This window comes from Tauraco erythrolophus, chromosome 11 (genome assembly GCF_009769465.1).
Source record: "Tauraco erythrolophus isolate bTauEry1 chromosome 11, bTauEry1.pri, whole genome shotgun sequence".
Taxonomy (NCBI): domain Eukaryota; kingdom Metazoa; phylum Chordata; class Aves; order Musophagiformes; family Musophagidae; genus Tauraco; species Tauraco erythrolophus.
Genome location: NC_141475.1, coordinates 17296928 through 17438887, shown reverse-complemented (window position 1 = coordinate 17438887; position 141960 = coordinate 17296928). Strand labels below are relative to the sequence as shown.

The window sequence follows — 141960 nt, the reverse complement described above, 5'->3', positions numbered from 1 at the left end:
TTCCACTTCACAAACCTAAACCTGGAACATGCCTATTCTCAGAGCTGAACCTTCACAGATATTGTGAACAGTATGGCTGATATCTTAAAATCTTTCTCCTGCACATCTGCACCTCTACCTTCCCTTGAGGTTATTATTTGAACATCAGCCAGTATTTACTCCATGCGTGCTAATCTCAGACTGGTGTGGGCTTCAAGCCTCCGTTAGAGATTTACTCCCCACAGGACCACAAACCAATGTGTCCCTTTGGCTTTGCCAAGAGTGTGTTAGAAACTAGGGGCTGTGGGGATGCATGTGGTTAGCCTTAGCAGCCACTTGTCATTGTTGGAGTCTGTGTGGTTTTTATGAGGAAAGGGATTGAATAGCCTTCCTCTGAGTTGACTCAGAAAAAATAGAGCAAGAAGCTGAGTGTAGAGACAGAGGGGTTTCTTTTTGTCTTTAAGGCAATCTTGGCAATTAAACCTCCATAAAGAATAAGTCTTTGCACGACAAAGGAGCTCTGCCATTTTCAGTGGTATTAGCCGTAACTCATTGCTGAAAGGGTTACCAGCTGCTCTAGGAGGAAGAACAATTACCCTGATTTTGTAAAAAGACATTTGGCCTTTTAGGGAAAGACGTTCTGAGAGACACTTCCACAGGAGTAACTTGTTAAAGCACCAGTCCCTCCCAGGTCAGGTGGCATGGGGAGCACGGGATGGCCCAGCTATATGTAAAGAGCTGTGCCCAAGGAAAGGACCCTCTGGGGAGGCAGCTGAAGGAGAACTCCTAGGATTTATGTGGGAGGAAAAGCTACATGAGACAGCAATGGGAAAAGGTATAGGAGACAGAAGATGCTTCAGGCAGGATAATTTGAGGTGTTTGCTGGCCCAGCATCTTCTGTTGTTTATCTCCCTAGGGTGAAAACAGTAAGTGATGAAGAGCAGGGATGTGTAGTATATCCCTGAAATCTGAGATGAGCTCTAGACTGGGAATACCTGTGTCTATTTGGTCAGTAAGCTACAATGAGCAGGACAAAATCAAGGTTTCTTTTAAGTCAAATTAGAGACTTTGATTTGAAGTGGCTCAAAATCTGGAGTGCTTCAGTTTTATTGAGTTATCTGGCAACTGCAGCTGAATCTGTAAACTCCTGCTGCCTCTGCCAAAGGGGATAGAGGCACTGCTTTCCAGTTGCTCAAGCCCATAACATCAGCAACTCTTCTGAGCAGAAAAATCCTTGAGAAAGCAAAACAATGCACCTCTGGCCTTAAACTCAGCTGTGTCCAGGGCTCCTCATGTAGCTGCTGCCCTGTTGAAAATCTTCATAAAGCAGAGAGCCTTCTGTTTATATTTTTTTGTTTGCAATTGGCAGCGGCTGGCAGGTTATCTGAATACTCTATCTCTGTCTATATTTGCCTACTTCTAGATCTGTTGACAGTATAAGAGTGTCAATATTTTTTCCCTTGTAAGGTGATATAAGCAACCGCCTAACTGTTGACTCAACTGCAGATTACTAATTTCAATAGCTAGTTAGCAAATCAGCCTACACTCCAGGTAGAAGTACAGTGGCTGCTACTTCTGAAAGGGTCCTGGGAAGTGAACAGTGACCAGCTGCTTGGAGCCTGGGGCCAAGCCAGGGTGGAGGGCAGTGATGCTCTTGTTGGGCATGTGGTTCACCTGCCCAACAGAGAAGCTGGGTCAGGGGGTGACATTCCATGGGATGCACTATTTCAGGATGACTCTTCCTCAGGTTCTTTGGACTGTGTTTTCCTGAAATTCACTTTGCATTTAAACTGTGGCAGGTAACTGCTGGATTTCCTTTCACCCTCTTAATATGATTTTATAAATCTTATCCAGCTAACTTCAATCTCTTACACAGAGAGAATGGTAGGGCAGGTTGTAGTGAAGGTTTGTGAAAGCGTTTGCTGGGGGTTTGTCAGCCTGAAGAATCCCACCCAAGTCATAGCTGGTTGGGATTTTTTATCATGTGGCGGCTATGGAGTGCACTTAATAGGTTGGTTCTGTCTTTTGCTGAGTTATGCCTTGCTCCAAGAATACAGGAATTAACATTGAGTATGCACAGTGTATGCAAGACCTGTACCTACTCAGCAGTGCTTCTACTCTATTTTTAGTCATCTTTGAGATACCAGGAAATGGCTTATTAGAAATCTATCTACTTCATTTCCCTTTGCCTTCAAATGCTCTTGAGATGATCATGAGAACGTAGTGCAGGCTGTCTGTGTTTATCCAGCTCTGCTTGGCTTTCTATTTTTTCTGCAATTATCTTGTGAAACACTGTGTATGGTTTTAGGCATGATTTTTTTTTCCCTCCAGCTCTGCTCATCCCTTTCTTTTGCACACATGTGTTTACAGTTCCTTTTTTTTCTAATGGAAATAATGTCCTGCAAAGGTCTGGGGTTGAGGGAAAGGGAGGAGCTATATGTGCACTCTTTTCGTTACATTAGAAATGAGTGTTGATCAAGTTCCACTGCAGTGAATTTACTTGTATTTCCATGTAACAATAGCCTAGAAAAGACTTTTTGTCTTTTTCACGGTTCTACCACGTGCACAGATAAAATGAGCTCAGAATCTAAATAAAAGATGTTGTGGTGTGGGGAGATGTCCATCCTAGTAATTTGTGCGCATTTCCACGCTGCTCTGTTGGTATTCAGCCTGACATACAGTGTCTCTAGTTTAATGAATGTTTTTGTCAGCTTTGTCAGTTTGATATGTTTGAGGTATTAAAAAATACCTCAAACTTATCAAACCTATTCTTACTCTCTGTCAATGCTGAGGGGCATCCATTGTGTCTACAAAGCTTCTGTTTCAGCATCCAATTACCCATCTGAAGGCACAATGATAAGTGAAAAGCACCTGGCTGTACTGCAGGACCAAAGCCATAGTTCAGTTACAGGTACCTTTGCATTGTCAAAAACTCTGGCTGCCTTGTTGTTCCATAGTATCTTTTACATGTAAAAGGACTTATCATCTAGATAGAGAAGACAAAGAATGGGAGAAAGGAAATCTTGCCTCTGTTTTTTCTGGTGGGGAAACTATTGCCCAGGCAGTTTCAGCAACCCATCTGAGGTGGTGTGAGGAGTCTGTAGCCAGTTCTGAACTGCAGTGCAGTAAATGTGAGAACATCCCTCCTCTCCCTTTTCCAAGGCTGAGGACAGCCATAGTGTTGATGTGACAGGAAGAGCTGTGCACCAAATCCGTGGTCAGTCCTTGAAGGACGAAGCTTCTCAGGGCCCTCTGGGTCTGTCCAGAGATGAACCAGCACCTAGGGCTATTTTGATTACTGAAGACCTTGATAGTTTGGACCCATAATTTCTCTTCCAGTGATTTAAAAAGTTCCTCTCTAGGCTGGCTGGGGACAGTGTGTGCTCTGTACCTTCTTGGCAAGAGTAAGAATCTCCCTGCTTATCTCACTTGAAATCATCTATTTCACATTCATCATCTGAATTCAATTAAAAATAACCTGCAGCTGTAATTGTTAAGTGCTGGTTTTAACTGAACTCCTTCATCTCGGAGCATGTGGGATTTCCCCCTGCAGTTTCAAGAGCAGGTGGTCAGTGGGAAATTCCTACAAGCTCCTCAGTGTAGAGTTGCTCTTGAGGGCTAGTCACAGCATATCAGATGTGACTTTACATTCATCTCTACAAGACAGAAGGCCAATTACTTCCCTCCCCTGCTTTCTAGCAATACCTGACAGAAGATGAGTGAAAAGTGGGGCTATGGGATGCAGATCTGTTCTTGAGTTTTCACACTCCATGTGTATGCCGTTTGTGAAAGCAAGCCAGAGCGTCATTTCAAGATTGTCTGCAAATAATGTTGTGCAGCAAGTGGTACAAGGCAGGGACAAGATATGCCAGAGAACCATTTTGATTCATAGAGAATACAAGTTCCCCGGAACCCTTGTGTGACTAGCATGGTTTATATCATAAAACAATTAGAAGTGAATGGGCTTGGAGAGTGTTTAAGCATTTGTTCGTCATCCTTCTCTTATTGTTAATGGGAAGCTTCCTGTTAAGAATTGGGTGAGGCACTGCCTTGCAGAAATGTTCACAAGCAGTGTGAGAGATTCTTGGTTTTGTTTCTACTGTGTGGGAACTCTGCGAAGTCTGCAGCTTCAACTGAACATCTGCAAAATCCACACCTCAATCGCAGAGTCGTTAATACCATTAAGAGAGAAGAGGACCCTGATTTGGCTCAAGTCTTGGCTTTTCTGTCCTCTGTCTCTGTTTTCAGGCACTCTGGTAAAATATCCTATGCATTTTTTTCTTTTTAATTAAACTGAATTTTTGTGGAAAGCTTAAGCCTCAGTGGTTTAACTCTCCTCTCTGACTAATAGCAGAGAAAAATGTTAAAACTTGTTACTCTTTCTTTTTACTCAGCTTGGCACATGAGGAGCGATAGTTTACCTAGAGAAAATTTGGCAAAGAAACTATCTTGATTTCACACAAAGTCTTTGAGTGTTGTGGTCAAAATGGCTTTTGATTAGACAGAGTTAAAAGCCCTTGAAATCCACATATGTACAACGTAAGAAGTGGAATCCTTCTCTTGCAACTTGTCATCACTGCATAAATGTGAGCTCTTGGTAACTCACTGGCTGTGAAAAAGGTTTGGATCCAAGAGCTGCTCTTAGAAGAAAAGGCTTCTGCTGTATGCTGGTTTACTCAGCCACATGGTCTTTCTCTGACTCATGGACCACTGTACATCTCCCACCTGACTCAAATAGGAGCCTTCAGTGTGAAGCAATGCTCCCCCCAACTCATTCTGAATTTGTCATCTGCTCACTGCACACTCCTTCATTTTGCAGCTTAAAAAGCTGTCTTTCTACTTCAGCTTGGGAATTCAGCGTCCTCCTTCCTCTGCCTCCTCTTCCCTTAATGCAACACTAAGAAATGATACCAACTTTAAAAGACACTCAGAATCAAAAATAACACACTTATACTGTGGCTCATCCAAATTTACATCTTCAAAGCAACTAATCTTATAGCCCACTGATGATTTTTTTCAGTGATAGAACGGATATCTCTGGGGCCCCAAGGTACACCTTTGTGACCATTCCCTGGAGCACAGTGCAACGTTCAGCTCCTATTCTGATGTGTGTCCCTCCAAAAGCCCAGCACTGGTAGGTAGTTTCACTGCAGTGATGTGGAAGTTGTTGCAATCAGTGCTGCAGAGCAGCTAAAAATACCTTGTGTCACTAGGGTTTTGCAGGATGTTGTAGGGAGAGAGGAAAAGCACACTATCGAAATATTCTTAAAAGCTTTCTTGCAAAAGCAGTACCTTCTTCTGCTGAAATCTTTGTAAGGAGAGATGGGAACACAGCATTCAGACACTGTTACAGTGAACCAGACCCTGAAGGAAGGCATCTTAACAGCTCTACGGAGGTTTCCGTACATGTGCAAAGTACATGATATGCAAGTGGGAACGCACATTTCTTTTTGCTTGAGAAAATGGCTTGAGCAAATGGCTCAGTTCTTGCAGGTCTGTCTCTCTTTAGCAGCTTGTGTTTCCAGTCCTGTTCTTCATGTTCTCCTATTCCTGACTAGCACTACCACATATGTATCTCATACAGAATGGTTTCCATTCATGGATTCCCATGTTCTCCTATTCCTAACTAGCACTACCACATATGTATCTCATATAGAATGGTTTCCATTCACGGATTCCCAGAAGATCTTATCAAGAAAAGCTGCAGCATCTGGATGTGGTTGGCATATAGACCTTACCTGAGCCAAGGAGTCTCTCCCTACTACAGCTATTCTTTGCCCCTTTCCATCTCCATCTGATACCGCTTAAGGGATGTGTATACATCTCCTAGTGCTACTTGAATCCCAAGCTACAAGGCTTTACGGAACCATCCAAAGCAGTCCAGTAATGTCCCTTTACTCTGTACTGATCGCATGGCAATTCCAAATGACTTGAGCATTTCACATTTTTGTGTAATCTCCTTAATGTGGGGGCACTTTGAGAGCTCTCAGATTGCAGGGAGTTCAGGGTAATTTTAACTTGTTGGAACACTACAAGTTTCCACAGATCTGTACGTGGAGCTTTGGTGGGGTTTGGATCTGCAGCCCTTGCCTGGGAAATGAGTGGTGGGGGAGGCAGCAGGACAATTTGCCTTCCTTCTAGAGCAAACTGAATGAATAAGGACATTGGTTGGCACCTAATAGCTGCCTCGGAGGAATAAAGGTGCAAGTGTGCCAGGGAGATGGGCATGTGCTTGTTTGCAAAGGTGATATTTCAAATTGGACTGAATAGCAATGTTGTTTGTGGAAGTTGATGTAGTTATTTGCTGGACAGTTGGACTCCATTTTACAAGGTTACTATTCAGTCAAGTTTTATTGGCAGCACATTGACACACAGATTATTATGTAAACTCTCTGAAACGCTTATCTGTGGTTTGACACTGCTGATCTCCCTCTTCTATATATTTCCCTTCTCTTGGGATTTGTAAAATGTTACAGGAGAAAAAGCTCTTTGGTGTGGCAGTTCCCCACCCTGAGTTTCTTGCACATTGTATTTCCCAGTGATTTTTTGGGGAAGAGTTTGGTGGTCTGGTAATCTGGTCAAACTTCAAAAGAATCAATGGATGAGCAAAGACATGAAGCAGTTTCCATAAAAGAAACACCTAAACAGGTGAGGAGTCTAGCCTCAAAAAAAGTGAGAGAGAGGGGAAGTATGTTAGGAGTCAACTAAACTAGTGAGTGGTATGGAGAAGGTCATCTAGAGACTTCATGCTTGCTTACTCTCACGAGCTGGAGTATAAAACTAGACTGGTGGCTGCCAAGTGCGGAGTGACCCAAAGGAGATAGTGTCTGAAACTTGCTGATACGCATGTTCTTTCCCCTTATCTGAGTTGCTCTCCTAGGCACACTGAGCAGTTATGCTGTGTAACTTGTTACTAGAGGAAGCTGTAGGTACTAAAAGCTTCTTGCACATTGTATTTCCCAGTGATTTTTTGGGGAAGAGTGCTGTGCTCTTGCGGCCCAGAAGGCCAACCGCGTCCTGGGCTGCATCAAGAGGAGCGTGGCCAGCAGGTCGAAGGAGGTGATTCTCCCCCTCTACTCTGCCCTCGTGAGACCTCACTTGGAGTATTGTGTCCAGTTCTGGAGTCCCCAACATAAGAAGGACATGGACCAGTTGGAGAGGGTCCAGAGGAGGGCCACGAAGATGATAAGAGGGCTGGAGCACCTTTCCTATGAGGACAGGCTGAAAGAGTTGGGGCTGTTCAGCCTGGAGAAGAGGAGGCTCCGGGGTGACCTTATAGCGGTCTTCCAGTACCTCAAGGGGGCCTACAAGAAAGATAGGGAGAGGCTGTTCAGGAGGGCCAGTTGTGATAGGACAAGGGGTAACGGTTTTAAAATAGAGGGAGGTAGTTTCAGGTTGGATATTAGGAAAAAATTTTTTACCATGAGAGTGGTAGAACACTGGAACAGGTTGCCCAGAGAGGTGGTGGATGCTCCATCCCTGGAGACGTTCAAGGCCAGGTTGGACGAGGCCCTGAGCAACCTGATCTAGTTGGAGATATCCCTGTTCCTTGCAGGGGGGTTGGACTAGATGACCTTTGAAGGTCCCTTCCAGCCCTAACCATTCTATGATTCTATGATTCTTCCAGTTTAAAACTAGATAACTAATGAAAGATAAGTGACTGGGTTACCAGATGCAACACTAACATCTCTGGCTTGGGGTCTCCCAGAGCTGGAAAACATTGAAGTCTGATGAAGTCTTCATCACACTTCAGCAGGCAGGGACCTGATGAGCCTGGTGTGCTGTAACCCATTCCCTTAACCCAAGGCTGTGCTTGGTCCCTCTTCCTTAAGCCTCTGTTCAGGGTCAGATGGAAGAGTAGAAAATGTGGGAGGTGAATTGTCCTGTTTCAGCTACAGAACAATGAGACTTGCAAGGCACCAGCTCAGCAAGAAAGATATTACTGTGATTGAGATCCCACCATCCTTGAGTAGTCGAACAGAAAGGAATTGTGTTGAAGGCTGGGTTGAGCCTCCACAGGGAAGAATTTTTGGGCCAGCATCAGTCATAATAGGGTGACGTAATAAACATCTTCCCCCCCCTTTTTTTTTCCCCAAGGAAGCCGTATCTGACCAGGCAGAACCTCCACGTCCTTTGTCCTCCAGCTGAAGCCCAGAGCATGGGCCTTTCTGCTTGCCCTTGGGCAACCTTGAGGAGAACAAATGCTGAGTCAAGTTGAGTCTCCTGTGGCAGCCAGAGAAAGGAAGTTTGCAGGGGTATGTGGAACACTTTGGGCTGAACACAGCAGTGAGAAAAGGCAGATCATGCTGAAATACTATGCTGAATGCATGTAGTCTTGCTGCAGAGGAGTTAGTTCTCCCTGAGGCATTAGTTCTTGTGACAGAAGACCTGAAGTCCAGGAGGTTTCCTGTGCTGCTCCCAGGGCCTGTGGGAATCCTGGTCATGCTCTCTGCCGATGCCTGGGAGACATGCAGGGTAAACGAGCTAGTTACCTTCAATAGCTAGAGTGCAGCTGATTGTCAAAGGCAGCCTAATTTAATTAGAGCTGAACTGGATCATTATTTAATGAGAACTGGGACTAATTAATTTTTGGAGTCACAGTATGAAAGATGCTTTGTTCCTTTTGAATAGGTAATTAAGTGAGGCGTATGCTGGCACCCTATGCTCCGATGCATTTGCAAAGGGCTTGTTCTCTTTCTTATCTCCATCTTATTTGTATAAGCACTTTGGAATTAGGAATTAATTGTTTTGTTGCTAATGATGTTGAGTATAATTATCTTGCTTTAGAAAGGGAGACTTTGACCAAGTACCAGGGCTTTGTCTACCAGAGGACACTGACCAGACTATAACGACTCGGCAGTCATGGGTACAAAACGGAAGACAAGCTGCCCAGGGATGATGAGTTGTCTGAACTGCTCTGAGCTAAAGCTGCTTCTGCTCAGGAGCAGAGTGGGAGCCACTGCGGAGTGGCAGGTGACAGCGCTTCACAATATCAGCTCCAGTTGGTGTTCCAGTGTAGACAAGTTAGTTTTCATGTGGTTTATCTTCACCTCATTCTGCCAGAGCAGTACCGTGCCACCACAGCGTTTAGCTGCCTGTCTCTGGCAGGAGGAGATTTTGTCTGTTTTATTTCGTTTGTAGTGGCCCTGTATGCGCCACCGCACTGGATCAGAACAGCTTGGCTTTTTTGTTCCTCGTTCCCATAAAAGCCTCAGGGGCTCCAACATTTGCAAACACAAGTCAGCATATCATTAATTGAAGTGACATTCATTTGCAAGCCATGGATTAATATTTTGAGTTTTGATGTTTCTGGAGTAGTCTTGTGTGACTCATTCCTCATTGGCACCCGCAATTAACCCACGATGTTCAATAGCTAGCAGGTCATTTCCATTAGAAAGCAACCTGATGTCTGAGGCCAGCATTTCTCAGGATGTTCTCAATGAATCCTTTTCACTTACAAAGTTCAATACAGACAGCTGCATGGCTCCTGACATCTGAGTTAGCACATCACTGAGAAGAACTTTGTCTGTTATTTTTCTCAAGACCTTCCTTGTATTGCCTGAAAAGAGACAGAGAGAGAGCGTGCACTCTGAGAGTTTGAGAGTGAGAGCGCCTGAAAGAGCAAAAACCCTTTTTCCAGTCAATTTTCATGTACATGCTAGGCATGACATTGCATGATCTGGAATACTCCATTGGCCAATTTAGCTCTCAATCCTAAATCTATGTTCATATCGTAAGGGAAGTTGTGGGCCCTTTGTCCCGTCTATGCTTCTCCCCAGCCTGTTGTGCTCCTGCACATTGGTGAAAACACGGGAAGCTGAAAAGTCCTTGAGGTTTCAGTATCAACTACAAACATCAGTGTGTTATCAACATTCTTCTCATTGTGAATCCCAGACTAAAACTTAAACACAGAGCTCTTCTATTGCTAAAAAGAAAAACTAACTCTGTCCCAGCCAAAACCAAGACAAGATGCGGCAGAGAAGTATCTGGATCAACTTTTTTTTCACCCATCCATATCTTTGGAGATCCATTCTCACATTCCAATATCTTTGTAGGACGATAGCAAAAACCTCTTTCAGAGGGCTATTGCAGAATGGTCCATGTTTCAGACCTGCTGCACAAACGGAATGCACCATTGATCCATTTCTGCCAGCCCCATTTTCTACACCTACGTGTTCAGCTTTGGAGGAGACCTGTGCTGAAACATGTCTTCAGAGAGTCCCTACAGCCTTAACTCTGGGACTCCAGCCTATCCTCTCTGATAGGCTCTGTCTGTGCTGGATGCAATCTCTGCTATAATCATGCTTTCTTGTCTTTCATTGCTTCAGGGCTGCTTTCCTATTCCCTGACAGAGTCGTTAATTTTTTCCTACTCTCACACGTCTCCTTCTACATCTTTCAGATGGTCCAAATCCCTTTGATTTGCTTCAGAAACTTCTAGGAAGAGGCATTCTGGTGTTCTTAACCTCTAAGGCTCTCTCTAACTACAGGCTGTTGCCTATGTTACCTAGCTGCCAAAACGGCAAGGCAATCCTGGCAAGATTTGTCCTCCATTTCATTGAGACTGGAGCCCTGGGAAGCCATGCTGGTGGCTGCACCAGTTGTGTGCCTGCTGGGGGGAAACCTTGGCCCATATGGCTCTTTCTGGGCACGGGATGTTCTCAGAAAGGGGCGGTTGCTGCCTTTGATCCTTTCCATACGGCAACAGAAGCAGTGACCGCAGAGCTCTGCCCTTTCTCTTGCCCTTTCCAGCTCCCTGTTTCAACTCTGCCTCTTTCCCTGCTCATGCTCTGGCACTGCTGGGAATTCTTGAGCCGCCTCAGGCACGGAGAGGTGCTTCATGCTCAGCTTGATGTGGCAGTGTGGGGAAGGTGAGGTGAGGGTGCTGAGGGCTGGGGTAAGAGGGCCTGAGAGCAGGTGCACTGTGGTTAGGGCAGATGACTCTATGCAGTTACTCATCTCGGAGCAGGTCTCCACTTATTCCTCCTTCTTCTTTTCTGGAAAGTTACTGTAACTTGCGTATTTGTGATGCTTTCTGGCCCTGCAGGCAGGATGACTTGTTTACTACTATCCAATCACCAGCAAATCACTTGCTTTAGGTCAGCTGCTTCATCTAAGGACAGCCTGAATCTGCTGAATGCCTTCCTCAGCCTGGTTTGCACTGTTCTTGGCCACTGAAATGCGAGATGTTCTCCTACAGTTTATGGACGGTCTGACCTGAGATGATGCTGGATGCATCACGAGTGATGAGGCACACCTGAGCACAGCGTCTTGTAGGATTAGACCTTGATAGATGGAGAGGATGGCAATGCAGTGTTTGCAGACAGATGTGAGCCCCTGTCTGGTGTGGACAAAAGCCAGCGCTGGTCTGAGCTGTGCAGCTGTAGCTATGTTGGTGCTGGGTATATTGGCCTGGGCTTTCAGCCAGGCTTGCATAACTGCACGGCTTTTGGTCCTGAGCTGAATCTTGTCCGGTTAGGGAAGAGCTCGCTATGTGTCTGCTCAGAAGAGCAAGGCAGAGAACTTGACGTACTTATCCCACAGAAATGCCAAATGTGTCTACAGAAACTAGTAGTCGATCCTATCCAGATTCCTCACCATTAATCTTCATCTAGCATCACACGTCTTGAGGTCAACAGTGTTGAGATCAGCCAAAATCAATAAAATTCTACATTGTTAGTGTATCCTCAGTGCAGTGCAGCTGTCCTTGCTATGCAGGGAGCATAACTTAATCTCCCAGAGCGACGTGTTGAATTTATTGCTTGGCGATGCTCAGTGAATATAGAGTGGTGGGTGGGGAAAATCCTGGCTTTTGATTCAGAATTTGTACTATGTCTGTGAGTAAAAGCACACATCTGATGTGCTGACTCAAAGCAAACGGCTCCTATTTGGACTGCAATCTTTCACTGCACTGCTTTCCTCCTTTTTCTGCACTGCTTTCCTCCTTTCTCTGTGCTTACAGTATTGATCTGGCTGGTTCTGGGCGTATGCAGGAACTGACTGGGTGGCAAAAAGGGAAATCATATTGAATAAAATTGGTCATAGGTGGGAGGAAAAGTAAGCAGATGATTTTTTTCTTTTATGTAAAGTGGGGGGAACCATTCAAATGAAGAGTTTGTTTCTCTTTTAACTTAGCTCTTGAAAAATGCCACAGTGAATTATTTAATCTCCTTAAGCAGATCCCTGATCTAGCTTCCTTGCAGGCGTTTGCTCGCAGTATCTATGTCAGTCTCTCAGCACAGGGTAAGTTGCTCACAACGCTAACTGCTGTGCTAAGAGGGATTTTGCAGCCTGTTTCCCGGGCTACTCGCTTGCTGAGTGCTCCCCAGAGGATGAAAAGCGGGAAAGTACCAAAGGGGAAAGATATAGCTGTAGCCTGTTAATTAAACTGAAAAGAATATCCCAGTGGCAAAAACCTTAAGTCAGTGAGAATTCTGTTGCGACTCGACTAAGGACAGAGTTTCAGCCCAGATCTGGATCCCGTGTTTCCTGTTAATAATGCTTTTGTGCCATTTGAATCTCTGGTTATATTTGAATTTTGAACTTCAGGCTGCGCTCTCATCCATGGGCTGCCTTTGTGGGAGTTGGCTCTGGTCACTTCTCAGGTGGTTACTGGATGCAACATCAAAGTCTAAACCATACAGGCATCTGTGGCAGAAAGGGAAGCCACCAGTTTCCAGGACCTTTGCAGAGATAAGTAAGACTGGCTTGCCTGAGGGCAAAGGGAACTCTGGAAAGCTTTAGGAGATCTTTGGAAAATGCTAGACTTCAGTCTGCTTCTTACTTGAGGTGGAAGCAACTGATATTATTCTGCTGTTGCTTTTTTTTTATGGGTTAAAGTTGAACTAGAATGAGAGAGCTGGACTTTCTGGCTTTAGCTCTGGGACTAACTTCAAGGAAATCATGGAGAGCTGCTTCTTTCCACGCACGATGTCTCCTTATTTTCAGTGTGCATGTTATCACCTTGGGTGATACATAATCGCTCAGAGGCTAGGACATGCAAGCACATGGTTATGAGTACCCATAGAAACACTGTGATCCCTTGCCCTGATGCCAGAGATAAACACTTTGACTCTGGACTCTATTATATTCTCAGAACCAAACCACTCAGCAAACCTGCCTCGTGATTCCACTCAACCCTGTCATAATGATTTTAGAAGAAAACCACAATAAACGCAGTGGTTTTGGGTCCTTGTCAAAGCACAGCAGAAGAGTGTTGGTTGATTACGCGTTTTTTTTAAATTCATTTTAACATTACATTCAGAGCGAAAGCCTGGGCATATACCTAAATGGACTGAAATGTAAAGAGGGTCTTACACATGATTGTGGTGAGAAACCACTGGATTTAATCTGAAAACTTACTGTGGATGCTGGAGATGAGATAATTTAAAATAGAACTATGTGAAATCCCGCCATGAAAACTGTATGTGCTTCTAAGTTACTCTACCTTTTCTTAGCCTCCTCTTTTGTCTACAAAGCTCTATTTTTTCTGGTATAATAACAAAGAGAAACATTCAAACTTCAGCTCTGTTACGTTTTCTTCTCCTGTCTGCTTTCTTCATGCTTTCCCCAGACACACACAAACAAAAAGTAGCCCATGGCGTGTACCTGAAAAGGAGGTACCTTCCTCTCCACACCTGGGTACAAACGCAGTTGCAGACAGCCACTGTGAAACAAAATCTCTTTGTGATGAATAATCACTCTGGAGCTCACCAGGCGTCTGACTATTTATTGCCGGTCAAGGGATTGCCTAGGTCAGTGATGGTGTGTGTAATTACAAAACACCAGGCGGTTGCCCAGGTGGTTTGTGTAGGCACAAGCACACCCTATAGCTATAAGCGTGCTTGAAGCTCTGGACTGGACAGTGCTGTGGACAGGGGAGGGAGGAGGTGGTGTGGTGGCACAGTCAGGCAGCTGCAGCTGTCTCATGACAGTGGCCAGAGCTGTTGGGAAGGTGTCTGATGGGCTCCAGAGCCCGCAGCAAGTTTCTCCTCCTGGGCTATCCACCAGCCTACGGGCAAAGGCAGTCAGCCAGCCCTGGTTCTGCAGGGAGAGTTGGTAACAACACTTGCACTAAGCAAGTAGTGCTGCATGGTAGCTCTGGCTGGTTAGGGTGCTATCACACCTTCATCCAACCCTTCTCCCTGCCTGGTCACCATCCCGAGATGATTATTGCTGCAGTAGGCATGAAGGAGACAGGATGGGGGCCTTGTCTTCAGCTAATGCTGTTTGAAATATGATGTCTAAAGACAGTCCTGCCCTTCTTGGTGTTGATGAGATTCTGGTCCACGAAGTGATACAGCTGAAGCACTTGCATGGACTCATCCTAGTAAGATCCATGTGGTATGATAACCACAGCAAGAGGAGCCAGGTGGATAGCTAGGGGTGGAAGCACCTTTAGCCTCCACAGCAAAGCAGCCCAGAACTTATCTGCTGGAGACCTTTCCAAATGCTGTAACTGTTGATGCTTCAGGGTACAAGCCTTTAGCAGATGATCAGAATTGCTCATTCCTCTCCCAAGACCTTATGGTACCACTGACACCTGGGTCAGAGGCCACCAGCAGGTAGCACTACTGGGCAGAAGATAGTTTGAAGTCCTTCCCAGAGGTGTGAAAGATGATGCAGCAAAGGCCTCCTGGGATTAATAACAGCAGCAGGCTTCATGTACAGAGTGTTCTTTCCTCTTCCCCAGCACTTTAAACAAGAGTGCGAAAGGTCCTAAAGAAGCCAACCTTGCACACCGTAGACTGAGCTCTCTTAGATCTCTTTAACGGTTGGAATTGTGAAATGTTTGTTGCATCTATAATTAGGGAGTAGAACAGATGGCTAGAGCTTAGTTATAATTAAAGTCTAATGCACAGTAAAATAACCCAATGCAGCCAGTGATTCAGCAGCAACCAAAGAATTTTAATTCTTTCTTTGCTGGGCTTAAGCTTCAATTGCAGGAATTGGGACTTCAGGGAAAGTCTGTTGCATCACGTATTACATAGGGACATGGCTCTATATTAAAGGATAATGTGGAAATTTTTGATTGCTATGTATTAAGTTATATTGTGTGGTCTTGCTTACCTTAGTAACTTGAAATCATGTGTGAAAAAGGCATGTAAGTTGTTTTTTTTTTTAACAGTACAAATCTGCATGTTGAAATCTGTTTTAGAAGAGACTTTCTTTTAGCCTGTCTGCCTAGTAATTGATCGCTAATGCTTTAGGATAAGTTATTTGGAAAGAGGCATTAATTAGATGCTCTTAGACAGGAACACATTTCATTTATAAAGCTGTTTTAAATGCTATTATCAGTAATAATCATTTAATGCATATTTAACAGCACTTTCAAGTATGGATTGTTAGAGATCTCGCGACATTACAACTGGGAACAAGTGAATAAGCTGCTTATTTCCTGGGAGACAAGGCTAGGAGCTAGCATCACGCAAAGAAACACAAAGAGCAGTATTACTGTGAGCTTTGCATACTGTAGAAATGTTTTGGGGTTATGTTTTGGTTGGGTTTTTTTTGCAGTGTGGTGTTGTTTTTTTAACCTACTTATCAAGGGCAGGAGAATGGCTGTAATACAACCTGCCAAGAGTATGAGAGGCCAGCTCTCCCACAAGGAGAACAAGCACGGTTCTGGACCATTCCTAGAGACTCAGAAGACACAAGAAAAAAATACTTTTATAAGTAGATTATATTAATTTTCACTTCCTCAACTTCCCAGATGATTTACTGCAAAGATTCACCTGTATCTGGTGACATCTGGGTGAATCTACTGGGACATCCATTAGTAGATTAGCAATGCACTTGCCAGGGCTACAGCTGCCTGAGAGATTTCGGAGGTGTCCTTCCCTTTCAGCAGGCTGGAAAGAGCTCTGTTAAGTGACAGGTTCTTTCAAAGCCGAGATCAGCCTGAGGTGGCCCCTGCTCTTCAAGAACCTGTCCCAGGAGGACTTGGGTAGCACCTCTTGCGTAGCGAGCATGAAGGGAATGCCAATTACCTGATGCTTATTGTGGATTATAGGAATGCAGGTAGCCCATAACTGCTCAGCGGCTAATGCGTGACAGCATCCCATGCGTTTTGGCTGTCCCTCTGGTGCGGCTTTAAGCTGCAGTGGAGTTGTGTGCATGGTAGGTGGGTTCCACAGGACTCGCAAAAGCTACTGCTTTTAGCAGACTTGGTGCAGACTGTGGATGCTGCCTGGGAGCCCTTGAGCTGGAGGCAGGCAGCATTAAGGCTTCTTGAACTGATGCTGTCTGAAAAACTTGTGCCAAGGGTGACTTAAAAAACCAAAAACAAATAAGCAGGAATGCTTCCCAGCTCTGCACTTGTCTCAAATGTGGGCCTAGGGGCTAAAATACCCTTGTTCTCCAAGTGCTCCAGGACTAGTGCACCCTGGAACACAGAGCTGACCTCTGCTTTCACACCCACAGAGACAAATGAATTTGGAGACCCACAGTCTCCAAATGAATCTGGATCCATCCCTGGAAAAGCGTGTGGAAAGTCAGGGGGCTGCAGAGACACGGTGAAAAGCAGAATTTGGCACACAGCGTTTTCATGGATGGGGAATGGAGGGACCTAGCTCAGCTGCACTAAAACTCATGCTTGCAGGACTTTCCAGGAAAGCTGGATGGCAGGAAAAAAACACCAAAAAAAACCCACCAAAACAACAACAAAAAATCCAAAACCAACCAACCAAAAACCTAAAAAAAAATCCCACAACCGCTCACACCTCACCCCTGCTCTCGCATGGAGCATTTCTGACCCGCCGCCCCCCGAGGCGCCGGCGGCAGAGACGCGCCCGTCGAGCACCGGGGCCGGGCCCACGCGCCGCCTGCGGCGGGGCCGCCAGGTGGCGCTGCCACGCGCCCCCGCGCCAGCTCGCGTCCCCGCGCGGCGGCTGCGCGCGGCCGGCGGCGCGTCCCGCTGCGGCGTTTGCCGAGCGGCTGCTGGGGCAGGTGCGCTCCCCCCGCCAGGAGGGACGGGGCTTCTAAAAACTCCTGTCCGGCACCTCTTGTTTAGCTGGTGTTACCCCGGCGGTGCGTCGCTTCCGGCGGGCCCGCTTCCCAGCGGGGGGCAACGGCGGCTTCCGCCGTGTTACCCAACCGTCTTTTCAGGCGTCAGCCGCCCCGTGGCGGCGGGGAAGTCGCGCTGGTTTGGAAAGGTGGAGGCTGAGTGGGGAGCTTGGGACGGAGGGTTCGTCTTTTCGCCTGGTTCGAGGGCGCAGAGTATGACGTGCCCGGGCTGAGTCACAGCAGAAATCGTTTCACTTTGGAACAAGTGAGGTGCAAAGTTCTGATCGTATCACGTAGGAGGTTTTGGTGTTTTTCGAGGATGCGTGTATGGGCTACCAACAAGAGTACAAAGATAGGGGTAAGACTAAAGACTCTCCTTAAGTCGTTATCTTCTCTGTGAAGCCATGAAACACTGGCTCTTCGGCTTTCTTGAGCTTTTCTCCAAGAGGAGAAGAAAGTTTTATTAACTCATTCATGTGTTATTTCAGTGGCACCAAACCCTTACTTTTTGCCCACGTGCTCCACTGTCACTGATTACGTGGGTTTTGCGCTCTGTACTGAGGAGGATGGGCTGACTGGCATTGCTGGGCATGTCCTGTCCTTGCCGTTTTTCAAGGCCTGGAAAAGGACCCCTGCACCCCTAAATGCAAGTGTTCTCCGGCTGTATCTCCAGCACAGTCAGGAGAGGGATTGTTACCTGTGTGAACACACCCACGTTAATGGTAATCTGAGCGAGCTGGATGCTGCTGGCTGGGGAGGTGTGGAAGCGCAGGCTTCAGCAGAGGATGTGCAGGTTTGCAACCAGGGTTTCCATCACTCCAGTGGTTAATGCTCTGGGGATTTTTGTTTTAATTGCTACTGGTTCTTGAGCTGGCTTTAATGCTATTAGTTTGGATATGCCTGCAGGAGCTGTGCTTGCACCTCAAATTGCAAGAGAGACATAGCCTTAATGCTGGGAACTAGAGTCCTGCCAGCCAAGCATTGAGTTTTTGGTGTATCCTGTTTGGAAATAAGAAATTCTTCTGAGACCGATGCTTTTGCATGGAGGATTTATTTTCCGAAGCTGCCAAAGGGACAGTGAGGTTTCTGCTTGTGCGGGGCATGCAGGAGATGGAAAACAGCAGGGGATGACAGCAGCAACAAGACGTTGCTACGATTTAGCTCAGTTCTGACTCACAAGGAAAAGTTAGAGGAAGTGAAAAGCGATACAACAATATTCTGTCCACTGCATTTTTGTGCCCTCCATCGAGGGTGACAGTAAATGCCACCCTTGCTAGTGATTTTCTCTCTGAATGAATCTCTCCATGCAGACAACTTGCTGAAAGCTTTTACCTCGCCTCATGTAGAGCAAACCTCTCCTTTCTCTTGCTTTTGGTCCAGTGCTGTGGGCTATTGCCAGGACTTTAGAAGCTGATATCCCCAATGTGCCCATGTGCCAAGCTTGGCAGCTTCTGATGTGAAAGCCTGGGAGATGGGAGCAGAGATGAGAAAACTCTGGGATGGGTCTGAGGTGAGAGGATGAGTGTAAGCCTGTGCTAGAAAGCTGAAGGGAAACTGCAGGGAGCTCCTGGTCCTCCTCTGCCACCCACCTCACTGCACAGCAGAGCCGGAGCAAGCCTTCACCCATAAGGATGTAGTCACCGGGGTTTCTGTCCTCAACCTGGGCTTGACCCCGCAGGGCACGATGTCGCCGTGTGTATTTGTGGCGCGGTTCTTACCAGAATGCCAGACATGTCGTGTGGCAGCTGTATGGGGAGGCCAAGCCTTCCACCTACACAGCTCCTGCCACCCCTTTGATATGCAATCCAGACCCCACGGCGGGGTGTTGCCACCTGTCCCAGGGCGCTCCGGCCTCCAGCCCCGCTTTAGCCCAGGCTGTGGCCCCGCTATGTCTCGGGAACGCCTGGAGACAGTGGCGCAGCTGCACTGACGTCAGGGAGGGAAATTCCCTCTGCCCGCCAGGTCTGTTGCTTGCTCCCTGCCTTGGGTGGTGGGAGTTTCCCACGGGAGTTGCACAGTGTCCTGCCAGCTCTCGAGGACAGGGCAGGCTCTCTTGGGACCAGAGCACTGCTGGGGAGCTGACTGCAGGAAGGCAGCCTGCTTTTGGCCTTGTTTCTGGATTATCACTATGGTCACTGCTCTGTGCGTCTCGCTTTCTTCACATGTGCATGAATACTATACGGCTTGAGTTTCTTTTCTGTGGCATGCCAGGGAAATGGAGTAAAATTCCAGTTTGGAGTGTTGGTGTCCTGGTGTTGGTATCAGACCTGGTTGCTTTTGCTTCCTCTTCATAGAGAGAGGAGCCCTGGTGTTTAGTAACAGCTGAGAGAGACCCTTCCAGTGTTCACATCTGCTCTCCACTGATGGCATTACCCTTGCAGTTAGTTTTGTTTGACGACTCCTTAATGGTGAAAAAATGGAGACTGCAGCTTCCAAAATCTGTGTTTGGCATCAAGCCGGCTTTCATATCATCTCCTTCCAGCTAGGTGAAAACAAGGGGCAAAACTTCCCACTAACCTTGCTTCTGAGGGAATAAAAAAAAGAAAAAAGACCCAATGTGAGTGTCAGCAGTAGGAATGTCTCCAGAAGAGGGGTTATCCATAGCTGTACTGAGGTTTTACCATCAGACTGTGATGTAGGAAACTACATCTCTGAGAATCTTGGCGGGGGATCAGTGAGACGTAAAGGCTGGTGCATTAGAAGTGAAGGCAGGCTCTTTGGCTGGAGTGATCCCAAGGAAACATGCAGAACTGGCACTTGTGGGAGGTCCAGAGCACAGTCCCAATTAGCCTGCTGAGATGGGTGCTCTGGGCTTGCTCCTAGCACTAGTCTCTGCCCCGGGACCTGGGAGACAATGGGAAAGCCTGGAGCAAATAAGGGAAGCCACTAGCTGTCCCATGGGAGCTGGAAGTCTCCATAAACATTCTGGACAACTGGAGAAGAGTAAAAAGTGCTTTGCTGGAAGCTGTGGGGTTAGAGTAGAAAGGGAAGCAGTGGGAAGCCTCTGTTGTAGCTATTTTGGGTGACTTGGAAGTATTAATAATTTCAGGGTGACTCAAGTGGAGGACTATGGCATGTCCTGACAGACAAAGACTACAAAGTAGGTGATAGTGAGCAGAGAGAACATGGAAGACTCAGCTTTTCCACTGTCGGGTAGTCAGTCTTACAGTCCCTGTCATCTGCGTCTCTGCTGAGACAAGATCTTGGGGACAAATGCTCAAGAAGTGGTTTGTGCCTCATGAAACCATTCGTTATCCCTGCAAAGGAAAACCCAAAACTATACTGTCCTTTACTGCGAGTGGATGATGCTCTGACACTGCGGATGTGACAGAGGAGATGCTAAAGGCAAACAGGCAGTTCTGAAAGTTGTTCACATTGTCCTGTTGAGCAGGGCTGGAACAGTGCCATCTCCTTTGTTTATTTCTAGTGCTATGTAATAGTTGATGGCCAACATGAGGATAGTGCAGAGCTCCAGATGCAGGATATCACATGCAGACAGCAGCTTGAAGTATTTTAAAGTCCACAGTTGTTGGCACTGATATGTTCAGATTTAGCAGGAGGAGGATGTGGAGAGCAGTACATTAAGATACCTTCATCAGCCTCCTTTTTGGAGGTGCCTACGATCATGCTGGACTGCTCTCTCCCTGAGTTGTCACCGATCCTGGGCCTAGACTTGGCCATCAGTGACCAAGCATGCCCTGGACAGCAGATGTTGCAGCTGCATCAGCACAGCGCTGTCCTGGAGCTGCTGCCTGGGCTCAGCCCCTCATGTCCCCATCCGCAGCTCTGGGCTCCCCATGCAGGGCAGTGCCAGCATGGAGGGGCTGGGGTATGAGTACCCTTTTTTCACTGGTTTATGTTTGCACTAGGCACTAAAAGTGCTGGGGGAATAGGGATGATTGTGTGTAGAATTGCAGTATTTTTATTTAATTTACTTTTTAAGTTTGTCGTTCTCCTTGTCTCGTCTCTGAGTATGGGGGGGAAGGCTTGTGTGAGCCAAAAGCCAGAAATTTGAGTCTTCTGGAGCAGTGAGATCAGAGATCCCTGTGGGCTGGAGGCAAAATGTGAATTGTTATAGAAGCTTTTCCCACCATTGCAGCATTTGGGTAGATCCTTCAAAGTCTGTGAGGGTCATACTCCTGTGGCCTCTTCTGCTTCGCTGGAGTTACTGTAAGGTTGTCTTTCCTCTGCTTGCTTCTGTTCATGAAACTCCTAAAACCTTAATATATTTGAGATCTTTAAACATCTGTAATATTTAGTTGAAATTGGAAAACGTGCTCAAAAGGGACGCTGACATGTATTTCTGTTCCCTTGGATAGCCAAGCTAGAGACATTTTATTGCTGGTGGGAGGGAATTATTTCCCTCTTTTCAACTTTTTCTAGCAAAAAATCCCCAAATATCCCACAGACTTCTTGCTCCTTAAAGGAAATTTGTTTTAACTTCAAAAATGAAAACAAAACAAAACAAAACCACCACAACCACCCTTGGAAACCCCAAGTTGCGAATGAAATGTTTCATCCCCTGGTGTAAAGGGTGGGGCTGATTCCAGGCAAACCCTGAAGCCAGCAGTTGCAAAGGTGGCTCCGAGCAAAGCTGGCATCTCCCCTTCCCAGTCTTCCTTAGCTCCAAGCCGTTCAGACGTCCTCAGATCCATAGATCAGGAGTGGAGCCACAGAGATGTCAGGAAACTGCGTCTCTCCCTTTCACCCTTGCTCAGGACCGGGGCTGGCACACAGGCCATTGAGTTTGGGTGGTGGTGGGGAGACCATTATAAATTCCCAGCAGTCTCCTCCTGACGATATAAATGTTTGCCTCGGCTAAAAGATAATCTTGTGGTCATTTCAATGACAGCTTAAATCGAAGCCATAGAGAGGGTGCGCGGAGGAGTAATGGGAGAGTAGTCCACAGCTGTTTCTCTGTCTGTTTTTCTCTCCCAGACGTGAGAGCAGCAGTGGCAGAGCGATGCCCTGCATTCTTGCCCACCTACACACATGCTTCCTCCGCATATCCCCGTGCCGCCTGCTTACCGCAAGCACTACAGGCTCGGCTGTAAATCCGCTAGCCAGACAGATCCCTGACACCCCGGCTTCCGCCCTGCTGCTGCAGGGCACGTGCCTGCTGCCGTTAGATTAGCATCACCCTCGCTAGCAGTGAGGAAACCTCCTAGGAAGGGTAGCGAACACTGAGGATATCACCCGCACCTTTTCCTCTTGAGTTGACTACCTTTGAGATCTGCTACCGCAAGAAGCTCCCCCTTGCCTGTGCTCCCAGGCTGCCGTGATGAAGTTTGCTATGAAGTCTTCAGCTCTGGAGTGTCTCGGGCTCCATCTCCCAGTAACTTTTCTTTAAGGCAGTGCAAATGAGGTTGGCCAAATACCATCAAGCCTCGAGAGCCTCCCAGCTATGCATGGCGTACTGGCCATAAACGCACGCACACACCCCATGGCTTGTGTTTCCACTGCGGACTGTGCTATGCAAAGGAGCGCCTTGCAGCTGAGAGGACTTTGACGCACTCTAACTGCAATGGTAGATATCTCTGCCTAAATTCATGGTGAACCAACCCACAGCTAAATGTCGGCTGCGAGCAGAGGGGAGGAAGGAAGCTGGGGTTGAGGGAAAGAAACTGGAAGCCTCGCTGGCTTTTGCAGGTGTTTTTTGTGCACTGTCACCAGTGGGTTTCCATGGCTCCGCTTTCCAGATGGGAAAAGCAAAAGATAGACCTTCTGAGCTACTTCAGGACATGTCCATATCTCTGTGGGAGGATGAAAATGTCCAGCTTTCTGTGGAAAGCAGCCAGGTGCTGTCTGCACTGCCAAAACGAGCTGAACCATGAGCCATTTGCATTTGGCCAGCCCCAGGCACGAGGGCTGGTAAGGACCTTGGGCAGCTGGTGGCCCCTTTTGAAGTTTTTATGGAAATCTCCTTCCTAGACACCTCCCATCAGTGCCTTGTGAGTGAGAAGAGAGCCCTGCTCCAAGCAACTACTTTCATTACAATTATGTGGTGCTTCTTTTTAAAATTAATTATGGTTTTTCAGGTGAAGCTATTCTTTTCGTGTGAATTCCGAGCTGGAGACTAACTGCCTCTTCTTGACTGCGGTGCTGCTAGACGTGTTCGGCACTAAAAGCAGGAATCACAGGCTCAGTAGTTTGGGCTGTGGCACACTTGTACTTAGTGTGTTGGAGGTACCAAGGGGTACTGTGCTGTGCAGAGTTAAGGTAGTGTAAACCCAAGGGTCAGGTTCATCCTTGGAGGCAGAGGCAGCCCAGCAGCATCAATTCCAGGAGCTGCCTGTTGTACTTCACAAAGCCCTTGGGATGTGTGATCTGGGCACACAGCCCTATTTGGGTGCATGCCAGGTGAGAAGACTGGCCAAAACCAGGAGAGTGGTCTGAGTCTCTGGGTGGGGATTGTTCAGTCTTCCCCTGCCTCCAGAGCGTTGGCTGTGGCACTCAGGCCATGCTGGGAAAGACTCTTCTCTGGCTCCTGTGGAGAAGTAGGTAGAGCAGGATTTCACAAGAACAACCGTTTTCATACAGCATTTCTTTTGCGTGAAGTTTACTCTTTTTAGACTGAAAGCTATTGGGGGAAAAACAAGCTCTTCCAAGCTGTTGGGAGAGGACACAATGCATAGCTGCTCTTTCATGAAGCCAGGCCTGCAGAGGTGATGGGCATGGTAGAAGAAATCCAACAAGCTGCTGTCTTGTCTCTAGAAGCAAGCACAAAGTCTCCGCAGCGTACCCACAGCCCAGCCTGGAGCCTGCGTGCACCTCACCAGCCAGGCTGGTTATCCATACACAGAGCCACGAGTGCCAATTGAAACTGAGTCCTGGAGCAAGAAAGCATGAACCCAAGTACTTGCTCAAATGGTTTGTGCAGGGAGAGGACTTGCCTGCTGTGTCTTTGATTAAGGGTGGATGCTCAAAGCCTAGACCAGAGCCAGGCTAGCCGTTTGGGCCACAAGTTTGCACTGGCCCCTGGCCCTCCTTGCCTGTTCCCTGGAGGTATTTGCTGCCTTGGGAGAGGCGGCTGCACAGGGGTAAGCACAGCCCTGACCTCAGCAGCAGAAGGCGATGCTCTCTGGGCTGCATCACATGTACACAAGCCCTGGTGCAATTCCCTCTTTCTCCTCCCAAGCAGAGCCTGGTTTGGACGTTTCCACGTCTTCCCCAATGATCAGGCTACGAGGTTTGGGGTTTACTCCAAGGCTCAGCCGAAGGGAAGAAAGGTGTTTGGTATTACGGCTCCTCCGCAGTCTAGGCAGGGGAAGCAGTGTCCAGCAGCAAGGGAGCCCTTAACTTTAGTTAATAAATACATCCTTCATTTCCAGCCTCTCTTCCTTGGTGAACGCCGCTTATCGTAACGAAAGCTGCTTGGACTTGGCCAGGGATCAGCCCTGCGAGTTTACAGGATTCACAATTCACAGATGTTAGGAGCTATCAGGCTGAGTGTGGGTGGAGAATGTCAAGTCTGAAATAGCTCCCCTGCCACCCTGGCACAGGCAGCAAAGAAAATGTTTCCACATGACATTCTTCGAACCAAAATTTCCTACAAGGAAAACACAGAGGGGAAACATAAGAGGCAATCGCTTCTGTCTCGGAGGGCTCCTGGCTTTTGCTCGGGAGGCTGGCATTTGTGCTGACCTCAGCACAAAAGATGCACTGTAGGTGAGCTGTAGGGCAACCCCTTCCCCTCTCTCCGTACACACAAATATATACGTCTGCTTGAAGATGCAATCCCACTGGTGCATAGATACGTGGACGCTATTTTTTCCTGCTGGAATCCATTTTAATTTAGCTCCTGATTCATATTTCATTCATTCTCCAAAACCACAAAACCGGGATAGGTTTACAGGCTGTACTATTTGGATGAGCCATGGAGGGGGAAAAACAGGGGAACAAACCAGGTTGCTTTCCTGAATGATCTTCTGTGTGAATAAAAAAAAAAAAAAGGAGGGGAGAGGGGCTAAATTAAAGCCTTCCTTCCTGGCTTTTATTTTCCTTCAGGAAAATCAAATATGCTTTTTATCTTTGGTAGTTTGTTTTGGTGGACTTCACTTCACTCTTGTTTCTTTAGGCTTTAGTGGCCTGAAAAATATGAGACTCCTATTTTCTATTTTTTCTTACTTTCCTCCTCAAGGTATTTGAAACTATTGTTGTTTTTCATGTAGAAAATGTATATGTTATTTACAGAACACTGAAACAATGACAGATTTCTATATCATCTCAATTCTCTTTGGAAATAAAAAGGTAAAAAGATAGAGAGGGAAACATTTGCAATTACGCCTGATAGTTTTCTTGGTGGGAGGAGGGCAGGAAGGGGAGGCAGAGGAGCAAAAGTTCAGAGTTAATTTTAATTGAGGAATTTCCCTGTATTTTGTCATTCAGGTTTTGAAACTGTGACCACAACAGATTGTTTGAACTGTGGCGCGAGAGAGACTGAAAATTTCCCCAGGCAACTTTACGCAGGTATTTGCCACAGAGTTGACAAGGAAAGCTTTTAAAGTGCGATGAAATTCAGCATGGGCGCTGCACCCAGCGGAGGAAACTCCGGCCATCTGGAGAGGAGGATGACCAGCGGCCACAACAGTTTGCAAAATTGCAAGAGCTGCCAAAATTAAACTGTGAAGTCAGGCGGGAAGGCGACCAATGACCAGCGAGATCAGAAGTTCAGAGATGCCCCAGATGAGCTCCCAACAACAAGTGTGACCGGCGTAAACCAAAGTTTATTAAGGATGTTGAGAGGAGGGGAAAATATCCGTGCAGAAGATGCCCAGCTGGCGAGGAGGGACTGGTGGTGATGCTCGGGTCACTTGATGAATTCCCATTGGCCAAGTCCCTGAGAGATCCCACCCATCCGCAAGTGTAAAATAAATCTCTAAAGTTGTACCTCGTGTACCACTTGACCTTAATGCTTTTAGCCTGCTGGCTTTATATCTATTTATTTATTTTATTTTGGTTTGTACCCAAAGAGGGGCTTGAAGGAAATGAATTTTGAACCAGCACCTTTCACCACCTTGCAGTACTACCCTGATCCCTGCATCCAGCGGTGAGTCTCCGAGCGTGACGTAACTGTCTCCTATCGCAGGTTTGATCTGAGTGTCTTGTGTAATTGTTAACTTTTCTGCTATCGTCCGGTGGCAGCTGGGCTGCACGCGGAAAAAATGTGCCGCTCTCTTCATGCTCAGTGGAGCTTATTATTATTTTTGGCTTTCTAACAGGTTACTGTTTAATTATAGGCATCCGTTTAAGATATCTCCCTTTTCCTCTTTGGCGTTAGAGAAAAAAAAAAAAGATAAATAACACGAAAGCTGATAGTATCTTTTCCCTGTGTTTTGAAGCAGAAGGTTACTCTTTGCTTTGGGTAGTGCAAAGGAATTGCTTTAGCTTTCTATAGTGTGTTTATTTGTTCCTTTAAATGATAAAGCTCCTGGAAAGAATATGAGCTTAACTACTAAGCTCTGAGATTTTGGAATTTAAAGGATAAATAAATCATTTAAAAGATCGAGAGGAGAAAAAAACTGCCTTTTGAGAGAGAACACTCTTCCAAGAATATTTTTCCATTCTGTCTAGCAGCCAACCTCAGAGCCTGACAACCACTCTTACTTTAGCTTTGTTGTTACACTGAGTTTTATAACTTTCCAGCAGATAAAAGAGCATGTCCGCACGAGGTGTCACAGTATCACATTGTCAGTTTGTTTGTTTCTCCCAATAGAAGATACTATATTTAAGCATGTAAATAACATGTAGATGGTATTTTTCCAGTCGTAAAGTTGGGAGAGGTGAAACCCTCTAAGCGCTGTCACTTGTCGAGCTACTTTAAGGCTACTTTCTGGCTGCGTTTTGAAAAAGCCCTGGCTGGGGTCTCATGAAGGCATTGGATCCCCGAAAGGGTTAACTATTAACTCTGCATCCTCTACAGGGTGCTGGGGAAGGCTGCTTGTGCTGCATAGCTGTCTGCTGGAGAAAGGGCTTGGCCACCATCCGTCACCCAGCCCACCGCATTACGGGCAGATTTGTGATCTCTTCTCTTTTTTTGGTTTGGTTTTTTTTTTCCCCACCAGTATGATTTGTTGTAATGTTTGTGGGGTGCTCTTTTCCCCCTTAAATTGTTGGGCACTCAGTGCCAACACTGTGCAACAGTCCCGGGGAGGAGTGTTAGAGACCTGGCAGCGAGGAGGGGGCTGCGTTTGGGGCCAGCGGCGGGGGGGGGGGGGGTGGGGGGGAAGGAGAGGAGGGGAGCTGGGAAATAGCGAGCGGTCCTTGGCCGAGCTGCTGTGGCAGAGGAATGTGGAACGAAGCCGGGGGTATTGGTTTCCCTGTCGAGACCTTCCACAACATGAGCGTCAGGGCCGGCTGGGCACACGCAGACACGCTCTGATCTCCCGCAAACCCGCCCGAGCCCTGCTGACCCCATGGGGATGTGCCAGCGTCCAGGAGAAGAGCAATATGAGAGCGGTGCCCAGCTGGGAAGGTAGATTCAGGCTGGCAGCAGTGGGGTCTTTAGCACATGAATAAGTTTCAGTGGCTGGAAGCCACAGCACAGGCAAATTCCTGAATAAAAAATTAAAAAAAAAAAAAAAAAATTGGAAAGCATAAAGATGCACTGGGAAGTGTACCTGAGCTCAGGGACAGCTTTCCAGCCCCTGTAGGCTCCTGCCAGTCACATCCCATCCAATGTCAAAGAAAAAGTCTATAAAATTGGCACTGTGGCTGAGGCAAAAAAAACCCCAGCTGAATTAGGAATTTAAGACAAAAAATTCCCTTGGCTGTATTCTGTAGAACTTTTTTAAATGAGCCTTTCTCACCTTCAAATCTGCATCCTCCAACAAGTCAGGCCTTTCTCTAGAAATGCCGCTCCTCACCATGTGCCTTGGCAGCGTGATGAGTTTTTAAGTGACCGTCGTGGTGTGGGAAGTCTCAGGACAGCTTGGGACTGATTAGTTTGTGACGCCCCACAGTCATAGAACCTGATCGAGATGTAGCTCAGAGCAATAGTGTGTCTCAGCTGTTACGCATGTCTGTTTACATGAGCTGAGAGTGGCATTTGTCCAGTTATTAGTGCCTGTGCTCTTCCACAGGTCACAATCAGCCAAAAGCTGGTCCCAGAGATACTTTTCTCAGTCTGAAGACGTAGATGGTCTTCAGCTTTAAGCTCCATTGGTTAGGTATTCATGATGTGCTGGGTGACATTCGTCTGACTGATTTAACAAAATCAAATAGTTTCATAATTGCATTTATTTTACACAGTTTGAAACTTTTGCTTTGATGTGGTCAAAGTGCTTTATTTAGCTAATACCAACTGCAACTTTAAAATTACATCTAGTAATAATCTAAACAGCAAACTGCTAATGTTAAGCTGAGGCATGCTGGCAAAATAACAATAGTGAAAAGTGTTTGAAACTCTGTTAAGATGGGTTGGGGGGCAGTGTCACACAGATTTCCCTCTGTAAGTCAGCGTGGAGGGGGAAGCAGTTATAAATCCAGTTAACTCTAAGCATTTGTGGCTTAGATTTACCCTCTGCCGTTGCTTCATCTATTAATTTCTTCACTTTGGGGGTGTCTGGCAGGCAGACGGCGTGGGAGCCAGCTTTGTAAATGTGCAAATCAAAGCAAAGCAGCCCGGAATCACACAAAAGTACAGACAACTGAGCCGGGGCACAGGACAGCAGCCTCCTCCTCCACAACCTCACTTGCTGCTGTGGGCACTGGAGCTGAGTGTTGGAGCTGCAGCCCAACTGAGAGAGGGGCAGAAGTGAGGGATGCAAATATAGCATGTGAATGTCCGATGTGAAGTTGGAAAGGTATATCCTGAGTGTGCTTTCTTCTTACATGGAAGAGCTAAGAGCTAAGATGGAAAGGTATATCTTTCTTCTTACATGGAAAGAGCTAAGAGATGCTGAAATTCAGCAGTAACAGAGTCGAGCAAAAAGCTCAAGGTTTTTTCTACTTCTGCTTCCCTTATGAAGGGATTTGTATGAAATGCTTGAAGTCAGTGATAAAGCAGGCTCAGTGCTCTGGCTCCTGGGCCCAGGAAGGTGCTGCTGTAAGTCGCTGACCCCCATGAGTTACTTGTTTGGATGGTACTGTGGGAGCTCACCCCGTGCTGCAGAAAACCCAGGCTAGCTCTGAGTCATAAAATGAGCTAACTATCTGAAACAGGCGGGATTTCCACCTTCCAAGAAGTGCCCACCTAGCTGCAGTTGAAAGCCACTAATGTAAGATGAAGAAGGCACTGTAATTATGATCAAAGTCCAGCTGTTGAGAGCTATGTAATTAGTCTCTCTCTCCAAAGCCGCTTTTTTTTTCAGCTAATGCCTGGTTGGGGGAGTGGTGTTTACAGATAAGTTACTTGTGTTCTTGGAAATAATGGTCATTAGGCTGTGTTTTACCCAGGAGCTCTCTTCTTTTGGGACTGTTGGGAATACACCTGCTGGTGCACCAGACTCTGGTCCTGCCTGCTCTGCCCAGGCTAATGGGTGGCCTCAGGACTTTGCATGGCTGATGTGTTGAAGGTGTTCTCTGTAGCTCACTCCTCCCTTTTGAATGAAAGGCCTCTCATGCAAGTTGTTCTTTCCTCTTGCGTTTCTGGCTTTGTATTCTCAGCACAATCAATGCAATACAGCCCAGCCTCCCAAATCTCACTAATAACAGAGGCTTGAGGAACAACATAAGAAGGGCATAGAGCTGTTGGAGTGGGTCCAGAGGAGGGCAACAAAGATGATTAGAGGGCTAGAGCACCTCTCCTATGAAGACAGACTGAGAGAGTTGGGGTTGTTCAGCCTGGAGAAGAGAAGGCTCTGGGGAGATCTTCTCGCAGCCTTCCAGTGCCTAAAGGGGGCCTACAAGAAAGCTGGAGAGGGACTTTTTACAAGAGCATGTAGTGATAGGACAAGGAGTAATGGCTTTAAACTGAAAGAGGGCATTTTTCAATTAGGTATAAGGAAGAATTTTTTTACAATAAAGGTGGTGAGGCACTGGAACAGGTTGCCCAGAGAAGCTGTGAATGCCCCATTCCTGGAAGTGTTCAAGGCCAGGTTGGATGAGGCTTTGAGCAACCGGATCTAGTGGAAGGTGTCCCTGCCCACAGCAGGGAGCTGGGAACTAGATGATCTTTAAGGTCCCTTCCAACCTAAACTGTTCTATGATTCTATGATAACAACCCTGAAATCCTCTGCTCTTTGCAGTGTCCATGTTGGAAACCTGGTTCCTCAGACATGGTCCTGGGTTTCGGGAGGATTGCAAAAAAAAAAATAAAAAAATAAAAAAACCTCAAAACTCCCAACCAAATATGTAGAAAAAAAAAAAAAATCTACTTTTAGAAGAGGGTGATTGAAACTGTCAGAAACGAGTTGGGGCATAAGAGGGGAGGGCATGGGCCATGGCAGCATCATCTATTGGGTGCTGTATCTGGATGGATTTTGGTGAAGTGTCTAGTTCCAGCCAGCCAGAGCTCCTGGGTTCAGAGGGATCTTTCGTCAGGAGCATTGCACGTGTCACTTCGCCTTTCTTCATCAGTTCCCACACGTATCAAACAGGGCTGGTAAACGGACTGCAATTATCAGATAGGAGTCTCGCCAGTGTTAATGCTTGCAATGCAGCACAAAGGTGAGAAACACACTGTACCCAGTGCTCATCATTGCTAAGAGGCAGTAATGAGACACCAGGTTTCTTCCCTTTGGGTTGGGAGGCGGCAAATCCTGGCCAAGTGTGCTGGCTACCCCTCCTGATCACAGGCAGCAGCGTGCTGTACCCCTCCTTCATGGTCGTCAATTGATGCTGGCATAAGCAGCTCTCCTTCCGCTCGAGTATTAGCTGGGTGACATAGTGACAGAACTTTGCCTAAGCTGTCATAGGGTAATGTCTTGCAGGAGTGTTTCATCCCATGTGCAGGCTCTGCAGAATCCTTGCATGCTTTTTCTCTTTCCTCATACTATACTTTGCTGAAGAATAACAGAACTCCTGCTATGACAGGGTGGACGAATCTCATCTGCCTTCAGCTTTGAGATGGGAGCCCAAATTTGCAGTGTTGGCAGAAAGACCTGAAGTCAAGTAAGGAAATCCACATGACTTGGTATAGGTCTATTTGCAGAAACAGACGGTGATACAGCAGGTACTTTCCAAAGACTCAGAGAGGGGCCAGAAATTGTTCTGAGCAGCCTTTGGTGTGCTCAGAGCAGCTGGTGACTTCTGGAGAAGCAGAATTGGCTCCATGTAGGAAGGAAAGGTGGAGGGGAGCCGGGGAGGTGCTTTTTTATTGTCCTTGGTTGAGGTGGTGGTCACCTTCACGGCTGTGCTGTCAACCCTGGTAGAAATCCCACAGGGGAGGGTCCCCAGTTGGAGCCAGATGCGTGCAAGGGAACAGTGTACAGTGTGTCAAGACACGGCTATGGCAGGGTGAGCTCATGGGCGGAGGGGCTTTGCAGAGCAGCTCTGCAGGGAGGACATGCTGCCAGCATGGGACCTCTCAGCTGCTCCCCGGCACCTCGCTAAGGATATGGGCTGCTGGTGGTGAGGAGGGGAGGGTATTTATCTTGTCTTTGAGGTCTGTACTTTGGTTGCTCTCCTGTTCTTACACTGCAGTCTCATCAGCAGATGGGATTAGAAGATAGGATCTTTACAAAACGCTGCTCAAGAGCAGCACGTTAAACCCTCTTCAGTTCTTTCTCCTTGGCAGAGTCCCTGCAGTCTGCTCATCCCTGCTGCCCTCCTCTGTTTTGTCCCTGCTGGACCTCTTTGCTCTACGTCAGAGTGATGTCGTTGTGCTGAGGATGTCACAACCCCTTCAGAGTCATTGCCAAAGACAGCACTTTTCTCTTTTTCTCTTCAAAACTGTATAGGCCCCTCAAGAGCGCTATAAGAAAATATTTATCTGCTTGGAGGTCATTTTAGTGCTGCTTAAAGGATTAAAGTGGAACAAAATCAACCATTTTCTGTTTTTTTTTTCCCAGATCTCAAAGGACTGTAAGGATAATATGTGAAGTCTTTCGTATGGTCCTTTTTATTACGAGGAAAGAATACCTAATTCATAGGATCTTGCTCAACTTCCAAAAATACTGAAGAAATTAAAGAAGCAAGTTCTCAATAGCTCATCTGTCCAGAGGTGTTTAGGGTGTTCCTGGTGCATGTTATAATCCCCTGCTGATTTGTGTGGTACCTTCTGCTACAAGCTAACTTGCAATGGCTCCTCTCAACAAACACAAGGATTTCTGGCTTGATACAGCACAGAAGGGCTCAGCTTCGATTTTGGGAAAAATAAAGTCCTCTGACATCCAACAAATGGCCAAAGGAGTATTGAAGCCTTAAAAAATGTCCATGTGTCACAAGGCATGGGGGAGGAAGGGAGGGTCTTGGATGAGGAAGAAATCAAGGAAACTTGGCTTTTAATTTAGTGCCTGGCTCTAAGCTAGTTTTGCACTTATGTGAAAACCTTCATGGGAACATGGGTGTTGTGGTGGGAGCCAATGATTACCCTGCCGTACAGATTTTGACTTCTGGTTAGTTGAAAATTTTGTAGCCCATGATCAAAACTGAAATAATCAGAAGGAAAATGTTTCACTCTAACAGATTTCTGAGGTCTATTTGACTAAGTCTTCTGATAATAGATATATAATATCCTTCTATCTGCTTAGATAGCTTCATGGAAACCTCTGTATCTGTTCCTAGGGCTTACTTAGGAGTTTTTGGTGCTTGTTTGTAATCACTACTGTGTAGCAGACCATCTCCCCACCGGATTTGGCTGCTGAGTCACCTCCGATCAGGTGTTTGAATGCCACAGGTGGCCTGATGTGATAAATACCGACACACACAAGCACGGGGAATTCTGTTAGTGCATGGAGCTATAAAGAGAACAGCCACCTCCAAGAGTGAGAAGGGGGAAACCCTGCAGTAAGTGATCGGGGGTTCAATAGACTCTTTGCAACATAAAAATAAGTCTGCTTACAAAACCCTGCCCTGGGAGGTTCAATGCCTGTGTCGTTTAGTAGTGTTGATAGGCACCTAAGTCAATGCATGCTGAAAAAATGCACGGAAAGAAGCTTGCAGTGTGCTGGTGAGCTGGACGCTGCAAGCAGCAGCTGCTCAGCTGTGTGCCAGCAGCCTCTGCCGCTAAACTCAGAAGTAGGAGCCAGAGCCAGTGGGGCAAAATGGTGGGATGGGTGTGTTTGCTGTCAGTGGGGTCTGCGAGGTGACTGTGACAGCTGTGAAATTGTAGTTCAGCTGGCTCTGAGAGACAACAGGGGCATTAAGTGGTCAAATATTACAGGATTAAAAATCTTAACATTAAACAACAAAACTCCTTTATGTTGTCTTCCAAGTTTGGTTGTTCGTATTTGTGAATTTTCCTTTTAAAATATACAGGCTGGAAACATTATTCCTGTTTTTGATGAAAAGGGAGACTCTGATGTATTCATAGCATTCCAGGAGCTGCTGCTTTAAGATAATCACAGGCAAAAATCATAAATCACATTAGGTGTGGCAATGTATTGATAAAATTATAGGGAGCCAACCCTGTAATTTCTTAACACCAGGCAGAGTTGCAAAAGCAAAGCTCCTGTGAGCACTCCAGGTAGGGTTCCCTTGCACACCAGCAGTGTTTCTGATAAACAGTTCACCTGTTCTTGTCTTCCAGGACTATAATCTGCTCCTAATTCTTTGTCCTTCATCTGCCCTGTCTTGCAGCTATTTTGTGACACAGAGAAAGGTTTTTGCAAGCACTCTTATTTTTGAGAGAAGGATTTTCTGCCCTTGGGCTTAGCAATAGCTGGCCTGCCACAGAGTTGCTACATGCTGGAAAATGCAGCCAGCACGTTATTTTAGCAGAAGACTTCATTTTCCCTTAGAAGGATCACTGGTGGCAGGAGTGGGGAATGGAAGTTATTATTATCCAAAACACATTGGATTCAGCAAGTTGGCTGTGGGGGTAACAAGTGGGAGCTTCAACCAAATTCATATTACCGGGCTCTGCACCTAACATCTGCTTTGCTGGTGTTTCTGTTTTGCATTTTAATTATTTACTGAAACACAGGATGCTGCTGTTTACAGTTTCCTGCTTCTAAAGAGTTTTGGGGACTTTCTGCGTTATCATGATGATTTATTTTATGTTCTTGTAAAATTCAACCTTCTTGAGAGAGTTTGAGAGAGGGACTTTGTAGGTCCCCTGAGCAGTTCAGAGAGAAAATAATTTGTGTAACTAAAGACTCAAGCAGCTTTCGTAAGAGGAGGTGCCTTAGGGAGCCAAGAGTCTTACCTGACTTGACTCAAAATGTCAGGAGTCTTTTGCAGTAGACAGTCCGAGACCTTCCTGTCCTAAAAAAGAATCGCATATTTCATGTTCTCTGTCTGGGGAAGCTGTTCCTCTCCTCTGTGACTGTATTTGTATCACTAAATGCCCTGCCATGTGTAGTATCCCAGGGCTGAAAATCAGCGTGGGCTGCATGGTTTCTCTGGCTTTGCTTCCTCCTGGTGGGGACCTGTGTTGAGACCTGTGTGGGATGTCCCCTCACCGGCCTCTCCCTGCTGCCCCCTCACAGTGGCCAGATTTGGGGAATGCATGACCTAGGACAGCAGTAACTCGGCACCTGCTTCTTAGTGTGGGGAGGTGCCCAGCGCCTTTCTCGGGGTCGTAGCTGCAGCACCCCAAGCACTTGGGCAAACAAACCCCATGAGCTGCTGGAAGGACCCTGGCAGAGAGAGGATCTGCTTCCTGCACACATCAAAAAGGCCCAGATCTCAGCAAATTTAAAAGAAACTCTCTTCTTGCTTGGCAGAGCTTGTTAGTGTCCTGGGGAACATGCCCTTAATGCTACTGATAGTGATATGGCGCAAGCAGGAAAAAGGCTGCTTGCAGGAAGCCTGTGCCAGGCTTTAAACAGAGTTCAGAGCATGCTGCAGGGCTGCAGCCCCAGCATAAGCAATTGGGGCTGCAAGCACAGCCAGAAAAACCCGTGCTGTGTGCATCTCTGCTGTGCCCCAGAGCCTGGGTATTCCCATTGGTTTGTTCCAGGGACGCGCGCTCAGTTCAGTGGATGCAGTTATAGCAGAGATGGGAGGAAGCTGAATCCTGCATCTCGGAGGGTTTTAGATGGTGTCAGTGCTTGGGAAGGGTTTGGAGCAGATTGGAAGTTCCTTACCAGGGAGAAGAGAGACAGAAGCCCCTTGCCTTCTCCCCTTCTGGCTAGAAGCACCCCAGAAATGGTGTTCGGTGCAGGAGCGTGAGGACAAGTGCTCAATTTAGCCCATTGCTAAGACCAGATCTGAGAGCACAGCCCCCTGAGCACCTCAGTCCTGATCCACAAATCTACAGCCAGCATCTTCATCCCAGGGACATGGAGGGCAGTCAGACACCTGGAGATTTGAGCTGGGCTTACCTGATTTTCTGAAGTTTATGGTCATGTGCTGCAAAAGTATCTTTCTCCACTAAGCCTTGCAGGAGCAGGCTGAGTGAGGCATACACATGGCATGGTCAGGAGCAGCTGTGTGCTGCACTGAGTGTTCACAGCTTCTGTGGAGCTGCCTTGGAAGGACTCCACGTAAATGTACCATATCTAACAGCAGAGTCACTCGATCAGCTCCCATATGCTGTAGTTTTATGTGTACCTGCCACCAAATAGAGAATACTATGCTTGAAATGACCTGTTATCTGCTCAACTGAGTGCTATCTATGTGCTATGGTCTGGAGCACATGAATCAGCAGCATGAGAGTTCCTCAGATGATGTTTCATCCCTGCGCTCCCTGGGAGAAGCACTGAGCCCGATTTCATCCCTGCAGGCGTGAACATTGCGTATGAGATGTTGTTGGGTTCTGACTGTATTTTTGAAAAGAGGTAAAAACTAGTGTGTTTGTTTTTTCTGGTTTAACCCTGTTACTCTTTGGGAGAAATACTGCTCTGACCTTGCTCACTAGACTGTAACAGTTGCTCCTTGCACCACATAATCTCATTTTTACTGTGTTAACAAGCAAGCCAGTGAGAAACCCGAAGAGATCTCCCTGGCAGCTACCCAGCAGAGTGTGTGTCCTTGGTTTGGGGCACCGGCCGCGCTCGTGACAAACCCTTGATCTGGGGGTTTCTCTCAGGTTTGCTTGGCGATGTGCTGCCTGCAACTGGTACTTGCTCTGATGGCGCACAGCCCTTAGGAAGGGACGAGCTCAGGACGTTTGGTGGTGGACTGGACTGTAGGAAGCTCAGCCTAGACCATGCCTAACTTGTCCATGGTACATAAAATGAGATGTTGGGCTCAGCAGTGCTCACAGTCATTTTCCTCTCCAGACAGCCCAGAGCTCAGGCCAGGGCCACATCTGAAAAACGTGCTTGCATGTAGGTAAGAGATAAAACACAAATCAGACCTTTAACCCAAGCCAAAGCAGCGATGTGGATGTAGCTGAGGTCTTTCCTTCCTGCTATACCTGGCTGCAAGTGGAACTTTTCTGTTGGGTTTGGGTTTTTTTTCGCCCTCTAATTCTGGCCTCTTTCAGAGCCTTGTAGTATCTAATGAGAGCCAGTACCTGACAGCCCAACTGCCTTTATGAAGCTCTGATGCACTTGGCTGAATTATTTACCATTTGTAATAAATAAAGTAATTTGTCATTCTGTGTTGTGGTCTCTGTATTGGTGTGATGGAGGGAGACTAGTGAAACTTGAGAGATGCTGGTTGCACTCAACACTGCAAAATTTCAGCAGACAATAGTTAAAAGAGCCTAATGTCCTGTGGGAAATACTGAAAGCAAGCTCCCTGTAAAAAATAGATGGCAATGAACTGCTGTGGATATTGTTATTGGGTAAATGCTGTGCTCACAGGAAAAATACTGATGAGCAAAGCTCAAAAGGGGGAATTTGATTCTGCAAGCTTCAGGAAGGTCTGATTTCTGGCCATTGCCTCTTCAGAACTTTTCAATTATCCTTATTACGTACCTAAAATTACAACAGAACAGTAGTGGTGGTAGTGATGAAGGCCTGTAATAGCTGCATTTTGTCATGACTGTCTTCTCTTGGAAATTACCTCAGCCGCTCTCGTTTCTGGGGCTGTTCTTTTCTTTTCTTCTAATATTCCCTGCTGCAGAGATCTGGATAACTGGAAAGGACGTGATTGGCTGTTTCAGGAGGCTTTGGGCACTTAACATCTGCCTTTTCCTCTCTTCTCCAAAAAGATGAGGACTCTCCCTATACTGTGCAGAAGAATGCAACAGCAGAGATCTCTGAGTCTCCTTACACCCTGGCAGCTTGTGGACGTGCCCCCAGGCACCTGCTGCAAACCACTACTGATGGTGGATGAGTGGGTCATGGGGTGATTTTGGGTTAGGCAGTCCACCCTCGGAGGCATGAAAGATGGGCCCTGTTGTCTTTAATTGTAGCTGCAGGTGAGCAGCGTGTGACAGCGGGGCTGGAGGCAACACCGACCCAGCTGGAGACCTCTCAGGCATCACTGTCTTTGTCCTGCTGTACGACCATCAGGGCTGGCTGCAAAAAGTCTTGTGTTAGGCTAAGCTTTGATAAGTGGATCCAAATGCATCTTCTCAGCATCTAAAAATGAGTAAATGATGTCTATTGTTTAGACCAAAGGGATTTTTATTTTTTTTTTAATGGGCTTGAAAATGTTTTGTGACTTCTGAACAGTTTGCCTGTAAAGTTTATCTTGCGATACTTATTTTTGGAGTTGGCTTAAAAATACCTCAGAATTTTGAAGGCTGGGCCTGGATTTTCCGCTCATGTTGCTTTTGAGAAGACTTTCTCACTTGCTGCAGTAAAAGCTCTCATCTCTGCCAGGCAGCTCTGACCCCTTCCTCTCCAGATGGGCACTGCCTTTAACCATCGCTGCGAATAGGTTTGGGGAAGGGATTGACTGGAAAAGTGAGTTACAAAATAATACAATTGCAACTGCTTTTTAACTGGTTGTGGTTTAAACGCTTTTTAAAAATGGATGGCGATTTAAATTTTATTACTTAAATTTGGAAAGTCTCAGGACTGTGTTTCCCTGGAGACGTACTGATGGTCAACGGATCTATATGTGCTTTACAGAGCTGGTGGGGCTGCTGGAATGGAAGGGCAAAGATGGACAGGTGACCCAAGGGCCAGGGGCTGAGCTGGGTGTCCTGAGCCCCAGGCTTGCACTCCAACTCTGAGATTCTCAACACGAGTTGCTCAGGCTCCTGAGTGGCTTTCTGGAGGGTACCTGGGCTCTGTACCCCAGGCTAAAAAGCACCAATTGCAGTGGGCAGGTGAGGGAATTGCTGTGGCAGTGCTTTCACCTTGACCAGAGCTCCGTCTCTCTCGGCCCCTGCTGAAGTAGGGAGTGGGTGTCAGGGCTGAGCAGAAGGGGAGGGGATGTCCGTGGCTGGGCGAGGAGGTAGTTTCCAAGGATGGGTGAGAAGGGGAGGGTGGAGAAGGGGGTGTCCGAGGTTGAGTGGGAGATAAGAGAGGTCTGAGAAAGTTCACAAGATGCTGAAGGAATCCTTGGAGGGGAAAAAAAAAATTAGGGGTGACTTTGCTCCAACAATCAGGGGACAACAATAGTGCTGGTGGAGTGAATAGCTGCCTGAAGCCCTGAGGACAAAGAAGTGCCTCTATTATGTAGAAAGGGTCACTGTTGTTGGGGTGATAACGATAACATGTAGATAGTAGGTAAGATGAGATGTAGAGAGGAGATGCAGTGGGTTCTCGGGCTGCGGGGGTTACTGATAGTGTCCTGAACCCATTCTGCTTCCAGAAGCCATTCCCAGTGGTTTGCAGGGAGCAGACCATGCAGTGCCCAAGCTGGGAACCCCTTGGCACTGTACCCCTGGGAATCCAGAGGGAGCCTTTTCCTCCCAAAGGAGCTCTGCTGCCAGCACTGGAGCAGGGTGCTGGTGTGGGGCCCGGGGCTGTGGTGATTTAACGTGCTTTGAGAGGCCGCCGCAAAGCTGCAAATGTTGCATCCACTGTGGGCATAGTCTTACTCAAGATGACTGTAACTGAAAGAAAATGATGAATGGAAAAAAATCCCCCTTGTGTTTTTCAGCAGAGTGAATTAGGAGGATCATTCTGTGCAGCCAGTTTCACTTTCTTTGATATAGGTTAGTCTTGCCCGCGCACAGAAGCCTCAAGTAAACAGCAATCTGAAAGCTGAACCATCCATTCCTACCCCTTTCCATTCTGTTCACACATACACTTCCAAAAGAGAAATTTAAATCACAGGGAGATCGGGATGCACTGTTACAGTAGACTCTAGCAAAACACAGAGTTTTTATAAGCCATACAATCAGCATTCCTCTAAATGTTGTATATCTCACAGCTGAAAGAGGGCACACACAATACAGGTGTCATTTGCCCAAACAATAGGAAGAAGTCGGTAGTCCTCCCTAGGCTGTTCTCAGTGGATGCTGTAGGACACTGGCAGTGTCACAGAGCCCTTTGCCAGTGTCACTCCCGGTTCCTTCTTGTGTTCCCCGTATCTCCTTGGTTGGTGGTTACCTCTAAGACTGGGCTTCACCCTCTGGGCAGTTAGCTGCTTTCCTTTTCTAACGCACGTCTTTGTGCTGCTGGACCACTTTTCTCTCAGCTGCCCCTCCCATAACCCATACTGCTGTCCACATGTTTTTCAATGAGATTGCAGGTCAGATCTAGGAAACAAGAATGGACAGTTGAACCGTAGATGAAAGTTACGTTCTGTCTCATAAAAAATCCTGTGTGTCTGTGTTTAGTTTTCCTTACATTTGCCCTTCCAAACCCATGCATCCGTTGCTCTTCTGGAGATGTTTTATAGGACTAACACATAGGAGAAGTGTTACATGGGAGGAAAATCTGGAGGATTTAAAGAGGTTGCTGGAAGTCTAGATTTTAAAAAGCCAAATCTGAAAGCTGGGCTGGACATCTAAAGGAGAGTAAATACTTGTGAGTGCAGTTCAGCTTGACCTGCCTCTGCCAGTATGGGAGTCCGTCTCTCTTGCACTATCATGAGCCAAGACCTTGGAATAAGGCATGAGGCAGAGAAAGAAATGGGAAGATGTGTAGTACAGTGCAGTTCGTGCTGGGAAGGGTGGTTGCTTGTTGATGAAGTAAATGCATGCAGAAAGCAGCATAAATAGGAGGTGCAATACAGATCGCTAAAATTCAAGAGCAGTTTCCCCTTTGAGGGGGGTGATGGCCTAACTGTCTACCTATGGGCTTTCATTTTGCCCCCCCTGTTTACGGCAACGAACCTGTTTGGTTACAGAAGGTCTCTGACAGGTGCTCCCAGGGTGTGCTCGGCCGGCCGAGGGTGGCTGCTGCAGCCATGGGGGACAAGCGTGCTCCACGCTTCGGGGAATTCCAGATGACACTGCCCGCCAGGCACACGCTTGTCCCGTGCTGCCAGACCCCGCTTCCTTCTCCTCTTGCACAGCTGTGAGCTTCATTAGGTAGCGATGTCTACAAATCACTGCAGTGTTAAAATGCAGAGCGGGGGGAATTCCAGCAGGACGAGGGCTGCCAAGTTCCTTGAGCTTTAACTGTGGGGTCCGAAAAGGAGCCCCCTCCCTGCTCAAGAACTAAAAATACAACCAACACCAAGATTCAGGCAATTAAGCATAATGCTCATGAACTTTAAATCGTTTGCTTACCGTTGTTTTTGATGCACCTCAAGGTGTAACTGGAGAAGGCAGAGGCCAGCACGTGGATTGGGATTGCTGGAGCTGAGGCTGCCAGCTTCTCTGCTCTGTGATTTACTTCTCTGTCTGGCCCACACCCCCTGACGGTTGAAGGCTAATATATTAATCTATGCATGAATTAAGGGCTGTTAAGTGGTTAACTGCTGTAAGCACTCAGGAAGATTAGTTTTTAGTCTGGGCGTCTGGGTTTGAATTCAACTTCCACCCTAAACCCTGAGTGTGGCTTAAAGCTGGTCACAGCATTTCTGCAGCCTTGATTTTCATTCCTGGGCATCAGAATTTTGGTGCCTGAAGATAAAGGAAGTTTGGAGATTTCTTGCTCCAGTGCATACTCTACCTGAAGAAATTAAGGCCTTTTTGAATTTCTCTATCTAGACACCCAAAATCACTAGTTCCTTTTTGAACAGCACCACACTGGGACTCAGGTGACCAAGGCTGTATTTCTGGCTGCACAACTGGCTTGCTGAGTAACAATGAGTAATCCTATGACCTTCTGGTGCCTTAGTTTTCCCACAGGTAAAATGGGAGTAATTACACTGTCTTCCTTTGTAGAGCACTTTGAGAGCTATGAATAAAATGAGCTATATTAGATATCATTATTTAGACATTCTTAATTATTCTTTGGGTTCATTTGTGTAATGTGGAAGTGCTTTATTCATAAGAGTAGATGTTCTTCTCTTTGCATCAAGGTTTGCTAAGTACTCTGCTAGCAGGTCCTTCAAAGGAATATATCTTGTGAAAAAAAAACCAGCAAAATCCATAGCTTACAAAGACAGACTTCTCTGGCCCCATCTGACCCAGTGATAGAAAATGGTACACCATTGATAAACGTTTGGTGGGGAGAAGCAGGAAGCTACATCATGTAAATTTGGCAACAAGCACAAAAGACGCTCCAAATAATTTTGCTCATCCCTACTGTCAAAGAATTATTCTCAGAAGATTTTACACTGTGGCGTTACACCAATATCAAGCCATGAAATTCAGCATCTATAAACCACACTGGTAGTTTCCAAGAGTTTGCACACTGTGCAGCAGAAACACAAACCACCCCAGGGCTCTAGCTTCCAAGGAAGCCAAGGAGAACTGGAAGTGCTTGGATATCTTGAAACCCAACATAGCAGCTTCACTGAGATACCTTATTAATGTCTGGTTTCCCCATAAACTCTTCTATTAACCCAAGGGCAGGTCAGAGCAGTGAAGCTCTAAGGCTGTTTTGGATGAAAAAGCAAAGAAAACCATGCTATCTCTTGGCTGTGACAGTCTTATTTTTGGAAGGAGCTTGCTAGACTCACACATGCAACCCAGCAGTGCTTGAGCTGTACCAGGGCTGACCCTCTATCAGTGAAAGCAGGTGGGATGTGCCTTTAAGGTGAAAGCTCCAGAGGAGGGGCTGTGCCTGCTCCTTATCAGACCTAGGTCTGACTTGCTCCAGGAGCTTGTGTCTTTTCCCCAGTGGTGAGTCAAGCATGGCTTGGTGTTTTAGGTTTAGTCCTTTCTAAGAGAGGTTGTTGGCAGTGAAAGGTGGCTTTTTGGGTGAGAAGTGTTGCAATAGTTGAGTTTAATAATAGTTTTTCTGTTGTTGTTTTCTGATAAGGAAAGTGTTTTTTTGTTTTGTTGCTTTTCTTTAATGTCTTAGATGTGAAGGTAGGAAGGGAGAAAACGTGAAGAGTGGAAACGTGCTTAGAGTGAGGTAGCAGGAGCAGAAATGTCTTGTTTTCTCTCTAGTTTTCCACCAGTTCATGTCATGCTGGGCCAAGCAGTCAGGGCTTTGTTTCCATCTGTGCTGGGAGCCTCGGCTCTAGGGAAAGGCAGTGGCAGTGCAGATGGACTAAGGCTTATGAAAGGCAAACGCTGTGCTTGGCAGGGCTTTTTTTGTTTGGTTGTTAGTTTTTAGTGGGGTAGTTTATTGGGGTTTTTTTTGGTGAAGTTTAGCATTCCCAACTTTCTAGGCTCTGAAATGGAGCACCGTGTGGGCACTGCTAGAGGGGTGTGTTGCTCTTGTTGCCGTATTTTGCAAAGATCTCACTCATAGATATGATGGCAAACTGAATCAGCTGGGATGCAGTCCCACCCCGATGGGCTGGAACACAGCTCTTCTGGGGAAACGATCAGGGGGCACAAGGCTTCAGCCCAGAGTGAATCTGGAAAAGTGCTTTCACCTGGAGACTGGGCTGCTCTTGCTTCAGCAAAATAAATAGGATGGAGCTGAGCTAGACCTCAGTGGGAGTGTATTGCTGGCTGAAACCTGTCCTGGGATTCAGGGGTTCAGGAGCAGCATCCCAGCACCGTGCCAGGAAACCCTGTGCTTTTGGTGAGGTGCTGCTTCTCAGAGATTTAACTTGCTGTTTCTGTTAATTAATAATCCCCTGATTGGTTGCGAAGGAGGGGGCTTGTGGATATGATGTCCTATGCAGCTTGCAGTTTGATGGAGGCTGTGAATCCTTCTGTAGTTCCAACCTTGTAGAATTAGTGCACTCTGCTTGGGGCGAGCTGCCTGCTGACTATCGCAGCAGTTAATGCAGGGAATTAGCTTGTAGACTTAAAGCAGAGGGTAAGCTAGACAAGACTTAATACCATGCTTTGTCCTGTTATGATCAGTAGTTTAGTATAACAGGCTGTGTTTGGTAGTGTCTTCTTCTATGATGCACTTTGGGATGAGGAGTTGTGGGTAAAAGCGATGTTGTTTAAATGTCTGTTGATGAAAAAAAGCAGCTGGTCGGAGCAATTCGAACAACGCAAACTCCTGCTATCTTGTGATTAACTTTAGGCACTTGGGGATTATTTTACTGAAGCTAGAGCATTTGCTGATGTGGGAAAAGACTATTAACTACAGTAGCAAAATTTACACATAGATCTTGCTTAGCCTTTAGGTGTTATCTTCTTGCAGAAAAGAAAATTTGAGCACTTAGATATGCTGTTCAGTAGACAGAGGCTGCCCCTCTATTTTGAAGGCTGCTGGTTAAGGAAAATGGCACTAGGTTTCAATTTTATTAATATCACAGGGAAGAAGACAGTTTAGCTTGCATGCGGCTTTGTTCTGAACTGAAGTTGGTTTTCTTCCTGCTTGACAGCTCTTTCTCACCTGAGAACAGGATGCACCAAACTAAGTAAAAAGCAATGCTTGCTACCTCTGTAATGCTGTAGCCTTCTTACAGGTGCCTTGTCAAGGTTGGCCACCTAATCCTGCACCCTCCTTTGGAAATAGAGCTGTATGGGTAGTAAAAGTGTTGCAGAGTGATGAAGGAGTCTCTCAAATTTTGCTTCTGTGAAAGCATTAACCAGGGAACTTTTGCTTGGTATAGGGAAGGGTGCCTTTTTGGCCATCGGGTAAAATCTGATAATGCTTTTATGAGAAGCTATAAGCCAGAAGCTTGGTTGGGTACAGGGATAAAGATGAGATGGACAATGCTTCTCTCTGGAGAAATTTAGAGTTGTGTTTAGTGCAGGGATGTATGGTTGTGTCCTTAACTGGTGTGACTCTTTCCAACAACTCTGTTAAGTTCAGACGTGTAGAGTAACAAACCTAGATTTATCACAGAATCATAGAATGTTAGGGATTGGAAGGGACCTCAAAGGATCATCTAGTCCAATCCCCCTGCCTAAGCAGGACCACCTAGATGAGATCACACAAGAACGTGTCTGGGCGGGTTTTGAACATCTCCAGAGAAGGAGACTCCACAACCTCTCTGGGCAGCCTGTTTCAGTGTTCTGTTACCCTTACTGTGAAGAAGTTGTTCCTCATGTTTAAGCGGAGCCTCCTATGTTCCAGCTTATATCCATTTCCCCTTGTCCTGTCATTGGATGCCACTGAGAAGAGCTTGGCGCCATCCTCATTTATCAGTCTTTGCAGCTAGTATGTCCTTCCTCTCCTGCGCTGCAAGCTGTGGGCACTGTGCAGAGCGCTCGGCTGGGCTAGATTTATGCGGAGCAACTTTGCTTTGCTGCTGAATGGGACCACAATGGCCAGAGCAGGCAGGGCTGAACTGAGTTGCTTCGCCTCCTTGAGACCTAGGGCTTTGTGGAGCTGTGAACCAAAGCTGGGGCGTGCCATGGCATGCAGGAACCTCACTGCACTGAGACCTTTTGCAGGAAAGAAGGTCTCTGAGGAAGGTCTGTTTTGTAATAACTCTTTATGGTGAAGTTGGTTCCTGTGTACATAGTAATGAGCTGGCGTGGATGGTGGTTGTTGCTATCTATGCATAGAATTCCGAAGAAGTGGGTTTTGGTGTTTAAGCCAAGGGCAGTTGTGATAAATGGCAAATAACTGTTAAAAGTGAGTGCTTCAGTAGTTTGGGAGAACCTCTTGTGGGCTTTCTCTGCCTGTTCCTGAGAGGTCAGGACCAGGTGCAGGGTATCAAGCAGTGCCTGGGGTCTGCAGGTTTAGTGGCAGAGTGGGTTGGGGAGCATGCCCACCCAATTGTTCTCCACCAGATCTTGTGGTTGCATTGGTTCCCAGCTCATATAGCGGGTTTTAGGCCAGATCTGTTCTGGGTTTCAATACGGCACTCTTGAAAGTGTATTACCAGACTGAAAGCTTGAAAGGAGTAATTTCTGCTGCTTTGTGGGATAACTGCTGTTCTTGGAGGATGTGTGATTATTTATTCAGATGTAGTGCGGGTATGTGCTCGCATCTGTGAGACAGAGCTACTAGCTGTGACACTTCTGAATTTTATTTTTGTCTCTGGCTGTTCATGAACTTTTAAAGAATGTTGGGGTTTTTGTTAATCGCAAAAAGGTTAAGCAACTGAAGTGATACTTTCACCTATTTTGAGACATGCTTAGTTATGGTTCTGGGGGCTGAAACCGCTTTGATTTCCTTTAGTTTAGGAAAACTGTATGCTCTTTTCAAAGAGCATGCAGTTCTGTGGGCAGCAGAGGTGAGGAAAACCTTGCTTCTTGCAAACCAGAGTCACCCTCAAAACATAAGAGGCCATACAAATTCAGTAGAGAGAGCTAGATCCCTCTCTGACAGCAACCAGAAACAGATGCTTCAGGAGAGCGTATAGGAAAAGAACCAACTGTAGTGTGATCCTCCCTCTGAAACACTTTTTCTTAATTTTGGCAGCTTAATAAATCAGGGTCTTCCATGCAGTTTGTTTAGACATTGTGTTAAACAGCACCAAAACGTGCCAAACCAAATGTTAGTCCAATTCTTTTTGGAATCCATTTATAGCCTTGCCTCCTGTCACAGCCGTTCCCCTGGCAGGGAGCATGGCTGTTCGCTTGCATTGTGCTGAAACAACTCTCTTATGTGAAAATTTTGCAGGGTGCCCTCGTCCTTGTAGCAGGAAAGGTGGTCACCTGCCTCATACTCTAAGCTGAACAGGCAGTTTTTGTCAATTGCAAATATACTCTAGAAGTTCCTCCCACCCCCCCTTACATCCCTGCAGCCGCTGAGTATTTTGACACGGGTGTAAAAGCTGCTGCGTTTGAATTTAGAAATTGGCCAGTGGGATGAGAATGTGCAGCTGTGGAAGGCGTGAGTGCTCCGGCTTCGTCACTGCTCCTCTCGGGCCCACCTATTTCTGTGAGGCTTGTGGGAGCTTAAGGGGATAAAAATGGCCAAGGTAATTAGCAGATCTGGCAGAAATCAGCTGGTCAGGCTCAGAAATTGTTGGAGGCAAGAAGGCAGTAGGCAAGCAAATATAATCTGATGTGATGGAACTTATTTCTATAGAAAATAAAGCAAAAAGAAGATTATTTTATTATTATTTAAACTTAAAAAAATAATATTATTTTAGTCCAAGACCTCAGCTGCAGTGTCTGGGTGTAGGAGAAGTCACCTAAATCATCCAAGGGCGTGCAATCTAGAGAGGCAACCAGCCAGGGAGAGCGGAATCGCACACCACTGTCGTGGTTTAACCTGGCTGGCAACTAAACACCAGGCAGCCGCTCGCTCGCCCTCCCTCACCCCTGGGGAATGGGGAAGAGAATTAAAGGGGAAAAGGGAAGGAGACTCGTGGGTTGAGATAAGAACAATTTAATAATAATATGAAAGCAAAAGTAATAATGATAAAATAATAATATATGAATATATATAATGTGTACAAACAAGTGATACACAGTATAATTACTCACCCCTCAGTGACCAACACCTGCTCTGTCCTGGCAAGTGATCCTGAAACAGTTAAGTCCTGACACCACAATCCTGGACAAACAAGAAGTCCAAAAAGAGAGCGAGAGAGAACTCTCAGAGCCCAAGAACAGACTGAGTGGGTGCCTCCAAAGAGAGAATAATTTCAACTTCCCAGTCGACTCTCATCTATCTACTGGGAATGACGTTGCATGATATGGAATACCTCATTGGCCAATTTGGCCCTCAATCCTAAATCTAAGTTCAAATAATCAGAGGAGTTGTAGGTCCTTTGTCCTGGCCATGCTCCCTCCCAGCCTCTTGTTCTCCTGCACACTGGCAAAATCATGGGAAGCCGAAAGGTTCTTGAGGTCTCAGCACCAACTATAAACATCAGTGTGTTATCAACATTCTTCCCATAACAAATCCCATACTTAATCCTAAACACAGAGCTCTTCTAGCTGCTAAAAAGAGAAACTGACTCTGTCCCAGCTGAAACTAGGACAACCACTTAGGTGTTTCACCTGCTGCAAAGACTACCTGCTTTATATGGGGAGTTGATTATTTGGGGTTAAAATGGAAGGTGGCTTTTTTTCCCTGTGAGATTCGTATGACACAACATCCCACTGGATTCTGAAGGGTATTTGACTTATTAAGAAGGGTAGCCAAATTCTCTCCCATCTAAATACAGCATCTGCAGCAGTGTGGAATGTGTGTTGTACAGCTGTGAATGTTCCAGGCATTCAGCGTGTCTCCTTTTTCACACAATAGCTTCTATTTATGGATTTTCATCCCGTTGGGCTCATGCATTCAACATATCTTTGTGTGTGTGTTTTTCTTTTCTCTTTTTTCTGTTTTTTTGCTTTTGTTTTTTAAGGTTTGTAGAAACTCCGAGCCACTTCTCTTGGAAGGAAAGTTACTACCGATCGGCCATGTCCCAGAGCTCACAGCCCAGAGAGTTCCTCAGCCCAGAGGTGCTCCAGCATATCTGGGACTTCCTGGAACAGTAAGTAGTCCTTACATGGAGCCTGTGGAAGAAGGCATTTTGGGACAGGATGCTTCTGTAACTAGGTTTCTTGGGGGACTGATGCTGGGGATTTTGGACTCTTCTGTACCTGTTGATTAAAAGATGCGGGTATGAGTCTGGGATGACTGGCAGCTCTTGAGCTCTCAAGAGGCTTTTTATCCAGGCTATGGGGAACAAGTGCAGAGATGACCAGTGACACTGACTCTCTTCATGACCTTTGGTAGCTGAGCTGACTGCTTTCCAGCACATGATCACTAAGGTGGATGGTTGGTGTTTTCCCCTAAGGAGATGGGGTCATTGCTCTGTGTCCAGGCTGCGTGTTTCCTTCTTTGCCGATGCCAGGGAGGAAGAGAAGGCAGAGATGGTGCACAGTTCACTCTATCAGGTCCATTGAAGGAAATAAAACTGACTCTGTTCCCATTCCTGACTTGCCAGGACTGATGCTGGGACAGTTACTGCTATAAATCCTCCATGAATTCTGTCTTTGTGATTTAACTCCTGCACTCTTACCTCATTTTTCTGGTCAGGCAAGTGAAACGTCCCTCCAGGCCCTGTCCTGTTCAGGGCTGCTGTTAGCATAGCAGGTGATGAGGCAGTTGTTCACTAGTAATTACTTACTTTGTCCTGAGACTGGTTTGTGGTCAAGCCTAACTCCCGAGTAACACCCTAGCACGTGGATGGGAAGGAAGACAAAATTTAGCCGATTTTATCTGTGTTACTCTCTTCTCTTCAGGCCAATATGCTCGGTCCAGCCAATCGATCTGAACTTCATCGATGGCCCATCTGAAAATGGCCCTACAAACAAAATAGAGATTAGCATGGACTGCGTCCGGGTGCAGGACACGGAGCTGAATGACCCAATGTGGGTGAGTAGTGAGGAGAACTTCCTTAACCTTTGGGGACAGATGAGGAGTTTTTGCAGGAGCTATTCCTTCTGTGTTGCCCCAGGGCCGTCTTTCCCCTCTTGTTGGAGGACCTGTGGCTGCTGCCTCTGACCAAGGAAGTCTCTTCTTGGTTTGCCTGTTGTGTCCCACATGCAGAAGCTGGTTGGGAGCATGGCTCTGCCAAGTGACTTTCATGGTGGTGAACAGCCGTGTCTGTACTTGTGGCTAAACTGGATGGCGTGTGACCTGTGGAAAGGCATTGCCCCTCTGTGCCTGCCTGGGGCTGTGAGGGGGAGCAGGCTGGCTCCTCTCCTGCTCTCCTGCTGCAGCAATGGCAGGAGAGAGGGATGAGGCAGCTAAACAGGCAGAAGAGCTGAGAAGTCTCTTCCACTTGTCTGGCTGCTCAACTGTTTCTGCTGTCTCCCTGCTTAGAGCTAGTTTATGTGACCTCAGCACTAAAATAGTTTATGTTCTGGGCACAGTTGCAATTTTGGTGACCAAGGGCTGGGACTTGAGGATCTTCACTGTTTTTTCTTTTCTTGAGATCAAGTATGAATGAAAACTTGGGTTTAGACCATGGTTGAGGTTTTTTTTTTCCTCCTGTGTCTCTAGGTAGGCAAAGCCAGAGAGTGTAACAAGCCTTGGTCATGGGTCTCTCACCTGTATGGCTTGAGACTGGAATGCAGATGAGGCGCTGGTGTTTCATTGCCTTTGGCACAAACTGACCAGCTTTCTCTTAGCAATAGCTCTGGTGAAGAAACCAGGTGCTATTCTTGCAGGGTGGAGCAGGAGCTATTTCAGGAGTTTGAGCTGCTTGTGTCCTGTTTCTGTTCTTCCTGGGTTTTGTATGCTTTGGGGTAAAAAATCACGTGTGGTTTGAGATTTGTGTTGGTGTCTGTAAATTTTCTTGTTCCTCTATGTTTCCATCCTGAGAAACAGTTAATTCCCTGTCTAATCAACCACTGTTTTTAATGTGCTCAGCCAAGGCGTGTTGGTGGTCAGTATCCTGGCAGTGTTTGTAACCTGGAGGATGGCATCTGCAAGGAAAGAGCTCCCAGGTCACACTGATTGCAGGCCCTGGTGCTGGGAGGTTTGACCTGTTATTGCCTCTCTGGTCTGGCTGCTGGGGAGACTGCGGTGGTCTCCTCTTCCCTTGCAAAATTGCAAAGGGTAAAAAGGCCACTTTGAGGTTGAGTATCTGCTTATCCAATGTGGTGAAGCTACTCTGAGTGCACAAGGAGAGGTGACCGATATTGAGTCTGGTTATCTTTTGATTCTGCATTCAGGTTGGGTGCAGGGTGGGTGGCATGCAAGCCTTCAAATCAGCGTCTGGATCTGAAATGCTGCTTCTCAGCTTTTTCCAGCATTGCAGCACAACACCAGTAAAGTGATGCCTCTTCAATATCTAGTCTAAAAGATTCTCTATCTTTAGAGGGGCTCCTGCTTTTCAAAATAGGTGGTAATGTTCTGTTTGAACTATGTCCTCTTAAAAAAAAAAAAAAAATCCCCAACAGTTTAAAGATCATCAGTGGAAACATTGCTACTTCCATGCCAGAACCTGGACTTGCTGCACTGAGTGCTAGCAAAGCCTCCCCATCAGCTCCTCTGAGCTGTCTGCAGAGCACTGTGGTTGCTGATGGGCTCGCTTTAGGCCCTTCTTCACAGTCTTCCTCTCCTATCTGTGGTGGAGTGAAACATTAGTGGAAAATCCCTTCCTCTTGTCCTGTCTGAGCACTGCTGAAGCACTGAGGCGAGGAGAGGAGGGCAGGCAGCTTTTGCTGTGCGGTTCCTTCTTGCTTATGATGGGTTTGATCCTGACCTTGTGGGATATGTTCCTGAAGAGGCTGAGCTGCACGGTGACTTCTTTAAGAAGTGTTTTTCACAGCTGTGACAAGCCAAAGGGGGAGCGGGGAAATTCCATCCCATCCTCACCCTTACTGTAAGGCAGCGGCTCAGAGTACGCTGATGTATGTACATTAATAAACGTTCCAGTGTGTCTTCAGTGGAAGACGGCACCTTCGCTCAGTTGAGAGCTGCACAAAAGCCTTCACAAAGTGAAATATGCATCGCAAACCTGTGCAAACAGCCTGTCTTTTAAAAGGAGGAAAGCTCTTTTTACTCCCCTTACCACCATCACCACCTCCCTATAAATTTGCAAACATCCCTGACAGGTGACAACTCCCCCTCGCAAAAAAGCCCGTGTTTGCTTTGCTGTTCCTGGGGCTCGAAGCCGCTGCACCTTGGGCTGGCAGAGAATGTGTAGCCTGGGGCAAGGTGTTTGCTGTTTGTCGGCTTTAATCTGAAATACCTTACAACCCTCTTCCCCTCCAGCTTCTCTTTTCCTTTGGATAGCTTCGGGGCAAGAGCTCCCCTTGCACCTGTCTCTCCTGTAACCTCAGCCGTGTCACTCCTAGACACGAGGTGCCACACGCAGCCGATTGCAGCGCAGAGTTGAAGAGGGCAGATAAACACAGAGGAATGCCGCAGAAACAGAGGGGCCCTGGGAGATGAACAGTGAGATCAAGGCAGAGCACTTTTTATGATTAGATTTGTCTTAGGAGAAGAGCAAGGCCAGCTTTTCTCCAAAGTGTGCCAGCATGTGAGATTTAAATAGGTGTAAAGCTATTAAGACTGGTTTCTTTAAAGCAGTTTTCCTTACGTGGACTTTAAGGCAGTTCTAAACAGCCTTTAAAATAAGCTCTGCACCTTCTTGCAACTTATGGCTGAAAAGTGAAACTTTCAGTCTTAAAAGACGTCCATCCTTGATCTCAAGAGTTGTGTTGGTGAGACCTGTGATATTTTTTTAAATTATTAATTAATATTTTAACTGGGGGGGGGGGGGGGGCGGGGGGTTGCAGCTGCTTGTTCACAACGGAGCTGGCAGTGGGGAAGGAGCTACAGCATTCAGAGCAGTGCCTGAAGAAACTGTCCACCAGTGGGCTGGAAAACAACCATAAATCCTGCCCTGCTGAACACCCATCAGTTGTGTTGATTGTCTTGAAAATGAAACTATCTGGGGAGGGTGCTGGAGAAATAAGGTTGGGTGAGCTACAGCTCTAGCTCTTGCTGAGCAAGACCTTGCAGTTGTCACACTCCTGTTGATAAGGAAGAGATGTTCTTCCCATGTCCCATATGAGACAGGGGTAAGAGGAACTGATGATCTGCACTACCTTGGCATGAAAAGAGCTGGAGGAGACAGCAAGAGGGTTTGTGGGTCTGGTGTAACATTAGACAGTCAGCAGCCTTCCCTGGCTGCGTGCCTTGTGACTGGCTCTTTCACAATGTCCTGGGTGGCCCGTCTGCAAGGCTGCTGGCTATGCCCTTTCCTCTCCCGTGGTGTTAACCACAGGCAGGCTGGGAAATTCCAGCAGAGATCTGCCTTTTTGCATAGCTGGAGCGAGGGGCTGGTGGTCTCTGGGTGTGGAGAACGTTTAGTCTCTGCCATGGCCCTGGTGTGGGAAGGAGCTGCGGATGGCCAGGAAGGTAAGTTGAATGTGTCTCCTTGTGGGCCACCTGCCACTTGTTAGGCTTCACCAAGGAAGGCGGTCCTCAGCCTCGACCCTGACCAAGGACGTAGCCAGTGACCATGGGGTCTTTGGTGGGATGGTGGCCAGCTGCATTCAAGAGAAATGCTGATATCAAAGGCTATCTCCTGCAGTACTAAAACCAGGTGATGTTATATGATTGATTTTCTTTTCTTTTCTTTTCTTTTTCTCTTCCTCTAACTCATGAAATGCTCTGGAGCTATGGGGAGGAGGGGTCTGGGGACCTCTCTCTAGGAACAAGCGTGAGGCAGTGCAATAACCCGTCCATTGCCCTGGAGCCCTCGTGGCATGCTGTCAGCCTGCTGTACCAGGTGCAAAATTGCTTTCCTTCATCATCCCTCAGAAGTCCTTTAAGCTCACTGATGCTAACAGATACTAGCGTGGACCCAAACGAAGCTGCTTTGGGTTAAGAACTTCAGTGGGCAGCATCCTGATAAAAGTGTTACTTGAGGGGCTTGCAGAGTCTGGAAGTCTCCTGGGCTCCTGCCACCATCCCACCAGCATGTCCAGGCCTCCAGGGACCTCGCTGGTGGGAGCAGGAGTGCTGTCCTGAGTGATGGAGCAGCTCATCCCCCTCCCCCTGTACATACCTTTCTTTCATGCCCCTGAGCGAGCCGTCCTCCCACAGCCCCTTGCTGAACCAGTTCAGTGGAATGCCTTTCCCCAGACAGTCGCTGTGGTCAGAGTTTTCTTAACCTGGATCTGTCCCACCCCACAAAAGGGAGAAAGAATTCTTTGCTTTTTTATTTTTATTTTTATTTGTCCTCCTTCATCTTCTGTGAATCATTGTGGGGATTTTCTGTGTGTGGCTTGCTTAGGCACTGCTGAGCAGCTCCCCGTGGGGTGGGTTTTGGCCCTGGGGACGGTAGTGTGGATGCTTCTGACACAGCTGTGTCCTTTTGGGTTTGGGTCCTCAGCTTCATGGGCTGTGAGCATTCCAAGCATGGTGGCTACAGAAATTTTGGAGGTGCAACATGTGTTTCATAGTTTTAAGTGACAGCTTCAGCTCTGTAACTTTGCTCTTTTCCTTTATATGTAGAGGTGGAGGGAAAACTGGGCTATAGGAGAGACTAGATGTGACCCATGTAGGACATGGAGGTGTCGAGGCTCTCAGCCTCAGCCCTGGCACCAATGACACATCTCAGAGTTGGTATTTGAAGCTTCCTGATGGGAACCCAGGTTTGACCTGCTGTAGGCTCATGGAGGAGCCACCCCAGTTGCTTTGCACAGGGTACCTTTCCATGCTGCAGCCCAGCTATCTGGAGAGGAGTGGGGCTGAGGCCCCTGCAGAGCTGGTAGAACTCTTCTGCATGCTCTCAGCCTTAGCACTATGTGAATCATTTCAGTAACTCATATTTGGTGGCCACACAGTGAATTCCTGGGTCTCTAGGAGCCCATCACCTGTACAAGCTGGGGGTTGTCATCAGGATCAGATGTGCAATAATATAATGAACAGACATTAGAAAAGCCAACCCACTGGCCAGAAGGACATCTGTTGCATCCTATCCAATACTGCAATATTGAAGTGCAGGCTCTGATCTCAGTTAACTTTAATTGCTTGCTTAAATGTTTTGCTGGGTCAGGAGAAAAGAACTCCACTTGCTGCAAGGTAACAACTGAGGAAGCGGATGAAAGCTGGCAATGGGAGCGCAGGACGGAGAGGACATCCCTGCGGACTGGCTGCAGGGCAGGGAGCTGGCGTGGCACACACGGTGTGGCTGAGCAGTACAGGAAGAGCATCTCGGTACAGGGGCTGATTGATGCATGGTGTGTGCTTCCCAGGGCTCCGGTGGGTGCCACAGCCCTGTGTTTTATTGGGAAATGGTTTTGCACCTGGAAGATAAGGCGGATTTGATAAGTAGATGCAGCAAAGTGGGTTGTGTGGCCATCTGTTTCCATGCCTAAGTATTCCCAGATTGACCGTGGAAAGGAAGGAAGGACTTTGTACAGCACGGGGATGCGATCAAAGCTTTTATTACTGTCTGGTTTGTGCTTGAGAGAGTTTGAGGCTTGCCAAGTTTCTCTTCTTTGTGGGTATTTGTTCGTTCCATAGCTGTACAAAGAAGGTTGAGATTATGCGAAGGCATTTCCATAATGAGCAAATGCATTATTCTGTTGGAAGTTTCCCTCCAGCACCTCTCTTGTTTGCAGTTGAACTCATAAGCTCATTTAGGCTTGGCTTTGTAGTCCTGCTGAATGTTTAATCTTCTGCAGCGTTGGTCCCTCCAAATGATCTAATAGCATTTAAGATTGCAGATTCATATCCAGAAATGGTCAATCCTTTCAGATAAAGGATGCATATAGAGAATGTATTGGTACATTCAGTTTGGCCAAAGCCTGAAGACTTCTCTCATTCTGTCTGTAGTAGGGCTCTAAAGACGTATTTATGTTTCTTTAAAATAATTTTCCACTAGCTCCCTTTCCTGTGTTGTTTTGCCCTGGTTCTGGCTGCAGACCAGGACTGACTGCAGTTTTTTTTGTAGGAATGCAGCCAGTTGATGAATATCATTACACCAAGTGTTTTATTTTTAATGCCACTTCCCTGAATTCTCAATGGTATTGAAGAAAACCATTGAGTGATCTGTCTGCTGTGCTATAGATGATTTTGGAAGAGTATTTAAAATTCCTTTAGATATTTCTGCTTTTTTAGTATCTTGCTTTACATTCATCTTGGGAGGGCATAAACTAATTTTAAGCTGAAAAGCACAAACCTATTGGAAAAGAGCCATGTGTAATGGGGTGGTTTGCGTTCATTCTGGCTTGACTCTTCTGGACAGCTAGCTTCAAATCCCTGGCTTGTATTGCTATGAGCACCTGAGGTGGAAGAGTGTTGCAATTGCGAGTCCTGTCATCTGCCTACATGTAAATACCTCTGAACAAAAGAAGCAGTCGCTTCAGAAAAAATCCTCCCTGAGCAGCTAGACCTGCCTCCAAAGGTTTCCATGGTGCTGCACGTGCTCCTTGCTTAAGTATGGAGCAATAATGCGATAGAGCTTATTTTACATCTTTAAAAGCTCTGCACAAACACTTAATTAAAAGGGATCTTGATCTTGGAGCAACAGACCGTAGGCACTTTTGCCTCCGGAGCAAGTTTAAGGTTTATGCTGTCTTGCTGGGAACTTCACTGTATGATCCAGCCTGGTTGATAGGATCCTTTTCTTTCCTTAAACATACTTCCCAGATTATTTGCTGGGAGTGCTTTGATTTGGTTAGAGCCCATAAGTGGTAAATCCCTTGGCAGCTTGATTCCAGAAAGCCACGAATCCCAGTTTGAGCACCAGCAGAAGTGGAGTGGCCATCCCCAAAGTTCACATTGCTCTGGACGTTTTTATTTTTAACCAAATTGGTGATGGGAGGGAAACAAGGCCCTTCTTTCTTGTTAGCTGGAAGTAGGGTGATGAATCGAGCTGTCCATTTCCAGCCAAATGGAAATCTTGCTGAGCTTGGTGGTACTCCACTTTGTGGGGTGAGATGGATGGAGAGTGTGTCATATCCCTGTTGCAAGCTGCAGTGCTGACCATGCCTGGGAGAGGCGGCCATGCTCACAGGATGCTCCTTTCAGGCAAAGACAAACCTGGAGCACAGCACTGGGAGGATCCTGCTCCCCTTCTTTGTCCAACACGGCCAAAGTGTCTGCGCCACAGTGAGCTGTGGAGTGTAGCTTTTGTTTATAATTGGGATTCTTGCTTTGAAGAAAGTCTTATGCATCCAAAGGCTCACTATATATGTTGCTTTGTGGTTCTGCAGATTCTGCCCACAGTCCTGTTAATGACTATAATTTTTTCCTCCAATATTTCATGAGGAGACTGTTGGACTAGGTAATGTTTTCATGTGAATGTCTTTACCATCTGCTTTCCACCTCACTGTTACTGATTTGATAGCATTGAAATTAATGAGGGAGTGAATTGTCAGGCAGTCACAGAAAATTAAATCAATCTCTGTGAAGCATAGATTAAGGAGTGGTTTGTGGCCTGGGTTAGGTTGCTCACTGCTGAATGAACTCTTTGCTAATCAGCATCTGAATTTGCAGAGATTAATGAAAGATCAAAGGAGTTTTCAGTAATGAATGAAACTGTCACTCTAAAAGCATGGATTTTTATCTCCAGCCTGCTTAAACAGAAGGAAAGGTACCCTGAAGCACCCTTCTTTCTCTTTGGGGGCATGGACGGGTACAGTGGACCTCATGGTGATGTCCAGACTGGATTAAAATTAAACAAGTCAGAAACTAAAGTAATGACTCTGCTGGGGAAGGTCTCTGGCCAAATTAACTGAACCCTATGGCTGTTCACCCTATGGCTGTTGCCATACTGGTGGTGGATGTCGCGTGTGAGAGCAGGCAGAGGGCACCTGGATGAAGACCAGCACTGCAAAACACAACATTTCTGCATAGGAAACAAGGAGCAAACAGGCTCCCTGGCTGCCTCAGGAGTATGTTGTGGCGCAACATACCAGGGCACAATATAGAATAACGGCGATGTGCTCACATGAGAAGTGCGAATGGCCACTGGTTGAAGGTTCAGGGTTTAATCAGAGGTGTGGGAGACTGTTCTTGAATTATTGCAAACTGATAACTTCTTTGTAACTATTTTATTTTTGTACAAGGGCTTGAGTGGGAAGGGCTTGGCAGCGTAGCAGAGACTGGCTGGAAAGAGCTGCTGTGATTGTGCATTTATGAACAGTTGTGTGCTTCCCGAGAGCAATCTGTAGTTTATAAAAGATAAGGGAAGAACAAAACTTTCCCCTTAGCTGCTTGTGCAAGAACAACCCTGGTCTGTCAACAGTAGCTGCTCTCTCCTAATTAAAAACAAAGACTCTCTAATCTGTCACTATCTCTTGCTTTCACCTTTCCCTGGCCGGAGCCTTCTTGTCTTGTGCTGGGATGTAGGTTTGTGCCGTGACCCTGTCCCATCTCCAACAGGAGGGATGGGGCTGTTCATACTGCTCAGGAGCAATTCTCATGAATTTTCTTGTGTGTTTTCTTCTCTCTGACTTTTGCAAAATATTTTACGAATATTTTGGAGGAGGGAGGGGGCTGTTCTGAGCATCCAAAGATCCGCATTAGACAAAAATGCAGTTTGAATGTTGAGGGTTGTTATTTTGACAAAAGAGCTGCTGATAGCAGAGGCTTGAACCCTGAAAGTCCCCTGATCACATCTCCATGCACAAGCGTCTGCTGACTTGTGGTTTTGCACTCACCAGTGCAAAAGTGTCTGCTGGTCAGTGGTTTTGCAGGCTTATCAGCTGCGTCGCAAAGATCTCTGGTCCAGACTGGTGTTTCCTTTTATCTCTAACCATTTTTAGTGAAAGCAACTTTAGAGTCACTAAGGTACAAAAAAGGAGGAAAAAATTAGACGAAAGGAGCACCAGGAATATTTAGACAATGCTTCTTGATAAATCATCTATATGCTCGGTATCCGTCCTGCCTGTACACCAACCGAGGGCAGCGAGTCCCTGCTGGCACTTTGGTGGGAACGACCTCCCTTGATGGGATTGGAGGGGTTTTGGTTGTGCAGACGGTAAGGAAGGCGTGGGGACCTTGCATCATCTTGGCTGGAGAGCCGAATCTCTCCAAAGGAGTGCCTTGCTGTCTTATTAAACAGAGCTCCGCAGCCAGAGGGCAGAGCCCCGGGGGCTGCGTGCACCCTTCCTAAACCAATATTGCACCGCGGTTGTGAAGGGAACTGGTTTTGTTTCACAACTCCTTTCCACCTTCCCTCTCCCTGCTTCCCCCATGTAGGGTTATCTCCTGACACGATGCCATTAACTCTCTAATTAGCCCTAAGGGTGTTCCGAGGGAGATAAGGAGGCTATAGGAGCTCAAATAAGCAGCGTGCGCAGATGTTTACCCAGGGTCGGAGGGCAGGGCTGTTGTGACAGGCGGTGCCTTGGGGAGGGCATGGTCTTGGAGGGATGGAGAAGCCGACCTGTGCCATGGGCAAAGCTGGGAGCTGGGTTCTCCGAGGGCTCCGCTTTTAAAATGGGGGGGTGGGGAGGGGGGTGGGAAGTGCAATTTGAAGTCCTTGGAAGAAGGGATTGATCCTCAGTACTGAACACTTGCAGCCAGAGCATGGTTCTAGCTTGAAGGTTCATATGCTTCAGTGCTTTCCAAAGGAAATTCTGGGCATCAGACCTGTCCCTGGGTCAGTGTCAGGGAAGCCAGGAGGGGACTGAGTTTTTACTCATGGGTGCAACTGAGTGGTTAACCCTGCAAGGGCCGAGAGTACCTATCCCTCTCCTGCATCCGGATGAGCTGCAGCTCCCATGCAGTGCTCTGGAGCAGCCAGCCCAGGATGTGCACAAGGCTGTATCCAGTCAGCAGCAGGTAGGATGCTGCCTTTCAGCAACATCTTTCTTTTTTTTTTTTAATTTGTTTTGTCTTGCCATAGACAATTTTTTTTTTTAAGGGGAAAGTCCCTTTTTCAGTATGTGCTGGGTTCTTTTTCCCCTCTTTCTTGTGGTTTGAGCAATGAAGACCAGCTTCGCATGAGTTTTCAAGAAGGGAGTGTGACTTTTACATTTCTGAAAGTATTTTCTCTTTAACTTGGCTGCCTGCTATTGCAGTCTATTGTGTCTGTCCCTGTAAAGTCTTCACTGGAAAGGCTGCCAAAGCCAATTGGCAAAGGCTTGATTTTTTGAGCATTCAGCAGTTATTCAGATGTAACAAACAAAAAAATCCACCTCAAACCTCATGTTCTATTTTTCCTTCCTCCTTCTCTTATCTCGGTCCTAATTTGTAAACATTTCTGAGCTGAGTGAATGTCACAGTCCGTGGTGACGCAGTTGATCCAGATGCTATTTTTGCAAGAGTGGAGAGGTCTGAGCAGATTTTTTTTTTTCTTTGATCTGCGGGAAATTCTGCATGAACAGCCTAACGCACAGGCAGGTGTGCATGCACCACCCCCACTCCCTCCAAGAAATTACACAGTCTCCAATTGACACTACAATTGTGACAATTACACTTTTAATCGTGATTTATTAGGGCACTTACCTTGTGTCCAGGACGGGTTATCGAGAAATTGCGAGTGGTACTAGTGAGAGAGGCTGGGATGAACCCTGTAACAACATGGGGAAAGCACATTCAGACAAAGAACCTGAATCAGCAGTCTGACTTGGCCAATGCGTCATTTGGGAAACTTAGGGGTCTTGTTTGCGTGTTATTTTGTTTTTCAGCATACCAGCTGGAGCCACGAAGCATTGTCAGAAGCTCTCTAGAATATGAGTCAGACCTGGGAGAGTTGCAGCTGAAACTTTCAAATCTAGCTAGCATTTATTATTTTTAGTTTCCTCAAGTATTGGAGGTAACTTGCTGTAAAGAAATTTCCTTTCCTGAGACTGAGCTGCTTTGCCTTTTTTGTAAATTCAATCCAACTGGGCATCCAAAGTGTGAGGTGCCAGGCTTTGCACAACTCCTGATGCTTTGGGTTGATTTCTCTACTTTCTTGTTTGCTCTTTTCCTGCTCAGGGTCGGGGAGAGCTTGTTGGACTAGAAGATCAGAGTTAAACCTTGTTCATCTGGTCTCAATATAAAGTAGTTTTTTACTTTGTGAAAAGAAGGCCTTTGTCTGAATCTGCTTTTTCACACTAGGCTAATCGATATAATAAGGTATAGTCTCTCTCTGCGAAGATTGTCTTGCTATGACTTTTGACCATCATGAGTGCAACAGGACTGATGTTGGTGTTTCCCTTGGAGACCTGTCCAGAAGGCTCAGATAAGTGATAACTATCACTGTCCCGTTGCTGAGAAATGAGTGTGCAGTTTGAGGAGGTGGCGGGTGTCCCTTTGGTTTTGTGACTCAGCCGTTTAAGCATATGGTATTTCAGGGAGTCGGATTTCCATCCGAGAGCCTCTAAGAGGTCCTGCCTCACTGCTGTTAGGTTGTTGAGACTCATCTATATGAAATTTTTGCATCTGCAAAAGGAAAGAATCAAGTAAGACTCCAGGAGCTGTTCTTTCTCTTGGTAAGGTAGAAAGGGGAGTGATCAAGCCTTTACTCTTCCCTTGCACCATCAGTGCCAGTATGAATATTCAAGGTGTGACATCAGTCCATGGGACAGGAGGTAGCATCTTATGAGGAGGGTACATTTAGGTCTGAAGCCGCTGAAATAAAGTTTGGAGCCCTGGAGTGATGATGGGGGTACACTAGTGCCTGAGTTGCAGCAGCGTTGGTGGGCGCAGTGTCTGGTGCACGCTCTGTTACCTCCTGCCACCCCTGTCAGGGTGGTGGTGGCCTCCTTTGTGTCCCTTGTGGATGACTGATTTGCAAAAAGCCACTTGTCCAGCATCCACTTCAAGGTGACCGCACAGGCTAATGCCTCTGAAACACTGAGCCAGGTCGGGGCTATGTGTACAGAGGGCAGGGATTTGTGCTGACATGTCAATTTATTCATGCTGTATACACTGCTCCTCGTGTTTGACATGCAGATGTCTCTGGATAAACTTCCACATATCTCTGTGTAGTGCATCTGAGTGTTGCTTCACCCACAACCACCTCCAGCCACCTGTGGGACAGAGTTAGCAGATACCTAACACAACAGAGCTGCATTAATGACTTGGAAAAGGAGGATCTTCTGAGTTTCATAGCACAGCCAATAACAGAGGTTTTTGCAATGACTTACTGAGGTTGGGAGATCTATGTATCTTCTCTTTCCTTCCCCTCCATAGCTTTTGAACTCTTGGACCAATATCAAAAACTTGTCAGTATTCAGGGTCAGAACAGTCCTCTGAGTACAGCATGACTTTTCCTCACTATTAGACAACAGAAAATCCACAGGTGACTTCTGGCTTGATGACCAGCTCCATGCAAGCATTGCAGTGGTGCTGCAAAGTGACCCATTTGGCTAGCAGTGCTGTGGCTGCTCCCTGCAAACCTTGCCTGTATCTCCAGATTAGCGCTTCTGTGGCTTTTTGGTTTGTACGTGCATCTCAGTTGAGATCTGGTCAGTGCACCAGGCATAGCCCCTGGTGTTATGTGGTGCTGGGGAAGATTGGAGAGGAGGGGAAGGGGCTGCAGCAGTGGGTTGTTGAGTTGTTCCTCTGATGTAGGAAACCTGCTGTGTGCTCAGCAGGCTCTTGCTTGGTAGTTCAGGATTACTGAAGGTGTGTGTGGCCTCAACCTGAGCGAGGATGGTGGTGGTGGTGGTAGGTAGGGCTCGCCCTTGGCTGGGGAGGGCTCAGAGCTCCTCTCTGCAGCCCATTCTTGGAAGCACCTCTTGGAAGTGCTCAGTGAGGAGGAATTGGGAAGGTGCACTGGAAGTGCTTGTGATCGTTCGCCCTTGTGCCCAGCAGTCCTCCGTTGAGCTGTGTTTGCAGGGTTAGAGCTAAATGAGATGCCTACCCTGCTTCTCGTGGCAAGGAGCTGCTGCAGGATGGAGAGGGCACTGTGATCCTCTGCTCAGTGTTTGCTCTTGCATTGAGTCCTGCCTGAAGATGGTTTTGCCCCATTTCGTTAGTGGCAGTCTAAGGAACATGCTGCCTGTCTCTAGCCTGGAGAGGCTGGTGCGAGCTTGCCGTGTCCTTTAATTCGCAGACTGGGAGAAAGTCTGTGGTGGCTCCTTCTGCTGCCGTACGTTGGAGGAGGCAGCCTGGAGAGCCGTTAGGACCTTGAGCAGCACAGCCTGCTGCCGTTCATCTCCCCGTGAACCCGGAGTTCTCTCCCTGTGTGCCCGGAGAAGCTGGGGTTGAGCGATGCCCAAAGGCGAGGGAGTCGGCGTGGCGGGGAGCAGCAGCGGCTCCGGGGCGGAGGCTGCGAGGGGGTGTTGAGGCCACGGGGGGCGGTTTGGCGCTGCCGGGGACCCCTCTTCCCCTGCAAAGCACCTGCGGGTCAGTCGCTCGCCACCCGCGGAGGGAGGTTCGGTGTTCGGTGGGGGTGCTCGGCAATTAGGCACCGGTCTGCAGGACGACCGGTCCTCAAACAGAAGACTGAAGCGCTGTCATTAGGCTGGGCGGGCAGGCGGCCGCGCTCTCATCTAGATGTTTGGTTTCCTCTCTTCCCCCTCCCCATCCCTTTAAAAAGGTGTTTTGTTTCCCCCTTGTCCGTGGCGCTCACCCCGCTCGTCGGGAGCGGGCGAAACGAGCCGCCTTTTGTTCTCGCCGCGCATCCCGCTCGCTCGCCGGGGTGGCGGCGGCCCCCGGCCCGCGGGGCGTGTCGGAGCGACTCGCGGGGACCCGGTCCCGGTCCTGCTCCCGCGGGGCGCCCGGACCTCGCCCCGCCGGCAGGGACCTCCGGGGCTCTGCGCTCGGGACGCCGGGGGTTTGTCTGCTCGTTCCGGGTGAAATCGCAGCCGGGCCGTCCCGGGCCGCCCCTCTGCGCGCTCTGTGCTCCCGCAGGTCGGGGCTCATGCTATTCCTGGATCCTACGTTTTCCTTAGTTTGCTATGGGCGTAGTGTCCAGGTGGTTTTTACTGAGCAGTGCCCAGCAACTTCTCCCATATATTAATTCAAAATCATGAGTCCCTTTGGATGAGTTGCTTTTTTAATTTTTTTTTAAACGTTTCCTGTTTTAAGCGAGATGATTTTAAGGCTTGTTACTGTCGTGTAAGTTAGAAGCAATTGCAAAAGTGAGGGGGAAAAAACGTAGCTGGAGTGATGTCCTGTGAACACACAATCACAGAATGTTAGGGATTGGAAGGGACCTCAAAGGATCATCTAGTCCAATCCCCACAGGACCTGTTGGCTGTGAGCATGGGTGAGAGCACATAGATGACAGGGAATGTAGCTGGATTACGGTGCATGGAACACTTGACTGCTTCTCGGAAAGCTCCTTGTGGGTTTTGTCCCAAAACTGCATGATGCAGCAGCCAGAGCAGCTCGGCTGTGTTACTGCACTGCTTGAGCAGTTGCATCTCGATTCCTTCCCAAATGTTTTGGGCTTTGCTAGCAGCAAATCGTGTGCCTGAAAAAAAACTACTGGAGTCTTCTCAGAAAATAAATAAATAGAAGTTTCTTGGAGCGGCACCTTTGGAGCAGCTCCATGGCTGTCTTTTGAGTTCCAAAACTTGTAGAAAAGTGACAGGGGCAAGTTATAGTTTCCTTTCTTTTCTCTCTTTTCTTCTTTTTTTTTCATTCCCCTCCCGCCCCCCCCTTCTGTTCCCTTCCCTTTGCTTTTTAGAGATTGGTGATAAGGAATTCTAACTACTTAATGAGCTGGGAGAGGCCTCTCTCCATTGGAGTGGAGGACTCCAGGTGGCACTTTGACAGATTGGACAGGTAAGGCAGGAGAGCCCCACCTCCTCCTCCTTGCCTATAGTTAGGTATATAAGGGAAACTTCAATTATGCGGAGAGGCACACTCCGAGTCCTGTTATCTTCCAAGTAGCATCACGTATTTTTAGGGTCTTCTAGGGGGTGGGAGGTGTTTGTCAAAATCCTGGAGCCAGAAGAAAGAACAGCAGCATTGATCAATTTGACTGCTAACATGTTGTACCTGGAAAACAATGCCCAGTCCCAGTATAGCGAGGTAAGAATTCTAGGTTTGAGCTATGATACCTGTAATATATTTTTATTTTTAGTGAACGTGTGCGATTTCTTCACCCCTGTAGTCATGAAGTTAGGTGTGGAATATATGCTTGGGTTTTTTTGAAGCTTTGGCACTTTACAATGAGAAGCAGAGTTTGCTGGGCTAAATATCTGAATGAGAGTAAACTTTGAGTCTTTACTTTTGAGGCAGCAGATTTGCTTTGGGAACCTTGCTCAGCCAAACATCATTTTCTTTCATTGGAGAAGCAAGGGAAAGCAGTTGCTTACTGTGGCTAACGCATACAGATTGTGTTCCCGTACCAATCTGAACAGTATCTGTGTTGACAGCGTTATAACTCATTTACTAGCCTTTTATTGCCAAAATTGCTACTCATTGTTAAAAGTGTATGGTATCTAGGAAATAACCAAAAATGCATTATAAACCCCTTCTTAGATTACCTTTTTAAGTAAAATAATACGTGAACAAAGGTACTCTGCTGTAAATGTTGCATTAGTGTCCACACCAATAACTTCTGCTCAGTGCTGTTATTGCTTTGCCTCATGACTTGCAGGAGCAGCAAGATATTTTTATACAGGGTGTTCGTCTAAACATATGAGGATGAAAGTGTGTACAATGGGTGCATTTTGCTTTCTACAGCCCTTTGCACCACACGGGCGCGAGCAGAACGCAAACTTCAGATGCAGCTTTGATTTTGTTGTGTGTTTTTTTGTTTGTTTGGTTTTATTGGCTTTTTTATTTAATTCCTTTTAACCCACTGGGTCGCTGCTTTGTAAGGTGGAAGTGGAGAGAATTGCCACACACTGTGCAAATCTTTGAGGAAGTTACCTGGGGTTGAGGGAGATCTAACGACAATATTGGTTTACATTCCAGCGGAGACAGCAGCTGTGTTGACACTCATCAGAATGGCAATGCAGCAAAAGCTGCTCTGTGTGAGTGTGCGCACGTGTGTGTGTGTGTGTGTGTGTGTGTGTGTGTGTGTATTCCTGGTGAAAATACTTCAAGTGGAGGGCATGGGGTAGGAGACCTGAAGCAGACAGAAGCTCAGCCACTTGGAAAAGAAAACAAAATAGGAATTGCAAGGCCGACAGCACAGCTAGGAGATGCCATAGCTGGCAAGGAAAAGCCTGTTAAAAGCGCAATTGGGGCTTGCACACCTGGGATGGCAGGCTTGCAACTCAGGGAGAGTGAGGGGTAAGCTGAAACTGGCGTGCTTTCCCCGTGTCCCCCTTTGCAGGGGGTACAAACACCCAATGTGCACGGTTCCTAACTGCTTCTGCTGCACAGAAGACCTGAATTGGTGACTCTTCCTTTCCCCCCCGCCCCCCAGGTTAATTATAAACTCTTAAATGTGGATAGAGCACTTCTTGAAGTGTTTGCTTGGCGTTGTCTGCTGCTATCTGATCAACTTTCGCTGAATAGCAGCAGTGGGGCTGTGCAGTCCCCGTGGTTGACTTGCTGGGCTCATCTGTCAGAAGCAACGCGCTCAGGAGCATTCTCGCTCCGCTTAAATGCTGATCATCACTTGCAGTCAGGGGAGGATTTTTTAAAAGGCTTTAGCTCTGATTTTTTTTTTCTTTATTTCCCTCCCACACCCCCTTTTCCCCTTCTTGGATTTGAACATGGTACACTGACTTTGTTCCAGCGAAGCATGGTATGCTGAGGAAAAAAAAACTGATTAGCATTGACTTGGCTTTGTTTCTGAGAAAGAGCAGCTTTTCTAGCGACTTACCTTGAGAGATGGTGGCTTGTTAATGCTCTTTTAAAATATATTGGTGATGCTGAACCTCGCCCACCCTAAACTTGGAAACAAGATGCTGGATTAGGTATGGTTTCCTTAAAAAAAGAAAGAGCAAACAATCAAAGAAAACACCCCCCAAAAAAAGCCCTTCTCAGTGAGGACACAGAAGTAGCAATTTGTAGCAACTGGTGTTTGCTGGAGTTTAGATTTTAGTTATTGCTGTATTGGGCAGAAGGTGGCCTTACCTCAGGAAAAACTTGGTATAGACTATAGTTTGGGTTTAAAAAAGAGGGAAGTCAATCTTTTTTCCCTATTGAAATAAAACTTTAGAATGGAGAGCAGAGAGTCCCCTCCCATCCGAAGCCCATTTCTTGGGGTGCTTTGCCCAGGCACCCCAGGATGCTTGCTGCCTGCTTGCAGATGCTGAGCTCTGCCCTCTGCTCCACCCTGCAGCCTGAGAACCGGCCCTTGCACAAGCCCTGGTGCAGGCTGCGTGGTCAGGGTGGTGAGCTCGCACCATTGCCCATGGCCCTACAGTGCCCGTGCCCACAAGCGCGGTGCTGGATGCCGTGGTGAGACGAGGAGTTCTTCCCAAATGGGCAAAATCAGCTTGAGAAAAGCTGAGAGAGGGGAGGAGAGTGGTGAAGTGAATCACAGCCCGGAAAGGCTGGAGGTGGAACCTGCCCCAACCGCTTTTCCAGCTTAATCTAACCCAGTATTTGATCTGGGTTGACTATAAGAACGATTAAGCTCTTTGTTGGCAAAACACTGGACTTGATGACCCTGGAGATCCATTCTTGTTTATGAGTAGGAGATATGAAAAGGAGAGAGATGTTGGGGCACTTATAATGAGATCATGAGGTGCTGATGAACAGAGGAACCCTTTGGATCTAATTGTGTCTTCCTACCTCATCTCCACATCTGGAATTTTAGGCGTTGTGCACAAATGTTTGTGGGGGAGCATGCATGAAATTGGGTGTGAAGAAGGTATCTGCAAGTTTGTCCAGTCTTGTCCAAGTTTCCCGGCTGGTGGGAGGGAATGATGAGAGTGATAGAGATTCCCTTTGGGGACTCCAGATTCTTCTGCAGTTTGGCTGAGATGACGATGCAAAGTTTGGAGTGTTTGCTAAAATCAAATTAAAGCATTGCCAGAAGAATGAACACGTCTTGTTCAAACAGTGATAAGAAATATGTGCTGTGACTTCTGATTATATCCTTCAAGCTTCCCGAAGATCTTCCTGTTCTTTGTGGGAGAGAGACAAATTAAAGAATCTCTTTCCGTTAAGATTTTTATCATAGTTTTGGGAGGGTAGTGGAGGAAACGAATTTTATACTAAAACATCTTGTGTTCTGCTTTATGGCTGTTTGGCAGTGTTCCTTCATGCTGGAAATAAAGAAAAACTGTATCCAGATTGCTGCAAATATCTTTGAGGGTTAAGATAGCCTGTTCAGAAGGGTAGGGTTTTGGGTTTGTTTTTATTTTCCCTCTTAAATAATAATTCGGATGCATGTGTGTGAGCTGTAGTGTCCTGGATGTGAGTCCTTCCTCTTTGCAGGAGCAGATATCTGGGTCTATGGGGTGGCCTGGAAGGATGTCCTGAGGGAGCTGGAGCTCCTCAGTGAGTGGAACATTTCTTGCATCTTTCTGGGACGCTGGTTTAGCAAACCAGTTAGTTTAAGGTTAAGGATTCTGGGGATGAGCTGTAGTTGATTTTTGAGCATCAGCTTTGCTGATGTGCAGTGAAAGTGTGACTGGGGTTTATTATCCTTGCTTTCAGCCTGGATTTGGCTGCAAAGCACCGAAGGGGACAAAGCCATGGCCTCCCTGGTGCTGCTTTCTTTGACTGGTTTTGCTACGCAGCAGTAGTCACCTTGACTGCATTTGGCAAAGGCTCTTCCCTTCCTGCTGCCCTTTCTCTGTGGCCCTTGGCCAAACCTGGGGCAAAGTAAATGGGCTCTGAGGGACACTGCCTTGTCACTGCCCGGGAGAGCAGCCCACCTGCTCCCTTCCTGCAGTCTGGAGGTACCAGGGAGAAAGGCTCACCTGTGCAGTACCCTCTGCACCCCACATCTTGTTATACCCCAAGATGAAAACACTTGGGTAGATGCTATATGAAGCTTAATGAGTTTCTCAAGGAAGGTTTTGACTAACCCTGAGCCTCCTCCTGGTCCTTTCTCCTCCTGTTTGTGATGACGTCTCAGGGTTCTGCTGACTCTGAGTAGGCAAACAATCCCTGATCTCTGGGAAGAAACCTCTCCCTGAGCTGTGCAGGGTTCAGGTACGTGCATCGTGCCTTTCAGTGGCCTCCGTTTATAGAAACGGTATCAACACTGCACGTGTTTGGGCACAGTCTCTCATTAGGCACAAGAAATGGGGAGATACACTGAGGGCTATGTTCCTTGACGGTGTCCAGCTACAATTCCAGCTACACTTCTTGTGTATCCATCCTTTGTTTTTGCTGCAATTGCACTTAAGGGACTAAAGTTTTTGTCATGTGACATCTTCTGTGCAGGCTTGTGAGGCTCGTGTCTTATCCTTGGGCTACAAAGGTCTTCTGCAAGGATGTAGCAGCCCTGTATAACCAGCTACCTTTTTCTCTGAGAGTTTTTCAAACTGTAGCCCAGTTGCAAAGGTTTAACCTGAGATAAAAAACCTAAGGTTAGATACGCCTTTATCTTCTGTTTGGAGAGACTAAGCGGATGCTGCTGCCCTGTTTGGGTCCTCCAATGAAGAGAAAGAAGTAGTCTAGAGAGATGGCAGCAGGAAGCTGAGACCTGTGTCTTGCTATGTGCTCCCGTCTCCCTCCCAGCTGAAACAAGAGGACCACTCTGGGGCAGAAATGCAGGGAAAGGCAAGAGTTGAGTGTGTTTCCAATGAGAGTTCAACCACTTATTCGAGCAGGTTTGTCATGTCATGAATGGTCTTTTGTTGTTTCATAATAGGGTACCAAAAAATTTTGGTGATACAGGTCTTGATAGTGTAGGTAATGTGACCCCACGTTGGGCAGTGAATTTGGGATATTACCTGGAGAAATCCTCTCCTTGCTTTAGATGAAGGGACTGGACCTCAGCAATCTAAGGCTGTGGGTGTAGCCCAGAAATAAATGATTGTAACTTACATGTGGGTGGAAAGAATGAATGTGTCCTTTAATAGACAAAAATGAAACCTGATGACGTTCTGTCCGCCTGCACAGCTTTAACTTCTCAGTGTGCTGTGTGCAATACTTCTGCAGAAATCAGGATCGTTTGGCTGTGTGTGAACTGTCATTACTGCACAGTAACACACGTTTTGCAGTTTACACAGTAATGCAATTACACTAGATACCAGATTGGAAATTGCATCTCTGTTTTACAATTTTCGGTGCTCAAATGAGGGTTAATAAGCAGTATGAAATTAAGGACAGGGGATCTTCTCAGTTGCTGGCAGCTCATTAGCTTGCTTCATTTGGCAATAAAATAATACTAGATATTTTCTAGAATGAAAAAGTTTTCACTGAGAGAGATGGAAAAGAGCTGGCATTGCAGTGCAGTGAAGATTTAAAACATCTTGAACCAGCGGTTGTAACTGATAATCCATTTTTGTTTGATGTGAGTTGGCCTCAGTTGAGACAGGATGAAATAATCCATATACTTTCTGTTCAGGATTATTCCTTGGGGAATACAAGAGCTGCTGTGTTGACTGGTTATTTTTACCAGTCTAATAGTTTGACTCTTCCACGATGTCACCAACACCTGAATTCTCTGTTTTCTTCTGACACAAGCCCAGTTACGTTATTGCCTAGCTCCCTCAGGAGATGTTTTTCTTTATTTCTACTTTGTCTTTTTTAATAACGAAGTAACGGTTTTAAGTCAAGTGAAATTACTTTTCTTTTCTCGCTGTCCCTGAGCATAGATAAACAACAGAAAGAAGCTTTGTCTGCCTTGTGCGTATTTCAGCCCACCTGGTGGCAATCTTTTGGGTTGCGTCTGCCAAGTTATGCCTGGCGGAAGAGTTTATTTCCAATCACGGCTCTATTTTCTGTGAGAGAGAAGCTTCACTAGTTCCATGAGGAAGACATGGCATCTGCAACAGGAAAGCTGTGGATGTGGGATGTGAGAGGGTGTAAACCACGTGCTTTGCACTTTCTTTCCTCTGGAAGATGTTGGCTATAACTAGTGGAGAAACTACTTATTTCATTATCGTGAAGGGCTGAATAAAAGCGGGTGTTGCCTGGCTCAAGGCAAATTTTTAATTCTATTTACAAAATGTTCCCACTGAGGGAAAAAAAAAATCTGGAAACGCTTCAGAAAGGAGCTCTTGCACCGATAAATTTGCGCTAGACACTGTTAAGCCCTGTTATTTTTCTGGCACAGCCTCCAACGCCTCTTGAGAATGTGCAGAGTAGGCAATAAAATGAATGCAACTCTTTTAAAACGAGGTTGCATAAATCATCAGAAAGGAGAGGTGCTTCTCATATACCAACAGCAACACTCCGCTCCATCCTCTCCAGCAGAGAAGTGAGCTCAGGCTCTTTTTTTTGTGCCACTTGGCCTGGATTAGTGTCAAGCCACTTCTGGTATGAAGTGGAATTAAGAGGAAAACAATTTCTCTCCAAGGGTGTTGAGGTTCAACTTTTCTTTCACTTGCATGGGTTTTCTAGATTCTCTCTTGTCTCAGTGCCATGATCGCTTTGAAGTCCTGTGACAACTAACCAAGGCCATGATCTTTAGAGCGATCCGTGAGCTCAGCCATGTTTGGGCGTGTGGATGGGTGCCTCCAAGTGAATAGACTTGCTGTTTTTTAAAAACTTTCTGTTTTGTTTTGGTTTCTTCAGTTATAGTATTAAATGATTTCTGAGAAAACTTCCAGTGTTTAGTCTCCCAAACAGAGCTTCCCATCAGAGCTTTGCTGTGCTGGGAGAAGATGTTGTAACTGTTAGAGGGATTAGAGACCTGCTTTCCAGTTGAGGCAAACCATGGGATAAAGCCTTAGTAGAGCAGCCCAGGACAGAGTTTGGAGGTTGTGATTTGGCTGCAAGCTACTAAGAAGGAAGTGCAGTGAAATGCAGAGGTGAACCTATTTCTCATAAACAGGCTGGCTCCTGGGGGAAAGTCCCAACTGTCATCTTCAGAAGAGCCTGTGAGAGGCTTTCCAGATGTAGTTTAGCTGCTTGCCATTACTTTGTGCGAGGACCAGATAGAGCAGGATGAGATTTAAGACAATTGGGATTTTATTTCTGTAAGGCTTTTAACGTAAGGAGCAAAATCAGTAAGAAATGGCTATTCAGGAAGTCTGAGAAGACACACAAAAGCTTTAGTTTTTTGACTTTGGCAAAGTAAACTTAAATCTTCTTTGGGAATTTGAATCTGAACTTGATTTTGTTTGAAATTACTGACCACTGTTATGAGCTCCATGCACAAGCAAGCAACAAAAACGTGGGGTATCTGTTGGTTTTTTGTTTTGTTTTGTGTTTTTTTTTAACTTGTACTAGATTTGAGTGATTTGGAAGTTGATCCAGGAACACTCACTGGTATCTTGTATTTTTGCAAATCCCCTTCCACTGCTGTTTCACCTGGAGTCTTAGTGGCACAACCAAAGGAGCAATGCTTGAGCCAGAATGTGTGTGTTAGTATCTAGAATAGATGGCTCGAGGTGTGATGTATTTCTGGGCTTGTGCTCTGTTTGGAAGTGGACTCAAGTGGCAGGGCTGAGCATGCTTGAAAATTTAATGCATTGATTGGAGCCCAGCAGCCTCTTGGAATTGATTCCAGAGTTTGGATCCGGATTAAACTTCCCCCCAAGGACTTTGGGAAGTGGTATACAAGGGGACCTGGTGAAATTTGAGATGAGTCAAACTTCCTCAAGATGGCAAGAAGACGAATGTTTTTACCAAGGGCAAGAGAGTGGGAGGAAACGCCCGGTTTAGGGAGGGAAGGGGAAATATTTTATGGTGGGGTAGTGTCTGGGAATGAAAGGGATAGATTGTGTCTCAGTAGATATGAATCTTTCAGTTTTAATCCACATCTAGGAAGGAAAGACAAAGAATCTTGCTGACTTCTGGGAACAGGGAGAGGGGAGGAGGTGCAGCGCTGGGCTTTTCAGCTGAGAGATCCCTGAGCTGCAGAGCTGCAGTCCAGCTGCATGAGAATCTGATGCGCTGGGCTGGTGCGCGGTGCCTTGGGAGCGGAGGGAAACAGAACAATAGGCATAGGTGGATGCTCTCTCTCAGCCTGTAGCTTTACAGGATTTAAGCATGCTGCCAACAAAAGTGGCAAGTCAGCAAGCTGATCTCTCTGCTACATGGAAAATGACTTGAAGTATTTAATCACTTTGCTTGGTTTCTTTTTTTTTTAGGTAATGTCATCACATCTTTGTGCATCGCAAAACCCTTCTTGGGAGTGTGATTGCTGAAAGAAAAAAATTAAATTGACTGACTGCTCTGTAACGTTTGCATTCTGCAGACTTAAGTTGTGTCTCTCAGATCCTCAACTGCTTCTGCAACCCTTTACTGTCATTTCTCACTGCTGCAGTTTTACTCTGCGTTTTATCCGTAGCATAAGAATTGACTCCCTCAGGAGTGCTGGTGGTGACTGATCAGAACTAAATAGATGAGTGACTTTCCTTCTGCCCTCTTTCATTGACATATAAATGTGCAAGAAGCTCTTAAAAAAAAAAAAAATAAAAAAAGGAAACTAGAACATACACTAGCTAGGTGTGATCTAATATTTTGCGAACAGGAAACTACTACTTGAATATTAAGGTGGGAAAGCTGTTGAGATGAGCCTTTGTCAGTCCACTGTGCTATGTGTCTGAAAGAAACTGAGTGTTCAAGTTGGAGGGGTAGGGAGCTTAATGTGGTATTGGATGGAAACGAGTAGGTATGTCATTACTGAAGAAATCTGGAAGAACCCTTTTTTGTCTTTGGTTATTGAAATGACATGCAGCCAGGCAAACTGTGGGGGCCAATGACTTAGCTTAGCTAACTTAATTTTTGCAAGAAGCAACCACTTAAATTATGGAGGGTCTGTCTGGGCAGAAAATGTTCCTGTCTTAATGTGAGCAGTTCCGTACTGAAAATTAATCTATCAACTTCTCAGTCTGGATAGCGTAAGGTCTCTCTGGCTGAGTACCTCAAATGCAGATCTCCAAAGCTGTGCCTTCTATAAGTGACTGTGGCACCGTGTGTCCTAGTGTTTGCTGAAGTCAGCAGTATTGGACCAGGAGGGAAGTTCTGAGAAGGGGACGTTTTCTGTGGAAATCCTGGGTGTGCAGAATATGTGATAATGTGATTTAAATGGTTGGGGAAATAAAGTGTTCTTGGTGGTTGTAAGGCTGATGTAGTGAAGTCACTGGAAGAAACACTAACTTTGCACACGCGTTGTGTCCGTATACGCGCACACGTCCACCTCCCTCAAAGACCAGCTCTTGGATCTGATGTAGGCACAGCCTGGCATCTTTGGAAAACGCTATATAAAGCTCTTGCTTGTCTCTAGATGTAGGTTGCAGCAGTGATGTGAAGCTGATGTGTACCACAGAGGGAAGGTGGTCAGGGTGGTCTCAGCTTTGTGCGTGCTGCTGTAGTGAACCCCAGCAGATCCTTGGGTGCAGGCAACACCAACTTGGTGCAGGTCAGAAGCTGCTTTATTATACAAAATAAAGTGTTGGGACGAAGCCCTGTCTCCTTTGTTCTCTGCAGTTGGGGCATAATCAGAATTTGGCAGCCAGTCCTCTTGACTCCACGCTCAATCTTGAAAGCTTCTCAGTCTGCTGTTTGGTGTCTCAGGCTTTTGAGAAGGTCATCCTGCAGTTTTCTTGCCTGATGTGGACAGATGAAATGGCCAAATACAAGAGAAAATCCAGTAGATGTTCCTTTGAATCTATAGGGACTCTTGTGCTGCAGTGGAACCCTTTTCCTTTGCTTGCTCTAACTTGTTTTAATTTGCCCTTTGCCCTCCTATAACTCTTCTTATGAATTCTTATATTCCGCAGTTGCACCACGCTTCAAAGAGTGGGTGTGGGGGGTTTGTGTGTGGCGCTTTTTTAAATTTTTTTTTTTGGTGTGTGTTTAACCGCTTGACTTATTTAACTTGCAGATGATCTGAATTTCTTGTTCTGACTAAAATGCTACCTAACTGGAGTATTTTACCTTGTTGTCTGAAAGCTGGCAAACTCTGATTTATTTTTTTTTTATTGAGCATAATGATGAATTTGGGATCTAGCTTCATCTCCTGGTGCTATTCTGACCCTGATTATTCATTGTCCTTGTGCCCTGTGGCCATACTTTGGTGGTTACAGTGTCTGCAGCCTCTCACTGTGGATGACACACAGATATCCTGTCCAGCCTAATGCTGCCCTCTCAACACAATAAAATGCTGCATGTCTGAAATGACTGATAATCATCGATGGTTAACGTCCAGTAAAGAGTTCAAGAAACCACGCATCTTTAGTCAACTACTGGAGTTTTCCTCCCCAGTCCCTCCTTCTCCTCCTCACCCCTCTCTTCGTATTTTAATTGGTTCCTCATATATTTAAAGATTTTATTTATTTTTTTAATCCAACTTTTCAACATTGCTGTACAAACTCAGCACATAAGATTTCTAGGCATACAGTTCTTCTCAACCACTGAAATCGGGAAAAAATGCCTTGCTGAAATCTTGTTGTCTTTTTCTGTTTTTCCTGATGTAGGTCTTTGTCTTCAGTTATGTTTACATCTCTTGGGAACGTGAGGGGATACCATTCCAAATTGCCTGAACTTTATGGCTCTTCAGATCTTTGTTGACATTGTGTTGTCCAGCTGGTAATAGGAGAACATAGCAAACTCTTGGCCTCTGTTTTAGTTTTAGGAAGCCGAGTGTTTGGGTTATTAATCAATTTGCTTTAAGATCATGGAGTTCTAACATCTCATGATTTCTTGCATTGATATTGTATGATTTTATTTTCTTTTTCCCCTTCCTCTTTTTGTTTATATGTTTTCCAATTACATGTCAAAGAAATTGCTGTGCACAAGCTCAGAGTAAAGAAATGACTGTCTGTGTGCAGGGGGGGTGGATCTTGGACTTTTTCCTGTTTTAAACCGTCTGAATTTTCAGAATAACTAAGCATAGCCTAGGTACTCTAGTGAAAGCCTGCATAAAATGGTCTGACTTTAGAAATGAAGCTTTCCATGTGAGCAGAACTTTTTTCGAGAGCCCAATTCAGAATCGTTTTTTTTGGTTGTTTTGTTTTGTTTTTTCCTTTGTTAAAAGCCTAAAATACAGCTCTAGGGAAGTCAGTAATATTGTTTTCATATTCATTGGAAGATACTTCGAAATACTTACAGAATGTAGGATGTCCAGACTTAATATTTGTGTGAAGTCGGATGCACTGTCATTCTGATAATCCTTGAATTAGACAAGCTTTTTTACGTGAACCTGTGGCAGGTGGTAGGAGTTAGGAATTACAGGCATTCCTGATTTGGGCTGTGCTTGTTTTAAAAGGCACTCTGCTTCTGGCTGAAAAATACTTCTTGCTGAGTTAAATGAATTAACCAAGGGGCAAAACTCAAAAGTGATTAGCTAAAAAGAACACAGCTGGGGCAAGCAAGATGACTCCAAAGCTTTTGGATGGACAGAAACTTGCCCTCGTGTTGCTTTTAATGAATTTGTCTTATTCTCCAAGCCTGCAAATACCTGCATACCTGGACTTTAACTTGAACAAGAAGTCCTACTGAGTTCAACAGAACTGTGTCTCAGTGGAAACACGTGGGCTGCGGCCTTACTGGGTATGGCTCTTAAAATTGTGCTGCTTGTGTAAACCTAAAGGGTGTAGATGTGGGATGATGTGCAGGCTGGGATAGCTAATCCCAGTGAAAACCACCCAGACTTTCCTCCCTCCTCCCAATATACAAACCATAGTGTTTTTCAAATGTGGTGGTGTGTGTTTGCACATCACTGACGTGCACCGATTTCTCCTGTTTAGCACATGTACTGTGTTGTCTACCAAGCTGGCTGGAGGCTGAAGGGCTGACTGGTGACTGCTGGGAGGGCACGGATGCTGTGTTAAGTAGGCAGAGCAGGCAATTTTTTTAGCTTGCTTATCTGAACTTTAAACATGGTGGCATGATTTCAGTCAGTCACTTAACATTGGGTTTTTTTTTTTTTTGAGGAGGGAATGAGGGGGAAGTTGTTTGTTTCTTTTTTTTTCTTTTTACCTTTTCCTTCCCACCCCACCCCCCAGCTGGGTGAGTGAAGGACTCTGTTTTCTTTAGATTGTTTTATGTGTTTAGGTGGTGTTGGAAGCTGTCCAGGCAACCTGCTGAGGTTATCTTAATACTTAACATTTAATACTTGTGCAGGACAGTTATGGGGAGATAGATAAACACACACATGCTTGTTTTTTAATTTTATTTTTTTTTTAAAAAAGTTTGGTTGTGGTGCAGCAGGTCTAATAGCCAGGACAGGAGTTGTTGACTCCAGAGCCTCTTCTAGTCCAACACCCTCCATCATGCTGGGGACTTGTAATGCTACTGGGATATGAAAGAGTCTTCTCTTTTCCTGGAAAAAGCAATGACCCAACAGTAAGATTACACAAGTCAGATTGATTTGTTATAGTGCTAAAAGCTGTGACACATGGTAATTAGAGCTTAGGTGCCTGGGAACCTATCTTGGTAATTGTTGATATCTTTGGTTCAACCAAAGTTATTTGCTCTCTTGCTCTTCGCATTGAGTGTATGGTGCACATTATCATTTTATCTGTGGGCTTCCGAATATTTGATGTATTTAACTGCACAGGAGCTCTGGGGAAAAACCTCTTCAAAATAGACCTTTGGGATTTGTTTCCATTTTAGAAATGGAGCTGGGGGGAGTGCAGAGGCTGGGAGACCTGCCAGCGGCTCTCCATGGGGATCTGGGCCTGAGCTGGTGTTGAAAAGACTTTAGATATCTTCCTCTCATGGCTTGGAGGAGACCAGAGCAATGTCCAAACTGAGCTTCTTCCTCCTAAAAGGAGTGCGGTCCAGATGTACGTGAGCTGGGTGGAAAGTCTGACGCATAAAGATTTTCGGTCTCTCTTTTTTTTGATGAGAAAAGAGGCTAGAGACGCAAAGCAAATCACACCTTTCATTGCGATGAGTGAGTTAGATATCTCTTTCAGCTTCAGCCCTGATCTTAGCTGAGGGGCATGGGTGGAGCCCTTAATTTCTTGGCACTTCTTTGTAATGGCACAAGCAGTGCACCTACATTGGGCATTATATCAGCTGCCTTCTGAGCAACTGGCAAAGCTGCGCAGGCTTGCAGTGAGTGATATCTTGATTAATAATTATGATAGAAGCACTTCTGTTGAGCTTAAGTGCTTTATTTCCACCTACTAAAATCTTTTGCTAGGAAGGTTTGAAAAACTGGATTGATTTAAATCTATCTTGATACATTTGAGTGTCTGTCTTTTCATTTGGGTAGACATCGAGCACTTTGAACAACATTTATCCTGCTGCTCTTGAGAGAGCTGTTCTCCAGCAGGAATCTGAATCTTTACCTGGTCCAGCACTGAAATATCACTGTAAGCTGCTTCCTAATAGTCCTGCAACTGTGAGCCCTGGTGCATCAGTTGTGGTACTGTTAAGGACAAAGCACAGAATCAGCAGAGCGCCTTGCAAAATCTTCTTGTTGCTAACAACCATGGTAGTTTATTAGTTTCAACATCTCGTATCGTTGGAGAATAAACACTGGTGGTGGTGTTTTGCAAGGCTTTTTGAGTAGCTGAACGGTGCTCTTAAGCTGCATAGATCCAGTGGAGAAAATAACATTTTATCTATATGTGTGCACAACTTAGATGCATGTTCTTTTGGAGATACAGAGACGGGTTTTGATGGGGTGTAGGCAGTGGGGTGTTCTGCACCTGAAGATGGTTAACTTTTCCTTTTTTTTTCCTCAAGCAGAGAAACTCTCAAAACTTACTCTGAAGGGTTGATAACTGGATAGTTAATAGCTGGAGCTGTGTATTTTAGGGGATTTTTGACATGGAAGTCCCCTTGAGAACTTATCTTTGCTTGTGTTACTTTCCTCCTGCCTTCATGCTGGGGGTCTCTTTGCAGATCTGTCTCATAACCTTATCAATTAACATGACGGGCTTAAAAGTGAGCTGTGGCCGAAGAACCAGGGGTGGGCTCTTGCTTCAGGGCAGGGTGAGAAGGGCCCCAATTTGAGTGGTTTGGGGAATCTTCCCCCGTGCATCAGCTCTGCCGTGTGCGGTGCAGCATTTGCATTGCCCTCTTGTGGCAAGTGCCCTAGAGGTGCTGGGGTCAGGAGGCTTTCTGCCTTACCTTGTCCATGGCTCTGTACAGAGATCTGTCTTCCCGACAGCAGAACCGTGATTAAACAATTCTGCAGTTCTCAGTCTGATTTTTAATTCAGCAGCCTCTCCAGTGAAACCATGGCTTTCCTAATCGAGAAGCATGAGTTAGCATGAAAACTTGAAAGTGAAGCTGATGGGATGTAGGAAGTGAAACCGATAGTTCAAGATAGAGTATTGAAACGATGTTCCAAAATACATAGCCTAAGATCTAATTGTAGCTCTCTAATTATTTGCAGTTAAACTCGCTTGAAGGTTTCTGTAATGCCTTAGCGATATTAATAGTTTCAGAAACTTGGTGGACGGAAGAAAACAGAGAACGAAGTACTGAAAATTGGATAATCCGTTCTTTCAGCTTTACATGCATTTATCATCTTTCCACCAAAGTAGTGTTCTCCTTCTGCCAGGAATCGATGGCAGCACTGTGTCCTGCACTTGTTTAGAACAACCCCGCAGCAAAACACGAGTATGTGCTACACTTTGGACTACCAACCTGGCAAGAACTAATTTCTCAATTAAATGCCCTTGTGTTTCTTTCTGTAAACGGTGGAAGGAGGCTGTGGGTGTGCAAACACACCCCGCAGACCCCTCCTGGAAGGCGATGCCTTGCAGACGTGCCCGCAAGCCCCTTGCTGTCTTTGTTCTCGCCGTCCCCAGCGTGGCTGGGGCGGAGGGGTTTTATTGCTGCGAGGGTGAATTCCTGCGTGTGCCTTCCCCTGGGCCTGCTGCCCCTCTAATTGTTGTGTTGTCAGAAGGCGTGTGCCTCCGAAAGCCTTATCTGATTCCTCCAAAAGCCTTGCAAGCAATTCAGATGTTGACCCCTTGAGCGCAAACAACTCTGGGAGCCTCCTGCCTTGGGGCATGGCTTGGAGAGGAGGTTTGGTGCTCGTGTGTGCAAACCTGTCTGCTGGCTTTGTCACTGGGGATGGAGCACCTGCCCGGGGAGGGGAGAAGGGGCCAGGGATGGTGAGAGGCTGGTGGGACTCGGAGAGGGGCAGGAGTCCAACAGCTGCTTGTGTCAGCACGAGGATAAGTGTGAGGAGATTAATAGTTATTTAAAGAGCAAATGGGGACATGGCATTCGGCTGTGGCATGCGAGTGTATAAATGTGGTGGAATGGCTGCTCCGCTGGTTACATTTAGACAGATGGTGCCTGGACTGAAAGGAATGAAAAGGATCTTTGATTCTTTTAAAGATATCTTAAATTTTAGTGAGGCACCTTTTTTTTTAACTTTTTTTTTTAGTTGACTATCAGGCAACACCTTCAGTGTTTTCAGACCGTGCTGTCTTGTTAACACCGACCACCCGTTTGGCCATCTTTCTCTGTCATCTTGAGTAGCCTGGGATTAGAGGGAATAGTTTTTAAGTGAAAGCTGAAACACTATTGTTTTGCTGTCTGTATGTCTGAGCTGGTTTAGTAGACTGTTTTCATCACAGCCGTCTTCTCATCATTTGCTGGTTAGGGAGTGTGTTTGATGCTAATCTCCATGAGAATTGAAACAACTGAGTGATACTTCTGAAGACTTCTCAAAAACGTAGGTCTTATTAGGGTGCTCTGGGGCAGGAGGGCAGGGAGGTTTGGTTTTTTGATTAAATGCAAAATTATTAAGCAGGAAAGAGACTGTTCCTGGTGCAGTATGTCAGCATTCTGGCTCTTTCCATACGGAATTAGCCTCAAGGGAAAACATGTACCAAAAGTCCGTTAAATAGGTCTTGGTTGGCTGAATAGCCCACAGGAGATGAGATATAACTGTCATCTGCATTGCCAAAGCTGTGATCTCCTTTTGGAGAAGAACCAGGCTGGATCGCTTTCTCCTGCGTCAACTATTTATCATGCATTGAGTCCAATCGTAAATACTGGTTTGCCCATCTAACAGGGGTGCTGGGCATCTGTAACATCCCTGCTGCTATAGATGGGGAAACTGAGGCAGGGAGGGCAAATGACTAACCTGAGGCAACACGGAGTCACAGGTTCAGCCAGGATTAGGACTCAATATGTAATTGCTTTCATGACTCTGCTGCCTGAAGGCCTCAGACAAAACAGAGGCCCATTAAGCTGAGCACTTTTTACATAGTGAGGAGCAATCCTTGCCCTGCAGACCTTGCTGCCTGAAGTAGGCTGAGGGTGGAGGGAGAGGCGAGGTGGCTTGCCCAAGGATGCAGTGTGTCACTGGCAGAGCAAGGGAGGGAACCAGCTCTCCCTTCTCTCTGTAGACCATCTCAGCTACCAACATGAAGTCCCCTATGCTGTTCCCTGCCAGACCTTTTCCCTCCTAACTCAGCTTATGGAAGCAAGCTGAGCCATCTCTGGAAGGTCCCATGTGCCTCACTGAATACCCTCAGAGACCAGCCTCACCTTGACTTTTTAATTAAAACCCCATAAAATACCAGCCTCTTCCAGTGAAACAGACAGAACCTTAAGGAACAGCTTTAATTAGTGGTTTAAATTTTCCTACTTTCTCCCCTTATGGAAGGTCAGCTGGGAGCTTAAAGTGTTTGGGTGCAGGGAGGACACTTCATTGTTGCAAAGGGACCAGCCTGTTTTCCTCCATGGCTGAAATGACTGGTCAAGCTGAGTGTTAACAGGCTTGTCCAAAGTCCCTGGGCAGCTCAGCCGATAGCTTCTGCCGTTCCCTTTTGATGATGTGCTGCTTGAAGCTTCAGTAGGGCTGGTGGGATTCCCGGTATTGGGAAAGCTTTTTGTTATGGATCTTGCAGTTGATGCTCTGACTCAGGGAATCTTTGCTGCTTAGCTGGTAACAAGTTGTCTCTGGAAAAGGAGCAACTGTTGGAAAGAAGTGGGAAGTTGGGAGCAGACTGGCTGAAATACCAAGAGATACATGAGCTTCATGGCTCTGAGTGGCACTGCAGCTATAGAGTGCTTGGACCCTTGGAGAAGGGGAAGAGCGTGAGTCCCTTCTGCCATGTCAGCAGCTAACAGCAGAACCAGGTGAGTTTATTGCTGCATGTTCCTGGTTGATCCTAGAGCTTTTGGGAATGGGTACCAGAAACTTTTTGGAGGCTGCTCTCCCTAAGATGGGCACAAACAATGCCCTTTGGACACACACAAGGATGAGACTACCTCTGGCTGAACCCCATGTACTGCTCACCTGCTACCCTGTCTCTGTGTCTGACACCAGGTCCTTTGGAAGATTAAAAGGACAGGGTAGTTCATAGAATCGTTTAGGTTGGAAGAGACCTTGAAGATCAGGTCCAACTGTTTACCTAACACTGCTAAATCTGCCACTAAACCATGTCCCCAAGCACAGCATCTACGTGTCTTTTAGATACTTCCATGGGCAGTCTGTTCCAATGCTTGACAACCCTTTCAGGGAAGAAATTTTTTCTAATATCCAGTCTGAACCTCCCCTGGTACAACTTGAGGCTGTTTCCTCTTGTCCTGTCAGTTCTTACTTGAGAGAAGAGACCGATGCTCACCTCGTTAAAACCGCCTATCAGGTAGTTGTAGAGAGTGATAATGTCTCCCCTGAGCCTCCTTTTCTCTAGGCTAAACAACCCCAGTTCCCTCAGCCACTCCTCGTAAGTCTTGTGCTCTAGACCCTTCACCAGCTTCACTGCCCTTCTTTGGACACGCTTCAGCACCCCAATGTCTGTCTTGTAGTGAGGGGCCAAAACCAGAACACAGTATTCGAGGTGCGGCCTCACCAGTGTGGAGTACAGAGGGACAATTGCTTCCCTAGTTCTGCTGGCCATACTTTTTCTGATACAAACCACAATGCTGTTGGCCTTCTTGGCCACCTGGGCACACTGCTGGCTCATTTTGAGCCGGCTATTGACCAACACTTGCAGGTCCTTTTCCACTAGGCAGCTTTCCAGCAACTCTTCCCCAAGCCTGTAGCTTTGCATGAGATTGTTGTGACCCAAGCTCAGAACCTGGCACTTAGCCTTGTTGAACCTCATACAGTTGGCTTCGGCTCATTGATCCAGCCTGTCCAGATCCCTGTGTAGAGTGTTCCTACCCTTAAGAAGATCAATGCTCCCTCCCAACTTGGTGTCACCTGCAAACTTACTGAGGGTGCACTTGATCCCCTCATCCAGATCATTGATAAAGATATTAACTTATTGTGTAACTCTCTTTCCCCAGAGTACTTTCCCAGCTTACCACTGTTTGTGGTTCAGAATTTTAAAATCAGATATGCTTGTCTTGTTGGATTTTTCTCCAGCAGAACTTGTATGATGCCTTTTTGAATGTATGTAGGCTTTTAGTATCTGCAGCATTTTGTGGCAGAAAATCCATGTTTATTTGTGGGCTTTGTGAAGAACCAAAATCCTGCTCGAGATGTTTTCTTTTTCCCCAACTCTTCCATTAAGAAAGCATGAAAATTAACTTTCTATTTGCTTTTTTTCCATACCGTTTAGGAATTCATTCACTTTTGTCATACTGAGTTCTGTCTCTCATTGTCTTTTCCCTAGGCTGAAAAGTTATCATCTACTGATGTGTTACAGGAAAGCCTTCTTGTCATCTTTCTCTGAACTTTGTTCCCCTCTCATCTTTTTGAGATGGGGGACCTGGGCTAGGCGTAGAATTTAGGGCATTAGGCATGTGATTTTTCTGCTAACCTCTCCCTAGTCTAACCTTTGCCTTTCTGTACTCCATTCTCTAGCCTTCATTTTTGATGCCTACAATTGTTTCGTGTGTTGTTTGTACCTGGAGGCTACTTTTGGGGCACAACCACTTCTGCTCATTTACGTGCTACACACTGTGCAGCTGCTGCTTCTTAAGTATATAGGGAAGCCTTCCATGCTGCTTGATGAGACCTTTAATTCCTCTCTACTACCAGTCACTGGGAATCGAGTGCATGGTGCAACCTAGTTAAGTGCTATGAACCATTTCTCCAGTGAGCCAAATTTCACTGCAGTTACTACCTGAGTTAGAGGTCTTAAATGTCACCGTGCATAGCAGGATCGAACAAGAAGAGGAACAGTCTTTGTAGAGCAGGAGACTGCCAGACATGATGCAGCCTGGTACAAGCTAGAGCCAGTTGCGCTGTAATGAACCTGGTGATTTCTATCAGGTTGTATTGATCCCTCCAAAAAGGTCTCAGTCTAGGCGTTGCTAGACATAGGGAGCCTGTCTCCTCATGATGGCTTGCTGCCTTATGTATCACCTTATGTGCAAGCTCTTTTTCCAGCTTGGCTGTTGATCCTCTGTGTGACTGTGAGAAGCTTTACTTCTTTCTATTTCAGTTGCCAAAGTCAAGAGGGGTATATCCTTTGCAAATCTCCTTCCTCCTGGTGTGATACAGTTATGGTGGTGCTGAGATTATGCTCTGCATCCTTCATCCTGAAGACCATGCTGTGGCTAGCTAGCCTGTGCTAACGTTGCTTCTGTAACACTCCTTTGCATCTCTCTTGCCTCTAGCCACAGTACACGAACCTGGGGCTCCTGAACAGCATGGACCAGCAGATCCAGAATGGCTCTTCCTCCACCAGCCCCTACAACACGGAGCACGCGCAGAACAGCGTCACGGCCCCCTCGCCTTACGCCCAGCCCAGCTCGACTTTTGATGCCCTCTCGCCCTCCCCAGCCATCCCTTCCAACACAGACTACCCAGGACCTCACAGCTTCGACGTATCATTTCAACAGTCCAGCACAGCCAAGTCAGCAACGTGGACGGTAAGGATGCAGCATCGCTTTGCCCCGTCTCCGGCTTGGGTCCTGATGCCAGTAGTGACATTATTCATGTGATATATATGCAGGCTTGTGCAAGAACAGTGTGACCCGTGTCCTCTTCAGAGCATGGCATGTCACACAGAAGGGGCAGATTTATCTTGGCTGCTCTGGGAGGGTGTGGTGGGAATTTAACCCTCAGTAATATCGCTAAATCCCAGATGAATAAAATGCCTTGCAAAAAGACAGTCACCTAAAGACCACACGTGATGAAACAGTGGCTTTCCATTTGGGTCTAGCAGGTACACTGGAAAAAAACATGGGGTGGACGCCTTCAGCGTCCGTAGGTTTGCGTGAGGTTTGACATGTGGAGCCGTGCCAGCAGGACAGGAGCGGTGCTCTTTGCTCTGATCCGTGGAGTACAGGGCTTGCTTTTTCTTCCTGCCCTTCCCTTCTTGCAGCTGGTGTGGGCGCCCCGGTGTCACCAGCTCAGGTCAGCCCTGTGGTATTTGGGTTATTTGTATTTATATCTTTATTTTTTTTTATTATTTTTTTTAACTAACACTTTGCTGTTGCTGTCAGAATAGGACCTTTCTCACCGAAAAAAATGTATGGAGCTTGGAACTTGAAGCCCAGCTCTTGATTTCTGGTGGAGCTGGCTTGATTGTTCAAGCTCTAGAAACTTTGTAGCCCAGGACAGCACTGCTGGAGCTGTACCTCCTGTTGTGGTTTAGGGCTCCAGAGAAGAGATGTTTGCAATAGAGAATATTGCTGTCTTAAAGATGTTCAATATTTACCTTCCTTTCCTTCAGGCACTTGGGGGAGGTGCAGTGAGTAATGTCCTACCCCATGCTACCTGAATAAAAGCAGGGACTCGATTTCTTTCCTTTTTTTTTCGGTAAAAAGATACACTTTTTACCAAAAGCTGAGCACATTAAAATAGTGGGTTCCTCTTTTAATCTGAGGAACTATTTCAATCTCAAACTTAAATACAATCTAGCTGGAATTGCAACTAACAAACTCCCAGCTGCCACTGCCAGCAAAGCAGCAGAGCCTGTGTGCTCCAGTCTGCAAAAAAGATGCCACATAACAATAAATCACTATTAAGTTTTTATCCTTGGCATTTTAAATGCCTTTTCCAGTCAAATTTGTCGAAAACTGGTACCAATAACTTTGTTCAGAAAATTGTGTTATAAAGGGTTAAAATTTGGTAGGTGTGCTCAAGACTAAATTTTTCATTTGTTTACACATAAAAGAGTAGAAAGATTTTATTTTTTTAAGTGAGGTTGAAATTGCACCTTTTCCTTGTCCACTGGGAGTGATGCCCTGCTGTAGTTCATGCTTGTTTTCATGTCCAGGTTTTTCCCCTTACACTACACGCAGTGTTTATTTTCACTTCCTTTCAGGTAAGGAAATCATTGGTCACCTCTACTTTCCATTTCTCAGAGCAAGAAAATACTGCCCTTGGATTTTTTCAGGCTGTTCTGGAGAGCATCCTTTGAAGGAGATATGAAAAGACGTTTTCTTTTGATATGTATGGTACAAAGAATTATCTAACGCAGCTGCAGGGAACCAGAGCGTTTGATGCTGTCCTTTCAACTGCAGAAAGCGGTCTTTTGAAACGAGGTTTGAACGTATGTAGTAGGTTGTTCCAGCAGAGCTGAAGACAAGCGAGCTACTCGCGAGCTTAAGGTTAAGCAACCGTTTGAGATGTTTCACTGCAGTGATAGTGGTTTTCTGGGGTAGAAGTCGAGGCTGAGTTTTAATGTGGATCTGGGTCGTAGTCAAAGATCAGACTACATGCTGGCTTTAGAAAAATAAATAAAATTACTCCTAGGTGACTACAGTCACCAAGTGTGTGCAGCCTGAGGCAAGGTATGTTTAGCCTCCCCTCCTTTTCTTTTGCCCCGATGTGAACGACACTATCAACAAATGAAGATGTGCTCCCTGTACCTGTTGTAGTCTATCTAGGTATAGGTCTGTGTATTTTACTCAAGGAAAGGGCTCCTGAACACTGCTCTGATCAGGGAGGGCTTGAGCATGGCCCGGGTGTCCCTGTGCTGAGACAAGTGACCTAGATTTAGCTGCTTGTGCAGGAGCTGGCGGCATGCTGTACGTTCGAAGTGGGTGATGACAGCCTGGTGGTGGTGGCTGGGGACCTTCAATCAATACACCTTTCACAGTAGAGCATCTTTCCATCTTCTGAGCTCTGCCCTTCTAATTAATCCACCAACTCGTTTCACATGGGCTCTTGAGTGGTTGGCAATATGTGTTCGACAGCTTTATCAGTGGGGTGGGTGGGGAAGGACACGAAGGCTCTTTCCTGCAGCCGTCCTGAGAAATGTGGAAACATGCGTGAAATGTTGATGAAAGGAGGAGCGATTGCCCCATCCTTTCAGCAAGAGCGAGTGCTTGGAGTTGCCCATCCCCCACCATGTGACTTCATACGCTTTGATTAATGCCTGTCGTCTTTTTTGGATGGATGAGAAACTTACCCAACTGGAAGAGTTTCTTCCACTGCAGTGACCTATTAAAAGTTTAATTACTTGATGGCCCCACCCTTATTAAGAGTCTAAAACTTGAAAGCCTTGTTTCTTAGTTCTTTTTTTCCTCTCTTGCCATTCCTCAGGGTAACAGGATTAAGTAAGGAAATTCATTGTATCTCACTTTCCTGTGTTTGGGAGAGGATGAACCAGGGTGACCCACCTTGCCCTGCTGGGAAGGCTGGGTGGTGACTGGCAGGGGATCTGCTGTCCTGGCTGACAGCACGCTTCACCGAGGCTCCTCCAAGCTTCTGGGCTGAGTCATGTCAGATTAGGTCATGGGAGCGAAGGTTGTGGGCTTGGTAAGAGCACTGGGTCGCTTCTCTTAAAAGCAAGAGCTGCTTTCATGGGAGGATTAGAGACCTGTGAAGATGCTTCAGGTTTCTCAGCCAGTTTGTGCTTTTAGCTCCCAATCTGTGTGCTTTGGAGGCAATAACCTGGAATTAAGTGTAGATGCCAAGGCTGCTTCTTTCAGAGGTGGGGGAAAGGAGAGAGGGTACTCTCTGAGTACCTAAATGCTGTGTGTCTCAAAACAGCCCTGGAATAACTTTTTTTCCTGAAACTTTTTTCTTTTTTTTTCTTTTCCCCTCAAGTTCTTCAGACTTTATATGGGGCAGGTCTATTGTCCTAGGACAGTGGGCACCTTTTGCCAAATCAGCAGTATTTGTATAGGATAGGCTGAGGGGGAGATGAGTGCCACATCAGGATTGCTTCTCTGAATGGGTTTGTGGTGGGCTCTTAATTAAAGGGGGGAGGGGGGGGAAGGGCCAAAAATTGCAGAGAGAAATACTAGCTGCTGCTTGGTGAGAGGGTGTTTTCATATGTATGAGTAGTTCACTTTGAAAATATTACAAATTTTCTCTCTGAAGTCTTTCGTGACCTTAAGTAGGAATTCCAGTAAAACATGCTGTCTAATCAGGTTAGGTCTTCATTTGTATGCAATGTTGAACTAATTAATGATGACAAATTGAGATTGGATTGCAGAGGACTTTATAAGGATCCTTGATTATTTTTTAAATTAATGATCTGAGAACACAAGTAAGAATATAAGCAGGCTAATCAGTCTTTTCAGAAGGAAAATCTTTAACAATTGAAACTCTACTGAAGTGTTTAAAAACAAAAGCCTTAGTAGTCTCAGTTGAACAGTTTCTCACATGCATTGTCATAGGACAGTTAAACCTTCTTGAAAACCATGCTGCGAAGGAACAAGCAGTTATCATGTGTAATGCTGAGATACAGAGTAGGTAATTGAGGCTGAGCAAAATCCCCTATGATTTGGGCGAAGGTATGAATTTATGCAGAACTGTCTCGTTTGTCATGGGATGTTTCCTCCACAAGAATTCCTGCATTCCCATGCCTTGCAATAGCTCCTCCTTTCTCTGCAGCACAAGAAAACAAGGCATTTCAAAAGTGTGCCACCTCAGTTTTGGTTTGTGGGTTTTGTTTTTTTTTCCCTTTGTGGAAGTTAGTTGTGTGCTGATCTTCCCCACCCACTCTGAGTGCAAATAGGTAAATAAACAACTGCTCTGGCTTTTCCCCCCAAAAAAAGATTTGGCAATCACCTGTCACTAGCAGAACCTGTTACATGAGGAAGAGCATGATTGCAGTAGGAAAGTAAAAATTAAAATTGTATGTCAAGGTAAGTAAAAGTTAACTTTACTGCCAAACGCGAGCTATCAAGAAATGAATCGGATCCACCCATCCCCATGAGCAAGATACCACCTTATAAGTCATGAGACACTTTTTAAAAGACAAACAGGTTCTTCTTATTCTCCCCCAGGTTTTTGAGCCTTTAGGGTGCATCTACTAAATCTTTTAAAGCTTTTCTTAGTAGTCATGAGGGTTAAGGAAAAAGATGGCAGAAATAGCTTCAAGTTTTTAAATGAAAACTGAAATTTATTTGCAAATTTTTGATTCTGCTGAAGACAGACACCCAGCCCTGCAAGACTTGCATAATTCAGGTGTTGGCAATACCTGAGTTTAGCAGTTTATTCTCATGCCCTGCAGTAGGTTGGAGCTGAGATGGGTTGATCCTTGCAGGGTTTTATTATGAAACATGGAGCTCTACAAAGCTGCAATCCATGTTCCAGTCAGCCTCACTGGTTGTCTTGTTCTCAATAAACTTAGCTGTACATACAGCTACAAGAAAATGCTCAGATTTGGGACTCTCTTAGCTGGCAAAGCTGGATAACAGCCTGTGTAACATGCATGAAAGCAAGTAAATGGATTGTGCTGACTGGGCTCAGTGGATTTGGAAAAGCTGCATTTTAAGGAAGGTGAAAGGAATGTGCTTAAATTAGTCCACACGAGCAATAACAGGTTTTCATGGTTGAGAGTACAGATTCCTTTACTAGGCTATCTCAGTCTTTATTTCAGATCAATTCATTCCATTTTGATTTTAAATATATTGTGTCCTGAACCACCTGGTAAAATTGGGATTTTTTTTTTTCCAATCTCTATAAAATGAATTGGAGGATAGTGCGCAAGTGTAGTGAAGCAGCGAGAGGGCAATTAGATGGGCACATTGACTTGACTCAACAGTCCTTAATTATGTGTTTAGTGTTCTCTTAAATAATCTGTTCAAGTAGCACGTTGTTTCAATAACACTGGTAATATCCAGTATTGTCCCAGATGCTGATTATCTCTCTGCATCATACATGAAAACTTCTTTTTAAAGGCTGGTGACTCTCCCAATGAAGATACACTTGGGGCTGTGCTAAGTGTTCATGTGAAATCTTAGCTTTGTTGTTCCTTGGTGGTGTGTTGGTCTGTGCTGTTTGAGCTTTCCAATTCCACCTTTTAACATTATTTTTAAAGCTATCTGGAGAAAGGTGGTGGAAGTGGTCTCGTTACAGGATTTTGAATTTCCCTGTCCTCAGAGACTCCTAGTCAGCAATGATGTGGGCTTTATTTGCGTGGTGTAGCTGAGCAGGGTCCTTGTAAGAGCCTTGTTTGTGCAGAAGCACTGAAATTGGTCACCTGCTGGCCTCTCTGCTTATTCTCTCATGCCTCTAAATGTCAGCTTTCTCTCCAGCAGAGTTAATTTTGCGGGTGATAACCCCCTTTGTTACAGCAGGAGCAGGAAGGGAGACGATGCCTGACATCCAGAGGGAGAGGAGCGATTTGGAATGAGAAGGCAGCGGAGGAGGAGAGGAGGAGGAGATGGGGGCGCAGCCTTCGGACGTGCGCGCTGGAGGGCTGATGCAATGGTGTGAGCTCAGGGCTTGGCTCCCCACTGAGCTCGGCGGAGCAGGAGTGCTTCCCTATTTGGGCATTTGTCTTGGGTGAGAAATGGTTAAGATTTGGCTTCCTCAAGCTCTCTGCAGCCATGCCTGCCCGAAGAGGCTGTTCCCAGTGCATGCTGCCTCTTGGCAGAGAGCAGGCAGGGAGGCAGGGCGGGTGTTGATTGCCACCATCATTCCGTGCACAGAGAGGTCGTAATCGTGCTTTCCTGCTTGGAGAGCTTGTAGAGTGTGTTTCCCTCTGTGTGATGTTACAGAGCCTAACGCTAAGGCTGTTGAGGCATATGTAACTTGTCCTAGGTCTTCTACCTGGAAAGAGAGGAGCTGGGCTTGTTGTCTTTGAAGGAGGTGTCTTTCTCACGGCAGGGAGGTGTTTTCAAGCTAGCAAAGCTGGGAAGAACCAGTTCACCTGTGAGAACCAGCCAGGAGGGGACTGCTGGCTTCTGTTTGGGTTTTTATGCTTGAGTAGAAGGAGATCTGGGAGCATTAGGTTCCCTTTAGAATGTAATTGTCCTTTTTCCCCCCTAATCTTTGTCATGTGTATTTTGTTTTTATTAGCAGTTATCTCCTTCTGATACTCCTTACCAGCAGCTCTGCAGATCTGTGTTAATAGTTTCCAGAAAATGTCTTGCAATGTGAGCCGTCTTGTTTTTTTCTTTTCCTTTTTGTATCCTTTATTGTTTTTTAAAGCCGACCAAGGCACTATAGCCTCCCTTTACAAACTGCTGTCGTTGTAGTAAGATGTTTTGCTGTATGCCCTGTATTAGACCAGTGCCTTCCGTGATGACAGAGCTGTGCTGTAAGGGACAATCCATACCCCACGCAGGTAGCGATGCCCAGGAAGGATGAGAAAGGAAATTATTTACTTAAGTGATCATATGAAGTTGTACCTGTCAGCATCAGGAACAGAAAATTTGGGTCTCCTGACTTGCAATGGCGTGTGCCCTGTTCTTCAAACAGTGCAGTTAGTGTTGGGCACCAGTATGCCTGACTTGCTGAGAGAGAGCAGGCTTCAGGTGGTGTGAACGTCCTTCTCTTTCAAATAGGATTTAGCCTCTTGGTCACTGTGTTTGTGGTTGAGTCTCTCCCAGTATAACAGGAGACCAGTTGGAGCTCGCTACAGGCTTCCCAGGATCTGCAAGTGAAAAACACTGAGACATTAGGGTCAGGCATAGTAGGATGGAGAAAATAGACACGGGGAAGAGTTGTGTCCCCCACAGGGGCAGAAGATCCCTGCGCTGTTTTGCACAGACAATTTCTAGTTGTACTGGCATCATGCTTTTCTCTTTTCTATTTTTTTTCTTTTTTCCTCCTCAGAAAACTTTTTTAAGGTCTTAGTTATTTTTGAAGAAAAATTCAGAGGGAGAGAATTAAGTGCAAGAAACTTTTTTTTTTGGTTCTTAATGAGATTTTTTTTCTTCCCTCTATGTGGAGAGGAAAAAGTGCTAATTAAACATAATTTTCATCAATGTAACTTGCACAAAAAAGCCCCACCTACTTTCATGAGAAAGGAATAAAGAGAATCATAATCCTGGATTAGGTATCTTTCACTACACATATATAAAAACAACACCGTGTGAAAAAGGGGAAAATATATATGTATACACATACACAGCAAACATACCAATGTGCCTCCAGCAGTATTACCAAAGGAATTAACTTTACAAGAAACAGCCACAGCCTGGAAAGAAGCCACTTTTCAAATAAAAGCTGAATGAGACTTGTGGTTTCTGAGAACTATGAGAAGGAAGGGTTAAAAAAACATTTACAGATAAGAATAGCTGATGTTGGGAGATGAGTGAACATCTTGAAGTACGGGAGGGTCACTATTTAAATCACCTTTTTTTTTCCTCCTCTTAGTTAAAAATTGGCTTCTACTAAGAACAACATGTAGGATTAATGTAGTACTTAAAATCTTCAAAGTGCTGCACAAACATTACTTCCCTAATCGGCAAACACCTTTGCTTGGTAGGCAAATCAGGAGCATAGTCGCCATTTTAGAGAAGGGAAACCAAGGCGCCAGAAGTGCCAAAATTTCCAAACTAGTAGTTCTTTGGAGTGGCATTTTTTGCCTTTTTTACATCTTTTTTTTTTTTTTTTTGCTAGTGTTCAGCATGGGGACTGCCTCTAGGGCTGGCTTGTAAAAGCTGCTGAGCTCTCCTGGGTTTCACGAGTGTGAAGCATGCAAAGCGGAGCCCAAACAAGGCATCAGCAGAGTCTCCTCCTTATGTTCCTGGAGGTCATGGTGAGCTGGGCCGGGAGGGAGGCAGCCCACTCTGGGGCAAGGAGGATTTCCTAAAAAGTTGTCGGTTTCCCCCATATCATTGAGCTGTAGAACTTAAACTGCATCAACTTAAACTGTTATAAGATATTTAAACGCTGCAAAAAACCTTTGTGCAAAAATATTTGCGTGACTGTTTAGTAAGTTAATTTTGAGTAAAGGTTTTCCAGGTAAGCTGGTGCAAGAGGTATTGCTCACCTTGCAGACAAAGACTGCCCTTGGAAATGATCGTTCCTTTCCTTAGGTCAGCTGAAATAATCGCAGTTGTCATAGATGTTATTTCTGCCAACGTGATACAGAACAAGCAGCAGTTCGGCAGTGTGCCGAAGCAAGCATAATTTAGTGTGTGTTGCATTGGTGGTACTCTGTACGCTGAGGGGTTCAGCTCCAGTGCTTGGCAGACCATATGCTATGAAGAAATGTCCTACTCTTTAAGAAAGAAGTATCCTCAGTAGGGATGGCTTCTGTATAGAAAGAGCATGAACTTTATTATGCAATGGAAATCTTTTCATGAGGTTTTGCTATGTGCAGGCGTGTCAGATTTATTATTGTAAACACAATAGAATAGCTGTCCAAATAAGAGCTTAGATCCTCCTGCAAATAGACCTGAGTATTGATACAAATTTTATCATTTCCAGTTGTTAACGATAACACTTAAGTGTTGGAGCAAAACTTGGTGGAGCCAGAGGTGGAGAGTGCTACTTCTCCCGTGTTTTTTTCAGGTGTATTCTATGCGAATGATATTATTTATTTATTTTTTTTTAAAGAAGAGCAAAATATTATTTGTCTGATAAAAAGGATTGTTTTGTGATCTGCTGATACGAGTTAGCTGCTGAAATTCGTCTAAATTCAGCTTTACAGACAGCTGAAAAATGTGCTAGAGGAAATGCAGAAAAGCAGCTCTCGAAGGCTGACCTGTCTTTCCTGAACAAGTGAGATGGGACTGGGGTCTAAATTTTCTGGCTCTGTCGTTTTCCCCATCAGCCATGGTGGTAATGCTGCCTCACAGTGCTGGGGAGGGCAATACCCTCCCTTGAAAGACGAGGGGAGGAGAGTGGAGCATCTCTGCAGGGGCTGCCACTCGGGGCTCTCCTCCCGTCCTGTTGTGTGCCCCAGGATACACCACCCTTTCCTCCTGGGGAGAGAAGCCATCCTGCTTGGAGATGTCCTGCTGGGGAGCAGCATCTATGAGCAGCGGATTTGGCTCTGAGCCCAGCCTTGGAGAGCTGCTCCTGCCCTGTGATTTAGATGTAATCTGGGTAGCGTTGTGTAAGTCATTCCTTCTGCCTCTATTCCCTCTCTTCTCCCCCTCTTTCCACACACCCACCCTCAAATGTGGGACTATGTCACCGCAATCCTGTGTCGTAAAGCGCTTAGACCACTGATGTGAAATGCCTGGTGGGGACAGCTGGGGACTGCTGCTTGCTGTGCATCCCATATCACTAGCTTTAGCTTTCAGGCCTCTTATTTTGACTTATTTACACTAAAGTCTTTTTCAAACTAACTTTTGAAGGAACAAAAATGTATCTCCAGGCTAAAGCTCGAAACTGCCGGAGTGCCGGTTGGCTTATTGCTTCCTCTGCTTGCTGTCTCAAGCTTTTTAGTGTTGGGCCCACCAGGTGTGAAAATCACTGATGCAGAGGCTGTTTGAGGGCCATGGTGTGAAGGAAAGCCTCTTGTTCTTTAGCCGGAGCACGCGGCTGTACCAGCGCTGCTGCCTTAGCTGTGATGCCAAGCCTCGGCAAACCCGCCCTGCCTCTTCTTGGGGCTTATTAGCTCAAATGCGTCAGCTGCAGCTGGGAATGGGAGCAGAGGAGCCCAGATTTGCTGTGATACCTGCACTCAGAGCTCCTTGGACCCCTGCATTAAAACATGGAGCTGGAAGGGATTCCGGTGGGGAAGGGACAGGAGAGGTGCTGCTGGCCTCTGCCCAGCCTGGAGGGTGTTCCTGGGACGGGCGGGCAGTGCACCCACTCTGTTTGCATTCGAGCGTCAGCATCGCCATGGGTGGGAGAGAAAAAGTCTTCCTGCGAGACGTTTGTCGGATGGCTGAGCACTGCGTGACACCCGTTCATTAATCAGCGAGGTGGTGGCTGGGTTTGCCATGAGTTCCTTGTCTCCTGTCTCTTCTGCTGCAAACTGCTTGCGTTACTCTCACTTAGTAGTTTTTTTTATTGACCCGTACTTGGTGGGTTCTTGTAGGTGTATGAGCAAAGAGGACTCCAGCAAAAACCAGTCAGTCTGTTTCTAGATATCCTACTAAAATCTCTTGCAGTACTATGACCCATAAAGGAAGTGGTGAGGCCCCTAGAAAAGCTTCAAAAGAGTCATTGTTGGTTCTGTGAGGCTTGACAAAGACAAAGCATGCAGACCGATTCCTTTGCAATACAGTTTCTATAAGGAATTAATAATTTTGACCTTTATTTGGCGTCCGCTTTGTGTGCCGACTTCTCTGATGAATCATTTTTTGCCGATTTCCTTTGCCATGTTAACCACCCTGCTGATGGCTGTCAGTTTAGTGGGGCTATTTTGTTGCAATACACTGATATTCTCATTCGTGTTGTGCAACTTATTTTGGGGAAGCTTCCTGAACACAGAATTCAAAGGGTCTTTCTTTGAAGTGGAGTAGCTTAGTAGCGTTTTATGGGTTGATAAAGCACATGGCTGAGATTGACTCTGTTGGTTAGTGCTTGGGAACAACTAACTCCTGACCACTTCCCTCTCCCGTCATCCAGGTCTGAGCTGTTGCCAACCACCCCCTGGCCTCTGAAAATCAGACTGCTGGAGTGCACCTTACCCTGGATACCCCTGGATCACGCTGCATCTGCAGTGTGACCGCAGCATAACCTGCTGGCTGGGGAAGTCGGCATTCCTCTGCTCCTGGGAGAAGCAGGGCTGAGCGTGCAGGCAGGTGCTGGCTGCCGGGGAGTGGTGCAGGATGGTCAGGTATTCCTGCGTGCTGGGGCTCTCTGGCTCTGTGCAGTGTGCTGCCTTCAGCCTGCCTGGCATGGCTCAGCAAGGGTGTAACAGTTCCCTCAGCCTTTTTTTTTTTCTTTTTTCTTTTTTTTTTTTTCCCAGTGGCTATACCAATGTGATTACACCTTCGAGGGATCATCTGCCCCTAAAGCTTAATTAAGGAGCTCTTGTCTGACTCGACACTGACTCACCTGCCACTGCATGAGCTCATGTCTGACTTGTCCTAGGAAGATAGTGAAATATGTCAGGCTTCTCTGAAATATAGCAGGTTTTTGTTTTATTGCACCCTTGACATTGCTGTTGGCTGCTGCAGAGGTGAACAGAAAGATGACCGCCCCAAAGTGGTTACATTTACCTGAACTTGGTCGCTTGCCTCTTTGTGCCTTGAAAAACCAGATGGGGTTTTGCTTGCACAGCTGTAGGTATGTTAGAGTTAATAAAAAAAAAAAAATTAAATAACCTTTGAGTTTTGGCTTCAGGCAAAGTAGGTGAAATGATGTGTTTTGGAGATGAATGTTCTTGCAGAAGGCAAGATGTAGCTTGCAGGAGAACATCTGCAACCAATCCATTCTGTATGAGATGGGGCCAAGACTTGTTTGTATCTCAGTACCTGTTCAAACATGTTGTAGCACAGCAAAAGGAGGTTTTGAATGCATTGAGGAAGGGTGGGTAAGAAAGGAAAGAGACATCAAGCTGAATGTTTGCTTAATAGCTTTGATTTCTTCATTAAACTTTTAAGCACTTTAATAATTTGATTAGCTGCTTTCAGAGCACTGTAGAATCCCTTTTTTTTTTCTTTTTTACTTTTTTCTGTCTTTCTTTCTAACAAGAGCAAAAAACCCTACTCATCTTGGTGCTGCAAAGTGAGCTTACTTGCCAGCCTGGAGCAAATCTGGTAACCGTTTGCTACCTTTGTGTACCCACCCTGAGGACTGTCGGTGGAAGGATGTTCCGTAATACATTGATCAAAGAGTGTGCAGAGATTCAGTTACCAGGCTGATGGCCTGGACACCAGAATGCAGCTTCCCCGTCAAATGCTCCTTGCCAGCTATTGCCATCCTCTTTGTTCTGTAAGAACTGAATGTAGAATGAACATCCAGTTTGCAGAGCTCGTTTGCCTGCCTTTAATTGTGCCCTTGAAATGCCTCTTTCTCAAAGCCTGTGGCAGTGTAGAACAGTTATATGACTCAGGAGCAGCTGAAGTGGTGAGGTTGGTAATAGAGGTTCTCACATTGAGGTTTTCATATCATTGTACTGATGGTTCTCATCATCATACTGAGCTCTGTGTTGTGTTGGTTTTTTTTTTTAAGCTGACCCCTGAGATGCACATGCATCTGTATTTCTGGTTTGCACATATAACTGATGTGACTTTTGAACGTGCAGACTGCACGTGACAGGGCTCTGTTGTCAGTGGAGTGTAGCGACTATTGCTCAGATACTTTTTCTTGTCTTATGGGCTGGATTCCTTGCTGGGGAGCTGGGGGCAACTGATTAGGGCTGGATAAGGTGGAGAATGTGAACACACTGTCTCTTAAAATCCTACTAGAGGAAAGGTGCATGCATTCAAAGTGCCTTGTCTTTTGTGGATGGAGTTGTAATACTACCTGGGTAGTATTTTGCCAGTACTTAATATCAGCATGCTACAATTTTTTTTTTTTTTCCTTCCTCCCCTTGCTTTACACCAAATCCTGCTGTGACTTTGCCAAAAGTTCTTGCTTAAGCAAGGCAGCCCTGGTTATGTGCTAATGTTCTTCAAAGCCTCAACACACAAGTGAATTAAGGAACTGCAAGATACAGAAGTGCCTGTCCTCTGCCTGTGATGTAGACAGGGCTCTTCTATTGTGCATTTGCTCATCACTCCATCACTCTCACTCCTGAGCTTGCATGTGTTTGTCAAGTCTCTAGTGACTCTCAGGGCTGTTTTTTCACCTGTGCTCCTTGGTAGACAGCCAGGGAAGTCTCCTATGGCTTGTCCGTGCTCAGCAGGTGGACAGCTATGCTAGGAATTGCCTTAGGCTCCATGCCATGCTGCATGGACTTGCCAGGCTGTGCCTAGAAAGAGAACTGCTGTGTCTGCGTGGTGCTGCAGCAACGAGTTGAGGTCATTAGCTCTGGCACCGTGCAACTTGAGCATGTTGTGTGACTTGGCCATGTCTGTGCTCCTTTCTGCTGCACGTCACACGCTAGGTTAGCATGTGGCAAGCCAGCAGTCCCTGCAGCTGCACTACAGGCATGGCTTTTGCAGGCCTTGAGCAAGAGCATTGGTTGCTTTTGCCTTGCCCTGCAAGGAGCATCCTGACCTAGAGAGGCAGCCAGGGCTGTGCTTAGATGCAGATTGTACCTAACTCCTCATGCTTAGGGCTTCAGATGAGGGCTTTAGGTGGCCCTTGTGTCCACCCTTGAATTTGCTGTGCCAGACTGCAGAAAAAGCCTGATGTGTAATTCCGATTGCCTGAACGAGTCTCTGTCCTGATGCGCTGGTGACTCATGCAATCTTCCTCTTCTGCCCTTAGAGCTGTATTGCCATGATGCTCTTGAGCAATAGCAGAGCTCATCTCTGGAGAGATTTTCTTTTGGAGAGAGCTTCCAAAATGGTTGATCATCCGGGGTTTTGTTTGCTTGCTTTGGAGATACTTTCCCAAAATCACCGAGGAAGGTGGCCAAAGCTACATGGTGAGAATGACACTGTCTTACTCAAACATTGACTTATTCTCTGGTTTTATCCCTCTCTATGCAAACATTGCCTTGTCTCCAGATTCCTTTAGCCACCCTTGTACCACACATTGGAACCTCTGCTTGCTCTTTCTCTGAATGGTGTGACGCAATTATGCCTCCCAGCCCACTACTGCAGTGTGAAAGTGGGTCACTCTTGCTTTTGCAAGGACTTTTCAAGAAGCTTGCGTTTTGAAGAGGCAGCACATGGAGAAGCATACAACAGCCTGTGTGGGAATGGGGTGGGGGTGTTGTTTTGTTTTTTTTTTCCCCTTGGCTACATGAGCAGCTAAAACCTGTAACCTACAGGAGTTGGAAGCTCCATGCAGAAAATTAGCTTAGGTTGGTGGAAGAGTTGAGATTGCATTTTTCTTGGCTAATTAAAGGATTAAAGGTGCAGAGATTTAGAGTGAACTGTCAGTGTGCTACAGAAGAGAGCCTTTGATGGTTGAATCCAACTTGAGATTAAACAAATTGCATTTAAATAAGAAATATGTGGCAACAGTTATAGCCTAGCTGGGCCTCTATCATTTGCTGTCCTCCAGGGTCAAGGAGCTGGTGTGCTGTGTCTAGGGCTTCTCCTCCCTCATCAGCTTGCCTCTTCCCAAGAGTCTCCCTCTGGATTGTTTCTATCTGTTGCCTCCATACTTTGTGAAACTGAGCTTGTTTCTTCTCACCCAGTGCTTTGTGCAGTGGAGCCTGGCATGCTGCCTTACATGATGATGATCCCACTGCCCATCATAGCAGTAGCATGGTCGCAACTTTGTGATGTATTTTGTAATCTCTCTGATCCTATTTAGGGATTTCCTGATGCTTTGTCGTTGGCAACTGGAGAACTAAGTAGTTGTTTCCTTGTGGGCTCTTTTCTGTTGTTCAGTTGAGAAGCTGGTGGATGGAAAGAGTCTTTTGGGTTATGATGATAGTTTAATGGTGTCTTCCTCTACAGACCGGTGGCTGATGAAATTCTGGAGGGGTAGCTGACTTCTGCAGGTTCAAAGTCCTTGCTTTCTTTAGTGCCTGTTGATTTGTCTTCAGTAGGCTATGCTTGCAACTGCCTTGCCAGTGTTGGTCCCAACCCTCTTCCTGCCTTCTTGTTTGGATAGAGTTAAATTCAGAGTTGCTAAGGGATGATTTTTAACTCTTACCCTTGACAGCACTTGCATTGGTGCAAGCTTATGAGGTTCATGGTAGCTATCTCAGGACAGAGCCTCCTTTCTGCAAAGACAGGAATTCATCTGCGCAGCATCATGCGGGGCAACAGCACGTTCTGTCCATAAAGGTTTTGCACCTTTCTCTGATGCATCATATATGAGCTGTAAGGAAAACGGGAGTGCTGGCCAATGTGAGCCAATAACTTCAGATGTTGCAATTCTGTCTTGTTTTGCTCTGTTTTCTTTTATTTCTTTTTAGGGATGAAGGGCTTTGCCTTTAGTTACCTTCAATCCATATAAGATTGTGAGGGGTTTTTTGTTTGCTTTTTTTTTGTTGTGAAAATGGAGGAAATCACAAAATTGAAACTGGTAGAAAATCTGCTGGGATTCCATAATCCCTCAAAAACATGGCATTACTTACTAATTGGGTGTGGTTAGTTGGGAAATCTGACTTTAAAATTATGTTTCCCAGAGACTGTTCCTGTTCTCATTGTTATCCAGTAACAAAGATTGCTTTTTGTTTGGGAAAGCATTCTTGCTTTGAATGGGATAGGCCTTCTCACAAAGCATCCATGGCTTGGGGTCTTCAAAACTTGCAGTTTGCAAATGGAGCAGCGCAGAGATAGCCAGATGTGCAGGGACAAAGAGCTGTTTGGTGTTTTTCTTGGAAAGCCATCTTCAGATTGTGGTCATGAGGATTTGCATCTAAATCCACATTCATTCCTGTTATGTTTCCAGTTAGGTCATGCAGATGACATGATTATCTTTCAGTTACCAAGTGAAATAAATCGATTGCTAGGTATTGAGAGACTTGCTGTAGTCTGTTTCCAATAATTTATAGATTTGTAACTATGTCATGGAGCATATTGGCAATTATTCCTGATGAGTTTACCTAGCAGGCTAATAGATTTGTCTGTAAAGTGCATCAAGGTCCACGTAAGCTTGCTTTATGCATTCTTGCTGAAATTATAAAGCATCCTAAGAATCAGCTAAGACAGATATGGGCTATGCTGTGTTCAAGCCTTCCGTTTCTCATGCAACATGTTACTGCACATCTTCCTTTGGCTTGCATGTCAACTGTGACATGGTTTTCCATTCTGCTCTTGGAGGGTAGCAGATGCAAAATGGAAGATTTTGATATCTATAAGAGAAATAGGAGGAGTGCTGGTAACATTTCCCAAACTCATTGCAAACCTTCCTTCATTTTCAAATGTTGCTCTGCAGAATGGCTGTCTTCCCTTAGCCGCTGCAGTTGCGTAGCTTCAGCGCTGCTGGCGAGCATGAGAAAAACTGGAGGAATACCTCAAGCTTGGGATGGGCTCGTTGCTCTTCCTAGCAGAGAAGATGCCACAGCATTGACCTCACTAGCTGCCTGGGGGTGAAGTGCTATGGTCTGGAGCTGGGGATGTCTCAGTGGCCTGATGGCTGCAGCAGCAACACCGCTACGTTCCTCAGCATGGTTCTCGACAAGCTGTTTCCCACGGTATGTAGGAAAATCAAGGTCCCAGTTCAGGAAGGCACACAAGTGAGTGCATAACCTCTAGCACGTGAATATTCCCTGTGAAATCTATTGGGTTCTGTTGGAGTCAGCAAGGCTGCTCCCATCCTTAAAGGTAGGCATCTACTTAAACACCCTGCTGAATCATGTCTTGACTTTGAAAGTAGGCTCAGGAGAAACCACATCAGTTGACTCAAGGACTGTGCTTAGCTAGGTCATTGAGGATGGAAGGAGAGGGCTGGGAGAGAGGAGAATCTGGGTAGAATACAGATCCCAGAACCTTGTAAATGCTGGTCATAGCTAGTGACTGTGTTCTTGTCTGACTTTCTTGCCATTCATCCCCAAAGCTTAATTGTCTGACTAAAAGGTTTAACTTAGTCACCATTCATCCTAAGTATGCTGGAGCTGCTGTCATGCTTTATTGATCTAGCTTAGATCTGAGCTACTATGTCTTTATGTTCTCAGTAAACTATGACTTGCTCAGTTAGGTGTGATTTTTGTCCTTCCTAATCCTTATGTTTTCTCTGTGACTCAGAACTAGAGCATGGCTTCATTGGGTCAGTAAATCCAGAAGACAGAGGGACATCTGCAGAAATGGTTTGGTTCAATTTGGGTTCCCTGTTTTCTAAGAGGAGAAGAGGGCCCTTATCAAATGGTCTTCATACAGAGGAAGAAAATTTGTCCCTGCTCAGTGTCTGTGTGTTTGCTTGTTGCCTCCCTGCACCAGCTAGTCAGTCCTGGCCAGAAAAGCTTTGCTGACTTTTTGGTTTATTTATCAATGAAACGCTCTGCAAGCAGGAGAACAATATTTGCATAGATGTAATTCTGGAAATTGAGTGTAATGTGATCAGGAAATGGGACAGGCCTTGGCTGTTATCATGGAGGAGACTTGCTGGTACCTGCGCTTTGTTTCAAATGTAATAAGATCTGACTCAGGAAAGTTTCCTGGCCGTTAATAGAGAAAACTCAATGCCCTTTTGGCAAGGGACTCGTGCTAACCTTTCTGCGTGGGAACAAAAAAAGATTTCTTGCAAATTTGTAAATCTGTGCTGAAAGGGCTGCCCACAGTACGCTGAAGATTTAGAAGGAAATGGTCTCTCTCGGAGCAGAAAGGTAGGGGGGTGTGTGTGTGTGTTCAGGACTTTCTTTTTCTGAGATAGAAGCCGAGGAACAAGGCGCTTGTGTGTGCTGCCAGTGAAATCTCAGTGAGAAGACATGATGCTACTTGCAAGGTATGCACAAGACAAGACCAGAGGCGCCGCGGTGCTTGATTACTGTCAAGGGCTCAGTTGGAACTTGCCTTTGCTCTTTGGCCTGCAGCGTTTATGTAGAAATAGGGGACGCTGCTGCTTGCTTCCAAAGCTTTGCCTTGATGGGTCCTGCCCACATCTTAGGCGGGGAGGAACAGGGGGGGGGCTCAGAGCCTATGTAGTAAACAGGAAAATTACTCACCTTAATGATGCATTTCACTGGCACTGGTGCTTTGAGAGCCTGTCAGATTTAATACTTTGTCTTTCCTCCCATCACCTCCCATAGGTGTGATTAATACTTTATTAGAAGGATGAAGTGGACAGATATCTGTACTTTCCCTCAGGTGGAATAAACACGGGGGGAAAGGAAGGCAAGTAGGAAAGAGGGGATCACCTTTTTCCATCAGAGCCATTCAGTCTTTGTTGAGAGCACACATAGAGAAGAGAGCTCATTGACTGACTTGGCTGGTGGCCTCTTATTATACTGGAGCCTTCAAGTTCACAGCTGAGCCCTTGGCCTTGCAGTTAGCTGCCAGCCCTGCTCTGTGGGATGCTGTGGCCAGTTCCCCACTCGAGGAACAGCCAGGGAGCAGTCCTGCACTTGGTCACAGCACAACGTTGAATTAGGCACGCACAGCCAAGAAAATACCCTCGCAGTCATCGACCTGCTCAAACTGCTTAGTCCCGTTGTAGAGGCAGAGTATCTTGCTCTCTGCTCAGGAAAGGTCTGATGTGTATTGGCTGTGGATTTTAGTATAGGTAATAAACCCTGCGTTTCACAGGGATGGCCTCAGGTGTTTTCACGTCTTCCAAGCTGGTCTGGGCTGTGGTGTCCCAGAGTGCTCTCACTGGCTCTGACCTGTGTCTCTGGATGGAAACTTTGGATGAAGAAAAGAGCTACAGAGGGCTACTGTAGGAGAGCCCTGAGCTGTCACGGGCACAAATTCAGGATCTGAAGGAGTGTACCATTGGAGGAGACAGGAGTGCTCAGTCAGACCAGCCAGTTTTCCCTCTGGGTGAATGTTATTAAAAACTGCCCCCTTTGAAATAAATCTGGCATCCCTTGTTTGTGTTGAACTACACAGTCTGGAGATGTCCTGTGGTTTGTGTCAGTGATGCGTTCAGCAGCAGGACGATTGTTGCTGGGCCATCTGGGATAAGTAGGGAGTGAAAGAGGAATCTCTTATGGCTACGGGCACAAGGCTTAACAGAAGTCCAGCTATGTCTTCAGTAGTGCTTTAGGAAGGCAAGGAAAAAATACAAATCATCTCTATGTGGACTTCTTCAGGAGGTATTTGTCTTTTAAGTAGAGTCCATTGAATCTAAACCCTAACTCAAGAAAGTGAACAGTAATGAAAATGTAAAAAAATGTGTCAAGTATGAGAGGTCAGAAGACATTAAACCTAATTTTAGCTTTGAATCGCTTGAATTTCCTTTCCTGTGGCCACCTATCAGAATGCGTGTGCAAAGATGACCAGCTTGCATCTCCTCCGAGCCTGTCAGTGACCCAGCTAGGAAGATGGGCCGTATTTGACACATGTTCTTACCCTTGCAATATGCTGGCCCTGTGGCATTTTGCAAGTAGGTCAGCCCTTTGGCATGAGCCGGAATTTGGGTGGAAATCTGTCACCATCTAGCAAATTGTCATGCTCTCCAGGGTGTTGAATGGCTGGTGCAGTCTGTGGCAGAGTGCCTGATATCTCTGGGTCTGACTCTGCCCCTGAATTGCAGGCTTGGGATGTTGCTGATTGAAAAGACTATGTTGCCAGAACAGCTTTGTTGTGTTCGTTCTTTTTTTATTGTGTTCTCTTGTCCGGCTTGGCTTCCCTCCGCTGTAACAGATACTGTATTAACGTTTACTTTCCTCTGAGATATTAATGAAATTCTCTTATTTGCAGGCGAGGGAACTAAAGAGTTGTGGAGTTTGGTCTGGCATTTCCTTGTACCCTGCTTCCTCCCCTTGATCTTCAGCTGGTGTGGAGCTATCTGAACCTGTGACTGTATCCCAAATTGTTGAGGACCTAAAGCATACATCTGTTCTCTGAAGGGCTGCAAGGCTTAGTCGGCTTGACTGGGACTCTTACAGCTGACTCATGTCACTGAAACCATGCTGGGTTTTGTGGGAGCAGGCTTATTTTGGAGAGCTTTAGGATTTTTGTTTGCCATTTGCTTATCTTAATTGAGCATGAGCAGAAACAATCAGTAGGGACGTCCCAACTACTCTGTGCTGCTGTGGTTCTTACCTCATTATGGTTGAGTTCATCACCCTTTGACTTTCAGCAGGGGACAAAAGTGACTGGGAGATGCACTAAAGATTGATGTCTGATTAGTTCAGACAATGTTTCCTCTTGCTGGTTAGAGTTTTTGGAGTTTGGCTGGTAGGATGGAGCGTGCTGGAACATGTGGACTTGAAACAAGTGAGATCTGGGAGGCTAATAGGAGGCAAACAACAACCTTCCTCTCTGGCTGAACCTGGGACAGATGATTGTAAGGAGGTTTAATCCCCCACGCCAAGCTAGGAGGAGGTTTCAAATGGGTAACCTAGGCTTTACTTAAAGCAGTCCATGAGAAGAACAGATTCTGGTTCTCAATATCTTGAGGCTGATGTTGTGCGGTATGTGGTGGGGGGAGTTTGCTGCCGGGAGCCTGGATATGTTCTTTCCAGTTTATTTCTGGACTGCTTTATGAGAAAATTCTGGTTTCCTTTAAAATACAAATTCAATCAGACTTTTCTTAAGTTCAGGTTTGGCTTCACAAATGCCTTCACGCAGAGGCATACCGGCTTAAGTAGGTGGTGGTTAACAGTTCTACCAAAAGAAGCATATGTTGAAGTTTTTTTGATAAATCGAGTCTTGGAGGTTTTTACCTGCAGCTTTGGTGTAATGAGTAGAATTGGCTGGAAGGATTATTACTGGTTATATCACTGTCACAGTCTCTAGCTGGTGTGACACTTGGTGTCATACTAATCAACTTACAGCTTCATATAAACAAACACACATGGTCATATGTGTACACTTACGTCCACTACCTGCAAGCAGGTGCGTGTATTTTATATAGATGCAGATACTTATACCTTCAGTGTAGCACTTCATTTGCAGTGGGTTCCTCTCCTGTGGAGGATTTATGGATGCCTAGATGTGAAGCAGCTGAGTGTTTTTGAGCATAGTGGAGCTGTGAAAGGAGGGAAGAAATGCAATGAAGTTGTTCATGGAGCTTCTTCTGCATTCACTGTAATGATTAAAAATCTTGCTGTCAAATTTTGACTCGCTAGTTAATGTTCAGTAATTGAAGCTGATGTTTTTCAATTCCAGTTTTAACTAATATTTTAGTCCAACTTTGTTTACTGCTCACTATTCTGCCAAATGTTAATGCTTCATAGCCTTTAGGTGAGTTTGGGTGTTATGAGAGCAGGCTTCCCACAGTGTGTGTTTCTTAGTGTTGTATCTTCTTTGGTAGTCAAATGGGTCACTTATATAGTTGTGCATTTATAATACAGAATTATAAATCCTGAGAGACCTAGATATCAACTTGAGAGTCTGAGACTTGAACAGGATAAAAAGAGCCTGTGTCCATCCCTCCTCCTGAAAACCCCAGAAAAAAACCTAAACCAAAAACCACTTCTTGAAGTATAACAATGCAGCATGAGGCCCCATGCATGGGATTCTTTATTTGCAAAATCATTATAAAGAAAATTCTTTCAAGGAAGGAGATACCACACAGTTGGTGTTTTATTGATGGCCTGTAAATTGACGGTGTTAACGTCAGTTGATCAGCAGAGCCTATGAAAATAATGTCACAGGGATGTGCAAAGTCATGAGCTGGGAGATGCTGTGATCCTATGGAGATCAGCGTGGTGTTCAGAGCCTGGTACACTTTGGCCAGTTACACTGCATCAGAGGTAACCATGCCACCGTTCGGATAATTCTCGGGGGTTTGTGTATGTGCCTGAACTTGTGTTTGCAAGAAGGTATCTGAGAGCATACTACAGATTTTGGGTTATAATATAAAATAAATGCTCCCTGTGGAAGCTACTTAATTCAGTGAAAATTCCCATGTCATTTTGTAACACGGGATCCTGCCATCAGTGGGCACTTACTGCGACCCACAGGGAAAGATGATGTTCAGCATTGGCTCAGCTTTGGCTTTCAGTTTCATACCTTCACCTCACTTGCAAAACTTCCTGTGCGAAGTAGCCTATCAGAAATGCAAATTACTAGACATTGTTAGTATCTGAAACTTACCTGGTACTGCTAAAGTTTCAGTTTAGAAACCAGCAGAGAAGCTGGATATGATAGACAAGCTGAGTGTGAGCTGGTTATGCATGGTGAGGTCATTTGGCTGCAGAAGTCTTATGGTTTTGGTTTTTAAACAAATTAATTTCAAAAAGATTTTAAAAAAACTAAAATAGACTAGCAAAGGAAGATAACTTAAGTAACAAAATCAAATAGTGAAGCCTTCCTTTACAGCCATCACTTTGTATCAAAAAACATGCATAAAATAATTCCCAGCTTGCTTCTGGAGTTTTCCATCAGGGTGTTGATGTTTTTTTTTCTCTTGAAACACGATACTTTTCAGTTAATTCTCTTTTTTTTTTTTTGGTTGTTCATTTAAAAACAGTGTTTTCAAGCCAAATCTCAAGAGGTCTTCATTTATTGATGAAATAAGTCTGTAGATATGAAACTGAAATGTAAAAGCCGTCAGATGTGAAATTTTCAGATTTACAACTGTTTCATAGTGCAAAAGTAGTATGGGAAAATATTAGTGTTTTTTCTGTTACCATTGTGGCTTTGGCAACGCTAGGTAGGAGTGTTCTTAAAGCAGATAATACGTCCTAATCAAGGTAGGTTAGAATTAAAATCCATGGGGAGCCTCAAGCGAGATGCTGAAGTATTGTTGCATGAATGAACGATCTCACTTTCCTAAAGATGGGAGAATCTAGCAGATGCTCCGAATTCAGTAAATGGGGGAATTTCAGGGGGTCTCCTACAGCACGATCACTTGTGCGCGTCCCTGGGCATGCTTTTCCCCGCGTGCCTCATCACTCTCCTCTGCGCCGGGGTGCGCGGCTGGGGATGGGCATTTGCGGGATGGTGGTTGGGGACAGCAGTGCCGTGCAGAGGATATCGCAGGGGCTGGTACGTGGAGGGGGGAACACGGAGCGGGGTCTCTTCGCCAAGTTGTGCACGCAACTCCCCGTCTGCCAGAAGGGAGAGAAGTCTGCTTTTTCTCTCCCGTTGCACCGCGCGATAGCGCAAGGCAGGAGCCGCGCCGGCTCAGCCGAGGGCAAGGGCCCCTTTCCAGCCGCTCGGTGGGCAGCTCCGCCTCTGCCCCGTCCCTGCCCGTGGGCCGAGCCCCGCGGTTCGCCGCAGCCGGCGGGGAGCGGGCGAGCGGCTCCACCGCGGGGCTGCGCGCAGCGAGGGGATCCGGCGCAGCCGGCACCGTCCCGCCGAATCCTTGTCCGCAGGCTACGTTTCTCCGTTCTCCTCCCTGCCACCCCTCCCCTTCCCCGTTTACCTAAGCAGGTCAACACATACACATATATATATATATATTTTTTTTTTTTTTTCCCACTAAGGTTTCCAAGGTGCAGCACCAGCTGCCATCGGCCTCCGGTCCGGCGCTGGGAGCGCCGCCTGCCCCGGGGGCAGCGCGGAGCTGCCCCGACACGCTCCTCGCCGCTTCTCCCGTTTCTCTTGCGGTTTTCGTGGTGCGGGCGCTGCCCGTCCCCACGCAGCTCGTGGCTCGCGTACCCCCGGCCCCCCGCCTCGTCCCCCCCCCCCCACCCCCGCCGTCCCCTCCGTGCTGCCGGCCGCGGGGACGCGGGGCCCACCTGCCTGATGTCAACATCTCGGAGGGTGAGGCCGAGGAGGAATGTGCCGCTCCCAGCCCGGCGCAGGTAATTAATCCCTGCGACTGACAGGTGGCAACAGGCGGCCTTTGGCTGCGGCTCCTGGGGAAAAGCGCTCGGAGGAAGGATTTTAATAGCTCGGCAGCACCGGTCGTGCGCGCCTGGCGAGGCGCGGGGACGGGGAGGGGGCAGAGATGCTCAAGGGGAAAACAAAGTTGAAGTCTCCGCAAAGGCAGGCTCCCTTGAGTGAATTGCTGCCCTTCCCCAAGGGGGAAAAGAGGATGACATGGTTTTTCCTTTGCCCCGGGGCAGAGAAGTTTGGTAAATGTCTGCAAAGGGTTTGTGGGGCTCCGTCCCCTCCTGCTGCCGTCCTCCCCGGCCGTGGCATGGGAGTTTCCCCTTCAGGCAGGGGATGCTTGCAGAAGCGTCTGGCTGGTGCGGTGGGCTGAGTCTGGGAGTTGTTGTCACGCATGGTGGATCTATAGGCATGTTGGGGCTGATGATTGCTGGACTTATCTGTTGTGTCTGTGGTTTGAGTGTCTGCTAGCAGCAAGCTGTCTGCTTTTCTCTGTAGCCTGATGAGACAGAGGGCCTCAAACTGGAGCTGCAACAAGTCAGTTAGTAAGTGATGGGGTTAAGGTTATGCTGAGCCAAAGGTTAAATGTGATAGGAGACATCCCTGTCCACAGCACTCATGATAGAGATTTCCCTGGTCTTCCCTCCTGAACGTCCTCTGGGTACGAGTCAGCTCCTTGGAACCGAAGTTCCTTCTGGTGTCCCCCCCTCCATGCCCCCAACAGATTTTTGTGAATGAAAAGTTAAATCGCTGCTGATCAAAGCAAAAACACTTAAAGGGTATGCATAAATTTCAATTTTTATTCCTAGTAGGTGACTTCCTTTCTTCCCACTGCCTTTTTTTGTCCTAAATGAATAAAACTTATGCAGATGATTTTCTGTTTCTTTGTGACTCCTTGTTCTCATCTGCAAATTCTTTGGTGCAAGTACATACTGCTCTTCTAACATCTTTTTTCCCCTTCTTGGAGTTTGTTTGATAGGGAAAAAGCGCAGCTGACCAACGGCTTTGAAAATGTCAAGTAAAATGAATCTAGCGTTTAACTGACTTGAACTACAACGTGACTTCTTGAAAGAAGTTTGAAAAATATTTGAAAGACTTGTTGATCTGAGCAGAAGGCGCTCAGGGAGCTGTCATGCCATAAACCAGCCTCTGGGATCACCTTCAAGTTGACATATGTCAGCATTCGCGGAGCTGGCCAAACCCTGCGCCTTTTAAAAAAGACTTAGGGGCCGTAATCCTTCAGCTAGATTAGATGGTAAAACCGATAGTAGAGGTAGATTTCCAAAGTAGTGCTTTGGGGGATTTCACTGCAACAGAGTTTTGCAGGGGAATTGAATGCTCAGTGAAAAGCCACTGCAGCTTGTACTGCATCTAGCATTTACTTCCAGGAGACTTCTATCCTTTCTAGCAAAAATTCTCCTTTTGAGAGATGGAAAGTGTGTTTTATTTTCTCCTTTAAACCCTTTGTTGACACACCTTCCGGAGAAGGGGCTTGCTGAGAAATCAGACAGGTGTTGCCTGGTGGTAGCTGGTGTGTGTGTGTATTGTGATACTGAATTACCAGCCAGGGTGCCAAGAGTGGGTAATACGGTATGTCTGCACAGGCAGGTGGGGAGGGCAGGGCTGCAGGCGCTGGAATGTTTTTCTTCTTTCCTTTTAAAACATATTATTAAGCAAAAAGCTAAATTCACTGTTGTTCTTAGCAATCTCTTGAAGTCTGCTTATTTGGGCATGACGTGCAGCACTCGAACCCCAAAGAAAAGTCTGAGCCAAAGCTCTTTCCTCTCCCTCTTGAATGGATAACACGTTGCCAGGCTCCACTCTTTTTCGTTTTAAATAACTTTCTGGTCCATACGTCTGGTAGAAGTGGTGTTCATACTCCTCAGGCTGTTGATGCAGCCTTTGTTCCTACTGCTAGATCATGTCTGCTGTCATCTTGCTAAAGGACAGGTTTGTTGACCGAGTCAAGCTCGGTTTTGGTATTTTTGCTCCTAATTAAATTAATTTTCCTACACTAGCAAGTAACAGAAGTGTATTGATTAATATTAGTACTCTAGATTTCTGGGAATTTCTGGTCTCGTGATCATACCTTCATACAGGGAGTGTCTGTCAGTTCCTGTAGCAGAATGGTGGGCAAGGGGGACTGGACTGTCACCTTCTGCAAGGTGGGGCGGTTTGGGGACTGCTGGGGAGAGGCATCTGTGCCGAGAGGGGCGACCCTTGCTAGCAGGCACTCTCTGAATGCACAGACAGCTCCTGCCTGGAGGTTTCTTTCTGATAGTTATTTGCTTTGAAATCTATATACAATATCCTGTCTTGCTCGGTGGATATAACGATTATCACCGATCCAGTATGAAGTCACTGTGACCTAGTTGTTTGCATCTATTTATGCCAATAGATGGCCAGGCGTCGGGTTACTGGCGGTTGCAGCAAGGTTGGCAGGGTGGGAAACCCAAGCCCCTTACTGTCTGACAGCAGGTACCCCGTGGACAGATTTACACCGGTGTTAAATGACCAGGCACTCAGCAATTGCACGCTTGCAGCCAGCTGTGCCGGAGGTAGACGTGAAATCGTGGCAATGTGCCGCGTCCCCGAGCCCCGCGTGGTGCCCATCAGGCTTCAACTCCTCTTGCAATCTCGTGGCTAAAAGGCGGCGCAGCCCTGCTGCTGTCTCAACTGCTTCTGCTGGGTGCTGCTCCTTGCCTCCCCCTGCCCTGACTGTGTCCCAAAGCAGAAGTGGGCTCCTGGTCACCCTCTTTCTCTGACGTGCCAAGTTCAAGATGTTGGCCAGAGCCTGGAGCTCTTGAGTCTGCCCTGTGTTTTGGGGACACATATATATGTATCTATTTCTTTGTTGCGCATCAGAACCCATTAGCCCTTGGCTGTTTGCTTTCTGTGAATTTTAAGCTGCAGGTCTGATGCCTTCCTTGCTGGCTGTAACCGAAGGGATCTGACAGGCAGGGTGCAGAAAGGTGGATGAGGAGCAGATCCCTTCCTTTGCTGGCAGAGGGGTCGCACTGTTTGACCTGGAGCCTCGATATTCGTGCTAGTGTTGGGCACCTCTCCGGTTCTTCTGAAAGCAGTGATTATTTTTTTAACCCTTCTTGTAACCCCAGCTTTCTGTCTTTGAAGGTATTGTACATAAAATTACAGTCAACGCCAACACTCCCAATCCATGACTGAGGGGTGTGTATCTCCTTCCATTTGTTCAATTCTCCAAATGCCTGCAGACACCAGACACGTTGGCTCCTGGCGTGTGCTCTGCCCTCTCTGCGCCATCGTGATTCCATATTTATGCTTTCATTTCGACCCGTCGCTTTTGGGTGCCCAATTTCTTTACGCTTCAATGATGTTAAGGCATCCACGCGATTAGTTGGCTTGTTGAGATTTTGGAGGCTTTCTGTCCTTGAAACCTTCACAATGCTTTTAGCAAACTGATGTGTTGAGGGAAACAATGCTTTCTAAATTTTCTTCTTCTTTCAAATGTTAAGTGATTCTTTTCCTACCTCTTGAGATGAAGAGACAACATAGTGAGCTCATTCTTACCTTCAGTAAGGAATTGCTGTTTAATTAAAAAACAATAAGGAATTTCAGGTTAAAAAGATGTATGATATAAATCACCATCTAGATCTGTTTCGCAACTTCTTTTTTGTAATTGTTTGGCATGTTCCCCATTTCCGCGGGCTGGGTAAATCTTTTGTGGGTTTAATCTCTAGCCTGCAGGCACATAAAATACATTACACAATTTGGCCTTTGCATTTTGAAGAATTTTTTTTCCTTAGCTTAAATACCTATAGCATCTTCTCTGCCGTATGGCAGGGTGGCATTGAGTGACGAGGGAAGGGACCAGCTTGGCTTATTTTTAATCCCTCCCTCTCTCTCTCTCTCTCTCTCTCTCTCCAGTGTCTTTTCCAACTTTGTTTTTTCCTATGTTAGCAACGTGTACACTTTGAAATGCAAATAGTCCCTGAATATGGCTAACTAATCCTTCTGTTGCCACGTCACCTACCACCCACCCATGCATGTGCCAGCTCTTCCCATCCCGGCAGGGTGGATGGCCAAGTCGTGCTCTCGACCTGTATGAACCTGTCAGTGCTCCATTTGAACAGTTGGGACCGAGGCTGTATCAGCCATGGCTGCTAGGGATGTTTTTTGAGAAAACAACCACCTTAGGGCTTTCACTTTTCTTTCTCAGCAAGAACCTAAGGTGGTTTCTTTCTCAGAAAGAGATGGAAGTGGGGAAATACCAGCAATTCCTGTGGGTTACGTGGTTAGAGTTACCAGGAGAGCTTTGCGCTCACGAATGTCTGAGCACCAGGAGAAAACTGGATGCCTCTGGAGTGGTGTACTGACAAAAACTGCCGTATTGTGGGACAACCTTGTACAAAAGAGGGGACTAGAAAGTCTCCTTCATAGGGGACATCAGAAAAATGGGTTCAGGTTAGACTATACTGAAGCATGTAAGAGTTTCCTTGTGATCATTCCTGCTAAGCTCATGTCTGTATTTCAGCATGGATTTTTGAACAGAAACCAATGACTTCAGCCCATGCCTCGATGTTCTGCTGAGCAAAGGCTTCCAGATGTGAACACGCTTCAGGAAAATGCTGCACTGGTGTTACTGCTTTAGTGGGGAACATCTTAAAAGAGAGAATCTAATATGCTCCAAATTAGCATAGTGAAAAACAGCATTTTGTTCTGCTCTGTTCATTGCCAACCCCAGGATGGTCACAACCTCTGTTTTGGAGCCAGCTCCTGGGTTGTGCTTTATGTCTCACCGTGGACTTAGTCTTTGGGCTGTTCAACTCTTTGGAGATAATTATTTATTTGTTTAGCAGTATTATTTTCCCCCTTACTTCATGGACACAATGCTTTGAGTTTAGAAGTGGGGAGGTTTTCGTACAGATGATCAGCAGAGGCATGAAACGCTTTTTAAACAATGATTAAAACGTCAGATTTGGCACAACTCTCAAATTAGTCAGGGTCTTGCTTTCAAGTACTGTTCAATTCCAAGGTTCATGTTTTTATTTCACCCCCCTGCAAAAGTAGGACAGCTTCTTGCAAAACAGGATGAAACATTTTATGCGTGTGGTTTCCAGTGCTTCCAGGATTACAGGGTGTTGTGGAAAGAATAGTGTCCATTTTGTTAGATGGGTAACATGCGTCCCTTGGAAGACGGGATGCGTGCCCAAGGGAAATAAAGACTGCATTTCTTCCTGTAAAAGCAGTGGTCTTTATCTGCAGATTTTTACCTTTGGGAAAACTAAGATGTAGATTTATACTTTGCTATTCTTAAACAGGTAAAAGGCCTGGGGTTTTTGCTGCTTGCCTGGAGATGTGGATGTTGCGTGAACAAATGCAATGCACATGCAATAGCTGGTACATTCAGTTACTTCTGCAAACTCATCTCCATTCTTCTGGAACACCTCCACCTCTAGCTGAACATCCTGACTCTCTCTCTTGCCCTTTTCCCCCATCCAGTATTCCACCGAATTGAAAAAGCTGTACTGTCAGATCGCCAAGACGTGTCCCATCCAGATCAAAGTGATGACCCCGCCACCTCAGGGAGCCGTCATCAGGGCTATGCCAGTCTACAAGAAAGCTGAACATGTCACCGAAGTGGTCAAACGCTGCCCAAACCATGAGCTGAGCCGGGAGTTCAACGAGGGTAAGGAGGGCCATGCTTTGCTGGCAGTCCCTCTCCAAAGCTGCTTGACTGATGAGTGGCCGGTGTGGGGATTTGGTGACAGCTTCACAGCAAACCCACTAGAGCAGACCTCTCTGCAACATCTTGTGCAGCGTTTTATTTCCCGTGCTTGGCAGGAAGGTTCATACCATACTTTAGCTGTCCCTGTGCAAGCACGTCCTTGGGAAGAAAGTACCGAAATAAACTTCACGCCTGCCCAGGTTGGATGGATGTCTGTGCCCATGGCAGGCAGTGCCCTTCTGGCAGCCTTTCCCCCACTCTGCTTTTGCTCCTGCAATGAGAAGCAGCTGTTCTTGTCCTCAGGAATGAGCTTCCACGTCGCTGGGACAGGGATCTAGTAACAGGATGCAATATCATCTCCAGTCCTTAATCCATGCCTCAAAGATGGAGAGGCTGTTTATCTCTAGCAGGATAACGCTAAGTGCCAGCATCAACTGTAGGCAACCTTCCTGTACATTTAACGCTATCGGCTCCGTATTCATGTTTTAATCTTTTACTTGCTTCTCCTCGTGTTAGCAAAGTAGCAGCTGTTTTAAAAATGTCCTGGAGTTTTCTGCAAACCCATGGGCTGGGCTCTGTTTTGCCTTGGCCACTTAAGAAGTTCACATGAGCATCTGTTTTATTCTACATGCATTATTTAGCTCCTACTGTTAAAAAAAAAAAAAAAAAAAAAAAAAAGCCGATCGGTGTCAGCAGGATGTCTTAGGACTCTGGCTCCCTTTGCTGGTTACAATGCAGCCAGCTAGACAAGCCCAAAAATAAGCAGGGACTTGGGAGTGTAAAATCAGACTGGAGTGAGGCAGTTGTTTGAAATAGTTTTTCGTATTAGAAAGTGGTTTTCTGACAGAACTGGATTTTTTGAGGGTTGATACCTGGTTCAGTGATGGAGTTTTAAGAAAGAAAAAAAACCTGAAACTATAAAGTCTTCTTATTCTGAAATAATGATTTCTCTAGAAATATGCTGTATTTTGAGTAAGAAATGAACAGGTCAAACACAAACCAAATTCTTTGGGTGAACCTGTAGCAGGCCTCTCTCTTCAGAATTTAGTTGTATGTTGTAGAAACACAGAAGAAAATTTGTAGGAAGGAAACTATTTTTTTTAAATTATTGGAAAGGGGCCTAGGAATAAAGATAATCATGTTCTCTTCTGCCACTGCTGTAAGCAGGTGTGATTTTTCAAGATGACCATTAATTAAATGCATGTTCTACTGCTGCTTAAATCTGGTTTAGTTCCTTAGGATTGAGACTGATGGGAGGGGACAGAAGAGGGCTAGCAGTTGATGGGGAAAAGAGTAGGGATGGAGACTTGGAGGGATTTGCTTTGTGTACACATTAGAGGGAGGAAAAGAAAGGCTTTCAGCTGGTGTGAAATCCACACGGAGTTTTCTGCTTGAGGATATCTGCTCACAGCTGTCTGTGACCTGCCATTCAGTTGACGTTTGGGCTCACATAGTCTGGGATCTTGGGAAGCCCATGTTCAGGTGTGCAGCTTGAGAAAGGCTGCCTTGCCTTTGATGTCTGGCAGAGGGGACCTTGGGAAGGGATGCTTTAAGGGCTGGGAGGCACGTGTGTGCTCTGATAGACCTCTGGGCCAGGTGCAAGGGTTTCCCTTGGTGGAAGATCTTGCTGCCCTGCACATGAGCTTGCTTCACTGAACAATGTCTCTTGTTTTTTTGTCTCCTTGCCCTTGCAGGGCAGATTGCACCTCCCAGCCACCTGATCAGGGTGGAAGGGAACAGCCATGCCCAGTATGTAGAAGACCCCATCACCGGGAGGCAGAGCGTACTGGTCCCCTACGAGCCACCCCAGGTACGTTGTGAGCTCAGGGTGGTGGCATCCCGGTGCGCAAAGGGGTGGGGGGCTGTAACCCTAGTCAAAGGAGTTGGGATCTTGTGCTTTCCCCATCCTCATCACAATGAATCACTTCTTCCTCTTCGTCAGAAATGAGCTTTTAAACACCCTCTTTATCCCTTGAGAGCAAAAATTCCTCATTTCTTTTAAGGAAGCCTTGTGGTGGGGCCTATTTCTTGCTAGTCTGATTGCAACACAGCTGTGGGAGTTCAAGAGGAAGGCCGGGAAAAAGCAAAGCTTTCCATCCACCATCTCTTCTGCTTATCCCCTTTGTCTTTATCTAGGTTGGTACGGAGTTCACAACAGTCTTGTACAACTTCATGTGTAACAGTAGCTGCGTGGGAGGGATGAACCGTCGCCCGATCCTCATCATTGTGACCCTGGAAACCAGAGAGTAAGTAGTGCATCACGAGTGCAGCCGTTTGCTTGAGAGGTGGCCTTCTGGCTCCTCTTCTGCTCGGGCAGCATTGCATATCCTTAGGGACAGTTTGCTGCAAGGGGCCATAGGCTATTCTTAACATCTTTGCAGGTGGGAGTTGCCCAACACCTGGGACATCCTAATGGGGAAATGGGAGGTTGGGATCTGTCTGCACGTAGTCTGGTGTGAAGCTGAGGGATGCTGCTGGCCCACATCTGAGCTGGCAGCTGATGTTTTCCTCTTTCACCTCTCTTCCCAGTGGGCAAGTCTTGGGCCGCCGATGTTTCGAAGCCCGCATTTGCGCTTGCCCGGGCAGAGATCGCAAAGCAGATGAGGACAGTATCCGCAAGCAGCAAGTCTCCGACAGCACAAAGAATGGTGATGGTACGAAGCGCCGTAAGTAGCTGGCAGAGCTGGGCAGATAGCAGATCGTGCTGTCACCGGGTGCAGGTGCGACCCCAGCGCTTGTGCCGTGGGGATGGAGCGGTGCTGTGCATGGGCTTGGAGGCAGGAGGGCATCAGATGTCTGTTCTACCAAGGTGAATCAGCCTGAAAAATGAGCTGGTGTTCACAAAGCAGCATTTGACAATCTGGATTTGTGGGCTCCCTTGCAGTGCTGCCTGTGTTAGATTAGCCCTGCCAGCCTGGCTGAAGGGAGAGTTTACTTGCCACCCTCAAGGTACATGACTGGGACTCTAACTACTTTTTGAACTTTTACTGCTTGTTTGGGACTGTGCTGCCATTCTCTGCTCCTTCCAGCCAGTGTCTCGTGCTGTGGTGTGTGTCATCCAGCCACGGGGAATCTAGATTAAGACTGCACGTAAACCCTGATGTGCATCAGAGGGGCTCTGGCAGTGGCCTCTCCCTGTGCTCTGAGTGCAACGTACTTGTCGGACACGCGAGATGTGGAAACCCAGCTCTGGTTTCCCGCATACGCTCAGTGATGGCACTAGGCTGAACATGAAGGCGGCAGGTTTTAACAGGAGGCAGATTGGAGGAGGGCTTCATTTTCGCAGTGACTTCTGCGTGTGTCCTGTCTGTTTTCTTCTTGCCTTCCTGGAGTTGTGAGCGCTGTAACGCCAAAGCTCACAGTCTTTCCTGCAAAGAGTCACTGCTTGTTCTACATATGGCTTGCTGGTGTTTTGCCATATATCCAGTGTTCCTTGGCTGATGTGTTTCTCCCAGCAGTATGGCCACCCAACATCTGCAAAGTTGTGTCTGCCTTACGGAGTTGGGAGCTGCAAGCGTGGTTCTGGAATGACTCAGGCAGAGACCCTTTCAGAGCGCTGTGGATTGGAGCTGGCCATGCACTTCATGTCTCTCTTTTGTTATCTCTCTTTTTTCTTTTTCTTACTACTTAAATTATTTTTTTAACAAGATGCTTTTTGGGTTTTCTCTTTCAGCTTTTCGACAGGGAACTCATGGCATACAGATGACATCTATCAAAAAAAGGCGTTCTCCAGATGATGAGCTCTTATACTTGCCTGTGAGTTCTCTCTATGTTTGCATTTACCCAATGTTTAGTACCTTCTTCAGTGCCTTGAGGCAAGTCAGCTGCTCACCTAGATATGAGAGAGAACTGAGGATGCGGATAGGATGTGGAATACTTTTTTTATTCCCTAGAGCGATCTATTCTAAAGACATATTCCAAACAGAAAATATTAAAAAAAAAAATCTCATTAGTTGCTGACTGAAAGTGTCTTGTGCAAGGTTTATGAGAATATCCCAAGGGATATGTCTGTCCTGGTGGAAACATTGTTTTGAAGACCTAACTGGGTTTCCTCCTCTTTCATTTCTGGGTCTGTGGCACTTGAACTTTCTCTAGAGATAATGAGAGTTGTCTTGCTGACAAAGGTGGACGCTTCTGTGGCTTTTATGTGTTACCAGTGTAATGTAGTGATAGAAGTGAAATACACTATATTAAGTAGAGGATCAGAAAAGGCAAGAAGTATCTGTAACTGGATGTTTAGCTGTTTCCCCATGAGCCACAGGAGTTGATAAATCCATGAGTTAGATAAATCACAACCCACAGTATGCTTAGAGGAGAAGAGAGATCCAAACTCAACACCCAAATTCAAGTACTCTTTTTTTCCTCAAGGCATGTAAGATTCACAGATGTAAGATCTGCTTACATCTGAGGCAGGTAAAGACATTTTCTGTTTAACAGATTGGATCAGAATATTGCTTTTAGTCGGTATAGATATACATCGAGCCAGATGACAACCCCAAGATGTTCATTAGCCTACAGTGTCAGATTATCACTCCTCAACATTATCTGCTATATATACCTCTAGCACAAGGCTTAGCAGTTTTATTGCATATGCATAGTGTATAAACAGAGTATTTCCATCCTGCTCTGGTGGTTTACTTGGCTTTATCTAAAACTCACTAAGGTGACTGTCACTAAGGACTGTAGATGCAGCCCTTTAAGGCTTTTGTTTTCCCTCTCTTTCCTTTTTTCATGATTCAGGTGAGGGGACGGGAGACATATGAAATGCTACTAAAGATCAAAGAGTCCCTGGAACTAATGCAGTACCTTCCCCAGCACACGATTGAGACCTACCGGCAGCAGCAGCAGCAGCAGCACCAGCACTTGCTCCAGAAGCAGTGAGTATGAGTGTGCTTGCAGTGACCTGTGCAGTGAGGACAGTGGGGATGGGGGAGAGAGGAGAGAGACACTGAAGGCTTCTGCGCAGTTGTTTGTAGGGACATGGTGCTCACTTGAAGGTCAAGCACTTCTAGAGTACTGCATTGGCAAAATCCTTCCCAGCAGCATGGCTGTTTGTTAACTCCCTGGTCAGAGCTGGTAGAAATTGATGCCAGGAGTTTGGCCAAAGCCAAGCCTCTGGACCAGAACTTGAGAGATTGAGTTTGAGATTCAGATTTCATGACCTGCACAATGGGACAAAGCAGTCTTCCTTCCCCAAGAGCACGTCCTCACTGCTTGCAAGGTCCCTCTCTAGTCTCTCATCCCACACAATTCAACTTTTGGCCTTGGAGGGTGAACAAGGACAGGCTCGACTCCTCATTTCTGACTTCTTACTGGAGCCCAAGGCACAGGAAGGCAGTGCTGTGGAGCAGCCTGCAGACAGAAACCCAATGCACATGGGTGCCTGAGCTGGGGAATGTGGGGTGGGTGGGCTCTTCTTTTGTCTGCTCTGTGGGAACAGCGAATGTGGAGCCATCTCCACGCCTTCTCCAGTGTGTTCATCTGAACATCTTGCCAAGAGCACACAAAGCCGGGACTGTGAGCACCGGCTCAGCTGAGTACTTGGACCCCACTGCTGAGCATCTCTGGTCTGTTGGAGGGCTGGTGTCTGAGTGGTATATAAATACTGTAGGTTCTTCAGCTATAAAAGGGAAGCACAAAGTCAGGTGCAAGGATGAAACATGTAATAATTGCTTTGTGAACAGAGGGTGCTTCAAAGAAAGACTCTACGTGTGCACTTTTAAAGCATTTCTAAAAACTGTAATTTGTCACTGACAAGTGTCTCCACGTTGCATGTGAGAAACTTTCCATCCGGGCAGACATAGTCCCTATCTGAACTTGGCTGGAAAGATTGTGCCAGGATTACTTTGGGTGGTGTAAGTGGCAGGAGGATAGGGAGAAGAAGAGCCAAATAAGTGTCTGGTTTCCATTTTCCTCTCTGTTCCGAAAGCTTTTCAGTTACAGAGACTGGGTCAGAGAATGACTTCCCAGACAGACAGTAAGCGGTGTCATTCATGGGCATTGCTTCACCTGCTGGATCGGGTGGCAGAAAACAGCCACCCAGGCTGTAGGTAGCCGCCAGCGGTAGTGCTTAGGATCTCGTGCGTTCTTGCTGGTAAGCTTACGCGTCAAGAGGCTGTGGGTATAACTCATTCCTCTGGAGAGGTTAGCATGCGGCCAAGGCACCACATAAGTCCCACTTGAGCCTGTAGAGATTTATTTTGGAGCCTTGGCCTTGTCTTGGGACTTCTGCAATACCATGGCTTCATGCCAGGTGTCCGCATGTGTTCACATTTCAACCTGTGTGTTTTTAGTGTCAGCTGGAGTCTTGTGGAGGTGTGAAAAAAGCCTCGTGCCAAAATGGCTGGAGCATCCAGGGGCTCTGGAATCTTTTTTGGGGCGCTTAAAATTCTCATTATTACTATTATTAATTTTTATCAGTCATCTGCACTGTTTGTGTATACTATAGCTTGTATTTACTAGCTCCTAGGCATTGCAGCCTTTGTGCGCTCAGCTGCCTGTCTTCAAAGCTCAACCTGAACTACAGACATTTCAGTCAAGAAATGGTTTTGTAAGCAGAAATGAACGGCAGCAGATGACAGCTTTCACTTGGTGCTGACAGTTGTTTTGCCATAATTACTGTTTTCAGTCTTTCTATATCAATAGGATGGGTTCCTGGCAACTGAGGTTCGTATTTGTGTTACCTTTAAGACCAGCGTGTATGAGTCCAGCCATTTAATTTAATGAAACTTCTCTTGGCATGCCTCCTGGCGCTTTTCCAGTTATATACTCATTTTTCTCAGCTGCTGAGTGTGCTCAGATACTGGGGAGAAAGATTAAGAGCTTTTAAGGATGCCAAGAGTGGGGAGAAAAATAATTTCCAGTGTTTGTCCAGAGCTGCTGCAGTCATCTCTGCCAACAGCCTTCCACCAAGCAGGGTCCTCTGTGCTGAAATGCATGTTCAAGCAATAGCTTCTTAGGTGCAGTTGGGTTCTGGTGCTTTTTGCTCAATAATCCAGGGTATGACTTAATTTCTGAAGGAATGTGTTCAAACTAAAGGGGAGTTTAGGCTGAAGACTCATCGACCCAATCACACCCCAAAAAAGAATCATAAAGGAGCTTCAGATGTCAACGTGAGAATAGAGAGAGAAGACACTTTGTAGGAACTGGTTTGGATAAGAGCAACCTTGCAAGTGAGCAAGTTGGTGGGAGATGTTCTGCCACTGCTTCCTTGTCACGCTGGCCAAACTCAGCAGCACGGTGACTCCTTTGAGTCTGTTCTGGCTTTAAAAGAAAATGCCTTTCACTTTATAAGTAGGGATGTACTTTTAAAACTCAGTCTCGGTTCACTTTTGTTCAAAGCGTATATTAAAACTGGGAGCTAGGAAAAAGGGCATATGCAGTGTCCGAGTTTGAATGTGTAGGGAGCTGTAGGTCCTAGCAGGGCTCTGTGGGACCAGGACATGTTTGAGTTGCCTTTGGCTCACCCTTCTTAAAAGGGCACTGACTGCATCCATGTGTGCTCCATAGTCAAGCCTTGATGGAGGAATTGCTTGATTTTTTTAGAGTACTTTTCTGAGCAATGGTTAACACAGAAAAGCTATCCTAGATGTGTGGGAAGAAATTTGCCTTTCATTCCTACAACATGGAAAGCTTAATCTTTTTGAAAATTAAGAAAAGCAAGGATGAGATTATCATGGTGAAGGGTAGTTTTAAAAATGTATATGTGTTGTTTTGGAAAACAACTGTATAATTACTCTCATGCGCACACAGACCAGCATTGTGTTCAGCAGGCCAGCAGATGCAACTGTCTTACTATTTTGGAATAAAAAGGACAAATCTGGTGACAGAGAGCTTTGTGTCTCACAAGATGACCAGAATACTGCAATGCTCCACATTGTGCCAGACCACAGTCTTTCTCTGTCTCATCTCCTCTCTGTTTGCTCCTTTGTGCATGGTTTTCTCTTATTTACTGTTATGCCAAATACCTTCATGATCATAGGTGGGAACTTTTGTGTTGCAGTTTCTATTCTTCCTTTTTCACTGCCAAATCACGGGGCTCATGTTTGAACACCAGCACACGTTTATTTAGAAGATGTCCTTTTCATGGTCTGCCACCGTTTGTTTAAAACATGGATTTTCCAGAAGATCCCTGCTGCCAGAGATGGCCCATGCTTTGTTGGGGAGGGAAGATTTCTTTGATACTGTGCTGTGAAATACGTTTGCCATCAATATTCCCAGGGAGTATCTGCACAGTCTTTAAGGGTTTCCCTGGAAAACACTTTTTCCTATTCAGCAAAATTTCCTGTGGTGGGTTTCACCCAGCTGAGCACTGTTTTCTGTTATTCCAATTGGCTAAGGCATAGAATCATAGAATGTCACAAGTTGAAAGGGACCCATAAGGATCGTCAAGTTCAACTCTCATGATTGAAGAGTTATCGCAAAGTCTTCCAATGGGTACCGAGAAGAGGGCTCTTATGTCTGAGCAGGATCTTATATCCCAGCAAACGTTTCTCTCCTATCAGCAGGGCTGCAGCTCCCAGCCCACTGTCTGCCTTTCAGTCTAGTGAGCAGCGCAGGTCATTATCCAAAGGAGAAGGAATTAACCTCATAAGTGAGGTAGAATAGAGTCAAGCTATCCAGTGCCTGGAGTGCTCCAGCTGGAGCTGCAAGGATCCGGGTGCTTGCTGTCGTGGGGAGGGGGCTGGTGGGGAAGGTATTCATAGATTTCTAGGTTGGAAAAGACCTTAGAGATCATCCAGTCCAACCATCCCTAATCCCCCATTAAACCATATCCCTAAGTAGTTCATCCACCCTTTTCTTAAACACATTCAGGGATGGATATTCTTCATACCTCCACCTAGTTATTCTCATTTTTGGTGTGGAAGCTAATAGTAGATTTCTGCATGGTTTGGTTTGGCTTTGTAGTGCTGTACTTTCATGCGTTGTGAACTCCAGGCACTGGGATAGTGTTCTCACTGGAGAGTTGCCAAGGTGAAAAAGTGTGGGGTTAGGAATATGAAGACGTGCTGCGCTTGCCAGCTCTGAGGGTGCAGTGCCTTCTGTGTCAGCTGGCAGCCCCAGGGACCCCTCGGCTCTAGTGCAGAGGGTCCCCCGGCTTTGAAAAGGGGTGTAGTTGAGGTGTAATCGATCTGGCCCTTTCACAGTAGGCACCATCCTCTCTCCCTAGCACCAGCTTCTGATTTTTAAGTAATAGAAGTTTGAAGTGGGCTTGATGGAAGCTGCTTCTGTCCTTTTCCGCCTGAGCTGAGTGCTTTTTTCCTCTTGTATTTGTTACTGGGAACAGTATCGGGGCACCATTTGCACCTATATAAGGGTGGGACATGGAAATCAGATTTCCCTGTCTAGTAGTTTTCCTTGCCAAGCACTGGCTTGTACCTGAGGCTTTCCAGCTTTCTAGATCTCCCTGTCACATACCCTCACTGTAGGTGCTAAGACATCTGCTTTTCCCCTCCATCAAAGCCCGTACTGTGATCATGAAGGTGGGAAGTGTCTGTTTCTCTCTTGGTGGTTGGTGAAGGGTCCTGTACATTCATCTCTTTCTTTTCTCTGATTCCTTCTCTACAGTCTCCTTTCGGCCTGCTTCAGGACTGAACTCATGGACTCAAGGAGAGACCCTCCCAAACAAACCGATGCCATCCTAAAACATTCCAGCCCCCCAAACCCATCAGTATATCCATAGACAGAGCTGGTGGGGTGGCTTTGCCCAGCTGGCGGGACTAGGAACAGTGGGGCAAATACACAGCCTAATAGCAACTGAGTAAATAGTGAGAGAAATCTCCTGAAGGGACTCAAACTTTGCAAAAACAACAGATGCTTCGACAGACCTCTTAGCTGTAGCCCATAGCATTGGGAGGTCAGGAACCACAGTGTCGTCTGTCTCAGTGTAACGTTTTCTTCCTGTTTTTGTAACCTGTTGATACTCTTTCCTGTTACTTCTGTATTTGTGAAACTCGGTTTCTCTGAGCAGGTCTCAATTTTAAAATGCCTCTTGTTTTGTTTAAATTAAAAATGTGTTCATGGGCTTGGGGGGGATGGAAGAGGGTCGGGTGTGTTTAAGCAGTCTGTGATAGTCCATTTGGCCTGTTGTATTGCTGGTCATGCAGTAATAGCACAAGTAGCTGAAGTATTTGTACTGCTGGGCAGAGGGAGGGCATGATTATATGAATTGGCACTGGTAAGAAATCATGTTTTTTTTTTCCTGTAGAAATACTCGCTAATTTGGCATCGTGAATTGTTTCCCTTTATTCTTAATCGTAAAGGATCTGATCTAAAATACATTAAAATCGTAAGGAAGACTGGGTGACTTTAACTTTGCAGCAGCACTGCTGGCATTAATCCAGCTTTGCTGAACTTAGAAAAGTCCCTCCTGACTCTGTGGTCTTGATCCAAGTGGAGGGCTGAGCTACACAAAGTGAACTTGAGGTTGGAGTCTTTCTATGTAATGACATCCATGTGTGCCCAGTGTTCCTGTCCCTTTGCAGCTGAGGGGGTAAAGGGTAGAGTATCCAAAACTGCTCATTGCCCTACCTGTGTAAAGGGACTGGAGCTTGCCTCTTTCCGTGCAGGCATTCAGCAGTTATTGGATGTTACTCTATTCATCGGCCCTCCTACATTTTACCCCATCACCACAAACTTCACAGTTAAAAGGAAAGTGGTGCCAGCATATGTTGCAGTTGACTCAGCCAAGTGACCTCGGGCCATGCCCACCTTGTCCATTAATTCTGCAACCAGTGGCCTTTGCTTGTGCTTATTGTGTCTGTAAAGTGCATCCTGGCTTAGCAGTTCCTGCGCAGGAGACTGTTTCTCAGCAACGACTTGTAAATCCTCACACTGCTTGTATCAAACTCTACCTCTGAAAGCTGTTTGTATGGGGCTTGACAAGGTGGATTTGAATTCTTTGGAAACATCATCTCTAAATGTTAAGCCCAGACCAGCACAAAGGAGGAGCGATCAACAGGCAAGTAGCATGCCATGGAATTAACCTGGTATTGTAGACAGTGTGGCACTAGGTGGAGATATTGGCGATGGGGGAGGAGCTGATTGAGGGTAGGCATGATGCCTGCTGTGGCTCTCCCTCCTGAGAGATGCTCCAACATCCTTACATGAAGAACGGCCCCTAATGCGGCTAGAGAAGTGTCCTTCAACTCACATTCTTAGGCAGTAACATCTCTCCCAAGGAAACCCTCTGATCTTCACAGCTGCAGGAAATGGAAATGTGAAGAACTTAATGAAGGTACACCAGGAACCGTGCTCCCTGCAGGCTGGTGTCTGCCCAGATCAGCAGTGGTTGCGGAGCAGAGCTCTCATGTAAATTCCAGTGATCAGCAGCCCCTTGGAAACAGTGTGATGGCTGGATCAGTACTAATGAGGACCTCTGTACCTGTAGTGCAGTTCATGCTGGATTTATTTGGGGCAGGTGTGTATCCAGCTCTGACACACTTGTGGTTAGGCACAGCCTGAAGAGAAGGTGCCTCCCAAATGCAGAGCTGAGCCTCTTGGCCACCCACCAGGGAAAAAAGCCTGATACACTGGGAGAAGAGTCTTATCTCTGAACATCACATTATCCGCTTCCAGGCAGCAGAGCTGTGATCTGAGCAGGTGATGACTCGTACTAACATCTCCTTTGAGAGCTGTATCCCATCTCTGGATATCTCCTTCGTTGTCTTAGCAAGACTTGTTCTACTGTAGGAGCGTGGGGGAGGGCTGATGGAGGAGAGCCCCCAAAATTGTGATTAAATATAAATAATAACTAATTAAACACAAGCAGCAACTATTTCGTACAGTTGCAACTCTACCATTGTTCCTTGCGTAAAGCTAGCCAAATCAAGTGCCTCTTTACTTTGCGTGGAAACTCCAGGAAGTACTTCAAGATCACAAAGCAGATAACTTTTGCCCTGTGCCATTTTATTTGGGAGAAGAAAGGCAACACTGTTCCTTTCCCTGTGAGAGGTGGGAATCTGAACTGCAAACACAGCCCAGACACAGGATTATACTTGACACTGTCAGTCTGTCCTTCCAACAAAGATTTGTTCCTGGATCTTGGTCTTGTCTGCTTGTGGATGGCAATACAGAAATTCTGTGATAGGGACACTCTAATCTGTATCTAGAGCTCTGCTCTAGGGCCTGTCCCCCAGCAAGTTTGAGGAGACAACCACCAGCAGATACAAGGCTTCCACAGTCTGCACTGGGAGATTCCAGTTCATCATCTGGTCTGACTTCTAGGAAATATCTCGTACCATGATGGGCTATGCAGCACCTGGGACTCCCATCAAACAAGAATGTGAATTATTTGAATCCCACTGTCTTCTGGAAAGGCTTTCCAATTTGTCCTCCTTACCTATAAGAGGAGGATGATTGTGAAACTGGTGACTTGACTTGCTCTCCAGCTACAAGGTGATTATCTTAAAAGGTGTATTTTTATTTTTCTTTTTTAATCAAATAACCTGGAGCTGGAAGCAATTGAAATTGCTTCATAGTCTGTCCTCTGCAGATAAAAAAGAAAACTTTTTCTCAGCTTTCTTTTTATTGCTTCTTTGTCATCTTTGGGGCTTCAGAAAAGTAAGCCTTTTCCTTTCAAGAAATAACCAAGTGGACTAATTGAGCCTTATCAGCCAGTCAGGTCATAACAGTCTATGTCAACTAGTTGATGTATATCCACTCCCTGTATTATAGGTCCATTCCTTGGAGAGCAGATTGCATCCACTGCCTGCTTTGGGAAATTCCCATACCTGAAATCTAAGGGGAGTCATTATTGCCACCCTTGTCCCTGTGCTGCAGTTGCTGACTGCCTAGTGGCCATCAGGGCTCCTCCTTCCCATGCTTCCAGTTAGTTACCAAGCCTACAAACCACTTGTGTGGCTGGAAAGATGCACTGTTGCTTACTTTAGAATAGCAGCTGTTTTGAGATGTGGAGAGCGAGGGCCTCTCTCTGCTTTTTGGTGTCCTGCTTCAGGGGCCTTCGCAATGGATGAGTGCAACTGAGCATCACCTGTGTTGCTTGTGTGCCATTACTAGACTACATCAGTGACATCGCAGTGTTATGCAGCCCAGTGGGCAACCTTACTTGAAAAAACGTCGCCAATGGGTGCGTTGACCATGTGTGAACTTGGGATGTAATCCTTGCTGTACTTGCTGTGGCTACTGTAAGGAGAGGCAGGCCCAGGACTGGACAGCTTTGATTCCACTTGGGTCTCCCTGCATTGTGACTAGCTCTAGGTCTTCAGGGATGGCAAACTGTTGGCACAGGGGCTTGGATGAAATCTTAAGCTCTCTGAGCTTGAGCTGCCCTATTCTTGCACTTAATAAACCTTTGATGTCATTTGTATTGAGGCTGCTGACGCAATGTTGTGCTCCTCTAACGTGAATGAGGCCTGTAGAACTTGTCTACTGAATCAGGTAATTGATCTATCCAAGCAGTTTCCTACCTCTGGTGAAGGGCTGATATCCAGCGAGCTGGGAAAGCGCAAAATTATACGAAGTAACTTGTGAACTGAACTGTGCTTCGTATGTGGGAGAAGGAGGAAGTTCCTTCCTGACCTCTTGAGATGATTAGTATATGCCTTGCAGCGTGAGAGGCGATTGCCCTCATATGAGCTTGCGTAACTACAGGTGTCATTGGCTAAATAATTACATAGCTTCTTGGAGGAGAAAAATCAGTTGCAGAATGTGACTCAGTGCCTTTTGTATCAGACTGTTCCAAGAAGTATAATAGTCTCTTAATTGAAGTCCTTATACCTTGATATTAAAATGCGTTCCATTGGCATTGATATCAAAGAAATGTTAATGCTCATACTTCTAATCTTTCTTGAGACATAGTAAGAATAATTTTAATGAAAATCACTGTGCATGACATTCTTATAATACCTGTTTTTAAAAAAAATTGAGAAAAAAAACAATATATTTTAAATGAGTCCTCAAACACCCTGTAGTCCATGTGTTTAATACCAAAAACATTTTCTCGTGTTTCTGAGGCTGTTGCTATATTGATGTGTGACATTAATTTTCAATAAAATTTTACATCTTGGTTTATCTTGGGGTTTTTCTTTGGCTAGATGGCTTTCTCAAGACCTTTTACATGTCAGCTCATGTGATGGAATAGTTTAGTTGAAACGAGTATGGGTATGGAGAAAAATGCTTTTGTTTCATGTTTTATTCACTTGAGCTTGATTGTCATAATCTTGATTCTTGTAAGTATGAATGAGATGAGAATGGAGTCCTTAAGCTGGATGTTACAGTATGCATTTGTTTTGTATAGTGCAGGGTGCTTTGGGTTGGCTTGTGTTTGCTTACTTCTCTTCCTTTCCCCCCCCCGCCCCTCTATCTCTGTAGTATTTTGTAGTCTCCTGACTAGCTTTGCTGAGATCACTGTTGATGGTGGAGAGGGCAGAGCTAGGTCCACTACTGACTTCCTTGGAGAATCTTGTTACGTAGCAACAGGCATTGTTTTGGCAGAAAAAAAAAAAAAGTTTCTAATCACAAGCTCTCTGAATAAAATCTGTCCTGAGCTTAAACTATATCTTTTTTGGAAAGTGTTGGTTGATTTCATTTTGAATTTCGCTGTGTATGTGGTGACCTCCTCGCTTACATATCATGCAGATTTGCCCTAAGAGACTACTCAGGTGTGTATTAATTTCATTTGAAGCTCAGTGCCTGAACGTGTAAAGTAGAAATATTCATTTTGGTCCTAAATCCAGAAGCCTCTTAGGTTAAGGGTGGTGTCAACCTGACTTGAATTTCATAGCTGGCCTCAACTTTTATAATTGGTGAATTGAAACCTCAGATCTGAATCATTCCCTTCACCCTGAAAAAGTTGGGTCTGAACTTCATGGCTCGATTTCACTTCCCCTTGGGAGTTGCTGCCATTGTTAATATTAATTTGTGAAGCTTCTTGCGCTTTCCACTTCCTTGAGTCTGTGAAGTTTGCTGGATCTTGTCCTGCATCTTCACTGCCAAAGGACAGTTCACACCCTTCTGTGCCTCCTGTAATTGTGTAATTAGGTAACATTTCTTCGGGGCCTTAGATACTCTGGCCTGTTAGTATAGATGTTTTCTCCACTCAACACTGTAAGTCTTAAAAGTGCAGCAAGCTGGAGACAATGTAATTGTATGAAACTTGACCTTGAGTGCTGAAAGTTTTAATAAATTATCTAGGAGTAAGTTCTTTCTTTCCTTTACACTTCACTTATTTGAAGTAATAACTATTCTTTTTGCATAGAAGGAAAGCTGGTTCTCAGGAATTGGTGTAACCAGTTATACCCAGACAAACAAGTTTCCCGATGGGAAGTAAGATGGGAATGTGCCCTTGCACATTCACCACGGGGTCACTGTGATATGGCAGAACAAGTGCTGGGCTCCACAGCGAGCCAGGTGACCTCTGCTGTTGGATGAGCACAGCTTGTGAGGGTATGCCATCTCTGGGAAGCGTGCTTGCTTCCCCAGCCCCTTTGCCTGGTCTTGCAAATGCTTCTGGTGCCAGAGAGAAAAATCTGGTCTCTTGTGGCATGGCGGTGCTCTGCTAATTGTGCTGTTGGACCCACTTTAATGATCATTTTCTGCATATCCCAAATAAGACCCCACTCCAGATGGGATGCCGCAGCCATAACTCGATCTGGGAACTGGGCTGCTGTTCAGAAGCAGTCTGGTCTTCGTGCTCTGGATCGCTTACAAGGTGGGATTGCAGCTGGGACCCTTGGGACTGGGCATGGAGGAGCTTGCCAGCAAGCCTTACTGGCCTGGTTCGTGGGTATGCTGGATGGAGTTTGGAGCTGTCTGAACTTGAGAGAGGCTAGTGCTGTTGTCGAGTGGTAGTAGGAATCTGATACTCTTTGCAAGCAGCCTGTGGGGTTTGGATACAGGTTCTCCTTAACACCTGTAAAAGCTGCATGTCTGTGTCCCAGGCAGCTCTGACCATCTCAGGAGTGGTCCCTAAGGTGTATCGAGTCTGTCTTGAGCACCTGATAACAACCTGATTATGTGAATAACTAGAAATTTTAGAGAAACCAAGGTGATAAGCGTGACCTGATCTGAAAATTGTTTCTGCAGTCAGGTTTTAGGGGTAGTTAGGATGGTTTGAAATGGCTTCCTCAGTTCTTGTTCTTATGAAAAAAGTCTTTGACCACAAGGAAAGCTTAACTTTAAAAATACTCTTCTTGAGTTTTGGCAGCTGTTTGTGGGCTTTTGCGTGTGTGTTGTTTTTTCAACTGAAAAACTGTTGTAGAAACTCTTCCTTAAATAAAAAAATTGAACCGAAAGTGAAGCTTGTCTTTGTTGGTATTTCACAATTTGTTTTTTAAATGCCCAGAATATCTGGGAAACTTCTTATTTCCTGTTGACTCTCTCTGCAGTGATTTTTGTCTGTGATGCTCCCGTGGTGTCAGTGATTTCAATAGCCGTAGCTCACCACTGGCACAAACAGAAAACATAGCCCATTGGATGGGTGCTCTTAACCAGCTGCTGTGATTCCTGTCCTAACATCTCCTTGGTTTGCAGGACCTCCATGCAGTCACAGTCATCCTACGGCTCCAACTCTCCACCGCTCAGCAAAATGAACAGCATGAACAAGCTGCCCTCAGTCAGCCAACTAATTAACCCCCAGCAGCGCAATGCCCTGACCCCAACCACCATCCCCGACGGCATGGGAACCAACAGTAAGAAACCCTCCCTCCTTCATTCTTCTGTTCCATGTGTGCTCCCCACTAGTCTGGGCAAGGAGTCTTGGCATCTCCAAGTGGCTAGTGTTAGACTGGGGAGCCTGGAGTTGTTTGCTGGAAACCTGCAGAGCCAAATATTGCTTGCTGCTGTGCCACGGGGCAAGGCTTCAGCATCCTGCTCTGAGCCTTGCAGGGGTGAACAGAGCTCCTTGCTGCACATCTGGCTGGCTGCACTCTCGTCTGTCTTTCAAGACTTATTTCTTCTTCCTTTCCTAGCAGAGGAGATGTAAATGTTGGCAAACTTTTTTTTCCCCCTCGATTCACTTAAGACCTTCTTAGTTTCAAAGGAAATACCTGCATCTCACAGCTCTGTAACCTGCTTCCTCCTGGCTGCTGAAGAGTGCTCAGCAGCCCCATAAATCCAGGATGACAGACAAGGTTCTGGGGGCTGAGTTTTGTTGGGTTATTTATTTATTTATTTACTTATTTCAAAAGCGCTGGGCTCTTGCCCACACCTGTTGCTGATCCCCTTTGGGTGCTCTCTGTGTCTCTGAAAACAAAGCTGTTTGGCTGCTGTATTGGGTTACTCTGCTGGCTCTGTCCCGCTCCTCTCCTGTGGCAGGGAAAGCCGAGACGCCTGCAGTTTCTACGGAGCCTGTTCTGTAGGTGACACGGCAGCGGCAGCGCTGCTGACAGTTGCTCCAGCGAGGGGAGAGCTCCCGAAGGACTGTTTGTCATCTGACCCTTGTGTGGTCATTGCAGCCCTGTGTGAAATTCCCATGGGCTCGTCTGTGCGGGGCTTCGCAGGGGATTTAAGGCCACTTCAGCTGTGGGTGCTGTCCCTTAGTGCCATGCTGGGAGTGAAGAGGGGTCCGGGGACACCTGGGTAATAACGTGTTCCTTCTTCTCTCCTCCAGTTCCTATGATGGGCACCCACATGACCATGACTGGTGACATGAATGGCCTCAGCCCCACACAGGCGCTGCCTCCTCCCCTCTCCATGCCTTCAACATCCCACTGCACCCCACCTCCTCCGTACCCCACAGACTGCAGCATTGTCAGGTGAGTGGGAGCAGGCTGCCTGGCGCATGTTTCCCACCCACAGGGATCAGAGACCTCATGTTAGGAGCCTGAAGGGTCCTGCCAGGTTCCTCACCCCATTCTCTTGGAGCACTGGATCCCAGTGAGTCTTGGCAGTACCAAGACTGGCACCCTCTGGGCACTGAGCCTCAAACCCCCACCTCTGAGCACCTGAGAGAAACAGGGACATTAGGACTGCAAGAGAGCTGAGGGAAGCAGCATCTGCTGGACTGGTGGAGCTGAGGGCACCAGGCAGTCTTACAAACGTGTCTTTTTTTCTTTTTTCTTTTCTCTTTTTTATTTTTTCCTTTTTCTTTTTTTCCCCTTGGCCACTCAGCAAGCCATGGCTGGGATCAGAAGCCCCTCTGCCCTCTATGAGGTCGAACAGGTTGAAAGATGCTGCCCATAAAGAAGGAATCCTTTACTCTTAGGGAGGAATGTGCTGATTTGAAGTACTTTGTGTGTATGATGTGTCTGAGCCCCAGACCCACCGCCTTGCTGAAGCCCTCTATCTGTGCAGTGGGCTGCCACGGGCTCAGCCACCTTCTGGGTGAAGTGACCTGGCAGGAGGGTCCGTGTGAGCCTTCCTGCCCCGGGATCCAGGCTGTGTAGCACCAGCTCTTGACTAAGGTGAGGTGCTGCCACAAGGGTTGTCTGCTAGGAGCCAAGCTGAAGGACTCCCTCATTTGTTTGATGTGGCAGCTATGTGGCTTGCTGGCCTGGAATGTCTTGGAGAAGGTCAAGCCAAGGGTGAAAGCTTTGTTTCCTGTTGCTGCAGGTTGCTGAGTGTTTGGTTTTTCTGTGGTTTTGGGCTGTTGCAGCCAGGGTGATCCTTTTTTCTCTCTCCTTCCTTCCTTCCTCCTCTGCAGCTTCTTAGCGAGGTTGGGCTGCTCATCCTGTGTGGATTATTTCACGACCCAGGGGCTGACCACCATCTATCAGATTGAGCATTACTCCATGGATGTAAGTAATTCCTCACCATTTCCTTTGTTTGCACTCTTGGCCCTGCTGTAGGAACAGGTCAGAAACCAAGACTCAGTATATTTTTATATGATTAGTTTGATTTAACACTGTTGCACACAGAGAAGACTCATTGTGAGGTGAAGAGAGGCTGGACTCAGGGCCAGCATTGTAACTGCCTTGCTTGGCACAGAGAAAGACTGTCTTCCCCTCCCTACCACCATGTGTTTTAGCCTCCAAAGTGGCCCCAGCCCACATGCCTGTTAATTCTGCAGGGCTTGGTTTCAGTTTACACCACTCTGAAACACCTCACTCACCTGCAGACAAGTAGGCTGTCCAGAAGTGGTCTGTGTTTTTCCCTCCCTGCTTCTGTTTTCTGGCCTTATCTTAATGATCTTCCCTTGACAGCTGTTTTTTTTGCTCTTGCATGGCTTTTGCTGCAGGGTTGCTGCTTCCTCTCCATTGCCATTGCTCTTCTCAGAGCTGGCTATCCCATTGTTTTTGCCCCAAGACTTTGCAAGGCTGTGGTGCATTTGCTTCCTAGCGTAGGTTGCCTTCCTTCTGCTGCTGCTCTAGTTAGAAAAGCTGACCCAAATTAACCAAAGCTGGTTGCTAATTTTTTCAGAAGCTGATATCGCATTTCCCAGAGTTTAGGTAACGCTACCCTTGGGTACTGCACTAGAGATGATGGGGCCTCAAAGTCCAAGTTCTCTGAGGCTGTGTGTTTATTCTTAAATTTTGGTTATGTTCAAGTAATTAAGGCAGTTCCTGTAGAGTCAGACCTGGAGCTTTGAATACTGGAGCTCAGATTTGGATTCTAAAATCCTTTTGCAGGCTTTGAAATAAACTCAGAAGTTTTCAAAGCTGTTGCACATCCGCAGCCCAACATCCTCCACCGTAGACAACCAGCAGATCTCCCTAAGGTTGTCTTGGAGGCCTTGCAGTCCAGTTAAACATCTAGCTTTACGTCACCAATCTTATGCATGAATGTGTGTTTTCTCAAACTTCAAAACAGATGTCATGTCATTAGTCCTTGCTGCCTCATGGCTACATACGCTTATTCAGAAATGAACCACCACCTTCAGTATTAGTGGTTTGTCATGGCCACCTGGATTTTAGCAGCTTTGTTGGTTAATGGGTATTTGCAGGGTGGCCCAGAGACTGCTTCTACTCTCAGAACCCAGCTTGCCCAGGAATTGCCCTGTTAAGTCCTCCACCTTGCCTTGCAGGATCTGGTGAGCCTCAAGATCCCAGAGCAGTTCCGCCATGCCATCTGGAAGGGCATCCTGGATCACCGGCAGCTCCATGACTTCTCCTCCCCTCCCCACCTCCTGCGCACCCCCAGTGGCGCCTCCACCGTCAGCGTGGGCTCCAGCGAAACCCGGGGGGAGCGGGTCATCGATGCGGTCCGCTTCACACTCCGGCAGACCATTTCCTTCCCGCCTCGCGATGAGTGGAACGACTTCAACTTTGACATGGATGCCCGGCGCAACAAACAGCAACGCATCAAGGAGGAAGGGGAGTGAGCTCCACGGACCTTGCTCCACCCCGCCTCGGCCACAAACTGCTCAGCCCTTCATTTGTCTTCCTTCTGCTTGGTACTGCACCCCTGGACGAAGGGCGGAGGGAGCCTTCTTGCTCACTCATGCTAGTTATGCTCTTGATGCTGTCTAGGTCATGCTCCTGGACCGCAACCTCCACCCCAGCTCTTGCAAGGGGAAGAGCTGAGCAAAGGGGGAAGGCGGGTGGTTTTCCTTGAAAGCCGTTGACCTTCTCGAGAAGGCGTCATTCTTGTTTCGTGTTTTCCTTTGGGGAGAGGGCTTCTTTTCTTGACTTTTGAATTCTCATACACCTTGTTGGTGTCCTGACCTGCAAACTTGTCTTTCTCATCCAGCCATCCTGCTTTGAAAAGCAAGAAGGTTAAAACAAATTTTTTTAAAAGCCAAAAAAAAAAAACCAACAAAAACCCCACAACCCCAGAATCAAATGCGAAAAGCCTGAAGCCACCAAACCCCGAACTGGCAGTTCATCCGAGAAATAAATGGGAATCGGTCTGCTGAACGTTGCACTTAAACAGCCTCTTCCCACGGAGCTGAGTGCTCTGTTCATGTATAATATTCTCCAGCGGAGACAGCACATGCACTTTGCTGGGCAGGCCAGCGCTTACGGCCACCTGCAACTCACTTTTTTCTTTTTCCCTCGCCTTCTCTGGGAAAAAACAAACCTGCTGTCTCTTCTTGTTTTGAATTTACATTCACGTGCATATCCTGATTTACTTGTTTCAGGATATAAATGCAAATACAGCCATTGGTCCTGACTGCTGTCCCCCCTCCAACCTTTAGCCGTTCTGTACTACTACTGACATTTAAACTAGAGAATTAGGCTTTGCCACATATGCAGCCTGGTTAGTGTAGCATAAGGATTTCCCTGCCTAGCCTCCGGTTGAACAGAGGACCAACTGAGAGCTGCACACTGATTTGTAGGGCTTCAGCTATCCTGAACCCAGTCTTTTATTTAGACCATGCTAGATTGGGTTCCTGCCAAGTAAAGTAGAACCATCTTTAGATATATCTGTAATAGGCTGGAGCTGTTGTGGTTGTTGCTGGAGACTACAGACTAGGTGATGAGCAACTGGAAGTGGAGAGTAAAAAAAAAAAAAAAGAAATTTCCAACTGCCTTGGAACAAGGACCAGTTCCAGGTAATATGAGTGTTGCTACTGCAAAAAGTCATGTTTACATGAGAAATTGATTTTTCTCTGTTCTTTTTTTTTTTTTTCTTTATTGGTTCCACAGCAGCTGTGCTTGAGGCATTTCCTCTGACTGCCAGGGACCCTGTGGACAAGTAACTGAACAGAGTGCGTGTTTCCACATTTATATTGGCCAAGGTAGTGAGGCTCTAACATATACAAAACAAACCTAAACTGAGGAGCTCGACTCAGCACAGCTGCTTTCAAGTTGGCTTGCTCTTTTGAACAGTAAGCCTGACTTTTTTTGGTTGGGGAAGGATGAAAAAAGCAGCTTAAACGACTTGACATCCTACCTTGCTACAACCACATAATGTTGTTTCAATGCAGTGGCTGTTTTCTGGTCCCTGCTGTGCACCACGTATTTCATGTAAGTCCGATATTATTGGCATCCTCCTCCATCTGTCTGTTGTGCCAGGTCTACGTTGCATTCAAAGACTGCCTTTTGGTAACTGTGCAAGCCTATTTTGAATAGCTCTAAATGGTGATGCGAGATGGTTACCCTGTACAGCGTATGTATATAAGTATTTTTTTGTATGTGTAATTTTTGTTTCCTACAGCATAACATGCCAATTTTTGTTTCTTCTTGGGCTACCGGGTCTGACAGAACCACAATAAAATGTTGTTTGTTTTTTCTGTTTTTTTAATTATTATTTTTATGCAGAACGCTTACAGTATACCTTGTAACAAACGTCTTGTCACTGGACAAATATATTTGTATTTTTCTTACTGAGATTCCTGTGTTACTTTGCAGTTGAGGGGGGAGGGGGCAGGTACTGAAAGCCTGTTTTATCATTTTATTTTGTAACACTTCAAAGAGCAGCGTCCTAGATTTCAAAGTATTTAACATGCTCAGTGTGAAAACTTACTACATCTCTCTTTCTTTTTTTTTTTTTCCTGTGTGCTACAAAAGCAGCGAGTCATCCTGCTCTTGACTCAATGCAAGAATTAATTCAGCGGGGCAGTGTTAGTGTGGGGAAAGTGTTAGTGCAGGTACTTTGCAAATGCCTGGAGGTGAATTAGATTGTGCCCTTCTCAGCTCCAAGGTTTTCCATCTCCATTGTGTAATCCTTCTGAGCTGCTTCAGTATTGTACAATACTGATGCAAAAATACCGTCATTTTAGGAACTAGGAAGCTTCTGACTATACAGGTTAATGCAGTTAATGCTGTGCCCAGAGTCTGGGTGCAAAAACTTCAGTATCTGCTTTTCAACTCAGCAGTGGGATGGAGCTTTGCTGCATCACTAATGATTAAAATATATGCTGTGAAAACCTTCTTTCTACTGTATACCACTATGGAGCCCACTTCTGTATAACTGGAATCTTCAAGTGAGTTTGAACTGCTGTAGCTTTTACCTTCCCCTGTAGAGCTGTGATTTTTTTTTTTGTTTGTTTTGTTTTGATACATCAAAGCGTATGGGTTAATTGAGCTGAGAATCTGCCAATGCTTGTAGCAATGACAGTGTTGCCTGCACCAGGACCTGTGTGTGTTTTGGGACACCTTGTTGTTGAAGTCAATGAAAATAAAAGCCAAACTGAAAATGACACTGAATTCCCAAACAGCTTCTTTTTTTTGCCTATGCGCCTTCTTGCAAATGAGCAGGAGAATTTGCTGCTGCTTCCTCCTCTAAGCAGCTGGGGCTTAGTGTTGCTTTTGCCCACATGCAGTTTTCGCATCCTCACATCATCCACCTCACAAAGATGTGTTAGAAGGTGCCATCACACACCCATCGCCTTCTTTCTGGCAGATCAGATGGGTCAACCCCCTGTAAGCCTCTTGCTGAAACTGAGGTCTTCTGGCTTTTGCATCATTTGCATGGCTTTTTTGCCCTTTCACCAAGTTTCTTTTTTCTGAGTGGGATGTGTCTCATGTTCAGTGTCCTTGGAAACATTGGAGCTGTGGCTGCTCTGTGTCATGGCCGGGGGAAGGGAACACGTGCTTTGAGCAGACAGGGTCTGTGCCCAGCTTCATCAGTGGTTTTTGTGTGGGGCCCCATGTCTCTCCCTCTCTTGCAGTTTTCCTGGATTATGGTTGTGGAGGGAGCTCAGGAATGGGGAGAGTCAAAAAAAAAAAGCCCATAAAGATCTTAAAAGAGGAAAAGGCATCCCTTGGGAGTTAGTGTCACGTTTGCTATTAGGGCAGGGAATGACTGCCTGGTTTCCTTGGTTCTGGTCACTGTTTCTTTTCCTTTTTGCTGAAGGATTAGAGAAGTGGGTGTCTCTGGATATCGATATCCAGAAGCAACAGACCCCTGGTTCCACTCTGACAGTCAGGGATTGCTTGAATGTGATGTTAAAAGCTAAGCTGTTGCCCTCAAAGAGAGGAGTGCTACTACAATGACTGCAATAACTTGCTGTTTCAGCTGGTGGACTCCTTGCCTCTAGATGAGCAAATTGGATCAGGCAAATAGGATTTCAGTTTCCATTATCCAGGTAGGCTTGAAATCTGTTTGCTGATGGTTGCAGTTGCTGTTTGCTGTGATCCACTACTGGAGTAGGAACTTTTGCATTGCTTGTGTTACAGCAAGGGTTTCAGTGCTTGAGGAATCCCAAGCTGGCACTCTCCCTTTTGCCCTCCACCCGTACCAGTTGGAATTTTGTCTTCGGGTATTGGGATGCTTTGTATGCAGGCATGAAGTTTTCAGGGCAGGGATCCATCACAAGCTTCCAACTGTGTTTTGCAAGCCTGGGTGGACCTCTGAAGACGTGCGTGCCCTTCTATGCTGTTTTCTAAGTGTGCTGAAGCTAGCAGTCCCCTGGAATGAAACTTATCCGGACACAACACCACTTGGCAAACGTCCGAGCAGAGCCTGTGAAGGATGTCTTGCTCATCACGTTCTTCCCGTCCTGTGTGGCTTAGCAGAAACCCCTGCCTTCCTCACAGCACAGCGGTCGCCTGTGCTGCAGTGAGACGATTGCAGGACCCGGCCTCCCACTCTGCCTCTTCGCACGTTCTTTCTCGGTGGGAAAACCATGCGGGCAGCCCAGCTCTACCACCAAGCAGGAGCTTGCGTTGTTCGGCCTTCTGGTTTGCTGAGGTTTCAATTTTGTAGCTTCTACCAACTGCTGTGTTAAGGTTAGTGAGTAGCTACGCCAGGCTGGTGCTTTAGCCCTGCAAAGCTCCCCGGCGTGCTCTGCTCTGTGGGGCTGCAGTGCACAGCCACCACCCAGATGTGGAGCATGGCCATCTGGGCATGGGCTGTACCTGTGCTGAGCCTTCACCAGGCAGGTTTGGCATGACGGCCTCACCTGGCTGCCAGGCTCGAGCTGGTGGTTTCTGGTTCCTGAGATGTTTTGGCTCTCTGCAACCCATGACACCAGTGAATTGTCTTCCTGAGCATATAGCAAAGGGCAGGGGCTGGAGTTTTGGAGCCTTATTGTCAATGTTTAGATACATTGGCCATGAAGGTCATATAAGCTGGAAGGAAGCTAATTTTTTGCTCTGTTGGCAAGGACTGGCTGCAGCTTTCTCCCAGCTTGCTTTCCTAAGATTAAGGAGCCAAAATTTTACTCAGAGGTATATGGTAGTAGCCCTTTGCTCTCCTGATGTGGTCCCTGTGGACTAGTACCTTTTCCTTATATGCCCATCCCCTCCCAACTCTATATATCATCCCTTCAGCACAAGGCTTTAACATCAGCACTGTGGAACCAGGTGTTTTTAGTTTTTTGTGTGTATTTATTTCTATTAATAGGTGCCTTTTATTCTGTAGAGGAGTTGGAGCCCCTCTGCAGCCCCCTCCATCTGCCTGGGATGTTGCAGGGCTGCCCATCACAGCCATGCCCTGCTGCTGGGTGAGTGTGGCCACATCCTTCCTTGGCTCAAACTGGTCAAAGTCCTCTTTTTTGGCTGGGGTGAGGGGTGGGAATGGAACCAGCTAGTGGTGTTAAAATGTTTTAACTTCCTTGTAAACACTCCTACAATGTCACGTGTTTTTTTTCCTTAGGAAACATTAGCTCTGCCTTCATGAAGGGAGTCAGATGCCCGGGACCACTGGTGAGTAAAGGAAAGGCTATGTGGGAGTGAGGGGGCACGAGATTCAGGGTTTGGGGTGGAAGGGGCAGCTACAGCCCCAGGCCATGGGCGAGCACTGAGGAGTGTCTCCAGGGATGGTGTGCAGTGGCTGTGTGCCTGCATCATTGAAGCCAAGGGCTGGAGGGTCCCAACTGCACTTTAGGATGTTGTTTGTACCCAGCATGTTTCTGCTTTGGTGGCTGTGGTCACAGTGGTACCATGCCTCACTCCTCTCCCATGGCAACATCAGACAGAGGCCCATGGGCAACTGGATTTCAACTTGATAGCTCTAAGATTGTTTGGTAAGGGTCTCCATGCACTCTTCAGCTCATGTTCTCCCTGTTGTTGCAGCGCACTGCCCTTTGCATGCAGTGATAACGTGAGCACAGCAGCCAGTGGCTTTCTTGGCTGTGCCACTTCCCTGGACCATGGGAATGCATGCTCCAACAGGAGGTGGGTGCCTTTTGGCACGCTCAGCAATTATTCACAGGCAGCTGGGCTGATACCAACCATTACAGCATGCAAGGGAGATGCTTACATTGTCTCTCCCAACTGCCTAGAGCAGGAGATTAGGCTCCCTGCATCATCAGTGGCAAGAAAGTCCCTGGGGAGCCATTCAGAGCATATTAACTTCCCACTCTGAATCATGCCCTGGAAGATGTGGTCTCATTATTGCCTGCATCAAGGCCAAAGGAAGACTAAGCTTGTGTGTTAATATTAAGCAGGATGGCTCTGTCCGTGCCATCGGCTTTGCCAAGTTCCTAAGGCTTATGGCTGCACTGCGAGAGACTGTCCTGGCACAGCCACATGCAATCTGGTGGCAAGTAAGTGGCTGAAGGGCTCTGCGTGTGGCAAAGAAAATGGTGCAGGCTCTGAAGAGAAAAAGAAAAGAACTGAAACAAACTAAATTGGCAGACTTGGGAAAGAGATGCTACTTTTCCTCTTCTAACTACCAGCACTCATGAGTGTCTAGCAGCAGATTAAAGAAAGAAAAGAGGGAAGGAAGGAAGAGAAAGGGAAAGAAGGAAGGAAAGAAGGAAAGGAAGGAAAAAGAAGGAAGAGAAAGAGAAAGAATGAAAGAAAGAAGGAAAACGGAAAGAAGGAAAGAAGGAAAGAAAGAGGGAAAGAAAAAGGAAGGAAGAAAGGAGAGGAGAATACAAATTCAATCTGCATTAAAATTTTCACGATTGAGACAAGGGTAGATGTGGCTGCACTGAAGCCGAGGCGTTTCTGAGTGCGTCATCTCCCACCCGCGCTGGTTCCTGTGTCAAGGGGATTTTGTAACGCCGTCTCCATAAGAAAGGAAAAAGCGTAACGGTGTAAGGAAGGGCAGCAGGGGTGTAAGGAAGGGCAGCAGTGGTGCGCGGCCCCGCCGAGCGGAGCGGAGCCGAGCCGGGCGCTGCCCGGGCAGCCACTGCCCTCTGGCGGGACCCGCTCCGCGCCCGGCCCGGCGCCAGCCTCGGGGCTGCGCTGCCGCCGGCTGCGTGAACTGGGGTGCGGGGCCTTGCTGCAGCCCCGGGCGGCCGTGGGCGGCCCGGCGGGGCCGGGGCGGACGAAGGCTCGTGGTGCCGGCCCTGCTCCTGCCGCCGGTGCGGTCCTCTGTTCCCCACCACAGGCAGGTGCAAACCGGCTCGCAGCCTGCGTGTCCCCCTCCGCTCCCCAGGCGGCTCCTGCGCTCACAGCATGGGCGTGAGGTTTATAAAACTGCCTGCTGCAACACCTTTCCCCTCGCATCCCACATGTAAGAACTGCAGCAGCAACTCTTGTTTGTTTATTTTGCATGAGTGGAATAAGCAAGTGACCTATCGGTGTTTCAGAGCAACTTTTACTGTGGCTGCCTCCTGGGAAAGCTGCTGCTCTCCTGCCCTTTGCTGAACACCCAGGGAATCCCCAGTGTTGTGCCCACGCCAATCAACACCAGCACAGATGAGAAATTCAGCAGGTAAAGAGCAAAAACCATCACCTGCCAAACCAGTGCTCTCACTCCAGGCAGCTCTTTGGTGAAAAAAGCCTGAAGCTGTGCCCTGGGTTGGTGAACCTTTGCCCAGAGATGTCTCCAAAGCAAGAGCCTACCCACTCCAGAAGGCTGGTTGGAGGCACGTAGGAGGCAAGTCAGCCCTGCATGGTTACCCCATTCTGCAACACCCTGCAGCCACGGCCAGCATGCTGCAGCACCCCAGGCTCCCAGCACCGTGCGTGCCCTGCCGGAGGGCATGAGAGTTGCTCCACCTTCCCTCACACACAGAGCCTCAGCTGTGTAAGTCCTTGCCAGAGCGATACGCATCTCTTCTTCCAGCTGAGAAAATACCACCAGGTATTTTGCAGGGAGCACACGCCGCAGCCAGGAACTCCCACAGCAGCACCTGGCTGGAGCACTGGTGGCCGGCTCCGGGCTCCCACGCCGCCGCAGCAGCCAGCTCAGCCAGTCTGGGTGGGGAGCCCGGCACCCCGCCAGGACTGACCTGCCTGCGGCAGCCAGCACCCCACTGTGCACCTGTGCGGCTCCGCAGGGTGCTGCACGCAGAGAGGGGGTCTCCCCCCCGGGGTCCCTGTGGGCCGTTGGCTCGGAGGCCATGAGCTGGCTTCGGCTGGGTTTGCTGGTGCATGCTTTAAAAGCTTACCCCGCTTCTTTGCCCCCCGCCATGTGATTCTGCCCCAGGGGAGGCCAAACGTGAGAGCAGCCCCCAGCACTGGGCAGGCACCCACCGCAGTTCAGGGCTGTGCCATAGAGACGGGTTGCAGCTCCCAGGGAGAAGCTGGGGAGCTTGAGAAGATGGCACCCACCTTGGCTGGGAGGTGGGAAGGGGTATGCCTTGCTGGCGGCCACGGGCAGTGCTTCTGCAGGATCTGGGCTCCAGGGCCATGCTCTGCCCACACAGGCTCTCTGCTCAGCAGTGAGGTGACTCCATTGCTCGCTTCTGCCCTGGACTCCAGGTCCCAGCCCAGCTGTCCCGGCTGGGGTTGCCATGGTCTGCAGGGATCCCAGAGGGAAGGATGCCCAAACCACTTGTTTACACATAAAGGTGTGAGCTGGATGCTCAGCTCTCAGGTGTGGACAAGCATTTGTCAGGCATTTATTTTCAGTTATTGAGCCCAAGCATTTCCAAGATTTCCAAGCACTCTCCTACCTGGCCATTTCCAGTCTTTACCTGCACTTCCCTTTCCCCCATAATCAGCTGCAAAATGAAGCTGGGGCCTGAAGAGGAAGATGTTGGGGTGACCTCATGGTCCCTTGAAAGAGATTTTCAGCTCTGTCCTAGAGCAGTGAATTCTGGCAAGATGTTTTCTTAGGAGAGCCTCTGTTTTCCTCTAGTTTTTTCCTGAGCTTCCTAAATGGCAGCCCAGGGAACCTGCTGACTTCTTCCTATTTTCTTCCAGAGGCTGGTTTTGTTTGTTGGCTGATTATTTTTTTGTTGTTTAGTTTTGTTTTCCCAAACCCCTCTGTGAACCTCAGATTAATTCAGCTTCTGATTCCTTGGAAATGGCCTCTGGAGGCAATGCTGAAGATTTCTACACGTGATCCGTCTTCTTGGCTGCGTAGCCCTCAGTGCTGGAATTGGGTAAGAAATGTTACCACAGATCCTAGTTCTCTGTAGCAGGGATGTTAGGAAACAAAATATTGCACAGTGCTGCATGAAAATCCCTTTGATTTATTAAAGGTGTGGGTGGCTACACAATTGCATCAAATGATCCATCAGCCATGGCGAAATGCGAGATAAATACATGGATCCCTTATTGCAAGGACACGGTCAAACAGCCCAAGCTGAACCTGGAGAGAGTTGCCAACCAGAAGGTGAACATGAGTATTTTCGTGGAGCTGTTTTCCACAGAAACAAGAGGTAACAGGTCACCTCCAGCACCAGGCAAGGTGCCTTGAAGGTGCTGCAATGCCTTCGTGTAAGAAGTCCAGCCCTGGAGCAAAGCCCAGCACCCTTTCCCCACGGCAGGAT

At 46.5% G+C, this 141960-nt stretch overlaps 1 protein-coding gene across 3 annotated transcripts; it reads left to right on the top strand.

Annotated features, from left to right (window-relative positions):
* The first annotated feature begins 25960 nt into the window (after positions 1 to 25960).
* Positions 25961 to 132780, top strand: TP63 (tumor protein p63). 3 transcript variants are annotated; one of them, XM_086618732.1, is made up of 14 exons: positions 25961 to 26031; positions 47553 to 47681; positions 48436 to 48568; positions 83033 to 83287; positions 112337 to 112523; positions 114257 to 114372; positions 114699 to 114808; positions 115092 to 115228; positions 116236 to 116318; positions 117303 to 117439; positions 129054 to 129211; positions 130132 to 130276; positions 131164 to 131257; positions 132484 to 132780. In XM_086618732.1, the coding sequence occupies exons 1-14, from the start codon at positions 25970 to 25972 to the stop codon at positions 132778 to 132780; spliced, it is 2043 nt and encodes a 680-aa protein (XP_086474858.1). In that variant the 5' UTR covers positions 25961 to 25969. The 3 variants fall into 3 exon arrangements, with proteins under 3 accessions (XP_086474858.1, XP_086474859.1, XP_086474861.1); XM_086618733.1 differs by lacking the exon at positions 25961 to 26031 and having other exon boundaries at positions 47560 to 47681; positions 115092 to 115216; XM_086618735.1 differs by lacking the exons at positions 25961 to 26031; positions 129054 to 129211; positions 130132 to 130276; positions 131164 to 131257; positions 132484 to 132780 and adding an exon at positions 122130 to 122244 and having other exon boundaries at positions 47608 to 47681.
* Positions 132781 to 141960: the final 9180 nt, after the last annotated feature.

Coding starts and splice junctions, on each gene's coding strand:
- TP63 (XM_086618732.1), top strand. CDS start 25,970: ATGAATTTTGAACCAGCACCTTTCACCACCTTGCAGTACTACCCTGAT. Junction 47,682..48,435: donor ATCTGGGACTTCCTGGAACA/GTAAGTAGTCCT, acceptor TCTTCTCTTCAG/GCCAATATGCTCGGTCCAGC. Junction 130,277..131,163: donor ACAGACTGCAGCATTGTCAG/GTGAGTGGGAGC, acceptor CCTCCTCTGCAG/CTTCTTAGCGAGGTTGGGCT.